The sequence below is a fragment of the Taudactylus pleione genome, unplaced genomic scaffold (assembly GCF_031769625.1).
Source record: "Taudactylus pleione unplaced genomic scaffold, aTauple2 ptg000386l, whole genome shotgun sequence".
In the NCBI taxonomy this organism is placed as follows: domain Eukaryota; kingdom Metazoa; phylum Chordata; class Amphibia; order Anura; family Myobatrachidae; genus Taudactylus; species Taudactylus pleione.
In genome coordinates this window covers 17,315,451-17,459,629 of record NW_028284787.1, presented here as the reverse complement: position 1 = coordinate 17,459,629, position 144,179 = coordinate 17,315,451, and positions in this window count along the sequence as shown.

The following is a 144,179-nucleotide window of genomic DNA, read 5'->3' as shown; positions in this document are numbered from 1 at the left end:
TTTTCTGTGTTTGTGTGTTAAATGTATGTGCAGAAGCTGCACCTGCATCCTCGATGCAGCAGCGCCAAGCGTGCGTCTGTCTGTTAAACGGTGGTGTAACTCCCAAAGTGCGCTCCAACAAAAATAAAATCTTCATTTTTTCTGTGTTTGTGTGTGAAATGTATGCGCAGTAGCTGCTATTGCATCCTCAATGCAGCATTGAAAAGCATGCGTCTGTACCTTAAAGGGTGGTGTAACCCCCAAAGTGCGTTCCAACAAAAATAAAAAAATTGTGTTTGTGTGTGAAATGTATGCGTAGTAGCCTCACCTGCATCCTCAAAGCAGCAGCACCAAGCGTGCGTCTGTCTGTTAAATGGTGGTGTAACTCCCAAAGTGCGCTCCAACAAAAATAAAATCTTCATTTTTTCTGTGTTTGTGTGTGAAATGTATGCGCAGTAGAGGCACCTGCATCTTCAAAGCAGCACCGAAAAGCATGCATCTGTACCTTAAAGGGTGGTGTAACACCCAAAGTGCGTTCCAACAAAAATAAAACAATCTTTATTTCTGTGTTTGTGTGTGAAATGTATGCGCAGTAGCCTCACCTGCATCCTCAAAGCGGCAGCGCCAAGCATGCATCTGTGACTTAAAGGTTGGTGTAACCCCCAAAGTGTGTTTCAACAAAAATAAAATAAACTTCTTTTTTTCTTTGTTTGTGTGTGAAATATATGCGCAGTAGCCGCACCTGCATCCTCAAAGCAGCATTGCAAGCGTGCGTCTGTGCCTTAAATGGTGGTGTAACCCCCAAAGAGCACTCTACAAAAAATAAAAAATATATTTTTTTCTGTGTTTGTGTGTGAAATGTATGTGCAGTAGCCGCACGTACATCCTCAAAACAGCAGAGCCAAGCATGCATCTGTCTGTTAAAGGGTGGTGTCACCCCCAAAGTGCGAACCAACAAAAATAAATAATTTTCTGTGTTTGTTTGTGATATGGATGCGCAGTAGCCGCACCTGCATCCTCAAAACAGCAGCGACAGGCATGCATCTGTCTGTTAAAGGGTGGTGTAACCCTCAAAGTGCACTCCAATTAAAAAAAAAAAATTCTTCTGTGTTTGTGAATTGTGTGCACTGTACGTTCATCCTCAAAGCAGCAGCGCCAAGCGTGTGTCTGTCTGTTAAAGGGTGGTGTACTGTAACCCCCAAAATGCGCTCCAACAAAAAAAAATCTTTTTTTTGTGTTAGTGTGAAATGTATGCGCTGTAGCCTAACCTGCATCCTCAAAGCAGCAGCACCAAACATGAGCTTGTCAGTTAAAGGTTGGTGTAACCCCCAAAGTGCACTTCAAAAAAAATAAACTAATAATCTTTTTTCTGTGTTTGTGTGTGAAATGTATGTGCTGTAGCCGCACCTGCATCCTCAAAACAGCAGCGACAAGCGTGCGTCTGTCTGTTAAAGATGGTGTAACCGTCAAAGTGCACTCCAATAAAAAAAATAACATTTTCTTCTGTGTTTGTGAATGGTGTGCACTGTACTTTCATCCTCAAAGCAGCAGCGCCAAGTGTGTGTCTGTCTGTTAAAGGGTGGTGTAACCCCCAAAGTGCAGTCCAACAAAAATAAAATATTCCTCTTTTTTCTGTGTTTGTGTGTGAAATGTATATGCAGTAGCAACATCTGCATCCTCAAAGCAGCAGCACCAACCGTGCATCTGTCTGTTATAGGGTGGTGTAACCCCCAAAGTGCACTCCAACAAAAATAAAATCTTCATTTTTTTCTGTGCTTGTGTGTGAAATGTATGCGCAGTAGCCTCACCTGCATCCTCAAAGCGGCAGCGCCAAGCATGCATCTGTGACTTAAAGGTTGGTGTAACCCCCAAAGTGTGTTCCAACAAAAATAAAATAAACTTCTTTTTTTCTTTGTTTGTGTGTGAAATATATGCGCAGTAGCTGCACCTGCATCCTCAAAGCAGCATTGCAAGCGTGCGTCTGTGCCTTAAAGGGTGGTGTAACCCCCAAAGAGCACTCTACAAAAAATAAAAAATAAATTTTTTTCTGTGTTTGTGTGTGAAATGTATGTGCAGTAGCCGCACCTGCATCCTCAAAACAGCAGAGCCAAGCATGCATCTGTCTGTTAAAGGGTGGTGTAACCCCCAAAGTGCGAACCAACAAAAATAAATAATTTTCTGTGTTTGTTTGAGATATGGATACGCAGTAGCCGCACCTGCATCCTCAAAACAGCAGCGACAAGCATGCATCTGTCTGTTAAAGGGTGGTGTAACCCTCAAAGTGCACTCCAATTAAAAAAAAAAAATTCTTCTGTGTTTGTGAATTGTGTGCACTGTACGTTCATCCTCAAAGCAGCAGCGCCAAGCGTGTGTCTGTCTGTTAAAGGGTGGTGTAACCCCCAAAGTGCAGTCCAACAAAAATAAAATATTCCTCTTTTTTCTGTGTTTGTGTGTGAAATGTATGCGCAGTAGCCGCACCTGCATTCTCAAAACAGCAGCGCCAAGCTAGCATCTGTCAGCTAAAGGGTACTGTAACCCCCAAAATGCGCTCCAACAAAAAAAAATCTTTTTTTTGTGTTAGTGTGAAATGTATGCGCTGTAGCCTAACCTGCATCCTCAAAGCAGCAGCACCAAACATGCGCTTGTCAGTTAAAGGTTGGTGTAACCCCCAAAGTGCACTTCAAAAAAAATAAAATAATAATCTTTTTCTGTGTTTGTGTGTGAAATGTATGCGCTGTAGCCGCACCTGCATCCTCAAAACAGCAGCGACAAGCGTGCGTCTGTCTGTTAAAGATGGTGTAACCGTCAAAGTGCACTCCAATAAAAAAAATAACATTTTCTTCTGTGTTTGTGAATGGTGTGCACTGTACTTTCATCCTCAAAGCAGCAGCGCCAAGTGTGTGTCTGTCTGTTAAAGGGTGGTGTAACCCCCAAAGTGCAGTCCAACAAAAATAAAATATTCCTCTTTTTTCTGTGTTTGTGTGTGAAATGTATATGCAGTAGCCACATCTGCATCCTCAAAGCAGCAGCACCAACCATGCATCTGTCTGTTATAGGGTGGTGTAACCCCCAAAGTGCACTTCAACAAAAATAAAATCTTCATTTTTTTCTGTGTTTGTGTGTGAAATGTATGCGCAGTAGTCGCAACTGCATCCTCAAAGCAGCAGCGCCAAGCATGCGTCTTTCTGTTAGAGGGTGGTGTAATCCCCAAAGTGGGCTCCAACAAAAATGAAATCTTAATTTTTTTCTGTTTTTGTGTGTGAAATGTATGCGCAGTAGAGGCACCTTCATCCTCAAAACAGCAGCGACAAGCATGTGTATGTGACTTAAAGGGTGGTGTAACCCCCAAAGAGCACTCTACAAAAAATAAAAAATACATTTTTTTCTGCGTTTGTGTGTGAAATGTATGTGCAGTAGCCGCACCTGCATCCTCAAAACAGCAGAGCCAAGCATGCATCTGTCTGTTAAAGGGTGGTGTAACCCCCAAAGTGCGAACCAACAAAAATAAATAATTTTCTGTGTTTGTTTGTGATAAGGATGCGCAGTAGCCGCACCTGCATCCTCAAAACAGCAGCGACAAGCATGCATCTGTCTGTTAAAGGTTGGTGTAACCCCCAAAGTGCACTCCAACAAAAATAAATAATTTTCTGTGTTTGTCTGTGAAATGTATGCGCAGTAGCGGCACCTGCATCCTCAAAACAGCAGCGACAAGCGTGCGTCTGTCTGTTAAAGATGGTGTAACCGTCAAAGTGTACTCCAATAAAAAAAATAACATTTTCTTCTGTGTTTGTGAATGGTGTGCACTGTACTTTCATCCTCAAAGCAGCAGCGCCAAGTGTGTGTCTGTCTGTTAAAGGGTGGTGTAACCCCCAAAGTGTGCTCCATCAAAAATAAAATAATCATCTTTTTTCTGTGTTTATGTGTGAAATGTATGAACAGTAGTCTCAACTGTATCCTCAAAGCAGCAGCGCCAAGTGTGCGTCTGTCTGTTAAAGGGTGGTGTAATCCCCAAAGTGCGCTCCAACAAAAATAAAATCTTCATTTTTTCTGTTTGTGTGTGAAATGTATGCGCAGTAGCCGCTCCTGCATCCTCAAAGCAGCATCGAAAACATGCGTCTGTACCTTAAAGTGTGGTGTAACCCCCAAAGAGCGTTCCAACAAAAATAAAAAAAATTGTGTTTGTGTGTGAAATGTATGCTCAGTAGCCGCACCTGCATCCTCAAAGCAGCAGTGCCAAGTGTGTGTCTGTCTGTTAAAAGGGTGGTGTAACCCCCAAAGTGTGCTCCAACAAAAATAAAACAATATTTTTTTCTGTTTGTGTGTGAAATGTATGCGCTGTAACCTCACTTGCATGTTCAAAGCAGCAGTGTGTTCCAAAAAAAAAAAATAATCTTCTTTTTTTCTTTGTTTGTGTGTGAAATGAATGCGCAGTAGCCGCACCTGCATCCTCAAAACAGCAGCGACAAGCATGCATCTGTCTGTTAAAGGGTGGTGTAACCCCCAAAGAGAACCCTACAAAAAATAAAAAATACATTTTTTTCTGTGTTTGTGTGTGAAATGTATGTGCAGTAGCCGCACCTGCATCCTCAAAACAGCAGAGCCAAGCATGCATCTGTCTGTTAAAGGGTGGTGTAACCCCCAAAGTGCGATCCAACAAAAATAAATAATTTTCTGTGTTTGTGTGTGATATGGATGCGCAGTAGCCGCACCTGCATCCTCAAAACAGCAGCGACAAGCATGCATCTGTCTGTTATAGGGTGGTGTAACCCCCAAAGTGCGCTCCAACAAAAATAAATAATTTTCTGTGTTTGTGTGTGAAATATATGCGCAGCAGCCGCATCTGCATCCTCAAAGCAGCAGCACCAACCATGCATCTGTCTGTTATAGGGTGGTGTAACCCCCAAAGTGCACTCCAACAAAAATAAAATCTTCATTTTTTTCTGTGTTTGTGTGTGAAATATATGCGCAGTAGTCACAACTGCATCCTCAAAGCAGCAGCGCCAAGCATGCGTCTGTCTGTTAAAGGGTGGTGTAATCCCCAAAGTGGGCTCCAACAAAAATAAAATCTTCATTTTTTTTCTGTGTTTGTGTGTGAAATGTATGCGCAGTAGTCACAACTGCATCCTCAAAGCAGCAGTGCCAAGCATGCATCTGTCTGTTTGTAACCCCAATAGTGCGCTCCACAAAAAATAAAATAATCTACATTTTTTCTATGTATGTGTGTGAAATGTATGCGCAGTAGCCGCACCTGCATCCTCAAACCAGCATTGACAAGCGTGCATCTGTGCCTTAAAGGGTGGTGTAACCCCCAAAGTGCGATCCAACAAAAATAAAATTTCTTTTTTTCTGTGTTTGTGTGTTAAATGTATGTGCAGAAGCTGCACCTGCATCCTCGATGCAGCAGCGCCAAGCGTGCGTCTGTCTGTTAAACGGTGGTGTAACTCCCAAAGTGCGCTCCAACAAAAATAAAATCTTCATTTTTTCTGTGTTTGTGTGTGAAATGTATGCGCAGTAGCTGCTATTGCATCCTCAATGCAGCATTGAAAAGCATGCGTCTGTACCTTAAAGGGTGGTGTAACCCCCAAAGTGCGTTCCAACAAAAATAAAAAAATTGTGTTTGTGTGTGAAATGTATGCGTAGTAGCCTCACCTGCATCCTCAAAGCAGCAGCACCAAGCGTGCGTCTGTCTGTTAAATGGTGGTGTAACTCCCAAAGTGCGCTCCAACAAAAATAAAATCTTCATTTTTTCTGTGTTTGTGTGTGAAATGTATGCGCAGTAGAGGCACCTGCATCTTCAAAGCAGCACCGAAAAGCATGCATCTGTACCTTAAAGGGTGGTGTAACACCCAAAGTGCGTTCCAACAAAAATAAAACAATCTTTATTTCTGTGTTTGTGTGTGAAATGTATGCGCAGTAGCCTCACCTGCATCCTCAAAGCGGCAGCGCCAAGCATGCATCTGTGACTTAAAGGTTGGTGTAACCCCCAAAGTGTGTTCCAACAAAAATAAAATAAACTTCTTTTTTTCTTTGTTTGTGTGTGAAATATATGCGCAGTAGCCGCACCTGCATCCTCAAAGCAGCATTGCAAGCTTGCGTCTGTGCCTTAAATGGTGGTGTAACCCCCAAAGAGCACTCTACAAAAAATAAAAAATATATTTTTTTCTGTGTTTGTGTGTGAAATGTATGTGCAGTAGCCGCACGTACATCCTCAAAACAGCAGAGCCAAGCATGCATCTGTCTGTTAAAGGGTGGTGTCACCCCCAAAGTGCGAACCAACAAAAATAAATAATTTTCTGTGTTTGTTTGTGATATGGATGCGCAGTAGCCACACCTGCATCCTCAAAACAGCAGCGACAAGCATGCATCTGTCTGTTAAAGGGTGGTGTAACCCTCAAAGTGCACTCCAATTAAAAAAAAAAAATTCTTCTGTGTTTGTGAATTGTGTGCACTGTACGTTCATCCTCAAAGCAGCAGCGCCAAGCGTGTGTCTGTCTGTTAAAGGGTGGTGTACTGTAACCCCCAAAATGCGCTCCAACAAAAAAAAATCTTTTTTTTGTGTTAGTGTGAAATGTATGCACTGTAGCCTAACCTGCATCCTCAAAGCAGCAGCACCAAACATGAGCTTGTCAGTTAAAGTTTGGTGTAACCCCCAAAGTGCACTTCAAAAAAAATAAACTAATAATCTTTTTTCTGTGTCTGTGTGTGAAAGGTATGCGCTGTAGCCGCACCTGCATCCTCAAAACAGCAGCGACAAGCGTGCATCTGTCTGTTAAAGATGGTGTAACCGTCAAAGTGCACTCCAATAAAAAAAATAACATTTTCTTCTGTGTTTGTGAATGGTGTGCACTGTACTTTCATCCTCAAAGCAGCAGCGCCAAGTGTGTGTCTGTCTGTTAAAGGGTGGTGTAACCCCCAAAGTGCAGTCCAACAAAAATAAAATATTCCTCTTTTTTCTGTGTTTGTGTGTGAAATGTATATGCAGTAGCAACATCTGCATCCTCAAAGCAGCAGCACCAACCGTGCATCTGTCTGTTATAGGGTGGTGTAACCCCCAAAGTGCACTCCAACAAAAATAAAATCTTCATTTTTTTCTGTGTTTGTGTGTGAAATGTATGCGCAGTAGCCTCACCTGCATCCTCAAAGCGGCAGCGCCAAGCATGCATCTGTGACTTAAAGGTTGGTGTAACCCCCAAAGTGTGTTCCAACAAAAATAAAATAAACTTCTTTTTTTCTTTGTTTGTGTGTGAAATATATGCGCAGTAGCTGCACCTGCATCCTCAAAGCAGCATTGCAAGCGTGCGTCTGTGCCTTAAAGGGTGGTGTAACCCCCAAAGAGCACTCTACAAAAAATAAAAAATAAATTTTTTTCTGTGTTTGTGTGTGAAATGTATGTGCAGTAGCCGCACCTGCATCCTCAAAACAGCAGAGCCAAGCATGCATCTGTCTGTTAAAGGGTGGTGTAACCCCCAAAGTGCGAACCAACAAAAATAAATAATTTTCTGTGTTTGTTTGAGATATGGATACGCAGTAGCCGCACCTGCATCCTCAAAACAGCAGCGACAAGCATGCATCTGTCTGTTAAAGGGTGGTGTAACCCTCAAAGTGCACTCCAATTAAAAAAAAAAAATTCTTCTGTGTTTGTGAATTGTGTGCACTGTACGTTCATCCTCAAAGCAGCAGCGCCAAGCGTGTGTCTGTCTGTTAAAGGGTGGTGTAACCCCCAAAGTGCAGTCCAACAAAAATAAAATATTCCTCTTTTTTCTGTGTTTGTGTGTGAAATGTATGCGCAGTAGCCGCACCTGCATTCTCAAAACAGCAGCGCCAAGCTAGCATCTGTCAGCTAAAGGGTACTGTAACCCCCAAAATGCGCTCCAACAAAAAAAAATCTTTTTTTTGTGTTAGTGTGAAATGTATGCGCTGTAGCCTAACCTGCATCCTCAAAGCAGCAGCACCAAACATGCGCTTGTCAGTTAAAGGTTGGTGTAACCCCCAAAGTGCGCTTCAAAAAAAATAAAATAATAATCTTTTTTCTGTGTTTGTGTGTGAAATGTATGCGCTGTAGCCGCACCTGCATCCTCAAAACAGCAGCGACAAGCGTGCATCTGTCTGTTAAAGATGGTGTAACCGTCAAAGTGCACTCCAATAAAAAAAATAACATTTTCTTCTGTGTTTGTGAATGGTGTGCACTGTACTTTCATCCTCAAAGCAGCAGCGCCAAGTGTGTGTCTGTCTGTTAAAGGGTGGTGTAACCCCCAAAGTGCAGTCCAACAAAAATAAAATATTCCTCTTTTTTCTGTGTTTGTGTATGAAATGTATATGCAGTAGCCACATCTGCATCCTCAAAGCAGCAGCACCAACCATGCATCTGTCTGTTATAGGGTGGTGTAACCCCCAAAGTGCACTCCAACAAAAATAAAATCTTCATTTTTTTCTGTGTTTGTGTGTGAAATGTATGCGCAGTAGTCGCAACTGCATCCTCAAAGCAGCAGCGCCAAGCATGCGTCTTTCTGTTAAAGGGTGGTGTAATCCCCAAAGTGGGCTCCAACAAAAATGAAATCTTAATTTTTTTCTGTTTTTGTGTGTGAAATGTATGCGCAGTAGAGGCACCTTCATCCTCAAAACAGCAGCGACAAGCATGTGTATGTGACTTAAAGGGTGGTGTAACCCCCAAAGAGCACTCTACAAAAAATAAAAAATACATTTTTTTCTGCGTTTGTGTGTGAAATGTATGTGCAGTAGCCGCACCTGCATCCTCAAAACAGCAGAGCCAAGCATGCATCTGTTTGTTAAAGGGTGGTGTAACCCCCAAAGTGCGAACCAACAAAAATAAATAATTTTCTGTGTTTGTTAGTGATAAGGATGTGCAGTAGCCGCACCTGCATCCTCAAAACAGCAGCGACAAGCATGCATCTGTCTGTTAAAGGTTGGTGTAACCCCCAAAGTGCACTCCAACAAAAATAAATAATTTTCTGTGTTTGTCTGTGAAATGTATGCGCAGTAGCGGCACCTGCATCCTCAAAACAGCAGCGACAAGCGTGCGTCTGTCTGTTAAAGATGGTGTAACCGTCAAAGTGTACTCCAATAAAAAAAATAACATTTTCTTCTGTGTTTGTGAATGGTGTGCACTGTACTTTCATCCTCAAAGCAGCAGCGCCAAGTGTGTGTCTGTCTGTTAAAGGGTGGTGTAACCCCCAATGTGCAGTCCAACAAAAATTAAATATTCCTCTTTTTTCTGTGTTTGTGTGTGAAATGTATATGCAGTAGCCACATCTGCATCCTCAAAGCAGCAGCACCAACCGTGCATCTGTCTGTTATAGGGTGGTGTAACCCCCAAAGTGCACTCCAACAAAAATAAAATCTTCATTTTTTTCTGTGTTTGTGTGTGAAATGTATGCGCAGTAGTCGCAACTGCATCCTCAAAGCAGCAGCGCCAAGCATGCGTCTTTCTGTTAAAGGGTGGTGTAATCCCCAAAGTGGGCTCCAACAAAAATGAAATCTTAATTTTTTTCTGTTTTTGTGTGTGAAATGTATGCGCAGTAGAGGCACCTTCATCCTCAAAACAGCAGCGACAAGCATGTGTATGTGACTTAAAGGGTGGTGTAACCCCCAAAGAGCACTCTACAAAAAATAAAAAATACATTTTTTTCTGCGTTTGTGTGTGAAATGTATGTGCAGTAGCCGCACCTGCATCCTCAAAACAGCATAGCCAAGCATGCATCTGTCTGTTAAAGGGTGGTGTAACCCCCAAAGTGCGAACCAACAAAAATAAATAATTTTCTGTGTTTGTTTGTGATATGGATGCGCAGTAGCCACACCTGCATCCTCAAAGCAGCAGCGCCAAGTGTGTGTCTGTCTGTTAAAGGGTGGTGTAACCCCCAAAGTGTGCTCCAATAAAAATAAAACAATCTTTTTTTCTGTTTGTGTGTGAAATGTATGCGCAGTAGCCTCACCTGCATCTTCAAAGCAGCAGCGACAAGCATGCATCTGTGACTTAAAGGGTTGTGTAACCCCCAAAGTGTGTTCCAACAAAAATAAAATATTTTTTTTTTCTTTGTGTGTGAACTGTATGCAGGTGCAGTAGCCGCACCTCCATCCTCAAAGCAGCAGCGACAAGCGTGCGTCTGTGACTTAAAGTGTTGTGTAACCCCCAAAGTGCGCTCTACAAAAAATAAAAAATAATTTTTTTTCTGTGTTTGTGTGTGAAATGTATGCACAGTAGCAGCACTTGCATCCTCAAAACAGCAGCGCCAAGCATGCATCTGTCTGTTAAAGGGTGGTGTAACCCCCAAAGTGCGCTCCAACAAAAATAAATAATTTTCTGTGTTTGTGTGTGAAATATATGAGCAGTAGCCGCATCTGCATCATCAAAGCAGCAGCACCAACCATGCATCTGTCTGTTATAGGGTGGTGTAACCCCCAAAGTGCACTCCAACAAAAATAAAATCTTCATTTTTTTCTGTGTTTGTGTGTGAAATATATAAGCAGTAGTCACAACTGCATCCTCAAAGCAACAGCGCCAAGCATGCGTCTGTCTGTTAAAGGGTGGTGTAATCCCCAAAGTGGGCTCCAACAAAAATAAAATCTTCATTTTTTTCTGTGTTTGTGTGTGAAATGTATGCGCAGTAGTCACAACTGCATCCTCAAAGCAGCAGCGCCAAGCGTGCGTCTGTCTGTTAAAGGGTGGTGTAACCCCCAAAGTGAGCTCAAACAAAAGTAATATAATCTTCTTTTCTGCATTTGTGTGTGAAATGTATGCGCAGTAGCCTCACCTGCATCCTCAAAGCAGCAGCACCAAGCATGCGTCTGTCGGTTAAACGGTGGTGTAACTCCCAAAGTGCACTCCAACAAAAATAAAATCTTTATTTTTTTCTGTTTTTGTGTGTGAAATGTATGCGCAGTAGAGGCACCCTCATCCTCAAAACAGCAGCAACAAGAGTGCATCTGTGACTTAAAGGGTGGTGTAATCCCCAAAGTGCGCTCCACAAAAAATAAAAAAACTTTTTTTTCTTTGTTTGTGTGTGAAATGTATGCGCAGTAGCTGCACCTGCATTCTCAAAACAGCAGCACCAAGCAAGCATCTGTCTGTTAAAGGGTAGTGTAACCCCCAAAGTGCGCTCCAACAAATAAAAAACTTTTTTTTTGTGTTTGTGTGAAATGTATGCGCAGTAGCCTCACCTGCATCCTCAAAGCAGCAGCGCCAAGCATGCGCTTGTCAGCTAAAGGGTGGTGTAACCTCCAAAGTGCACTCCAACAAAAATAAAATAATCTTTTTTTCTGTGTTTGTGTGTGAAATGTATGCGCAGTAGCCTCACCTGCATCCTCAAAGCAGCAGCACCAAGCATGCGTCTGTCGGTTAAACGGTGGTGTAACTCCCAAAGTGCACTCCAACAAAAATAAAATCTTCATTTTTTTCTGTTTTTGTGTGTGAAATGTATGCGCAGTAGAGGCACCCTCATCCTCAAAACAGCAGCAACAAGCATGTGGATGTGACTTAAAGGGTCGTGTAACCCCCAAAGTGCGATCCACAAAAATTAAAATAATCTTCATTTTTTCTTTGTTTGTGTGTGAAATGTATGCACAGTAGCCGCACCTGCATCCTCAAAGCAGCAGCGCCAAGCGTGCGTCTGTCTGTTAAAGGGTGGTGTAATCCCCAAAGTGTGCTCCATCGAAAATAAAATAATCATCTTTTTTCTGTGTTTGAGTGTGAAATGTATGCACAGTAGTCGCAACTGTATCCTCAAAGCAGCAGCGCCAAGCGTGCGTCTGTCTGTTAAAGGGTGGTGTAATCCCCAAAGTGCGCTCCAACAAAAATAAAATCTTCATTTTTTCTGTGTTTGTGTGTGAAATGTATGCGCAGTAGCTGCTATTGCATCCTCAAAGCAGCATTGAAAAGCATGCGTCTGTACCTTAAAGGGTGGTGTTACCCCCAAAGTGCGTTCCAACAAAAATAAAAAAATTGTGTTTGTGTGTGAAATGTATGCGTAGTAGCCTCACCTGCATCCTCAAAGCAGCAGCACCAAGCGTGCGTCTGTCTGTTAAATGGTGGTGTAACTCCCAAAGTGCGCTCCAACAAAAATAAAATCTTCATTTTTTCTGTGTTTGTGTGTGAAATGTATGCGCAGTAGAGGCACCTGCATCTTCAAAGCAGCACCGAAAAGCATGCATCTGTACCTTAAAGGGTGGTGTAACACCCAAAGTGCGTTCCAACAAAAATAAAACAATCTTTATTTCTGTGTTTGTGTGTGAAATGTATGCGCAGTAGCCTCACCTGCATCCTCAAAGCGGCAGCGCCAAGCATGCATCTGTGACTTAAAGGTTGGTGTAACCCCCAAAGTGTGTTCCAACAAAAATAAAATAAACTTCCTTTTTTCTTTGTTTGTGTGTGAAATATATGCGCAGTAGCTGCACCTGCATCCTCAAAGCAGCATTGCAAGCGTGCGTCTGTGCCTTAAAGGGTGGTGTAACCCCCAAAGAGCACTCTACAAAAAATAAAAAATAAATTTTTTTCTGTGTTTGTGTGTGAAATGTATGTGCAGTAGCCGCACCTGCATCCTCAAAACAGCAGAGCCAAGCATGCATCTGTCTGTTAAAGGGTGGTGTAACCCCCAAAGTGCGCTCCAACAAAAATAAAATCTTCATTTTTTCTGTGTTTGTGTGTGAAATGTATGCGCAGTAGCTGCTATTGCATCCTCAAAGCAGCATTGAAAAGCATGCGTCTGTACCTTAAAGGGTGGTGTTACCCCCAAAGTGCGTTCCAACAAAAATAAAAAAATTGTGTTTGTGTGTGAAATGTATGCGTAGTAGCCTCACCTGCATCCTCAAAGCAGCAGCACCAAGCGTGCGTCTGTCTGTTAAATGGTGGTGTAACTCCCAAAGTGCGCTCCAACAAAAATAAAATCTTCATTTTTTCTGTGTTTGTGTGTGAAATGTATGCGCAGTAGAGGCACCTGCATCTTCAAAGCAGCACCGAAAAGCATGCATCTGTACCTTAAAGGGTGGTGTAACACCCAAAGTGCGTTCCAACAAAAATAAAACAATCTTTATTTCTGTGTTTGTGTGTGAAATGTATGCGCAGTAGCCTCACCTGCATCCTCAAAGCGGCAGCGCCAAGCATGCATCTGTGACTTAAAGGTTGGTGTAACCCCCAAAGTGTGTTCCAACAAAAATAAAATAAACTTCTTTTTTTCTTTGTTTGTGTGTGAAATATATGCGCAGTAGCCGCACCTGCATCCTCAAAGCAGCATTGCAAGCGTGCGTCTGTGCCTTAAATGGTGGTGTAACCCCCAAAGAGCACTCTACAAAAAATAAAAAATACATTTTTTTCTGTGTTTGTGTGTGAAATGTATGTGCAGTAGCCGCACCTGCATCCTCAAAACAGCAGAGCCAAGCATGCATCTGTCTGTTAAAGGGTGGTGTAACCCCCAAAGTGCGAACCAACAAAAATAAATAATTTTCTGTGTTTGTTTGTGATATGGATGCGCAGTAGCTGCACCTGCATCCTCAAAACAGCAGCGACAAGCATGCATCTGTCTGTTAAAGGGTGGTGTAACCCTCAAAGTGCACTCCAATTTAAAAAAAAAATTCTTCTGTGTCTGTGAATTGTGTGCACTGTACGTTCATCCTCAAAGCAGCAGCGCCAAGCGTGTGTCTGTCTGTTAAAGGGTGGTGTAACCCCCAAAGTGCAGTCCAACAAAAATAAAATATTCCTCTTTTTTCTGTGTTTGTGTGTGAAATGTATGCGCAGTAGCCGCACCTGCATTCTCAAAACAGCAGCGCCAAGCTAGCATCTGTCAGCTAAAGGGTACTGTAACCCACAAAATGCGCTCCAACAAAAAAAAATCTTTTTTTTGTGTTAGTGTGAAATGTATGCGCTGTAGCCTAACCTGCATCCTCAAAGCAGCAGCACCAAACATGCGCTTGTCAGTTAAAGGTTGGTGTAACCCCCAAAGTGCGCTTCAAAAAAAATAAAATAATAATCTTTTTTCTGTGTTTGTGTGTGAAATGTATGCGCTGTAGCCGCACCTGCATCCTCAAAACAGCAGCGACAAGCATGCGTCTGTCTGTTAAAGATGGTGTAACCGTCAAAGTGCAATCCATTAAAAAAAATAACATTTTCTTCTGTGTTTGTGAATGGTGTGCACTGTACTTTCATCCTCAAAGCAGCAGCGCCAAGTGTGTGTCTGTCTGTTAAAGGGTGGTGTAACCCCAAAAGTGCAGTCCAACAAAAATAAAATATTCCTCTTTTTTCTGTGTTTGTGTGTGAAATGTATATGCAGTAGCCACATCTGCATCCTCAAAGCAGCAGCACCAACCATGCATCTGTCTGTTATAGGGTGGTGTAACCCCCAAAGTGCACTCCAACAAAAATAAAATCTTCATTTTTTTCTGTATTTGTGTGTGAAATGTATGCGCAGTAGCCTCACCTGCATCCTCAAAGCGGCAGCGCCAAGCATGCATCTGTGACTTAAAGGTTGGTGTAACCCCCAAAGTGTGTTCCAACAAAAATAAAATAAACTTCTTTTTTTCTTTGTTTGTGTGTGAAATATATGCGCAGTAGCTGCACCTGCATCCTCAAAGCAGCATTGCAAGCGTGCGTCTGTGCCTTAAATGGTGGTGTAACCCCCAAAGAGCACTCTACAAAAAATAAAAAATACATTTTTTTCTGTGTTTGTGTGTGAAATGTATGTGCAGTAGCCGCACCTGCATCCTCAAAACAGCAGAGCCAAGCATGCATCTGTCTGTTAAAGGGTGGTGTAACCCCCAAAGTGCGAACCAACAAAAATAAATAATTTTCTGTGTTTGTTTGTGATATGGATGCGCAGTAGCCGCACCTGCATCCTCAAAACAGCAGCGACAAGCATGCATCTGTCTGTTAAAGGGTGGTGTAACCCTCAAAGTGCACTCCAATTAAAAAAAAAAAATTCTTCTGTGTTTGTGAATTGTGTGCACTGTACGTTCATCCTCAAAGCAGCAGCCCCAAGCGTGTGTCTGTCTGTTAAAGGGTGGTGTAACCCCCAAAGTGCAGTCCAACAAAAATAAAATATTCCTCTTTTTTCTGTGTTTGTGTGTGAAATGTATGCGCAGTAGCCGCACCTGCATTCTCAAAACAGCAGCGCCAAGCTAGCATCTGTCAGCTAAAGGGTACTGTAACCCACAAAATGCGCTCCAACAAAAAAAAATCTTTTTTTTGTGTTAGTGTGAAATGTATGCGCTGTAGCCTAACCTGCATCCTCAAAGCAGCAGCACCAAACATGCGCTTGTCAGTTAAAGGTTGGTATAACCCCCAAAGTGCGCTTCAAAAAAAATAAAATAATAATCTTTTTTCTGTGTTTGTGTGTGAAATGTATGCGCTGTAGCCGCACCTGCATCCTCAAAACAGCAGCGACAAGCGTGCGTCTGTCTGTTAAAGATGGTGTAACCGTCAAAGTGCAATCCATTAAAAAAAATAACATTTTCTTCTGTGTTTGTGAATGGTGTGCACTGTACTTTCATCCTCAAAGCAGCAGCGCCAAGTGTGTGTCTGTCTGTTAAAGGGTGGTGTAACCCCAAAAGTGCAGTCCAACAAAAATAAAATATTCCTCTTTTTTCTGTGTTTGTGTGTGAAATGTATATGCAGTAGCCACATCTGCATCCTCAAAGCAGCAGCACCAACCGTGCATCTGTCTGTTATAGGGTGGTGTAACCCCCAAAGTGCACTCCAACAAAAATAAAATCTTCATTTTTTTCTGTGTTTGTGTGTGAAATGTATGCGCAGTAGCATCACCTGCATCCTCAAAGCGGCAGCGCCAAGCATGCATCTGTGACTTAAAGGTTGGTGTAACCCCCAAAGTGTGTTCCAACAAAAATAAAATAAACTTCTTTTTTTCTTTGTTTGTGTGTGAAATATATGCGCAGTAGCCGCACCTGCATCCTCAAAGCAGCATTGCAAGCGTGCGTCTGTGCCTTAAATGGTGGTGTAACCCCCAAAGAGCACTCTACAAAAAATAAAAAATACATTTTTTTCTGTGTTTGTGTGTGAAATGTATGTGCAGTAGCCGCACCTGCATCCTCAAAACAGCAGAGCCAAGCATGCATCTGTCTGTTAAAGGGTGGTGTAACCCCCAAAGTGCGAACCAACAAAAATAAATAATTTTCTGTGTTTGTTTGTGATATGGATGCGCAGTAGCCGCACCTGCATCCTCAAAACAGCAGCGACAAGCATGCATCTGTCTGTTAAAGGGTGGTGTAACCCTCAAAGTGCACTCCAATTAAAAAAAAAAAATTCTTCTGTGTTTGTGAATTGTGTGCACTGTACGTTCATCCTCAAAGCAGCAGCGCCAAGCGTGTGTCTGTCTGTTAAAGGGTGGTGTAACCCCCAAAGTGCAGTCCAACAAAAATAAAATATTCCTCTTTTTTCTGTGTTTGTGTGTGAAATGTATGCGCAGTAGCCGCACCTGCATTCTCAAAACAGCAGCGCCAAGCTAGCATCTGTCAGCTAAAGGGTACTGTAACCCCCAAAATGCGCTCCAACAAAAAAAAATCTTTTTTTTGTGTTAGTGTGAAATGTATGCACTGTAGCCTAACCTGCATCCTCAAAGCAGCAGCACCAAACATGCGCTTGTCAGTTAAAGGTTGGTGTAACCCCCAAAGTGCGCTTCAAAAAAAATAAAATAATAATCTTTTTTCTGTGTTTGTGTGTGAAATGTATGCGCTGTAGCCGCACCTGCATCCTCAAAACAGCAGCGACAAGCGTGCGTCTGTCTGTTAAAGATGGTGTAACCGTCAAAGTGCAATCCATTAAAAAAAATAACATTTTCTTCTGTGTTTGTGAATGGTGTGCACTGTACTTTCATCCTCAAAGCAGCAGCGCCAAGTGTTTGTCTGTCTGTTAAAGGGTGGTGTAACCCCAAAAGTGCAGTCCAACAAAAATAAAATATTCCTCTTTTTTCTGAGTTTGTGTGTGAAATGTATATGCAGTAGCCACATCTGCATCCTCAAAGCAGCAGCACCAACCATGCATCTGTCTGTTATAGGGTGGTGTAACCCCCAAAGTGCACTCCAACAAAAATAAAATCTTCATTTTTTTCTGTGTTTGTGTGTGAAATGTATGCGCAGTAGCCTCACCTGCATCCTCAAAGCGGCAGCACCAAGCATGCATCTGTGACTTAAAGGTTGGTGTAACCCCCAAAGTGTGTTCCAACAAAAATAAAATAAACTTCTTTTTTTCTTTGTTTGTGTGTGAAATATATGCGCAGTAGCTGCACCTGCATCCTCAAAGCAGCATTACAAGCGTGCGTCTGTGCCTTAAATGGTGGTGTAACCCCCAAAGAGCACTCTACAAAAAATAAAAAATACATTTTTTTCTGTGTTTGTGTGTGAAATGTATGTGCAGTAGCCGCACCTGCATCCTCAAAACAGCAGAGCCAAGCATGCATCTGTCTGTTAAAGGGTGGTGTAACCCCCAAAGTGCGAACCAACAAAAATAAATAATTTTCTGTGTTTGTTTGTGATATGGATGCGCAGTAGCCGCACCTGCATCCTCAAAACAGCAGCGACAAGCATGCATCTGTCTGTTAAAGGGTGGTGTAACCCTCAAAGTGCACTCCAATTAAAAAAAAAAAATTCTTCTGTGTTTGTGAATTGTGTGCACTGTACGTTCATCCTCAAAGCAGCAGCCCCAAGCGTGTGTCTGTCTGTTAAAGGGTGGTGTAACCCCCAAAGTGCAGTCCAACAAAAATAAAATATTCCTCTTTTTTCTGTGTTTGTGTGTGAAATGTATGCGCAGTAGCCGCACCTGCATTCTCAAAACAGAAGCGCCAAGCTAGCATCTGTCAGCTAAAGGGTACTGTAACCCCCAAAATGCGCTCCAACAAAAAAAAATATTTTTTTTGTGTTAGTGTGAAATGTATGCGCTGTAGCCTAACCTGCATCCTCAAAGCAGCAGCACCAAACATGCGCTTGTCAGTTAAAGGTTGGTGTAACCCCCAAAGTGCGCTTCAAAAAAAATAAAATAATAATCTTTTTTCTGTGTTTGTGTGTGAAATGTATGCGCTGTAGCCGCACCTGCATCCTCAAAACAGCAGCGACAAGCGTGCGTCTGTCTGTTAAAGATGGTGTAACCGTCAAAGTGCAATCCATTAAAAAAAATAACATTTTCTTCTGTGTTTGTGAATGGTGTGCACTGTACTTTCATCCTCAAAGCAGCAGCGCCAAGTGTGTGTCTGTCTGTTAAAGGCTGGTGTAACCCCAAAAGTGCAGTCCAACAAAAATAAAATATTCCTCTTTTTTCTGTGTTTGTGTGTGAAATGTATATGCAGTAGCCTCACCTGCATCCTCAAAGCGGCAGCGCCAAGCATGCATCTGTGACTTAAAGGTTGGTGTAACCCCCAAAGTGTGTTCCAACAAAAATAAAATAAACTTCTTTTTTTCTTTGTTTGTGTGTGAAATATATGCGCAGTAGCCGCACCTGCATCCTCAAAGCAGCATTGCAAGCGTGCGTCTGTGCCTTAAATGGTGGTGTAACCCCCAAAGAGCACTCTACAAAAAATAAAAAATACATTATTTTCTGTGTTTGTGTGTGAAATGTATGTGCAGTAGCCGCACCTGCATCCTCAAAACAGCAGAGCCAAGCATGCATCTGTCTGTTAAAGGGTGGTGTAACCCCCAAAGTGCGAACCAACAAAAATAAATAATTTTCTGTGTTTGTTTGTGATATGGATGCGCAGTAGCCGCACCTGCATTCTCAAAACAGCAGCGCCAAGCTAGCATCTGTCAGCTAAAGGGTACTGTAACCCACAAAATGCGCTCCAACAAAAAAAAATCTTATTTTGTGTTAGTGTGAAATGTATGCGCTGTAGCCTAACCTGCATCCTCAAAGCAGCAGCACCAAACATGCGCTTGTCAGTTAAAGGTTGGTGTAACCCCCAAAGTGCGCTTCAAAAAAAATAAAATAATAATCTTTTTTCTGTGTTTGTGTGTGAAATGTATGCGCTGTAGCCGCACCTGCATCCTCAAAACAGCAGCGACAAGCGTGCGTCTGTCTGTTAAAGATGGTGTAACCGTCAAAGTGCAATCCATTAAAAAAAATAACATTTTCTTCTGTGTTTGTGAATGGTGTGCACTGTACTTTCATCCTCAAAGCAGCAGCGCCAAGTGTGTGTCTGTCTGTTAAAGGGTGGTGTAACCCCAAAAGTGCAGTCCAACAAAAATAAAATATTCCTCTTTTTTCTGTGTTTGTGTGTGAAATGTATATGCAGTAGCCACATCTGCATCCTCAAAGCAGCAGCACCAACCATGCATCTGTCTGTTATAGGGTGGTGTAACCCCCAAAGTGCACTCCAACAAAAATAAAATCTTCATTTTTTTCTGTGTTTGTGTGTGAAATGTATGCGCAGTAGCCTCACCTGCATCCTCAAAGCGGCAGCGCCAAGCATGCATCTGTGACTTAAAGGTTGGTGTAACCCCCAAAGTGTGTTCCAACAAAAATAAAATAAGCTTCTTTTTTTCTTTGTTTGTGTGTGAAATATATGCGCAGTAGCTGCACCTGCATCCTCAAAGCAGCATTGCAAGCGTGCGTCTGTGCCTTAAATGGTGGTGTAACCCCCAAAGAGCACTCTACAAAAAATAAAAAATACATTTTTTTCTGTATTTGTGTGTGAAATGTATGTGCAGTAGCCGCACCTGCATCCTCAAAACAGCAGAGCCAAGCATGCATCTGTCTGTTAAAGGGTGGTGTAACCCCCAAAGTGCGAATCAACAAAAATAAATAATTTTCTGTGTTTGTTTGTGATATGGATGCGCAGTAGCCGCACCTGCATCCTCAAAACAGCAGCGACAAGCATGCATCTGTCTGTTAAAGGGTGGTGTAACCCTCAAAGTGCACTCCAATTAAAAAAAAAAATTCTTCTGTGTTTGTGAATTGTGTGCACTGTACGTTCATCCTCAAAGCAGCAGCCCCAAGCGTGTGTCTGTCTGTTAAAGGGTGGTGTAACCCCCAAAGTGCAGTCCAACAAAAATAAAATATTCCTCTTTTTTCTGTGTTTGTGTGTGAAATGTATGCGCAGTAGCCGCACCTGCATTCTCAAAACAGCAGCGCCAAGCTAGCATCTGTCAGCTAAAGGGTACTGTAACCCACAAAATGCGCTCCAACAAAAAAAAATCTTTTTTTTGTGTTAGTGTGAAATGTATGCGCTGTAGCCTAACCTGCATCCTCAAAGCAGCAGCACCAAACATGCGCTTGTCAGTTAAAGGTTGGTGTAACCCCCAAAGTGCGCTTCAAAAAAAATAAAATAATAATCTTTTTTCTGTGTTTGTGTGTGAAATGTATGCGCTGTAGCCGCACCTGCATCCTCAAAACAGCAGCGACAAGCGTGCGTCTGTCTGTTAAAGATGGTGTAACCGTCAAAGTGCAATCCATTAAAAAAAATAACATTTTCTTCTGTGTTTGTGAATGGTGTGCACTGTACTTTCATCCTCAAAGCAGCAGCGCCAAGTGTGTGTCTGTCTGTTAAAGGGTGGTGTAACCCCAAAAGTGCAGTCCAACAAAAATAAAATATTCCTCTTTTTTCTGTGTTTGTGTGTGAAATGTATATGCAGTAGCCACATCTGCATCCTCAAAGCAGCAGCACCAACCATGCATTTGTCTGTTATAGGGTGGTGTAACCCCCAAAGTGCACTCCAACAAAAATAAAATCTTCATTTTTTTCTGTGTTTGTGTGTGAAATGTATGCGCAGTAGCCTCACCTGCATCCTCAAAGCGGCAGCGCCAAGCATGCATCTGTGACTTAAAGGTTGGTGTAACCCCCAAAGTGTGTTCCAACAAAAATAAAATAAACTTCTTTTTTTCTTTGTGTGTGAAATATATGCGCAGTAGCTGCACCTGCATCCTCAAAGCAGCATTGCAAGCGTGCGTCTGTGCCTTAAATGGTGGTGTAACCCCCAAAGAGCACTCTACAAAAAATAAAAAATACATTTTTTTCTGTGTTTGTGTGTGAAATGTATGTGCAGTAGCCGCACCTGCATCCTCAAAACAGCAGAGCCAAGCATGCATCTGTCTGTTAAAGGGTGGTGTAACCCCCAAAGTGCGAACCAACAAAAATAAATAATTTTCTGTGTTTGTTTGTGATATGGATGCACAGTAGCCGCACCATTTTTTCTTTGTTTGTGTGTGAAATGTATGCACAGTAGCCGCACCTGCATCCTCAAAGCAGCAGCGCCAGGCGTGCATTTGTCTGTTAAACAGTGGTGTAACCCCCAAAGTGTGCTCCATCAAAAATAAAATAATCATCTTTTTTCTGTGTTTATGTGTGAAATGTATGAACAGTAGTCTCAACTGTATCCTCAAAGCAGCAGCGCCAAGCGTGCGTCTGTCTGTTAAAGGGTGGTGTAATCCCCAAAGTGTGCTCCAACAAAAATAAAATCTTCATTTTTTCTATTTGTGTGTGAAATGTATGCACAGTAGCCGCTCCAGCATCCTCAAAGCAGCATCGAAAAGCATGCGTCTGTACCTTAAAGTGTGGTGTAACCCCCAAAGAGCGTTCCAACAAAAATAAAAAAAATTGTGTTTGTGTGTGAAATGTATGCTCAGTAGCCGCACCTGCATCCTCAAAGCAGCAGTGCCAAGTGTGTGTCTGTCTGTTAAAAGGGTGGTGTAACCCCCAAAGTGTGCTCCAACAAAAATAAAACAATCTTTTTTTCTGTTTGTGTGTGAAATGTATGCGCTGTAACCTCACTTGCATGTTCAAAGCAGCAGTGTGTTCCAAAAAAATAAAATAATCTTCTTTTTTTCTTTGTTTGTGTGTGAAATGAATGCGCAGTAGCCGCACCTGCATCCTCAAAACAGCAGCAACAAGCATGCATCTGTCTGTTAAAGGGTGGTGTAACCCCCAAAGAGAACCCTACAAAAAATAAAAAATAAATTTTTTTCTGTGTTTGTGTGTGAAATGTATGTGCAGTAGCCGCACCTGCATCCTCAAAACAGCAGAGCCAAGCATGCATCTGTCTGTTAAAGGGTTGTGTAACCCCCAAAGTGCGATCCAACAAAAATAAATAATTTTCTGTGTTTGTGTGTGATATGGATGCGCAGTTGCCGCACCTGCATCCTCAAAACAGCAGCGACAAGCATGCATCTGTCTGTTATAGGGTGGTGTAACCCCCAAAGTGTGCTCCAACAAAAATAAATAATTTTCTGTGTTTGTGTGTGAAATATATGCGCAGTAGCCTCATCTGCATCCTCAAAGCAGCAGCACCAACCATGCATCTGTCTGTTATAGGGTGGTGTAACCCCCAAAGTGCACTCCAACAAAAATAAAATCTTCATTTTTTTCTGTGTTTGTGTGTGAAATATATGCGCAGTAGTCACAACTGCATCCTCAAAGCAGCAGCGCCAAGCATGCGTCTGTCTGTTAAAGGGTGGTGTAATCCCCAAAGTGGGCTCCAACAAAAATAAAATCTTCATTTTTTTCTGTGTTTGTGTGTGAAATGTATGCGCAGTAGTCACAACTGCATCCTCAAAGCAGCAGCGCCAAGCATGCATCTTTCTGTTAAAGGGTGGTGTAATCCCCAAAGTGGGCTCCAACAAAAATGAAATCTTCATTTTTTTCTGTTTTTGTGTGTGAAATGTATGCGCAGTAGAGGCACCTTCATCCTCAAAACAGCAGCGACAAGCATGTGTATGTGACTTAAAGGGTGGTGTAACCCCCAAAGAGCACTCTACAAAAAATAAAAAATAAATTTTTTTCTGCGTTTGTGTGTGAAATGTATGTGCAGTAGCCGCACCTGCATCCTCAAAACAGCAGAGCCAAGCATGCATCTGTCTGTTAAAGGGTGGTGTAACCCCCAAAGTGCGAACCAACAAAAATAAATAATTTTCTGTGTTTGTTTGTGATATGGATGCGCAGTAGCCGCACCTGCATCCTCAAAACAGCAGCGACAAGCATGCATCTGTCTGTTAAAGGTTGGTGTAACCCCCAAAGTGCACTCCAACAAAAATAAATAATTTTCTGTGTTTGTCTGTGAAATGTATGTGCAGTAGCCGCACCTACATCCTCAAAACAGCAGCGACAAGCGTGCGTCTGTCTGTTAAAGATGGTGTAACCGTCAAAGTGCACTCCAATAAAAAAAATTACATTTTCTTCTGTGTTTGTGAATGGTGTGCACTGTACTTTCATCCTCAAAGCAGCAGCGCCAAGTGTGTGTCTGTCTGTTAAAGGGTGGTGTAACCCCCAAAGTGCACTACAACAAAAATAAAATCTTCATTTTTTTCTGTGTTTGTGTGTGAAATATATGCGCAGTAGTCACAACTGCATCCTCAAAGCAGCAGCGCCAAGCATGCGTCTGTCTGTTAAAGGGTGGTGTAATCCCCAAAGTGGGCTCCAACAAAAATAAAATCTTCATTTTTTTCTGTGTTTGTGTGTGAAATGTATGCGCAGTAGTCACAACTGCATCCTCAAAGCAGCAGCGCCAAGCATGCATCTGTCTGTTTGTAACCCCAATAGTGCGCTCCACAAAAAATAAAATAATCTACATTTTTTCTATGTATGTGTGTGAAATGTTTGCGCAGTAGCCGCACCTGCATCCTAAAAGCAGCATTGACAAGCGTGCATCTGTGCCTTAAAGGGTGGTGTAACCCCCAAAGTGCGATCCAACAAAAATAAAATTTCTTTTTTTCTATGTTTGTGTGTTAAATGTATGTGCAGAAGCCGCACCTGCATCCTCGATGCAGCAGCGCCAAGCGTGCGTCTGTCTGTTAAAGGGTGGTGTAACCCCCAAAGTGCAGTCCAACAAAAATAAAATATTCCTCTTTTTTCTGTGTTTGTGTGTGAAATGTATATGCAGTAGCCACATCTGCATCCTCAAAGCAGCAGCACCAAGCATGCATCTGTCTGTTTTAGGGTGGTGTAAAACCCAAAGTGCACTCCAACAAAAATAAAATCTTCATTTTTTTCTGTGTTTGTGTGTGAAATGTATGCGCAGTAGTCGCAACTGCATCCTCAAAGCAGCAGCGCCAAGCATGCGTCTTTCTGTTAAAGGGTGGTGTAATCCCCAAAGTGGGCTCCAACAAAAATGAAATCTTAATTTTTTTCTGTTTTTGTGTGTGAAATGTATGCGCAGTAGAGGCACCTTCATCCTCAAAACAGCAGCGACAAGCATGTGTATGTGACTTAAAGGGTGGTGTAACCCCCAAAGAGCACTCTACAAAAAATAAAAAATACATTTTTTTCTGCGTTTGTGTGTGAAATGTATGTGCAGTAGCCGCACCTGCATCCTCAAAACAGCAGAGCCAAGCATGCATCTGTCTGTTAAAGGGTGGTGTAACCCCCAAAGTGCGAACCAACAAAAATAAATAATTTTCTGTGTTTGTTTGTGATATGGATGCGCAGTAGCCGCACCTGCATCCTCAAAACAGCAGCGACAAGCATGCATCTGTCTGTTAAAGGGTGGTGTGACCCTCAAAGTGCACTCCAATAAAAAAAAAAAATTCTTCTGTGTTTGTGAATTGTGTGCACTGTACGTTCATCCTCAAAGCAGCAGCGCCAAGCGTGTGTCTATCTGTTAAAGGGTGGTGTAACCCCCAAAGTGCAGTCCAACAAAAATAAAATATTCCTCTTTTTTCTGTGTTTGTGTGTGAAATGTATATGCAGTTGCCACATCTGCATCCTCAAAGCAGCAGCACCAACCATGCATCTGTCTGTTATAGGGTGGTGTAACCCCCAAAGTGCACTCCAACAAAAATAAAATCTTCATTTTTTTCTGTGTTTGTGTGTGAAATGTATGCGCAGTAGTCGCAACTGCATCCTCAAAGCAGCAGCGCCAAGCATGCGTCTGTCTGTTAAAGGGTGGTGTAATCCCCAAACTGCGCTCCAACAAAAATAAAATCTTAATTTTTTCTGTTTGTGTGTGAAATGTATGCGCAGTAGCCGCTCCTGCATCCTCAAAGCAGCATCGAAAAGCATGCATCTGTACCTTAAAGTGTGGTGTAACCCCCAAAGTGCGTTCCAACAAAAATAAAAAAAATTGTGTTTGTGTGTGAAATGTATGCACAGTAGCCGCACCTGCATCCTCAAAGCAGCATTGACAAGCTTGCATCTGTGCCTTAAAGGGTGGTGTAACCCCCAAAGTGCGATCCAACAAAAATAAAATTTCTTTTTTTCTGTGTTTGTGTGTTAAATGTATGTGCAGAAGCTGCACCTGCATCCTCGATGCAGCAGCGCCAACCGTGCGTCTGTCTGTTAAAGGGTGGTGTAACCCCCAAAGTGAGCTCAAACAAAAATAATATAATCTTCTTTTCTGTATTTGTGTGTGAAATGTATGCGCAGTAGCCTCACCTGCATCCTCAAAGCAGCAGCAACAAGAGTGCATCTGTGACTTAAAGGGTAGAGTAACCCCCAAAGTGTGCTCCAACAAATAAAAAACTTTTTTTTTGTGTTTGTGTGAAATGTATGCGCAGTAGCCTCACCTGCATCCTCAAAGCAGCAGCGCCAAGCATGCGCTTGTCAGCTAAAGGGTGGTGTAACCCCCAAAGTGCACTCCAACAAAAATAAAATAATCTTTTTTTCTGTGTTTGTGTGTGAAATGTATGCGCAGTAGCCTCACCTGCATCCTCAAAGCAGCAGCACCAAGCATGCGTCTGTCTGTTAAACGGTGGTGTAACTCCCAAAGTGCGCTCCAACAAAAATAAAATCTTCATTTTTTTCTGTTTTTGTGTGTGAAATGTATGCGCAGTAGAGGCACCTTCATCCTCAAAACAGCAGCAACAAGCATGTGGATGTGACTTAAAGGGTCGTGTAACCCCCAAAGTGCGCTCCACAAAAATTAAAATAATCTTCATTTTTTCTTTGTTTGTGTGTGAAATGTATGCACAGTAGCCGCACCTGCATCCTCAAAGCAGCAGCACCAACCGTGCGTCTGTCTGTTAAAGGGTGGTGTAATCCCCAAACTGCGCTCCAACAAAAATAAAATCTTAATTTTTTCTGTTTGTGTGTGAAATGTATGCGCAGTAGCCGCTCCTGCATCCTCAAAGCATCATCGAAAAGCATGCATCTGTACCTTAAAGTGTGGTGTAACCCCCAAAGTGCGTTCCAACAAAAATAAAAAAAATTGTGTTTGTGTGTGAAATGTATGCGCAGTAGCCGCACCTGCATCCTCAAAGCAGCAGCGCCAAGTGTGTGTCTGTCTGTTAAAGGGTGGTGTAACCCCCAAAGTGTGCTACAATAAATATAAAACAATCTTTTTTTCTGTTTGTGTGTGAAATGTATGTGCAGTAGCCTCACCTGCATCTTCAAAGCAGCAGCGACAAGCATGCATCTGTGACTTAAAGGGTTGTGTAACCCCCAAAGTGTGTTCCAACAAAAAAAAAATATTTTTTTTTCTTTGTTTGTGTGTGAACTGTATGCAGGTGCAGTAGCCGCACCTCCATCCTCAAAGCAGCAGCGACAAGCGGGCGTCTGTGACTTAAAGTGTTGTGTAACCCCCAAAGTGCGCTCTACAAAAAATAAAAAATACTTTTTTTTCTGTGTTTGTGTGTGAAATGTATGCGCAATAGCCGCACTTGCATCCTCAAAACAGCAGCGCCAAGCATGCATCTGTCTGTTAAAGGGTGGTGTAACCCCCAAAGTGCGCTCCAACAAAAATAAATAATTTTCTGTGTTTGTGTGTGAAATATATGAGCAGTAGCCACATCTGCATCCTCAAAGCAGCAGCACCAACCATGCATCTGTCTGTTATAGGGTGGTGTAACCCCCAAAGTGCACTCCAACAAAAATAAAATCTTCATTTTTTTCTGTGTTTGTGTGTGAAATATATGCGCAGTAGTCACAACTGCATCCTCAAAGCAGCAGCGCCAAGCATGCATCTGTCTGTTAAAGGGTGGTGTAATACCCAAAGTGGGCTCCAACAAAAATAAAATCATCATTTTTTTCTGTGTTTGTGTGTGAAATGTATGCACAGTAGTCTCACCTGCATCCTCAAAGCAGCAGCAACAAGAGTGCATCTGTGACTTAAAGGGTGGTGTAATCCCCAAAGTGCGCTCCAACAAATAAAAAACTTTTTTTTTGTGTTTGTGTGAAATGTATGTGCAGTAGCCTCACCTGCATCCTCAAAGCAGCAGCGCCAAGCATGCGCTTGTCAGCTAAAGGGTGGTGTAACCCCCAAAGTGCACTCCAACAAAAATAAAATAATCTTTTTTTCTGTGTTTGTATGTGAAATGCATGCGCAGTAGCCTCACCTGCATCCTCAAAGCAGCAGCACCAAGCATGCGTCTGTCTGTTAAACTGTGGTGTAACTCCCAAAGTGCGCTCCAACAAAAATAAAATCTTCATTTTTTTCTGTTTTTGTGTGTGAAATGTATGCGCAGTAGAGGCACCTTCATCCTCAAAACAGCAGCAACAAGCATGTGGATGTGACTTAAAGGGTCGTGTAACCCCCAAAGTGCGCTCCACAAAAATTAAAATAATCTTCATTTTTTCTTTGTTTGTGTGTGAAATGTATGCACAGTAGCCGCACCTGCATCCTCAAAGCAGCAGCACCAACCGTGCGTCTGTCTGTTAAAGGGTGGTGTAATCCCCAAAGTGTGCTCCATCAAAATTAAAATAATCATCTTTTTTCTGTGTTTGTGTGTGAAATGTATGCACAGTAGTCGCAAATGTATCCTCAAAGCAGCAGCGCCAAGCGTGCGTCTGTCTGTTAAAGGGTGGTGTAATCCCCAAAGTGCGCTCCAACAAAAATAAAATCTTCATTTTTTCTGTGTTTGTGTGTGAAATGTATGCGCAGTAGCTGCTTTTGCATCCTCAAAGCAGCATCGAAAAGCATGCATCTGTACCTTAAAAGGGTGGTGTAACCCCCAAAGTGTGTTCCAACAAAAATAAAAAAATTGTGTTTGTGTGTGAAATGTATGCGTAGTAGCCTCACCTGCATCCTCAAAGCAGCAGCAACAAGCGTGCGTCTGTCTGTTAAATGGTGGTGTAACTCCCAAAGTGCGCTCCAACAAAAATAAAATCTTCATTTTTTCTGTGTTTGTGTGTGAAATGTATGCGCAGAAGAGGCACCTGCATCTTCAAAGCAGCACCGAAAAGCATGCATCTGTACCTTAAAGGGTAGTGTAACACCCAAAGTGCGTTCCAACAAAAATAAAACAATCTTTATTTCTGTGTTTGTGTGTGAAATGTATGCGCAGTAGCCTCACCTGCATCCTCAAAGCAGCAGCGCCAAGCATGCATCTGTGACATAAAGGTTGGTGTAACCCCCAAAGTGTGTTCCAACAAAAATAAAATAAACTTCTTTTTTTCTTTGTTTGTGTGTGAAATATATGCGCAGTAGCCGCACCTGCATCCCAAAAGCAGCATTGCAAGCGTGCGTCTGTGCCTTAAATGGTGGTGTAACCCCCAAAGAGCACTCTACAAAAAATAAAAAATACATTTTTTTCTGTGTTTGTGTGTGAAATGTATGTGCAGTAGCCGCTCCTGCATCCTCAAAACAGCAGAGCCAAGCAGGCATCTGTCTGTTAAAGGGTGGTGTAACCCCCAAAGTGTGAACCAACAAAAATAAATAATTTTCTGTGTTTGTTTGTGATATGGATGCGCAGTAGCCGCACCTGCATCCTCAAAACAGCAGCGACAAGCATGCATCTGTCTGTTAAAGGGTGGTGTAACCCTCAAAGTGCACTCCAATAAAAAAAAAAAAATTCTTCTGTGTTTGTGAATTGTGTGCACTGTACGTTCATCCTCAAAGCAGCAGCGCCAAGCGTGTGTCTGTCTGTTAAAGGGTGGTGTAACCCCCAAAGTGCAGTCCAACAAAAATAAAATATTCCTCTTTTTTCTGTGTTTGTGTGTGAAATGTATGCGCAGTAGCCGCACCTGCATTCTCAAAACAGCAGCGCCAAGCAAGCATCTGTCAGCTAAAGGGTACTCTAACCCCCAAAATGCGCTCCAACAAAAAAAAATCTTTTTTTTGTGTTAGTGTGAAATGTATGCGCTGTAGCCTAACCTGCATCCTCAAAGCAGCAGCACCAAACATGCGCTTGTCAGTTAAAGGGTGGTGTAACCCCCAAAGTGCGCTTCAAAAAAAATAAAATAATAATCTTTTTTCTGTGTTTGTGTGTGAAAAGTATGCGCTGTAGCCGCACCTGCATCCTCAAAACAGCAGCGACAAGCGTGCGTCTGTCTGTTAAAGAAGGTGTAACCGTCAAAGTGCACTCCAATAAAAAAAGTAACATTTTCTTCTGTGTTTGTGAATGGTGTGCACTGTACTTTCATCCTCAAAGCAGCAGCGCCAAGTGTGTGTCTGTCTGTTAAAGGGTGGTGTAACCCCCAAAGTGCACTCCAACAAAAATAAAATCTTCATTTTTTTCTGTGTTTGTGTGTGAAATGTATATGCAGTAGCCACATCTGCATCCTCAAAGCAGCAGTACCAACCGTGCATCTGTCTGTTATAGGGTGGTGTAACCCCCAAAGTGCACTCCAACAAAAATAAAATCTTCATTTTTTTCTGTGCTTGTGTGTGAAATGTATGCGCAGTAGTCGCAACTGCATCCTCAAAGCAGCAGCGCCAAGCATGCGTCTTTCTGTTAAAGGGTGGTGTAATCCCCAAAGTGGGCTCCAACAAAAATGAAATCTTAATTTTTTTCTGTTTTTGTGTGTGAAATGTATGCGCAGTAGAGGCACCTTCATCCTCAAAACAGCAGAGACAAGCATGTGTATGTGACTTAAAGGGTGGTGTAACCCCCAAAGAGCACTCTACAAAAAATAAAAAATACATTTTTTTCTGTGTTTGTGTGTGAAATGTATGTGCAGTAGCCGCACCTGCATCCTCAAAACAGCAGAGCCAAGCATGCATCTGTCTGTTAAAGGGTTGTGTAACCCCCAAAGTGGGCTCCAACAAAAATAAATAATTTTCTGTGTTTGTCTGTGAAATGTATGCGCAGTAGCCGCACCTGCATCCTCAAAACAGCAGCGACAAGCGTGCGTCTGTCTGTTAAAGATGGTGTAACCGTCAAAGTGCACTCCAATAAAAAAAATAACATTTTCTTCTGTGTTTGTGAATGGTGTGCACTGTACTCTCATCCTCAAAGCAGCAGCGCCAAGTGTGTGTCTGTCTGTTAAAGGGTGGTGTAACCCCGAAAGTGCAGTCCAACAAAAATAAAATATTCCTCTTTTTTCTGTGTTTGTGTGTGAAATGTATATGCAATAGCCACATCTGCATCCTCAAAGCAGCAGCACCAACCGTGCATCTGTCTGTTATAGGGTGGTGTAACCCCCAAAGTGCACTCCAACAAAAATAAAATCTTCATTTTTTTCAGTGTTTGTGTGTGAAATGTATGCGCAGTAGTCGCAACTGCATCCTCAAAGCAGCAGCGCCAAGCATGCGTCTTTCTGTTAAAGGGTGGTGTAATCCCCAAAGTGGGCTCCAACAAAAATGAAATCTTAATTTTTTTCTGTTTTTGTGTGTGAAATGTATGTGCAGTAGAGGCACCTTCATCCTCAAAACAGCAGCGACAAGCATGTGTATGTGACTTAAAGGGTGGTGTAACCCCAAAAGAGCACTCTACAAAAAATAAAAAATACATTTTTTTCTGTGTTTGTGTGTGAAATATATGTGCAGTAGCCGCACCTGCATCCTCAAAACAGCAGAGCCAAGCATGCATCTGTCTGTTAAAGGGTGGTGTAACCCCCAAAGTGCTAAGCAACAAAAATAAATAATTTTCTGTGTTTGTTTGTCATATGGATGCGCAGTAGCCGCACCTGCATCCTCAAAACAGCAGCAACAAGCATGCATCTGTCTGTTAAAGGGTGGTGTAACCCTCAAAGTGCACTCCAATAAAAAAAAAAAAATTCTTCTGTGTTTGTGAATTGTGTGCACTGTACGTTCATCCTCAAAGCAGCAGCGCCAAGCCTGTGTCTGTCTGTTAAAGGGTGGTGTAACCCCCAAAGTGCAGTCCAACAAAAATAAAATATTCCTCTTTTTTCTGTGTTTGTGTGTGAAATGTATATGCAGTTGCCACATCTGCATCCTCAAAGCAGCAGCACCAACCGTGCATCTGTCTGTTATATGGTGGTGTAACCCCCAAAGTGCACTCCAACAAAAATAAAATCTTCATTTTTTTCTGTGTTTGTGTGTGAAATATATGCGCAGTAGTCACAACTGCATCCTCAAAGCAGCAGCGCCAAGCATGCGTCTGTCTGTTAAAGGGTGGTGTAATCCCCAAAGTGGGCTCCAACAAAAATAAAATCTTCATTTTTTTCTGTGTTTGTGTGTGAAATGTATGCGCAGTAGTCACAACTGCATCCTCAAAGCAGCAGCGCCAAGCATGCGTCTGTCTGTTTGTAACCCCAATAGTGCGCTCCACAAAAAATAAAATAATCTACATTTTATCTGTGTATGTGTGTGAAATGTATGCGCAGTAGCCGCACCTGCATCCTCAAAGCAGCATTGACAAGCGTGCATCTGTGCCTTAAAGGGTGGTGTAACCCCCAAAGTGCGATCCAACAAAAATAAAATTTCTTTTTTTCTGTGTTTGTGTGTTAAATGTATGTGCAGAAGCCGCACCTGCATCCTCGATGCAGCAGCGCCAAGCGTGCGTCTGTCTGTTAAAGGGTGGTGTAACCCCCAAAGTGAGCTCAAACAAAAATAATATAATCTTCTTTTCTGCATTTGTGTGTGAAATGTATGCGCAGTAGCCTCACCTGCATCCTCAAAGCAGCAGCAACAAGAGTGCATCTGTGACTTAAAGGGTGGTGTAATCCCCAAAGTGCGCTCCACAAAAAATAAAAAAACTTTTTTTTCTTTGTTTGTGTGTGAAATGTATGCGCAGTAGCTGCACCTGCATTCTCAAAACAGCAGCGCCAAGCAAGCATCTGTCTGTTAAAGGGTAGTGTAACCCCCAAAGTGCGCTCCAACAAATAAAAAACTTTTTTTGTGTGTTTGTGTGAAATGTATGCGCAGTAGCCTCACCTGCATCCTCAAAGCAGCAGCGCCAAGCATGCGCTTGTCAGCTAAAGGGTGGTGTAACCCCCAAAGTGCACTCCAACAAAAATAAAATAATCTTTTTTTCTGTGTTTGTGTATGAAATGTATGCGCAGTAGCCTCACCTGCATCCTCAAAGCAGCAGCACCAAGCATGCGTCTGTCTGTTAAACGGTGGTGTAACTCCCAAAGTGTGCTCCAACAAAAATAAAATCTTCATTTTTTTCTGTTTTTGTGTGTGAAATGTATGCGCAGTAGAGGCACCTTCATCCTCAAAACAGCAGCAACAAGCATGTGGATGTGACTTAAAGGGTCGTGTAATCCCCAAAGTGCGCTCCACAAAAAATAAAATAATCTTCATTTTTTCTTTGTTTGTGTGTGAAATGTATGCACAGTAGCCGCACCTGCATCCTCAAAGCAGCAGCGCCAAGCGTGCGCCTGTCTGTTAAAGGGTGGTGTAATCCCCAAAGTGTGCTCCATCAAAAATAAAATAATCATCTTTTTTCTGTGTTTGTGTGTGAAATGTATGCACAGTAGTCGCAACTGTATCCTCAAAGCAGCAGCGCCAAGTGTGCGTCTGTCTGTTAAAGGGTGGTGTAATCCCCAAAGTGCGCTCCAACAAAAATAAAACCTTCATTTTTTCTGTGTTTGTGTGTGAAATGTATGCGCAGTAGCTGCTATTGCATCCTCAAAGCAGCATCGAAAAGCATGCGTCTGTACCTTAAAGGGTGGTGTAACCCCCAAAGTGCGTTCCAACAAAAATAAAAAAATTCTGTTTGTGTGTGAAATGTATGCGTAGTAGCCTCACCTGCATCCTCAAAGCAGCAGCACCAAGCGTGCGTCTGTCTATTAAATGGTGGTGTAACTCCCAAAGTGCGCTCCAACAAAAATAAAATCTTCATTTTTTCTGTGTTTGTGTGTGAAATGTATGCGCAGTAGAGGCACCTGCATCTTCAAAGCAGCACCGAAAAGCATGCATCTGTGACTTAAAGGTTGGTGTAACCCCCAAAGTGTGTTCCAACAAAAATAAAATAAACTTCTTTTTTTCTTTGTTTGTGTGTGAAATATATGCGCAGTAGCCGCACCTGCATCCTCAAAGCAGCATTGCAAGCGTGCGTCTGTGCCTTAAATGGTGGTGTAACACCCAAAGAGCACTCTACAAAAAATAAAAAATACATTTTTTTCTGTGTTTGTGTGTGAAATGTATGTGCAGTAGCCGCACCTGCATCCTCAAAACAGCAGAGCCAAGCATGCATCTGTCTGTTAAAGGGTGGTGTAACCCCCAAAGTGCGAACCAACAAAAATAAATAATTTTCTGTGTTTGTTTGTGATATGGATGCGCAGTAGCCGCACCTGCATCCTCAAAACAGCAGCAACAAGCATGCATCTGTCTGTTAAAGGGTGGTGTAACCCTCAAAGTGCACTCCAATAAAAAAAAAAAATTCTTCTGTGTTTGTGAATTGTGTGCACTGTACGTTCATCCTCAAAGCAGCAGCACCAAGCGTGTGTCTGTCTGTTAAAGGGTGGTGTAACCCCCAAAGTGCAGTCCAACAAAAATAAAATATTCCTCTTTTTTCTGTGTTTGTGTGTGAAATGTATGAGCAGTAGCCTCACCTGCATCCTCAAAACAGCAGCGCCAAGCATGCATCTGTCTGTTATAGGGTGGTGTAACCCCCAAAGTGCACTCCAACAAAAATAAAATCTTCATTTTTTTCTGTGTTTGTGTGTGAAATATATGCGCAGTAGTCACAACTGCATCCTCAAAACAGCAGCGCCAAGCATGCGTCTGTCTGTTAAAGGGTGGTGTAATCCCCAAAGTGGGCTCCAACATAAATAAAATCTTCATTTTTTTCTGTGTTTGTGTGTGAAATGTATGCGCTGTAGTCACAACTGCATCCTCAAAGCAGCAGCGCCAAGCATGCATCTGTCTGTTTGTAACCCCAATAGTGCGCTCCACAAAAAATAAAATAATCTACATTTTTTCTGTGTTTCTGTGTGTAATGTATGCGCAGTAGCCGCACCTGCATCCTCAAAGCAGCATTGCAAGCGTGCGTCTGTGCCTTAAAGGGTGGTGTAACCCCCAAAGTGCGATCCAACAAAAATAAAATATATTTTTTTCTGTGTTTGTGTGTGAAATGTATGTGCAGAAGCCGCACCTGCATCCTCGATGCAGCAGCGCCAAGCGTGCGTCTGTCTGTTAAAGGGTGGTGTAACCCCCAAAGTGAGCTCAAAGTGCGCTCCAACAAAAATAAATAATTTTCTGTGTTTGTGTGTGAAATATATGCGCAGTAGCCGCATCTGCATCCTCAAAGCAGCAGCACCAACCATGCATCTGTCTGTTAAAGGGTGGTGTAACCCCCAAAGTGCACTCCAACAAAAATAAAATCTTCATTTTTTTCTGTGTTTGTGTGTGAAATGTATGCGCTGTAGTCACAACTGCATCCTCAAAGCAGCAGCGCCAAGCATGCGTCTGTCTGTTTGTAACCCCAATAGTGCGCTCCACAAAAAATAAAATAATCTACATTTTTTCTGTGTTTGTGTGTGAAATGTATGCGCAGTAGCCGCACCTGCATCCTCAAAGCAGCATTGCAAGCGTGCGTCTGTGCCTTAAAGGGTGGTGTAACCCCCAAAGTGCGATCCAACAAAAATAAAATTTATTTTTTTCTGTGTTTGTGTGTGAAATGTATGTGCAGAAGCTGCACCTGCATCCTCGATGCAGCAGCGCCAAGCGTGCGTCTGTCTGTTAAAGGGTGGTGTAACCCCCAAAGTGAGCTCAAACAAAAATAATATAATCTTTTTTTCTGCAGTTGTGTGTGAAATGTATGCGCAGTAGCCTCACCTGCATCTTCAAAGCAGCAGCAACAAGAGTACATCTGTGACTTAAAGGGTGGTGTAATCCCAAAAGTGCGCTCCACAAAAAATGAAAAAACTTTTTTTTCTTTGTTTGTGTGTGAAATGTATGCGCAGTAGCTGCACCTGCATTCTCAAAACAGCAGCGCCAAGCAAGCATCTGTCTGTTAAAGGGTAGTTGTAACCCCCAAAGTGCGCTCCAACAAAAATAAAATCTTTATTTTTTTGTGTTTGTGTGTGAAATGTATGCGCAGTAGCTGCTATTGCATCCTCAAAGCAGCATCGAAAAGCATGCGGCTGTACCTTAAAGGGTGGTGTAACCCCCAAAGTGCGTTCCAAAAAAATTAAAAAAATTGTGTTTGTGTGTGAAATGTATGCGCAGTAACCGCACCTGCATCCTCAAAGCAGCAGCACCAAGTGTGTGTCTGTCTGTTAAAGGGTGCTGTAACACCCAAAGTGTGCTCCAATAAATATAAAACAATCTTTTTTTCTGTGTTTGTGTGTTAAATGTATGCGCAGTAGCCTCACATGCATCCTCAAACCAGCAGCGACAAGCATGCATCTGTGACTTAAAGGTTGGTGTAACCCCCAAAGTGTGTTCCAACAAAAATAAAATAATCTTCTTTTTTTCTTTGTTTGTGTGTGAAATGTATGCGCAGTAGCTGCATCTGCATCCTCAAAGCAGCAGCAAAAAGCGTGCGTCTGTGACTTAAAGGGTTGTGTAACCCCCAAAGTGCGCTCTACAAAAAATAAAAAATACATTTTTTTCTGTGTTTTGTGTGAAAAGTATGCGCAGTAGCCACACCTGCATCCTCAAAACAGCAGCGCCAAGCAAGCGTCTGTCTGTTAAAGGGTGGTGTAACCCCCAAAGTGCAGTCCAACAAAAATAAAATATTCCTCTTTTTTCTGTGTTTGTGTGTGAAATGTATGCGCAGTAGCCGCACCTGCATCCTCAAAACAGCAGCAACAAGCATGCGTCTGTCTGTTAAAGGGTGGTGTAACCCTCAAAGTGCACTCCAATAAAAAAAACTAAATTTCTTCTGTGTTTGTGAATTGTGTGCACTGTACGTTCATCCTCAAAGCAGCAGCGCCAAGCGTGTGTCTTTCTGTCAAAGGGTGGTGTAACCCCCAAAGTGCAGTCCAACAAAAATAAAATATTCCTCTTTTTTCTGTGTTTGTGTGTGAAATGTATGTGCAGTAGCCGCATCTGCATCCTCAAAGCAGCAGCACCAACCCTGCTTCTGTCTGTTATAGGGTGGTGTAACCCCCAAAGTGTACTTCAACAAAATTAAAATCTTCATTTTTTCTGTGTTTGTGTGTGAAATGTATGCGCAGTAGCCGCACCTGCATCCTCAAAGCAGCATTGACAAGCGTGCGTGTGTGCCTTAAAGGGTTGTGTAACCCCCAAAGTGCGATCCAACAAAAATAAAATTTAGTTTTTTCTGTGTTTGTGTGTGAAATGTATGTGCAGAAGCCGCACCTGCGTCCTCGATGCAGCAGCGCCAAGCGTGCATCTGTCTGTTAAAGGGTGGTGTAACCCACAAAGTGAGCTCCAACAAAAACAATATAATCTTTTTTTTTGTGTTTGTGTGAAATGTATGCGCAGTAGCCTCACCTGCATCATCAAAGCAGCAGCGCCAAGCATGTGCTTGTCAGTTAAAGGGTGGTGTAACCCCCAAAGTGCGCTCCAACAAAAATAAAATAATCTTAATTTTTTTCTGTGTTTGTGTGTGAAATTTATGCGCAGTAGCCGCACCTGCATCCTCAAAGCAGCAGAACCAAGCGTGCATCTGTCTGTTAAACGGTGGTGTAACTCCCAAAGTGCGCTCCAACAAAAATAAAATCTTCATTTTTTTCTGTGTTTGTGTGTGAAATGTATGCATAGTAGAGGCACCTGCATCCTCAAAACAGCAGCAACAAGCGTGTGTATGTGACCTAAAGGGTCGAGTAACCCCCAAAGTGCGCTCCACAAAAAATAAAATAAACTTAATTTTTTTCTTTGTTTGTGTGTTAAATGTATGCACAGTAGCCTCACCTGCATCCTCAAAGCAGCAGCGCCAAGCATTCATTTGTCTGTTAAAGGGTTGTGTAACCCCCAAAGTGTGCTCCATAAAAAATAAAATAATAATCTTTTTTCTGTGTGTGTGTGTGAAATGTATGCGCTGTAGCCACACCTGCGTCCTCAAAACAGCAGCGCCAAGCATGCATCTGTCTGTTAAAGGGTGGTGTAACCCCCAAAGTGCGCTCCAAAAAAAAAAAATAATTTTCTGTGTTTGTGTGTGAAATGTATGCGCAGTAGCCGCACCTGCATCCTCAAAACAGCAGCGACATGCGTGCGTCTGTCTGTTAAAGGATGGTGTAACCGTCAAAGTGCACTCCAATAAAAAAAATAACATTTTCTTCTGTGTATGTGAATTGTGTGCACTGTACTTTCATCCTGAAAGCAGCAGCGCCAAGTGTGTGTCTGTCTGTTAAAGGGTGGTGTAACCCCCAAAGTGCACTCCAACAAAAATAAAATATTCCTCTTTTTTCTGTGTTTGTGTGTGAAATGTATAAGCAGTAGCCGCATCTGCATCCTCAAAGCAGCAGCACCAACCGTGCATCTGTCTGTTATAGGGTGGTGTAACCCCCAAAGTGCACTCCAACAAAAATAAAATCTTCATTTTTTTCTGTGTTTGTGTGTGAAATGTATGCGCAGTAGTCGCAACTGCATCCTCAAAGCAACAGCGCCAAGCATGCGTCTGTCTGTTAAAGGGTGGTGTAATCCCCAAAGTGGGCTCCAACAAAAATAAAATCTTAATTTTTTTCTGTTTTTGTGTGTGAAATGTATGCGCAGTAGAGGCACCTTCATCCTCAAAACAGCAGCGACAAGCATGTGTATGTGACTTAAAGGGTCGTGTAACCCCCAAAGTGTGCTCCACAAAAAATAAAATAATCTTAATTTTTTCTTTGTTTGTGTGTGAAATGTATGCACAGTAGCCGCACCTGCATCCTCAAAGCAGCAGCGCCAAGTGTGCATTTGTCTATTAAAGGGTTGTGTAACCCCCAAAGTGTGCTCCATCAAAAATAAAATAATCATCTTTTTTCTGTGTTTGTGTGTGAAATGTATGCACAGTAGTCGCAACTGTATCCTCAAAGCAGCAGCGCCAAGCGTGCGTCTGTCTGTTAAATGGTGGTGTAATCCCCAAACTGAGCTCCAACAAAATTAAAATCTTAATTTTTTCTGTTTGTGTGTGAAATGTATGCGCAGTAGCCGCTCCTGCATCCTCAAAGCAGCATCGAAAAGCATGCATCTGTACCTTAAAGTGTGGTGTAACCCCCAAAGTGCATTCCTGCAAAAATAAAAAAAATTGTGTTTGTGTGTGAAATGTATGCGCAGTAGCCGCACCTGCATCCTCAAACCAGCAGCGACAAGCATGCATCTGTGACTTATAGGGTTGTGTAACCCCCAAAGTGTGTTCCAACAAAAATAAAATAATCTTCTTTTTTTCTTTGTTTGTGTGTGAAATGTATGCAGGTGCAGTAGCCGCACCTGTATCCTCAAAGCAGCAGCGACAAGCGTGCGTCTGTGACTTAAAGGGTTTTGTAACCCCCAAAGTGTGCTCTACAAAAAATAAAAAATACTTTTTTTTCTGTGTTTGTGTGTGAAATGTATGGCAGTAGCTGCACCTGCATCCTCAAAACAGCAGCGAAAAGCATGCTTCTGTCTGTTAAAGGGTGGTGTAACCCCCAAAGTGCTCTCCAACAAAAATAAATAATTTTCTGTGTTTGTGTGTGAAATGTATGCGCAGTAGCCGCACCTGCATCCTCAAAGTAGCAGCGACAAGCGTGCATCTGTGACTTAAAGGGTTGTGTAACCCCCAAAGTGTGCTCTACAAAAAATAAAAAATACTTTTTTTTCTGTGTTTGTGTGTGAAATGTATGGCAGTAGCTGCATCTGCATCCTCAAAACAGCAGCGCCAAGCATGCTTCTGTATGTTAAAGGGTGGTGTAACCCCCAAAGTGCGCTCCAACAAAAATAAATAATTTTCTGTGTTTGTGTGTGAAATGTTTGCGCAGTAGCGGCACCTGCATCCTCAAAACAGCAGTGCCAAGCATGCATCTGTCTGTTAAACGGTGGTGTAACCCCCAAAGTGCGCTCAATCAAAAATAAAATAATCTTCTTTTTTTCTGTGTTTGTGTGTGAAATTTATGCGCAGTAGCCGCACCTGCATCCTCAAAGCAGCAGAACCAAGCGTGCATCTGTCTGTTAAACGGTGGTGTAACTCCCAAAGTGCGCTCCAACAAAAATAAAATCTTCATTTTTTTTCTGTGTTTGTGTGTGAAATGTATGCGCAGTAGCCGCACCTGCATCCTCAAAGCAGCATTGCAAGCGTGCGTCTGTGCCTTAAAGGGTAGTGTAACCCCCAAAGTGCGATCCAACAAAAATATTTTATTTTTTTTTCTGTGTTTGAGTGTGAAATGTATGTGCAGAAGCTGAACCTGCATTCTCGATGCAGCAGCGCCAAGCGTGCGTCTGTCTGTTAAAGGGTGGTGTAACCCCCAAAGTGAGCTCCACCAAAAATAATATAATCTTTTTTTCTGTATTTGTGTGTGAAATGTATGCGCAGTAGCCTCACCTGCATCCTCAAAGCAGCAGCAACAAGAGTGCATCTGTGACTTAAAGGGTGGTGTAATCCCCAAAGTGCACTCCACAAAAAATAAAAAAAACATTTTATCTTTGTTTGTGTGTGAAATGTATGTGCAGTAGCTGCACCTGCATTCTCAAAACAGCAGCGCCAAGCAAGCATCTGTCTGTTAAAGGGTAGTGTAACCCCCAAAGTGCGCTCCAACAAAAATAAAATCTTCATTTTTTCTGTGTTTGTGTGTGAAATGTATGTGCAGTAGCCACACCTGCATCCTCAAAACAGCAGAGCCAAGCATGCATCTGTCTGTTAAAGGGTGGTGTAACCCCCAAAGTGCGAACCAACAAAAATAAATAATTTTCTGTGTTTGTTTGTGATATGGATGTGCAGTAGCCGCACCTGCATCCTCAAAACAGCAGCGACAAGCATGCATCTGTCTGTTAAAGGGTGGTGTAACCCTCAAAGTGCACTCCAATTAAAAAAAATTTCTTCTGTGTTTGTGAATTGTGTGCACTGTATGTTCATCCTCAAAGCAGCAGTGCCAAGCGTGTGTCTGTCTGTTAAAGGGTGGTGTAACCCCCAAAGTGCAGTCCAACAAAAATAAAATATTCCTCTTTTTTCTGTGTTTGTGTGTGAAATGTATGCGCAGTAGCCAAACCTGCATTCTCAAAACAGCAGCGCCATGCAAGCATCTGTCAGCTAAAGGGTAGTGTAACCCCCAAAATGCGCTTCAACAAAAATAAAATAATCTTCTTTTTTTCTGTTTGTGTGTGAAATGTATGTGCAGTAGCCGCACCTGCATCCTCAAAACAGCAGCACCAATCGTGCGTCTGTCTGTTATAGGGTGGTGTAACCCCCAAAGTGCACTCCAACAGAAATAAAATCTTCATTTTTTCTGTGTTTGTGTGTGAAATGTATGCGCAGTAGCCTCACCTGCATCCTCAAAGCGGCAGCGCCAAGCATGCATCTGTGACTTAAAGGTTGGTGTAACCCCCAAAGTGTGTTCCAACAAAAATAAAATAAACTTCTTTTTTTCTTTGTTTGTGTGTGAAATATATGCGCAGTAGCCGCACCTGCATCCTCAAAGCAGCATTGCAAGCGTGCGTCTGTGCCTTAAATGGTGGTGTAACCCCCAAAGAGCACTCTACAAAATATAAAAAATACATTTTTTTCTGTGTTTGTGTGTGAAATGTATGTGCAGTAGCCGCACCTGCATCCTCAAAACAGCAGAGCCAAGCATGCATCTGTCTGTTAAAGGGTGGTGTAACCCCCAAAGTGCGAACCAACAAAAATAAATAATTTTCTGTTTGTTTGTGATATGGATGTGCAGTAGCCGCACCTGCATCCTCAAAATAGCAGCGACAAACATGCATCTGTCTGTTAAAGGGTGGTGTAACCCTCAAAGTGCACTCCAATAAAAAAAAAATTCTTCTGTGTTTGTGAATTGTGTGCACTGTACGTTCATCCTCAAAGCAGCAGCGCCAAGCGTGTGTCTGTCTGTTAAAGGGTGGTGTAACCCCCAAAGTGCAGTCCAACAAAAATAAAATATTCCTCTTTTTTCTGTGTTTGTGTGTGAAATGTATGCGCAGTAGCCACACCTGCATTCTCAAAACAGCAGCGCCAAGCAAGCATCTGTCAGCTAAAGGGTAGTGTAACCCCCAAAATGCGCTCCAACAAAAAAAATTCTTTTTTTTTGTGTTAGTGTGAAATGTATGCGCAGTAGCCTAACCTGCATACTCAAAGCAGCAGCACCAAGCATGTACTTGTCAGTTAAAGGGTGGTGTAACCCCAAAGTGCGCTCCAACAAAAATAAAATAATCTTCTTTTTTTCTGTTTGTGTGTGAAATGTATGTGCAGTAGCCACACCTGCATCCTCAAAAGCAGCAGCACCAATCGTGCGTCTGCCTGTTAAAGGGTGGTGTAATCCCCAAAGTGCGCTCCAACAAAAATAAAATCTTAATTTTTTCTGTGTTTGTGTGTGAAATGTATGCGCAGTAGTCGCAACTGCATCCTCAAAGCAGCAGCGCCAAGCATGCGTCTGCCTGTTAAAGGGTGGTGTAATCCCCAAAGTGCGCTCCAACAAAAATAAAATCTTATTTTTTCTGTGTTTGTGTGTGAAATGTATGCGCAGTAGTCACAACTGCATCCTCAAAGCAGCAGCGCCAAGCATGCGTCTTTCTGTTTGTAACCCCAAAAGTGCGCTCCACAAAAATAAAATAATCTACATTTTTTCTGTGTTTGTGTGTGAAATGTATGCGCAGTAGCCGCACCTGCATCCTCAAAGCAGCATTGCAAGCGTGCGTCTGTGCCTTAAAGGGTGGTGTAACCCCCAAAGTGCGATCCAACAAAAATAAAATTTCTTTTTTTCTGTGTTTGTGTGTGAAATGTATGTGCAGAAGCCGAACCTGCATTCTCGATGCAGCAGCGCCAAGTGTGCATCTGTCTGTTAAAGGGTGGTGTAACCCCCAAAGTGAGCTCCAACAAAAATAATATATTTTTTTTTCTGTATTTGTGTGTGAAATGTATGCGCAGTAGCCTCACCTGCATCCTCAAAGCAGCAGCAACAAGAGTGCATCTGTGACTTAAAGGGTGGTGTAATCCCCAAAGTGCACTCCACAAAAAATAAAAAAAACATTTTTTTCTTTGTTTGTGTGTGAAGTGTATGCGCAGTAGCTGCACCTGCATTCTCAAAACAGCAGCACCAAGCAAGCATCTGTCTGTTAAAGGGTAGTGTAACCCCCAAAGTGCGCTCCAACAAAAATAAAATCTTCATTTTTTCTGTGTTTGTGTGTGAAATGTATGCGCAGTAGCTGCTATTGCATCCTCAAAGCAGCATCGAAAAGCATGCGTCTGTACCTTAAAGGGTGGTGTAACCCCCAAAGTGCGTTCCAAAAAAATAAAAAAAATTGTGTTTGTGTGTGAAATGTATGCGAAATAACCGCACCTGCATCCTCAAAGCAGCAGCACCAAGTGTGTGTCTGTCTGTTAAAGGGTGGTGTAACCCCCAAAGTGTGCTCCAATAAATATAAAACAATCTTTTTTTCTGTGTTTGTGTGTTAAATGTATGCGCAGTAGCCTCACCTGCATCCTCAAAGCAGCAGCGACAAGCATGCATCTGTGACTTAAAGGTTGGTGTAACCCCCAAAGTGTGTTCCAACATAAATAAAATAAGCTTCTTTTGTTCTTTGTTTGTGTGTGAAATGTATGCGCAGTAGCTGCATCTGCATCCTCAAAGCAGCAGCGACAAGCGTGCGTCTGTGACTTAAAGGGTTGTGTAACCCCCAAAGTGCGCTCTACAAAAAATAAAAAATACTTTTTTTTCGGTGTTTTGTGTGAAAAGTATGCGCAGTAGCCGCACCTGCATCCTCAAAACAGCAGCGCCAAGCATGCGTCTGTCTGTTAAAAGGTGGTGTAACCCCCAAAGTGCGCTCCAACAAAAATAAATAATTTTCTGTGTTTGTGTGTGAAATGTATGCGCAGTAGCTGCACCTGCATCCTCAAAACAGCAGCAACAAGCGTGCGTCTGTCTGTTAAAGGGAGGAGTAACCGTCAAAGTGCACTACAATAAAAAAATAAAAATTTTCTTCTGTGTTTGTGAATTGTGTGCACTGTAAGTTCAACCTCAAAGCAGCAGTGCCAAGCGTGTGTCTTTCTGTTAAAGGGTGGTGTAACCCCCAAAGTGCGGTCCAACTAAAATAAAATATTCATCTTTTTTCTGTGTTTGTGTGTGAAATGTATGCGCAGTAGCCGCATCTGCATCCTCAAAGCAGCAGCACCAACCGTGCTTCTGTCTGTTAAAGGGTGGTGTAACCCACAAAGTGCAGTCCAACAAAAATAAAATATTCCTCTTTTTTCTGTGTTTGTGTGTGAAATGTATGCGCAGTAGCCGCATCTGCATCCTCAAAGCAGCAGCACCAACCATGCTTCTGTCTGTTAAAGGGTGGTGTAACCCCCAAAGTGCACGTCAACAAAAATAAAATCTTCATTTTTTCTGTGTTTGTGTGTGAAATATATGTGCAGTAGTCGCAACTGCATCCTTAAAGCAGCAGCGCCAAGCATGCGTCTGTCTGTTAAAGGGTGGTGTAATGCCCAAAGTGCTCTCCAACAAAAATAAAATCTTAATTTTTTCTGTATTTGTGTGTGAAATGTATGCGCAGTAGTCACAACTGCATCCTCAAAGCAGCAGCGCCAAGCATGCATCTGTCTGTTTGTAACCCCAAAAGTGCGCTCCACAAAAAATAAAATAATCTTCATTTTTTCTGTGTTTGTGTGTGAAATGTATGCGCAGTAGCCGCACCTGTATCCTCAAAGCAGCATTGACAAGCGTGCGTCTGTGCCTTAAAGGGTAGTGTAACCCCCAAAGTGGGATCCAACAAAAATAAAATTTCTTTTTTTCTGTGTTTGTGTGTGAAATGTATGTGCAGAAGCCGCACCTGCATCCTCGATGCAGCAGCTCCAAGCCTGCATCTGTCTGTTAAAGGGTGGTGTAACCCACAAAGTGAGCTCCAGCAAAAACTATATATATTCTTTTTTTTTGTGTCTGTGTGAAATGTATGCGCAGTAGCCTCACCTGCATCCTCAAAGCGGCAGCGCCAAGCATGCATCTGTGACTTAAAGGTTGGTGTAACCCCCAAAGTGTGTTCCAACAAAAATAAAATAAACTTCTTTTTTTCTTTGTTTGTGTGTGAAATATATGCGCAGTAGCCGCACCTGCATCCTCAAAGCAGCATTGCAAGCGTGCGTCTGTGCCTTAAATGGTGGTGTAACCCCCAAAGAGCACTCTACAAAATATAAAAAATACATTTTTTTCTGTGTTTGTGTGTGAAATGTATGTGCAGTAGCCGCACCTGCATCCTCAAAACAGCAGAGCCAAGCATGCATCTGTCTGTTAAAGGGTGGTGTAACCCCCAAAGTGCGAACCAACAAAAATAAATAATTTTCTGTTTGTTTGTGATATGGATGTGCAGTAGCCGCACCTGCATCCTCAAAATAGCAGCGACAAACATGCATCTGTCTGTTAAAGGGTGGTGTAACCCTCAAAGTGCACTCCAATAAAAAAAAAATTCTTCTGTGTTTGTGAATTGTGTGCACTGTACGTTCATCCTCAAAGCAGCAGCGCCAAGCGTGTGTCTGTCTGTTAAAGGGTGGTGTAACCCCCAAAGTGCAGTCCAACAAAAATAAAATATTCCTCTTTTTTCTGTGTTTGTGTGTGAAATGTATGCGCAGTAGCCACACCTGCATTCTCAAAACAGCAGCGCCAAGCAAGCATCTGTCAGCTAAAGGGTAGTGTAACCCCCAAAATGCGCTCCAACAAAAAAAATTCTTTTTTTTTGTGTTAGTGTGAAATGTATGCGCAGTAGCCTAACCTGCATACTCAAAGCAGCAGCACCAAGCATGTACTTGTCAGTTAAAGGGTGGTGTAACCCCAAAGTGCGCTCCAACAAAAATAAAATAATCTTCTTTTTTTCTGTTTGTGTGTGAAATGTATGTGCAGTAGCCGCACCTGCATCCTCAAAAGCAGCAGCACCAATCGTGCGTCTGCCTGTTAAAGGGTGGTGTAATCCCCAAAGTGCGCTCCAACAAAAATAAAATCTTAATTTTTTCTGTGTTTGTGTGTGAAATGTATGCGCAGTAGTCGCAACTGCATCCTCAAAGCAGCAGCGCCAAGCATGCGTCTGCCTGTTAAAGGGTGGTGTAATCCCCAAAGTGCGCTCCAACAAAAATAAAATCTTATTTTTTCTGTGTTTGTGTGTGAAATGTATGCGCAGTAGTCACAACTGCATCCTCAAAGCAGCAGCGCCAAGCATGCGTCTTTCTGTTTGTAACCCCAAAAGTGCGCTCCACAAAAATAAAAAAAATTGTGTTTGTGTGTGAAATGTATGCGAAATAACCGCACCTGCATCCTCAAAGCAGCAGCACCAAGTGTGTGTCTGTCTGTTAAAGGGTGGTGTAACCCCCAAAGTGTGCTCCAATAAATATAAAACAATCTTTTTTTCTGTGTTTGTGTGTTAAATGTATGCGCAGTAGCCTCACCTGCATCCTCAAAGCAGCAGCGACAAGCATGCATCTGTGACTTAAAGGTTGGTGTAACCCCCAAAGTGTGTTCCAACAAAAATAAAATAAGCTTCTTTTGTTCTTTGTTTGTGTGTGAAATGTATGCGCAGTAGCTGCATCTGCATCCTCAAAGCAGCAGCGACAAGCGTGCGTCTGTGACTTAAAGGGTTGTGTAACCCCCAAAGTGCGCTCTACAAAAAATAAAAAATACATTTTTTTCGGTGTTTTTTGTGAGAAGTATGCGCAGTAGCCACACCTGCATACTCAAAACAGCAGCGCCAAGCATGCGTCTGTCTGTTAAAGGGTGGTGTAACCCCCAAAGTGCGCTCCAACAAAAATAAATAATTTTCTGTGTTTGTGTGTGAAATGTATGCGCAGTAGCTGCACCTGCATCCTCAAAACAGCAGCAACAAGCGTGCATCTGTCTGTTAAAGGGAGGAGTAACCCACAAAGTGCAGTCCAACAAAAATAAAATATTCATCTTTTTTCTGTGTTTGTGTGTGAAATGTATGCGCAGTAGCCGCATCTGCATCCTCAAAACAGCAGCACCAACCGTGCTTCTGTCTGTTAAAGGGTGGTGTAACCCACAAAGTGCAGTCCAACAAAAATAAAATATTCCTCTTTTTTCTGTGTTTGTGTGTGAAATGTATGCGCAGTAGCCACACCTGCATTCTCAAAACAGCAGCGCCAAGCAAGCATCTGTCAGCTAAAGGGTAGTGTAACCCCCAAAATGCGCTCCAACAAAAAAAATTCTTTTTTTTTGTGTTAGTGTGAAATGTATGCGCAGTAGCCTAACCTGCATACTCAAAGCAGCAGCACCAAGCATGCGCTTGTCAGTTAAAGGGTGGTGTAACCCCCAAAGTGCGCTCCAACAAAAATAAAATAATCTTTTTTTCTGTTTGTGTGTGAAATGTATGTGCAGTAGCCGCACCTGCATCCTCAAAGCAGCAGCACCAATCGTGCGTCTGCCTGTTAAAGGGTGGTGTAATCCCCAAAGTGCGCTCCAACAAAAATAAAATCTTAATTTTTTCTGTGTTTGTGTGTGAAATGTATGCGCAGTAGTCGCAACTGCATCCTCAAAGCAGCAGCGCCAAGCATGCGTCTGCCTGTTAAAGGGTGGTGTAATCCCCAAAGTGCGCTCCAACAAAAATAAAATCTTAATTTTTTCTGTGTTTGTGTGTGAAATGTATGCGCAGTAGTCACAACTGCATCCTCAAAGCAGCAGCACCAACCGTGCTTCTGTCTGTTAAAGGGTGGTGTAACCCCCAAAGTGCACTTCAACAAAAATAAAATCTTCATTTTTTCTGTGTTTGTGTGTGAAATGTATGTGCAGAAGCAGCACCTGCATCCTCGATGCAGCAGCGCCAAGCGTGCATCTGTCTGTTAAAGGGTGGTGTAACCCACAAGGTGAGCTCCAACAAAAACAATATAATCTTTTTTTTGTGTTTGTGTGAAATGTATGCGCAGTAGCCTCACCTGCATCGTCAAAGCAGCAGCGCCAAGCATGCGCTTGTCAGTTAAAAGGGTGGTGTAACCCCCAAAGTGCGCTCCAACAAAAATAAAATCTTCATTTTTTACTGTGTTTGTGTGTGAAATGTATGCGCTGTAGCTGCACCTGCATCCTCAAAACAGCAGCGCCAAGCATGCATCTGTCTGTTAAAGGGTGGTGTAACCCCCAAAGTGCGCTCCAATAAAAGTAAAATCTTAATTTTTTTCTGTTTTTGTGTGTGAAATGTATGCGCAGTAGAGGCACCTTCATCCTCAAAACAGCAGCGACAAGCATGTGGATGTGACTTAAAGGGTCGTGTAACCCCCAAAGTGTGCTCCACAAAAAATAAAATAATCTTAATTTTTTCTTTGTTTGTGTGTGAAATGTATGCACAGTAGCGGCACCTGCATCCTCAAAGCAGCAGCGCCAAGCGTTCATTTGTCTGTTAAAGGGTTGTGTAACCCCCAAAGTGTGCTCCAACAAAAACAAAATAATCATCTTTTTTCTGTGTTTGTGTGTGAAATGTATGCACAGTAGTCGCAACTGTATCCTCAAAGCTGCAGCGCCAAGCATGCGTCTGTCTGTTAAAGGGTGGTGTAATCCCCAAACTGCGCTCCAACAAAAATAAAATCTTAATTTTTTCTAGGGATGTGCAGGCTCGGATAGGACAAAAGTCCAGGAATGATGATGTTCATCCATGCAAGATGACGTTTTGCCTCTTTCTGAGTTCCGTTTTTTTGGAGGGAAAAAACCGAACTCCACGTGCAAACTCGAACCTATCCGAGCCTGCACATCCCTAATTTTTTCTGTTTGTGTGTGAAATGTATGCGCAGTAGCCGCTCCTGCATCCTCAAAGCAGCATCGAAAAGCATGCATCTGTACCTTAAAGTGTGGTGTAACCCCCAAAGTGCGTTCCAACAAAAATAAAAAAAAATTGTGTTTGTGTGTGAAATGTATGCGCAGAAGCCGCACCTGCATCCTCAAAGCAGCAGCGCCAAGTGGTGTCTGTCTGTTAAAGGGTGGTGTAACCCCCAAAGTGTGCTCCAATAAAAATAAAACAATCTTTTTTTCTGTTTGTGTGTGAAATGTATGCGCAGTAGCCTCACCTGCATCTTCAAAGCAGCAGCGACAAGCATGCATCTGTGACTTAAAGGGTTGTGTAAACCCCAAAGTGTGTTCCAACAAAAATAAAATAATCTTCTTTTTTTCTTTGTTTGTGTGTGAAATGTGTGCAGGTGCAGTAGCCGCACCTGCATCCTCAAAGCAGCAGCGACAAGCGTGCGTCTGTGACTTAAAGGGTTGTGTATCCCCCAAAGTGTGCTCTACAAAAAATAAAAAAAATTTTTTTTCTGTGTTTGTGTGTGAAATGTATGGCAGTAGCTGCACCTGCATCCTCAAAACAGCAGCGCCAAGCATGCTTCCGTCTGTTAAAGGGTGGTGTAACCCCCAAAGTGCGCTCCAACAAAAATAAATAATTTTCTGTGTTTGTGTGTGAAATGTATGCGCTGTATCCGCACCTGCATCCTCAAAACAGCAGCGACAAGCGTGCGTCTGTCTGTTAAAGGATGGTGTGACCCTCAAAGTGCACTCCAATAAAAAAAATAACATTTTCTTCTGTGTTTGTGAAAGGTTTGCACTGTACTTTCATCCTCAAAGCAGCAGCGCCAAGTGTGTGTCTGTCTGTTAAAGGGTGGTGTAACCCCCAAAGTGCAGTCCAACAAAAATAAAATATTCCTCTTATTTCTGTGTTTGTGTGTGAAATGTATATGCAGTAGCCGCATCTGCATCCTCAAAGCAGCAGCACCAACCGTGTATCTGTCTGTTATAGGGTGGTGTAACCCCCAAAGTGCACTCCAACAAAAATAAAATCTTTATTTTTTTCTGTGTTTGTGTGTGAAATATATGCGCAGTAGTCGCAACTGCATCCTCAAAGCAGCAGCGCCAAGCATGCGTCTGTCTGTTTGTAACCCCAAAAGTGCGCTCCACAAAAAATAAAATAATCTACATTTTTTCTGTGTTTGTGTGTGAAATGTATGCGCAGTAGCAGCACCTGCATCCTCAAAGCAGCATTGACAAGCGTGCATCTGTGCCTTAAAGGGTGGTGTTACCCCCAAAGTACGATCCAACAAAAATTAAATTTCTTTTTTTCTGTGTTTGTGTGTGAAATGTATGTGCAGAAGACGCACCTGCATACTCGATGCAGCAGCGCCAAGCATGCGTCTGTCTGTTAAAGGGTGGTGTAACCCCCAAAATGAGCTCAAACAAAAATAATATAATCTTTTTTTCTGCATTTGTGTGTGAAATGTATGCGCAGTAGCCTCACCTGCATCCTCAATGCAGCAGCAACAAGAGTGCATCTGTGACTTAAAGGGTGGTGTAACCCCCAAAGTGCTGTCCAACAAAAATAAAATATTCCTCTTATTTCTTTGTTTGTGTGTGAAATGTATGCACAGTAGCCGCTCCTGCATCCTCAAAGCAGCATCGAAAAGCATGCATCTGTACCTTAAAGTGTGGTGTAACCCCCAAAGTGCGTTCCAACAAAAATAAAAAAAATTGTGTTTGTGTGTGAAATGTATGCGCAGAAGCCGCACCTGCATCCTCAAAGCAGCAGCGCCAAGTGGTGTCTGTCTGTTAAAGGGTGGTGTAACCCCCAAAGTGTGCTCCAATAAAAATAAAACAATCTTTTTTTCTGTTTGTGTGTGAAATGTATGCGCAGTAGCCTCACCTGCATCTTCAAAGCAGCAGCGACAAGCATGCATCTGTGACTTAAAGGGTTGTGTAAACCCCAAAGTGTGTTCCAACAAAAATAAAATAATCTTCTTTTTTTCTTTGTTTGTGTGTGAAATGTGTGCAGGTGCAGTAGCCGCACCTGCATCCTCAAAGCAGCAGCGACAAGCGTGCGTCTGTGACTTAAAGGGTTGTGTAACCCCCAAAGTGTGCTCTACAAAAAATAAAAATTTTTTTTTTTCTGTGTTTGTGTGTGAAATGTATGGCAGTAGCTGCACCTGCATCCTCAAAACAGCAGCGCCGAGCATGCTTCCGTCTGTTAAAGGGTGGTGTAACCCCCAAAGTGCGCTCCAACAAAAATAAATAATTTTCTGTGTTTGTGTGTGAAATGTATGCGCAGTAGCCGCACCTGCATCCTCAAAACAGCAGCGACAAGCGTGCATCTGTCTGTTAAAGGATGGTGTAACCCTCAAAGTGCACTCCAATAAAAAAAATAACATTTTCTTCAGTGTTTGTGAAAGGTTTGCACTGTACTTTCATCCTCAAAGCAGCAGCGCCAAGTGTGTGTCTGTCTGTTAAAGGGTGGTGTAACCCCCAAAGTGCAGTCCAACAAAAATAAAATATTCCTCTTTTTTCTGTGATTGTGTGTGAAATGTATACGCAGTAGCCACATCTGCATCCTCAAAGCAGCAGCAACAAGAGTGCATCTGTGACTTAAAGGGTGGTGTAATCCACAAAGTGCGCTCCACAAAAAATAAAAAAAACTTTTTTTTCTTTGTTTGTGTGTGAAATGTATGCGCAGTAGCTGCACCTGCATTCTCAAAACAGCAGCGCCAAGCAAGCATCTGTCAGTTAAAGGGTAGTGTAACCCCCAAAGTGCGCTCCAACAAAAAAAATCTTTTTTTGTGTGTTTCTGTGAAATGTATGCGCAGTAGCCTCACCTGCATCCTCAAAGCAGCAGCGCCAAGCATGCGCTTGTCAGCTAAAGGGTGGTGTAACCCCGAAAGTGCACTCCAACAAAAATAAAATAATCTTTTTTTCTGTGTTTGTGTGTGAAATGTATACGCAGTAGCCTCACCTGCATCCTCAAAGCAGCAGCACCAAGCGTGCGTCTGTCTGTTAAACGGTGGTGTAACTCCCAAAGTGCGCTCCAACAAAAATAAAATCTTCATTTTTTTCTGTTTTTGTGTGTGAAATGTATGCACAGTAGAGGCACCTTCATCCTCAAAACAGCAGCGACAAGCGTGTGTATGTGACTTAAAGGGTCGTGTAACCCCCAAAGTGCACTCCACAAAAAATAAAATAATCTTCATTTTTTCTTTGTTTGTGTGTGAAATGTATGCACAGTAGCCGCACCTGCATCCTCAAAGCAGCAGCGCCAAGCATGCGTCTGTCTGTTAAATGGTGGTGTAATCCCCAAAGTGTGCACCATCAAAAATAAAATAATTATCTTTTTTCTGTGTTTGTGTGTGAAATGTATGCACAGTAGTCGCAACTGTATCCTCAAAGCAGCAGCGCCAAGCGTGCGTCTGTCTGGTAAAGGGTGGTGTAATCCCCAAAGTGCGCTCCAACAAAAATAAAATCTTCATTTTTTCTGTGTTTGTGTGTGAAATGTATGCACAGTAGCTGCTATTGCATCCTCAAAGCAGCATCGAAAAGCATGCGTCTGTACCTTAAAGGGTGGTGTAACCCCCAAACTGCGTTCCAACAAAAATAAAAAAATTGTGTTTGTGTGTGAAATGTATGAGCAGTAGCTGCACCTGCATCCTCAAAGCAGCAGCACCAAGCGTGCATCTGTCTGTTAAACGATGGTGTAACTCCCAAAGTGCGATCCAACAAAAATAAAATCTTCATTTTTTCTGTGTTTGTGTGTGAAATGTATGCACAGTAGAGGCACCTGCATCTTCAAAGCAGCACCGAAAAGCATGCATCTGTATCTTAAAGGGTGGTGTAACACCCAAAGTGCGTTCCAACAAGAATAAAACAATCTTTTTTTCTGTGTTTGTGTGTGAAATGTATGCGCAGTAGCCTCACCTGCATCCTCAAAGCAGCAGCTACAAGCATGCATCTGGGACTTAAAGCTTGGTGTAACCCCCAAAAGTGTGTTCCAACAAAAATAAAATAAACTTCTTTTTTCCTTTGTTTGTGTGTGAAATGTATGTGCAGTAGCCGCACCTGCATCCTCAAAGCAGCAGCGAAAAGCTTGCATCTGTGACTTAAAGGGTTGTGTAACCCCCAAAGTGCGCTCTACAAAAAATAAAAAATACTTTTTTTTCTGTGTTTGTGTGTGAAATGTATGCGCAGTAGCAGCACCTGCATCCTCAAAACTGCAGCGCCAAGCATGCGTCTGTCTGTTAAAGGACGGTGTAAACCCCAAAGTGCGCTCCAACAAAAATAAATAATATTCTGTGTTTGTGTGTGAAATTTATGTGCAGTAGCCGCACCTGCATCCTCAAAACAGCAGCGACAAGCATGCGTCTGTCTGTTAAAGGGTGGTGTAACCCTCAAAGTGCAATCCAATAAAATAAATAACATTTTCTTCTGTGTTTGTGAATTGTGTGCACTGTACGTTCATCCTCAAAGCAGCAGCGCCAAGCGTGTGTCTGTCTGTTAAAGGGTGGTGTAACCCCCAAAGTGCGGTCCAACTAAATTAAAATATTCATCTTTTTTCTGTGTTTGTGTGTGAAATGTATGCGCAGTAGCCGCACCTGCATCCTCAAAGCAGCAGCACCAACCATGCGTCTGTCTGTTATAGGGTGGTGAAACCCCAAAAGTGAGCTCCAACAAAAATAAAATCTTCATTTTTTCTGTGTTTGTGTGTGAAATGTATGCGCAGTAGTCGCAACTGCATCCTCAAAGCAGCAGCGCCAAGCATGCGTCTGTCTGCTAAAGGGTGGTGTAAACCCCAAAGTGCACTCCAACAAAAATAAAATCTTAATTTTTCCTGTGTTTGTGTGTGAAATGTATGGACAGTAGTCGCAACTGTATCCTCAAAGCTGCAGCGCCAAGCGTGCGTCTGTCTGTTAAAGGGTGGTGTAATCCCCAAACTGCGCTCCAACAAAAATAAAATCTTAATTTTTTCTGTTTGTGTGTGAAAAGTATGCGCAGTAGCCGCTCCTGCATCCTCAAAGCAGCATTGAAAAGCATGCATCTGTACCTTAAAGTGTGGTGTACCCCCAAAGTGCGTTCCAACAAAAATTTAAAAAATTGTGTTTGTGTGTGAAATGTATGCGCAGTAGCCGCACCAGCATCCTCAAAGCAGCAGCGCCAAGTGTGTGTCTGTCTGTTAAAGGGTGGTGTAACCCCCAAAGTGTGCTCCAATAAAAATAAAACAATCTTTTTTTCTGTTTGTGTGTGAAATGTATGCACAGTAGACTCACCTGCATCTTCAAAGCAGCAGCGACAAGCATGCATCTGTGACTTAAAGGGTTGTGTAACCCCCATAGTGTGTTCCAACAAAAATAATGTAATCTTCTATTATTCTTTGTTTGTGTGTGAAATGTATGCAGGTGCAGTAGCCGCACCTGCATCCTCAAAGCAGCAGCGACAAGCGTGCGTCTGTGACTTAAAGGGTTGTGTAATCCCCAAAGTGCGCACTACAAAAAATAAAAAATACTTTTTTTTCTGTGTTTGTGTGTGAAATGTATGCGCAGTAGCCGCACCTGCATCCTCAAAACAGCAGCGCCAAGCATGCATCTGTCTGTTAAAGGGTGGTGTAACCCCCAAAGTGCGCTCCAACAAAAATAAATAATTTTCTGTGTTTGTGTGTGAAATGTATGCGCAGTAGCCGCACCTGCATCCTCAAAACAGCAGCGACAAGCATGCGTCTGTCTGTTAAAGGGTGGTGTAACTCTCAAAGTGCACTCCAATAAAAAAAATAAAATTTTCTTCTGTTTTTGTGAATTGTGTGCACTGTACGTTCATCCTCAAAGCAGCAGCGCCAAGCGTGTGTCTGTCTGTTAAAGGGTGGTGTAACCCCCAAAGTGCGGTCCAACAAAAATAAAATATTCATCTTTTTTCTGTGTTTGTGTGTGAAATGTATGCGCAGTAGCCGCAACTGCATCTTCAAAGCAGCAGCACCAACCTTGTGTCTGTCTGTTATAGGGTGGTGTAACCCCCAAAGTGCGCTCCAACAAAAATAAAATTTTAATTTATTCTGTGTTTGTATGTGAAATGTATGCGCAGTAGTCACAACTGCATCTGCAAAGCAGCAGCGCCAAGCATGCGTCTGTCTGTTTGTAACCCCCAAAGTGCGCTCCACAAAAAATAAAATTGTCTACATTTTTTCTGTGTTTGTGTGTGAAATGTATGCGCAGTAGCCGCACCTGCATCCTCAAAGCAGCATTGACAAGCGTGCGTCTGTGCCTTAAAGGGTGGTGTAACCCCCAAAGTGCGATCCAACAAAAATAAAATTTCTTTTTTTCTGTGTTTGTGTGTGAAATGTATGTGCAGAAGCCACACCTGCATCCTCGATGCAGCAGCACCAAGCGTGCGTCTGTCTGTTAAAGGGTGGTGTAACCCCCAAATAAGATCCAAAAAAAATAATATAATCTTTTTTTCTGTATTTGTGTGTGAAATGTATGCGCAGTAACCTCACCTGCATCCTCAAAGCAGCAGCAACAAGAGTGCATCTGTGACTTAAAGGGTGGTGTAATCCCCAAAGTGCGCTCCTCAAAAAATAAAAACTACTTTCTTTTCTTTGTTTGTGTGTGAAATGTATGCACAGTAGCCGCACCTGGATTCTCAAAACAGCAGCACCAAGCAAGCATCTGTCTGTTAAAGGGTATTGTATCCCCCAAAGTGTGCTCCAACAAAAAAAAAATCATTTTTTTTTTGTTTGTGTGAAATGTATGCGTTGTAGCCTCACCTGCTTCCTCAAAGCAGCAGCACCAAGCGTGCGTCTGTCTGTTAAACGGTGGTGTAACTCCCAAAGTGCGCTCCAACAAAAATAAAATCTTCATTTTTTTCTGTGTTTGTGTGTGAAATGTATGCGCAGTAGAGGCACCTGCATCCTCAAAGCAGCAGCGACAAGCGTGTGTCTGTGACTTAAAGAGTCGTGTAACCCCCAAAGTGCGCTCAACAGAAAATAAAATAATCTTAATTTTTTCTTTGTTTGTGTGTGAAATGTATGCACAGTAGTTGCAACTGTATCCTCAAAGCAGCACCGAAAAGCATGCATCTGTACCTTAAAGGGTGGTGTAACACACAAAGTGCATTCCAACAAAAATAAAACAATCTTTTTTTCTGTGTTTGTGTGTGAAATGTATGCGCAGTAGCCGCACCTGCATCCTCAAAACAGCAGCGACAAGCATGCGTCTGTCTGTTAAAGGGTGGTGTAACTCTCAAAGTGCACTCCAATAAAAAAAATAAAATTTTCTTCTGTTTTTGTGAATTGTGTGCACTGTACGTTCATCCTCAAAGCAGCAGCGCCAAGCGTGTGTCTGTCTGTTAAAGGGTGGTGTAACCCCCAAAGTGCGGTCCAACAAAAATAAAATATTCATCTTTTTTCTGTGTTTGTGTGTGAAATGTATGCGCAGTAGCCGCAACTGCATCTTCAAAGCAGCAGCACCAACCTTGTGTCTGTCTGTTATAGGGTGGTGTAACCCCCAAAGTGCGCTCCAACAAAAATAAAATTTTAATTTATTCTGTGTTTGTATGTGAAATGTATGCGCAGTAGTCACAACTGCATCTGCAAAGCAGCAGCGCCAAGCATGCGTCTGTCTGTTTGTAACCCCCAAAGTGCGCTCCACAAAAAATAAAATTGTCTACATTTTTTCTGTGTTTGTGTGTGAAATGTATGCGCAGTAGCCGCACCTGCATCCTCAAAGCAGCATTGACAAGCGTGCGTCTGTGCCTTAAAGGGTGGTGTAACCCCCAAAGTGCGATCCAACAAAAATAAAATTTCTTTTTTTCTGTGTTTGTGTGTGAAATGTATGTGCAGAAGCCACACCTGCATCCTCGATGCAGCAGCACCAAGCGTGCATCTGTCTGTTAAAGGGTGGTGTAACCCCCAAATAAGATCCAAAAAAAATAATATAATCTTTTTTTCTGTATTTGTGTGTGAAATGTATGCGCAGTAACCTCACCTGCATCCTCAAAGCAGCAGCAACAAGAGTGCATCTGTGACTTAAAGGGTGGTGTAATCCCCAAAGTGCGCTCCTCAAAAAATAAAAACTACTTTCTTTTCTTTGTTTGTGTGTGAAATGTATGCACAGTAGCCGCACCTGGATTCTCAAAACAGCAGCACCAAGCAAGCATCTGTCTGTTAAAGGGTATTGTATCCCCCAAAGTGTGCTCCAACAAAAAAAAAATCATTTTTTTTTTGTTTGTGTGAAATGTATGCGTTGTAGCCTCACCTGCTTCCTCAAAGCAGCAGCACCAAGCGTGCGTCTGTCTGTTAAACGGTGGTGTAACTCCCAAAGTGCGCTCCAACAAAAATAAAATCTTCATTTTTTTCTGTGTTTGTGTGTGAAATGTATGCGCAGTAGAGGCACCTGCATCCTCAAAGCAGCAGCGACAAGCGTGTGTCTGTGACTTAAAGAGTCGTGTAACCCCCAAAGTGCGCTCAACAGAAAATAAAATAATCTTAATTTTTTCTTTGTTTGTGTGTGAAATGTATGCACAGTAGTTGCAACTGTATCCTCAAAGCAGCACCGAAAAGCATGCATCTGTACCTTAAAGGGTGGTGTAACACACAAAGTGCATTCCAACAAAAATAAAACAATCTTTTTTTCTGTGTTTGTGTGTGAAATGTATGCGCAGTAGCCTCACCTGCATCCTCAAAGCAGCAGCTACAAGCATGCATCTGTGACATAAAGGTTGGTGTAACCCCCAAAGTGTGTTCCAACAAAAATAAAATATCCTTCTTTTTTTCTTTGTTTGTGTGTGAAATGTATGCGCAGTAGCCGCACCTGCATCCTCAAAGCAGCAGCGACAAGCATCCGTCTGCGACTTAAAGGGTTGTGTAACCCCCAAAGTGCGCTCTACAAAAAATAAAAAATACTTTTTTTTCTGTGTTTGTGTGTGAAATGTATGTGCCGTAGCCGCACCTGCATCCTCAAACCAGCAGCGCCAAGCATGCATCTGTCTGTTAAAGGATGGTGTAACCCCCAAAGTACGCTCCAACAAAAATAAATAATTTTCTGTGTTTGTGTGTGAAATGTATGTGCAGTAGCCGCACCTGCATCCTCAAAACAGCAGCGACAAGCATGCGTCTGTCTGTTAAATGGTGGTGAAACCCTCAAAGTGCACTCCAAAAAAATAAATAACAATTTCTTCTGTGTTTGTGAATTGTGTGCACTGTACGTTCATCCTCAAAGCAGCAACGCCCAGCGTGTGTCTGTCTGTTAAAGGGTGGTGTAACCCCAAAAGTGCGGTCCAACAAAAATAAAATATTCATCTTTTTTCTGTGTTTGTGTGTGAAATGTGTGTGCAGAAGCCGCACCTGCATCCTCAAAGCAGCAGCACCAACCATGCGTCTGTCTGTTATAGGGTGGTGTAACCCCCAAAGTGAGCTCCAACAAAAATAAAATCTTCATTTTTTCTGTGTTTGTGTGTGAAATGTATGCGCAGTAGTCGCAACTGCATCCTCAAAGCAGCAGCGCCAAGCATGCGTCTGTCTGTTAAAGGGTGGTATAAACCCCAAAGTGCGCTCCAACAAAAATAAAATCTTAATTTTTCCTGTGTTTGTGTGTGAAATGTATGCGCAGCAGTCACAACTGCATCCTCAAATCAGCAGCGCCAAGCACGTGTCTGTCTGTTAAAGGGTGGTGTAACCCCCAAAGTTCGCTCCAACAAAAATAAAATTTTAATTTATTCTGTGTTTGTGTGTGAAATGTATGCGCAGTAGTCACAACTGCATCCGCAAAGCAGCAGCGCCAAGCATGCGTCTGTCTGTTAAAGGGTGGTTTAACCCCCAAAGTGTGCTCCAATAAAAATAAAACAATCTTTTTTTTTTTGTTTGTGTGTGAAATGTATGCGCAGTAGCCTCACCTGCATCCTCAAAGCAGCAGCGACAAGCGTGCATCTGTGACTTAAAGGTTGGTGTAACCCCCAAAGTGTGCTCCAACAAAAATAAAATAATCTTCTTTTTTTCTTTGTTTGTGTGTGAAATGTATGCGCAGTAGCTGCACCTGCTTCCTCAAAGCAGCAGCGACAAACGTGCGTCTGTGACTTAAAGAGTGGTGTAACCCCCAAAGTGCGCTCCACAAAAAATAAAAAATTCTTCTTTTTTTTCTGTTTTTGTGAATTGTGTAGGCTGTAGCCGCACCTGCATCCTCAAAGCAGCAGCGCCAAGCGTGTGTCTGTCTGTTAAAGAGTGGTGTAACCCCCAAAGTGCACTCCAACAAAATAAAGCATTTTCTTCTGTGTTTGTGAATTGTGTGCACTGTACGTACATCATCAAAAGAGCAGCGCCAAGGATGCACCTGTGTCCCATAAGTCTGTTAAAGGGTGGTATAACCCCCAAAGTGCACTCTACAAAAAAGAAACAATTATTTTTTTTCTGTTTGTGTGCAAAATGTATGCGCAGTAGCCGCACGTGCATCAACAAAGCAGCAGCGCCAAGCGTGCGCCTGTGTCATAAGTCAAGGGCCGGTTTGAACATCTTGTCCGGACTGAAGGACATGCCATCAATTTCTGACATATCCACTGTCACTGTATATGATACTGTCACCACTGACAGAGTGGTGGAGGATTACATTGGTGACAGCATCCAAGTAGGGATGTCAGTCCGTACCTGTACTGGCAGGAAAAAGAGGCAATTTGGAGGCCCCTGTACAAACTGGCTCTATTTTACCTGAGTTGCCCCCCCTCCAGTGTGTACTCCGAAAGAGTGTTTAGTGCAGCCGGGAATCTTGTCAGCGAAAGGCATAGGAGGTTGCTTCTACAAAATGTGGAGAAGATGATGTTCATAGAAATGAATTATCAACTCTTCCAGGGAGACCAGCCTCCAGAATGTACAGAGGGACCTGTGGTGGTGGATTCCAGTGGGGACGAATTAATACTCTGTGAGGAAGAGGATGTATACAATACTGAATAGGGTGAAGAATCAGTGGATGAGGAGGATGAGGATGACATCTTGCCTCTGTAGAGCTAGCTTGTGCAGGGACAGATTAATTGCCAGCTTGTATTGTGGGGGCCCAAACGAACCAATCATTCAAGCCACAGTCGTGTGGCAGACCCTGGCACTGAAATGATTGGTTTGTTAAAGTGTACATGTCCTGTTTATACAACATAAGGGTGGGTGGGAGGGCCCAAGGACAATTCCATCATTCACCTCTTTTTTTTCTTTGCATTATGTACTAATAGGGGCCTAGTTTTTCAAACTGCCATCCTGTCAGCCACTGCAGTGTCACTCCTAGATGGGCCACGTGTTTGTGCCGCCCACTTGTATCACTTAGCATAGTCATCCAGCTACCTCGGTGCAAACTTTTGGACATGAAAACACTATTGTGAGGTGAGAGGTGTTCAGAATAAACTGGAAATGAGTGGAAAATAATGTTATTGAGGTTAATGATAGCATAGGAGTAGAAAAACCCACAAATTCTGTGATTTTAGCTGTTTTTATGCTATTTTTTAAAAAAAATGCAGATCCAAAAACCCAGAACCCAAAACAGATCCAAAAACCCAGAACCCAAAACCAATCCAGATCCAAAACATGAAGAAAGATCCAGATCCAAAACCAAAACACAAAACACGAAAAGTGGCCGGTGCACACCCCTAATCTGCACGGGATATGTTTAGGAAGCCGGCGGCCGCAATCCCGACCGCCGGCTTCCCAAATCCTCTATCCCGCCTAGGGTTAAATGACAGGCATCTAAAATCTAGATGCCTGTCATTTTCCTGATGCCAGGTGACAGGCGCCCTGCATCCCGATCGAAGGGATGCCAGGCACCGTGAGCGGACAGTTGCGCCTTGGGGTTAGGTTTAGGGCACCCGGGGGGGATTAGGGTTTGGCAGTGGGGAATGGGGGGTTAGGGTTAGGCACTTGGGGGGAGTTTAGGGTTAGGCACCCCTAAGGAGGGTTCGGGTTAGGGGGGTTGGTTAGGTTAGTAAGTACTTACCTTAGGGACGATTAAGATTTCCAGCACTGACGGGCTTCCGCTGCTGGGCTCTGCTGTTTTGTTGTGCTGCCGCAGCCAGGAATCGAAATGCCGGTCATGTGACAGCCGGCTTTTCATACCGAACGCATCTGCACTTCTGGAGTCCAGGTGAGAAATAATGCTGCTACCCTGAAGGCTTATCATAGAGACTCCTGGTTTAAAATAATATCAGGTAACAACAGTGTGGAGCAGAGTTGCAAGATGCCGCCCGCTGCAACATCTCACCACTCCAATCACAATTCTGTGACTTTATTTTTTGCCATCTATCAGATAGGGGCAGCATGGTCGGTGTAATGGTAAGCATTACTGCTTCACAGCACTGGGTTTAATCCCCTCCATGGCCCTAACTGGTAAAGTTTGCATGTTCACCCCTTGCTTGTGTGTGTGTCCTCCGGTTTCCTCCTGCTATCCAAAAAATTAACCCTAGTGTGCATGTGCATGTGGTAGGGAATAAAGATTTTAAGATCCACTGGGGCAGGGACTGATGTGAAAGGCCAAGTATTCTCTATAAAGCACTGTGACATATGGGCTTGATTTAGCAAGGAACGCAAGGGAGAGAACACACCCGGACAATGTTTCCACACTGCATATGCATCGCAGTGCGCATGCGCAAACTACCAATTGTAATTGGAAACGCACCTGCAGAGTGTGTGCAGACCCAGAGCAGAGTGATTGACAGGAAGTGCCGTTTGTGGGTGGCGATGGAGAGGGTGGTCAGGTGAACGCAGGCGTGCCATTGAGTTGCAACACCATAGCAAGGGTGCATAAATTATCCACTACAATACCATATGCAGCCTGAGGCCTGATAGCGTGCGCTGAAGTTAGCAATTCCTGAGTGAGGTCTGACCTGCCTTTTCTGTATGTATGGGTCCGATGTTACTCGATGTTACCTGAGCGCTCACAAGCGGGTTGATGTTTGGCCAGTGCGCATGCGCACAACGGAGGCGGCTCCGTCTTGTGCATGCGCTAGACCTGGATATGGGCTATGGGTCTCGCTACAAAAGGGGTGTGCTGTCGATGGTGAGTGACAGCACGCCCCCTTTAGAGGGCGTGCCTGGCCAGTTGGAGGTGTTCCCATGGGAAAGCCTATCATCTGGTGCTGGTCCCACTGAACTCACAAATGATGTCAGTGGGAGTGCTCTCGGCTCTGATAGAGCCAAAAGCACTCCAGGGCTTGCGGCAATGAGACCCTACCACAAGGTTCTCGTCGCCAGCCTGAAGGTTGCGATGGTCTTGACCAATGCGACCATCTTCCTGGCTGCTCGCTATAGCTGTGGGTGGTCACCCACAGCTATGCGAGCGAGCAGGAGGCCGCTCTAAAAAAAGAGAAGGACGGACCTGATTCAGAGCGATGTGTGCACTATAAAAATAATAAATAGATATTATTGCTGACACATTGACTGTTTGCAATACCCTGTGCACAACTTAATAATACACCAATTGGTCCACTTGCATTTATAATTAATACATCTATAAAGTAAGTTTGCATAATCAATGTTGTTGGTGGGGGCCCCCACAACCTAGTTGCCCCAGGGCCCACGACAAGACCTAACTAGGCCCTGTCTATGCTTGCTGACACAAACTATTACATTACTGTTTTGTTAATTCTTTTTATTTGATTATAATTTCGGGAAACACACTGAAAGTACATGTCAGCAAGTATAGATAGAGTGTGATCAGAGGGCCTGATTCAGACCCACTCACGAGCGCTGAGCACTCGCAAGTGGGTCGATGTTGGCCCAGTGCACATGCGCACGACAGAGCCGGCTCCGTTGTGCACATGCACGAGACCCAGATAGCGACGGGCAAACCGTCGCTCTGGGTCTCGTACCAAAGGGGGCATGCTGTCGATGTTGAGTGATAGCAAGCCCCATTTGGTGGGTGTGCCAGGGGCGTGGCTGCCCAAAGAGAGGAGTTCCCATGGGAACGCCTACCGTCTGGGGCCGGTCCTGCTGACATCACAAGTAATGTCAGTGGTAGTGCTTTCGGCTCTGTTGGAGCCGAAAGCACTCCAGGGCTTGTGGCAACAAGACCCTACCACAAGGGTCTCGTCACAAGCATGAAGGTCGCGATGGTTTTGACCATCGCGACCATCTTCCTGGCCACTCGCTGTAGCTTTGGGTAGTCACCCACAGCTATACGAGCGGCCAGGAGGCCGCTCTAAAAATGAAGAAGGACGGCCCTGATTCAGAGCGAGCGCTCTGTCAGAGTGTCCAGCTCTGAATCAGGGCCAGAGTGTGATCTGATGTTGCCTGTATGTGGCACTGGCTGCTTGCATTTTTCATAACCAGAAAGTACTGTAAATATAAAATCAAATATTTCAAGTAATTCCAATAATTACCTTATTGGCTTAGTTTAGTATGCCTTCCAGTCTGCTGAGCTTGGGTATGACTGTGGTCAGTTCTGTTTCCCAGGCTCCTCTGTGTTTGCACTCACTTGAAGCAGTGTGCAGCTGCTGTCAATCACTCCCTGCCCCTCCCCCTGATGTCACCGCCACTGGCATCATGTAGCTGAGCCTTAGCAGCAGCAGCTAGTGGAGGGTAAGCCATCAAGAGATACCCGCAGCCTGCCTCCTCCCTCCACCCCTCCCTCCTCCAGTCACCACCACCGCCACATCCAGAAACAGTAACAGCAGAGCTTAAGCTCCATCCCGTGACATCACCCCTGATTCTGGAAGAAAGAATCAGTGGTATTAAAGGCCAGCCCCACAGTTTACAATGCACCGCCTGCTGCACACAGCCCGCCGGAGCACATCACCCACGGGTTGCTGACCACCTGCCGATCACCTTCCACACTGACAAAAAAAAAACAGCGCCGGTTACAGAGGTTAAACCACACCCTCCCGCAATAGTGGGCATGGCTATAAATCACCGGGGCCCACTGGGGAATACCCCAAATCCCCGGCAGCCAAGTCCAAGCCTGTCCATCATATGTTTAGTGTGTGAGTATAACACACTATAACTAAACCTGCATGTTTAATTATACCAGCTGTACCTTCATTAAATCTGAACTCACTTTGCAAGTTTGAAATCCCATCTTACTGCTACAGTTGCTGCTTTCATTTCATCTGTGCACATCGAACATGTGTTTAGTGACTGAGTTTTGCACACCATTACTAAACCTGTATGTTTAATTATACCAGCTGTAATCTTCATCAAATCTGAACTCACTTTGCAATTTGGAAATCCCACCTTACTGCTACAGTTGATACTCTCATTTCATTTATGTTCTTCCTGCATATGCTTAGTGACTGAGTTATACACATCATTTCTTTACCTGCATGTATTCCTGAATCATCTGCATCTTTGTCAAGAAGGAACTTTACTAGTTCCTTCGGGGAGTTCAACATACTTGCTCTTTCAGCTTCATACTACAGGTACACACACCTGTTCCGTGACTCTGTTTCATTCAGCTCACTGGCCGAGACTCAGCCTGTGCCACATCAATTGACCCTCAAGGTCCAACGTCCTCACTGGTGCAATTGCCACTTCATTCGGCTCACTAGCTGTGACTCGGTCCGTGCCACATCAATTGACCCTCAAGGTCCTATGTCTTCACTGGTGCAGTCACCACTTCATTCGGCTCCTTAGCCACACCATCGGCACCTTAGCTGCACCATCAGCTCCCTAGCTGCACCATCGGTGTTCAGCCGCACCGTTTGTACTTTGGACTATTATTTTATATGTGCTTGCCTGTTTCTTTTGTGTCAATAAAGTCACTTATTTAGATTTCACCCTGTGTCTCCTGGTGTCCAGGTATACTGACTGTCTGGAGCTCCAGACAACTGTAACAGATTGACAGTGTTGTTGTCTTTTGTTTAAAAATAGAAAGAAAAATGTTGTTTTTTTTAAATTGTGTGTGTACCAGCACTGCGAGTTGCAAGTAATAAAAATATTCAAACAAAAAACTATATAATTTTTAAAACTTATGTATGTTTAGACAGGTCAGGCAGTGGTACTTTGTTTAACAACAATAATGCTCAATAGTTGCCATTCCACTGCATTAATATCAGTGCTGTGACTTGATATGGATCACGATCGGTCAATAGAAGAGCAGGATCAGCAACCAAGTACTAGCACTGAAGCTGCTGCCAGTCATGATTGTACTAGTCATTCAACATCTACTAAAGCTGGTGCTCAAGGGCATAGAGAGTTTAAGAAATGGCACCTGCATGACATGTCTTGATAAAAGTGGTTTACACTGAAATGTTGACCAAAGAGAGCAAAGTATTGCTGTGATCTATTTGTCTAATTGTGAAGTCTTCTTGAGTGCCTCCTGATCTTTATATATATATATATATATATATATATATATATACACACTTCCGTTCAAAAGTTTGGGGTCACCCAGACAATTTTGTGTTTTACATGAAAACTGACATTTATTTATCAAATGAGTTGCAAAATGAATAGGACATATAGTCAAGACATTGGCAAGGTTAGATATAATGATTTTTATTTGAAATAATAATTTTGTCCTTCAAACTTTGCTTTCGTCAATGAATGCTCCTTTTGCAGCAATTACAACATTGCAGACCTTTGGCATTCTAGCTGTTAATTTGTTGCGGAAATTTGAAGAAATTTCACCCCACGTTTCCTTAAGCACCTCACACAAGTTGGTTTGGCTTGATCCCCACTTCTTACGCACCATATGGTTAAGCTGCTCCCACAACAGCTCAATGGGGTTGAGATAGAATACCAGCTGCCTGTTTCTTCCCTAAATAGTTCTTGCATAATTTGGAGGTGTGCTTTGGATCATTGTCCTGTTGGAGGAGGAAATTGGCTCCAATCAGGCATGTCCACAGGGTATGGCATGGCGTTGCATAATGGAGTGATAGCCTTCATTATTCAAAATCCCTTTTACCATGAACAAATCTCCCACTTTACCAGCACCAAGCAGTCCCAGACCATCACATTACCTCCACCATGCTTGACAGATGGTGTCAGGCACTCTTCCAGCATCTTTTCACTTGTTCTGTGTCTCAAAAATGTTCTTCTGTGTGATCCAAACACCTCAAATTTCGATTTGTCTGTCCATAACACTTTTTTCCAATCTTCCTCTGTCCAATGTCTGTGTTCTTTTGCCCATATTAATCTTTTCCTTTTATTGGCCAGTCTCAGATATGGCTTTTTCTTTGCACTCTGCCTAGAAGGCCAGCATCCTGGAGTTGCCTCTTCACTGTAGACGTTGACACTGGCATTTTGCGGGTACCATTTAATTAAGCTGCCAGTTGAGGACTTGTGAGGCATCTATTTCTCAAACTAGAGACTCTAATGAACTTGTCTTTTTGCACAGTTGTGCACCGGAGCCTCCAACTTCTCTTTCTACTCTGGTTAGAGCTGGTTTGTGCTGTTCTCTGAAGGGAGTAGCACACAGCGTTGTAGGAAATGTTCCGTTGCTTGGCAAATTCTCGTAAGGAATAGCCTTCATTTCTAAGAACAAGAATAGACTGTCGAGTTTCACATGAAAGTTCTCTTTTTCTGGCCATTTGGAGAGTATAAGTGAACCCACAAATGTGATGATCCAGATACTCAACTAGCTCAAAGGAAGGCCAGTTTTATAGCTTCTCTAATGAGCAAACACATTTTCAGCTGTGCTAACATAATTGCACAAGGGTTTTCAAGGGTTTCTAATCATCCATTAGTCTTCTAACGCGCTTAGCAAACACAATGTACCATTAGAACACTGGAGTGATGGTTGCTGGAAATGGGCCTCTATACACTTATGTAGATATTCCTTTAAAAACCAGACGTTTGCAGCTAGTATAGTCATTTACCACATTAACAATGTATAGAGTGTATTTCTGATTAATTTAATGTCATCTCCAATTAAATAAACAGTGCTTTTCTTTAAAAAATAAGGAAATTTATAAGGACCCCAAACTTTTGAATGGTAGTGTATATATACATATATATATATATATATATATATATATATGTATATACAGTCAGGTGCATAAATATTGGGGACATTTACATAATTTTCATATTTTGGCATCTATTCACCACCACAATGGCATTGAAATGAAACAAACAAGATGTGCTTTAACTGCAGACTTTCAGATTTAATTTGAGGGTAATTACATCCAAATCAGGTGAACAGTGTAGGAATTACAACAGTTTCTATATGTGCCTCCCACTTTTCTAAGGGGCCAAAAGTAATGGGACAAACTAAACAATCCTAAATCTAACTTTCACTTTTTAATACTTTGTTGCAAATCCTTTGCAGGCAATTACAGCCTGAAGTCTGGAATGCATAGACATCACCAGATGTTTGGTTTCATCCCTGGTGATGCTCTGCCAGGCCTCTACTGCAAATGTCTTCAGTTACTGCTTGTTCTTGGGGCATTTTCCCTTCAGTTTTGTCTTCATCAAGTGAAATGCTTACTCAATCGGATTCAGGTCAGGGGATTGACTTGGCCACTGCATAACATTCCACTTTATAGCCTTAAAAAACTCTTTGGTTGCTTTTGCAGTATGCTTCGGGTCATTGTCCATCTGCACTGTGAAGCGCCGTCCAATGAGTTCTGAAGCATTTGACTGAATATGAGCATATAATATTGCCCGAAACACTTCAGAATTCATTTTGCTGCTTTTGTAAGCAGTCACATCATCAATAAATACAAGGGAACCAGTTCCATGGCAGCCATACATGCCCACGCCATGACACTACCACCACCATGCTTCAATGATGAGGTGGTATGTTTTGGATCATGAGCAGTTCCTTTCCTTCTCCATACTCTTCTCTTCCCATCACTCTGGTACAAGTTGATATTTGTCTCATCTGTCCATAGGATGTTGTTCCAGAACTGTAATGGCTTTTTTAGATGTTGTTTGGCAAACTCTAATCTGGTCTACTTGTTTTTGTGGCTCACCAATGGTTTACATCTAGTGGTGAGCCCTCTATATTCACTCTTGTGAAGTCTTCTCTTGATTGTTGACTTTGACACATATACACCTACCTCCTGGAGAGTGTTCTTGATTTGGCCAACTGTTGTGAAGGGGTTTTTCTTTACCAGAGAAATAATTCTTCTGTCATCCACCACAGTTGTTTTCCGTGGTCTTCCGGGTCTTTTGGTGTTGCTGAGCTCTCCGGTGCGTTCTTTCTTTTTAAGAATGTTCCAAACAGTTGATTTTGCCACACCTAATGTTTTTGCTATCTCTCTGATGAGTTTGTTTTGATTTTTCAGCCTAATGATGGCTTGCTTCACTGATAGTGACAGCTCTTTGGATCTCATATTGAGAGTCGACAGCAACTGATTCCAAATGCAAATGTCACATCTAAAATCAACTCCAGACCTTTTACCTGCTTAATTGATAATGAAATAACGAAGGAATAGCCCACACCTGTCCATGAAATAGCTTTTGAGTTGATAGTCCCATTAATTTTGGCCCCTTAAAAAGTGGGAGGCACATATAGAAACCGTTGTAATTCCTATACCGTTCACCTGATTTGGATGTAATTACCCTCATATTAAGTCTGAAAGTCTTCAGTTAAAGCACATCTTGTTTGTTTCATTTCAAAGCCATTGTGGTGGTGAATAGAGGCCAAAATATGAGAATTCTGTCAATGTCCCAATATTTATGCACCTGACTGTATATATATAGTCCAAAGGTAAGTTGGAAGCACCCACCAGGGACTTCTACATTTAGATAGAATCTTTATTACTCTCAAAGGAGACATGTCAGGTACAGTCATAGTCAATTTTTCGGTCACCAAATGTGACCCTTTTTAAGACAGGACCCACCAGCGGTGAAGGAGAACAGCAGCATGATGTTTGGTGACCGAAATGTCGACTATGACTGTGCCTGATGTGTCTCCTTTTTGAGTAATAAAAGTTATATCTAAATGAAGAAGTTCCTGGTGAGTGCTTCCAACTTTTCTTTGGATTGTACAGTATATGTGAATATCCTGTATATGATTTCACTGGATTTGCACCCCAAGCATGAGATGAGATTAATAGTAAATCGTGTACCTGCGCACCAAGTAAGATAGTAACTTGTTGGCTCTGGCGAGCTGCCGCACTGAGATAGCTTACTATCAGTAGAAATGTAATGAAGAAGGAATTGTGCTGCGGTCAGCCTATTAAATAGTGCTCTTTGTTGCTTGTATCCTTTATGTGTATGTATCACCATATGTCTTTGAATGCATTTGAGAATGGAAAAAATGCATATATAGACTGTAATGTGTTTATAAAAGATACTTTACTTGCTGCTGCTAAAAATGAATACTTACAGTATTGTCATTAATCAGAAAATAGTTTGTTTCTGTTACCTTGGGTACAGATCAGAACATTAGGAGTAAATCTAAACCACTATGTGATAGACAATGTGCAGAGTGAATGGTCTTCAAATTCCCTGCAAAGTAACAAATAATTGGTGTCCAGGTATTAGCCGTTGTTGGATAGGTGGATGTCTTATCCAAGTACTATTTGATGAGTATTAGGAATAAATGTCAGTTAATCAGTAGAATGGCTGCAGCGTCCCTCTTCCACTCATGAAAGTTAATAGATGCAGAATAATTTGCACAGTGGGTCTCCAGTGTCGACGTTGCCCAGGTATAATTTCTGAGGGTAGGCAGTACGGTGGTCGGAGAAATTAAGGGGTGCTCTGGACTGGGCTGTCCTCTACATGGGCATGAACAACAGTGTTGAACCTGTCTCCAGGTTCTCACTGTGAGTGTGCTTCCAGAGTGGTAAGCTGCTGTCTGGGGAGAGGGTGTCATGGTAGTGGTTCCCCCGAATCACCTGCCGCGTACCCCCTCCACTACAGAGAACTTGCCTTGGATTTTCTCGACTGCCGTCCACTCCTTCCCTTCTCCGGCTTGTTTGTTCAGGTCGCCTCTTCTCCTACAGTGACAGGTTATGGTCCTTCTATGTTGGTAATAGGAGTGTTAAGATCTCCAGTGCATTTCAGCTGTGGTGGCCTTCCTCTGGGAGTAATGCAGTGCTGGCTTTGTGTAGGTGGCTAGGGTATAAAGCAGTCTTTATATCCCCTTATTGGTGTTCTTACAATTGGAGCATTTTTATTGGTTCCATCTCTTTTGCTCAGTAAGTGGAATGGGTTGTCTGTCACTGACAGGTGGTGGGTCCCAGGTGGTTGATACCTGTTTGAATGATTGAGGGTGGGTCTTAGGTGGTTGATACCTGTTTGAATGATTGTTTATTTACCAGAGGTGTGTGATGAGGGGGTGGGTCCCAAATGGTTGATACCTGTTTGAATGATTGATTATTTAACAGAGGTGTGTGTGTTCCACTCTTGGTTAATTGGAAAGTATTTTGACAGTGATTCTCCTTTGCAAAATATTAGATCATTTCACTTTTAATGTGATTGTATATAATTTTTTTTTTATTGTAGCTTGTAGTTCAATCATCTAAGTGTAAGTATAGTTGGTTAGTATATGACAGATGTACATGCAGTTGTAATAGATAATTAAGTGCAGGTAATATCTTGTTAGTAACCAGCATCAATATTGATTATATTTTAGTGTCAATATTGATTTAGATGATAGGGGCCATATGTTACATAAGGAGCTCTGTAATTCTGAAGTGAGTTATATTTATGCTCCATCTATACTGGATACTTATTGTCAATATCTTAATGCTGGATTTCATTTCTTACAAATGAGATGAGATGCAATGTGAGTGCCACATATATATTAGAGATGAGTGGTTCAGATTGCATGAAATCTGAACCCGCCTGAACTTCAGACATCCGAGTCAATCCTAGTGGTGGCTCGGGTCTTTTCATCTGACTCAGATTTCACTTCCAGGCAAAACGTCATCCTCACACCATCAGATTCTAATGGGTTATGGATTCTATATAAGATGCCGTGGATGGGACTCTGCACCATTTCCATGACAGACATGCTACTTTATGCTGCACTGTACTCTGCTGTGTAGGCTGTGCCGCTCTTAGTCAATGTGTATAGGGGCATGCTGCTGTATGCTGCACTGTTATCTGCTGTATACAGGCTCTGCTGTGTCTAGACTCACAAGTGGCTGTTCTGCTCTCAGTCAATATGTATGGGGGCATGCTGCTGTATGCAGCACCGTAAATTGTCTGTGCTGTGTCCATCAGTAAAGACGTTGATGACTTCACATGCATATATAAGCCCTGTGGCTTCAGGCAGTTTGAAATGAGGTGTGACTGTAAAAAAAAATAAAAAAAAAAATAAATAAATATATATATATATATATAGTTAAGTACTACTGTTTGTTTAATTTCATGCACTTTACCCTAGTGCACTTTGTTCACGCGCATATATAAGCCCTGTGGCTCCTCGCAGTTTGAATTGAGCTGTGACATCAAAAAATCAAATGAATGCCCCTTTGATTTTTTAAAAAAAAATTATGATCCACTGAAGAGCTCCACTAAGGCAAGGACTGAAGTAAATGAATACATTTTCTTTGTAAATGTCTCCCCTCCTCCCTCATAAATTTGCTTTGGAATCCTAAACATAAATTAAATTTACTACAAATCAACACTTCCTTTCCCTGCCTTCAACTGCATGCATACTCCATCTCCCTCAGGCCTCTTTATTAATAAACACATTTGTTTACTGATGTGCCATATTTGAAGTTGAACTGCCACAGCCACTGAAATGGCCACAGACTGCATCTCCTGCAGTCTGTGGCCATTTGAACACCAAGTTATTTTGGGGGCATTTCACACGTATTGGATTTCTGCAGAGAACATCGTGGAACATAAAGGTGATTATTGGATCTTTTTTTATAGGTAAGTCGTGGGGATACTTTACGTTGACAAGTGGACGTGGTTATCTGGAAACAGGTGAGTATGTATGTGTATGTCTGTATGCATTAAAGCTTTATTATCATGGTGTGTTGTGTGTTTTTTTAGCCATTTCTTTACAGGTGAACTACAGGTACCAGTGGGCCCTTAATGCCCCGCATGCTGGTACTTGTGGTTCTCCAAGTACCAGCATGCGGGGGAGGCATGCTGGGACCTATAGTTCCACTGTAAAGACAATGTTGAACAATCTATTTTTTACACTACCCCTAACACAATCAACCCGCCACCCACCACCCAGGGGTGGCGGGGATAGCCCCGTGCTATCATCCTAGGCCAGGGGCGCCTTGGAGAGGGTGATCCTTTTATTGGGGGGGTCACCAACTCCCCAGGGATCCCTGGCCTGGGCTGACTAATGGTCAGGGCTGATGCTGCGGCTGGGGACCCGGTGGTTAGTGTTTTGTGGGGGACCTCACGTAATTTTTTTTTTTTTTATTTTTCTAATTTTTACAAGGCAAAACAAACAAGCAGCAAGCACATATCTCACTGATATGTGCTGGCTGCTAGCTCAGGAGAGATTTTCAGAGAGAAAACACTGCAATCTCGGGTGAGTAATCTCCTGCAAAATGAGTTACTCGGGAGAGATATCTCGTTCTGCTTCACCATCGGCAAACTCGTTTAGCCTCAAATCGCCTGTTGGTAAATTTGGTAAAAGAAAAGGGATTAAATCACCAGAATTTTGGTGAATTCTAGCGAGATAAAAAACCTTGCAAATTGGGGCCGGCTCGAATCTTAGTAAATTTATCCCATAGAGTGGGCAGATGTGAGACCTGAGTTAGAGGACCCTGTCCCTGAAAGCTTGCATTCTAAGGGAAAATAGGAGCCACTTGGATGATAGACCAAGGGTGGATGGGAGTGGCCATCTTGGTTGCAGCAATACAGTAAGATGATGGAAATTCAAGGGTGAAAAGGCTATTATAGCAGAAAGACAGTATGTGAGGCAATGACAAATGCAAACATTAATAAAAGCAGTAAAAATTGATGGAAGAGGCCTGTCCAGCTGGTAGTAGACACTGCAGCCAAAATAAAACTTGCAGGTGTGTCCATCCAGTATCCAGATATTCATTTCAAGGCATGGTTTTGACAGGGAGGAAGGATGTCCATGGGACTCAAACCACTATTAGTAAATAATAGATCTGCTAAGCTCTGGGCAGTCCAAAACAAGTGGGGTGCAGCCAAGTATCCCAGTTGACTGAGCATAAGACATAAGACATGTTGCTTGAAAAGTATTTAACCCATGCAGAGTGCAGACTAATACTTAATAGAACAACCTTTTGATGTAATAACAGTTTTAAGTCTGTTATGGTAACTTTCTGACAGATTTGCACACTAGGCCTGATTCAGAGATGTACGTGCATCAGATGATGAATGTACATCTCTGATGTTTCCGATGGACATGCTGTGGCATTTGGGATGTGGTGTGGGAGTGTGTATGGTCCCCATTCCCAGAAATGGAGGTGTGTCGTCCCCGTTTTCTGGAAGGGATGAGTCCTGGCTCTGTGTCAGCGGATGCAGATTGCTGGCCTCTGATGTGACCAGAACCCAGTGGGCTCCCTTAGCCTGACCTAAGTAGCTACCATCACGACCATCGCTATGGTGCTCACAAATGCAGCAAGGAGGTGTCTGACATCTCCTTCTGCATTTGCACTAAGATGGATGAAATAGCAAAGCTGCTTGTGGGTGGTTCTGCAATTCCGTCTATATCTGAATCAGGCCCACTGTTTGTAAGTGATGCTTGTCTATTCTTCCTTCCCATTAGAAGTTTTCTTTCAAGCTTAAGTTTTCTAAAAGACTGAAGCAGGTTGCCTTGCTCTATTTCCCTGTTAATTGCTCAATCTTTCTAACATTCACTTTTAACAAAAAGCCCAGACCCAGCTGTGATAAAGCCTCCCCACAACATGATGCTGCTACCCCCATACTTCACTACTTCACTGGTGGGATAATGTTTGGTGAGAAATGGGCAATTAAGTTTGCATTTAATTTTGTTTCATCTGACCACAAAAGTTTACCCCATATTTTATCTGGATCACTCTTTTCTCGCAAAGCCCAGATGTGCTTAGATGTGTGTTTTCTTCAGTAATAGCTTTTCTTTCTAGCCATTTCCCATACAGATCAGTTGTATTCAGTAGTCTTGATATGGAAGACTGGTGCACCTTCACTTCAGCCTCACTTAATGAATTATGTAGCTAGTTCAAAGTGAAGATGGCTTCTCAGTGTCTCTCCTCACTAGTCTACATCTTATTCTGATGCTGAGTTTTAACCACATACATGGCATGGTAGCATCAGATGCAACCACACCAGACTGGGCTTTCCCTGACATGGTTGCATCTGATGCGAACAGTCAGAAACACCTACTGGGTGGCTGCCAGAACAGCAGCAGCCAATATCAGAGAGGCCTCCCGGCCCCTCTGCACCTCAGGATCCTTCCACAAACTGAGCCCACCCCCTCCCCACTCTGCGGCTTACTGCCTGCTTCATGTTCCAGAGGGACCTCCCGGCCCCTCTGCACCTCGGGATCCTTCCACAAACTGAGCCCACCCCTTCCCCACTCAGCAGATCACTGCCTGCTTCATGTTCCATGTGTCCCCAATGGCTGCTTTTCACTGCAGTCGCTGGGTAATGACTGGGAGGCTGCAGTGATTTTACATGTCCTCAGCGACTGACATGTAAGATCACCACTGCCTCCCAGTCTTTACCCGACAGCTGTAGTGACAAGCAGCAATCGGGACATGTACTGTAAGATCAGGGCTGCCCCCCTCCTCTGTCAGTGATTGCCCGGCGGCTGCCTTGAGAAGCAGCCTCCGGGGATTTACAAATTCAGAGCTGCACCCCCTCCCTATCAGTGATTACCCAGTGACTTTAGAGAGAAATAGCGGCCGGGGACATGTGAAAGCCCTTCCTCCCATAGTGATTATCTGGTGGCTGCAGTGAGAAGCAGCCGCCGGGGACATTTGAAAGCCCTTCCTCCCATAGTGATTATCTGGTGGCTGCAGTGAGAAGCAGCCGCCGGGGACATTTGAAAGCCCTTCCTCCCATAGTGATTATCTGGTGGCTGCAGTGAGAAGCAGCCGCCGGGGACATGTGAAAGCCCTTCCTCCCATAGTGATTATCTGGTGGCTGCAGAGAGAAGCAGCCGCCGGGGACATGTGAAAGCCCTTCCTCCCGTAGTGATTATCCGGTGGCTGCAGTGAGAAGCAGCCGCTGGGGATATGTGTGAAAAGCCCTCCCCCCTTAGTCATTACACAGTGGCTGCAGTGAGAAGCAACCACCAGGGACGTGTGAAAGCCCTCCCTCCCATATTGATCACCCGGTGGCTGCAGTGATAAACAGCTGCAAGGGTCATGTGTGAAAATCCCTCCCCCCCCTGATTACCGGGTGGCAGCATTTGTGTTTTTTTGTTTTAGATGTTATTCTTGCATGTATGGAAAATTCTACTGTAAGCTTGCCATGTAAGTAACAACTTAACATGGACACTGTGTTTGGAGTTGAGATTCACCTAAACATGAGACACATGAACGTATATGTGTCTCTGTATACTTGCACAAGCACAAGTCTGCATCCCTACTGTAGGTGAAACTCTTAATTTCCCTCTTACTCAGATTGCAATGATGCATGACTGCATTCCCCAATATCATTATGTGCGTTTCATTGATATGTAATCAATTGGCCACATAACATTTTTTTATTGTACTGTGATTAAGGCCCTCATTCAGAGTCGTACGCTCTGAGCAGAGCGCACGCTCTGAATGAGGGCCGGGCTCCATTTTCATGGAGCGTCCTCCTGGACGCTGGTATAGCTGTGGGTCACCACCCACAGGCTATACGAGCGTGCATTTTGATGGGCGCGATGGTCGTGACCATCGCGACCATCGAAATTGCGAGCCGGAGCCTGCGGTTGAGGTTTTCAACCGCAAGCTCCGGAGTGATTTTGGCTCTATCAGAGCCAAAATCACTCCCACTGACATCACTAGTGATGTCAGTGGGCCGGCTTCTGACGGGAGGCGTTCCGTGGGAACGCCCCCGTCAGGGAGGCACGCCCCCTGCACGCCCCCGGCACGCCCACCAAAGGGGGCGTGCTGGCAATCAACATTGACAGCACGCCCCCTTTGATCGGACACAACGAGCGAAGGAAAGTCCTTCACTCGTCGTGTCTGGCGCATGCGCACGACGGAGCTCCCTCCGTCGTGCGCATGCTCAGTGCAGACCATCGACCCACTTGCGAGCGGACAGCCGCTCGCGAGTGGGTCTGAATCAGGCCCTAAGTTGTTTGCCTAAAATAAAGGTACTCCATGTCTACTGTACAACATGGAAACACAATACAAGCATTCCAAGATAATAAGCACTTAACAGCACTAATGACTGAAAATGTGTTCTATTGTTCTAATTACTATTCTTATTCTTAATTCACAGATTGCAGAGCATATGCATTTGTAAATTGGAGATCAATGTGGCATAAAATACAGAATGTGTGAGAAACTTAACAGTTCAGGTCAGTACATTCTAATTCGATGAAGATGAAAATTTCTATAAGATAAATATTACTGGTAGATTCAATTTTTTTTTATATTTTTTCATGTTGGTATCTGCACTGCAGGCATCTTAGAAAATTTTATGGAGTAGATTCAATTAGATTCTAGTTGTGTTGTGTGGTTTCTCCTATGGAGGGTGCAAGAAAAGATAAGTGTTGACTGCTGTCTTGGAGCTCCTTGCATGGTGATCACGGGTCTCAAATTGCATAGATCTGGGTACTTTACCAGGAGAAAAGACCAGTGGCATATCTATAATTGGTGCATGGTATTATACTCGCCTATTTGGAGTCCCACGTGCACAAATCACCGGGGAAATGGTGCAATGACCATTTTCCCAGACATTTGCACATGCTTAGTAGAGAAATCAACTAGAAAATAGTGTGGGCCAAAAACAACCTGCAGCGAATTGTATCTACCACTATATGACTTGTTACATGATTGAAACAGTGGGACCTGCCCCTTCATTAATTTAAACTTGTTGGTGTTTCAGCCCGTAAATGTGTCTTTTCCATTCTTGCAAGCTAACTTATATAATTTATATTGCACAAAATAGCTGCTTTTCAAGATAAATGCAGAAATAGGTACATGAGTACACTTAATTCATACACCAAATGTTGGAATAAATACATAATAGCATAACTGCAGTGTATTACTACAGCCATACCTATAGAGAGTGCAGCCGTGCTTGGATAATGTAGGGGGTGTGGCCTAATCATAGAGGCCAGTATGTTGCAGTGCTGCATGCTGCACATTGGGGCAACATGTGTCCCTCAGCCAAGGGCCCAATCTGGAGGGGGGTGACCAGTACCACCCCCCTGCAGGGCCATCTTAATGTATGGGCACACTGGGCAGCTGCAGGGGCGGGCTGTGGGGAATCTGCCTCCTGGGCTGGTGCTTTCAGAGATTCTTGGGAGGCAGGTAAATATTGGTGCCCACAATCAGAGCAGTCAGGCAGCATACCTGCCTCCCAGCCTGCAGCCAGACAGTGAATGGCTGTCAGCATGCTGATTTGTAGATGGCTGGAGCTATCAACCAATTAGAGTGCAGCATTCTGTAACTGGCATCCAGCCTGATTCTTACTGTATCAGATAGAGTTAGTTAGAGGCAGGGCCGTAGCTAGGGTAGTGCGGCCGGTGCCATCGCACAGGGCACCACAGGTTAGGGGGCTCTGTTAGGGCCTGTCAAATTTATGTTTATTATCATTCTTGCTTGTAGCTTCCTCTTATTTCTTCCCCAGCATCTCCTGGCCTCTCCTATCTCTTCCCTGGCCCTTCCCCATGAAGCCATGGCCCTTTTTTGGGTGCATTATATCCCTTTGAAAAATTAGGGGGCGCCAATGCTCTTTCTGGCACAGGGCACCAAAAATTCTGGTTACGGCTCTGGTTAGAGGTGTCAATAATTTGGGCAATTCTTTTAAGCAACTATTTTGGATTGGTGGATCTCTTGATCCATAGCACCTGATTGTTAACATAAACATTGAATCATGAGGTCTTATTGCAAATGTAGTCTAACACTACTTTACTGTCTGTGTAGAATGTTGTTTCTGCAAGCTCATTGATCAACTTAGATAAAATTAGTACAGCTACTTCAACAGCAAGTCATGCAGCACAAATTTCCAGTCTGGGTACAGTGTACTCTGGATGTGGTGTTTACTTTACTTTGCCCATTGTCTTCTAATGTCCACAGTTTTTAGGTTTGTCACTATTGCCTTGACTAAAGTATCAGAGAATTTACACAGTCTCTGTTTTGTAACTGTATGGCAGATAGAGAGGTCTTCCACTCTTTCCACATATCCCGTTTCTGTGGAGGCAGTGATGTCTCACAGGTTAGCTTTCTAAACAGCACTTTACTTTGGATAGTGACAGGAACTATAGATCCTAAGGGGGTCATACAAGCTGTTTATAGCAGACAAGACACTTTTGTGGGTGAAGGGCCTTTTTTTACTGTTTGTTAGGAAGGTACTGTAAAGGAGTTGGATTCAAAGTCCCATAAAATCGCAAGGCTATGTTGAGCTGGTGGACCATCAGTTCCTAAATCCAAATCCCTTAAATCATTAATATGATCTTGGGAAGGCAAATTATCCATCACTCATTTACTGTTGGCTTGTATTTTGTGAAGTATGAGATTTGTACAGGCAAGCATTTCCTGAACTCTCTTGAGGAGGCTGATTGCAGTCTTATCTGCTGGCAAAGATTGTACACAGTCATCTATATAGAAATCTTTTTTTTTTAATAAACTTTATTCAAGACTTATTACTTCCAAAAAAAAAACATTTCTTCCAATATCAATTAAAATTTCAGTGTTTTTGAATACCTCCCATCTTTATACAAGTCAAATACCATTACCCATTCAGGGCTTCCTTTACAGAATACATATATAGGAACATGGTCGTCTTTCCCCTTACTGAGTCTCTTCTATATTAACTTGAATATCTCCCAATAATGATCTTGTTTCATACCACTGAGTCGATTGAAAACACTTATATATCTGTATTTTTAGGTGTGTTGTTAGGGAATTTATATAACCTTCCCATATGAAAAAAAAAATTGTTTTATTTTCTTTATTCATCATTGTTTCCAACCATTCCATACAAAAAAACATAATACATTTTAGCCTTAAATATAGTCATATTCGGTGGTTCTGTTTGTGTCCACATTTGTAAGATACTTTTTGTAGCCATTGCAGATATTATCAATAATAATCTTCTACCATTAGCTGTTACTTTAGTGGTTTCTGAATAAATTCCCAACACTGCCCATTCTGGTGAGAATAACAAATCTTCCAATAGATATGTTATAGAGAATTGATATACCTGTTCACAAATATAAGCAATCGAAAGACAGTACCACATACAGTGCATAAATGTTGCTCTTTCTATCCCACACTTTAAACATTTTCCTGTTCCATCTAATCTCATCAAAACCCTTCTATTTGGAGAAATATATCCTTTATGATAAATATTAAGAAACATTTCTTTATACATTGATGAAGACATTACCCGTGCGGAAAAATCAAGTGTTTCTAATATCGTGTCTATTGTTAAATGAGAGAAAATTTGTGTCCATAAGGATATTCCTCTTGAGGATTTCATCAAATCTAAAGGTATATGTAGTGCTTTATAATGTAGTGAAATATTTTTTTTTACCCTTCATTGGCTCACCCAATAGTGTATCTAAAGAATTCATCCAATCCTGTGTCCTCAATTCCCTCAGCACTGAACTTATATAATGTTGTGCCTGATATATTGCAAATATCTGTGAACTTGATATAGAGAATTTTTCTAATATTCCCAGTGTACTTAATAAAGACCTATTAGATATATCTACCAGTGCTTTAATATTCCTTATACCTTTTATACACCAATTACTAAAAGGTTTAATTGCCTTTCCTTGATGAAATTTTGTATTCTGTACTAGTGGTAACAACAGTGAATAACTACTTATTAACCCTCTCTTTTTCCTAATAAATTGCCATGTTTTCCATGTCATTGCAAGAAGGGGATTTTGAGAAGATATATTAGAAATTTTTGATTTACGACTATGTAAAAATGATATCAAGTGTTGTTCAGGTAGGAAATGTTGATCAATCTCTGTATCTGTGTACATATCTGTTTGATGTATCCAGTCTCGGATAAATCTTAATATTCCAGCATGACTATAGTTTTTTAAAACTGGAAAGTTCACTCCTCCATTTTTTGGAGTTTGCTGTAATTTGATTAAGCTCATCCTCACTCTCTTCCCTTGCCAGATAAATTTCCTAAATGTGGAATAAATTAGTTTTTCATCTTTTACGGTTAACAATATGTGTAACATTTGTAAGGGATATAGTATTTTTGGAAATGTCATCAGTTTAACCAGATGTATTCTTCCCATATACGATAATATTAAATGTTTCCAATTTTCCAACTCTCTCAGTGCTTCCCATATTACTATTGGCATATTTATTTCATATAGGTCGTTAATGTTTTTGGGTAACTGTATACCAAGATATTTTAATGATTTTTGTACCCAAGTTATCTGCAGCGAGTTATTCCATTGAGGACGAACTTGTGGGCCTAAAAACATAGCCTGCGACTTACTTTGGTTAATCACAAATCCTGAAATATTACCATATTCCTCAAATTTTAATAAAATTGGTATTAATGTAGATTCAGGTGACGATATATATAATAACAAATTGTCTGCAAATGCTGTTATTTTTATTTATTTTTTTCCCATTTGTATCCCTTTGAACTTCTTCCATGATTGTAAAAATCTCAGCAAAGGGTCCAATGCAATATTAAACAATAATGGGGACAAGGGACACCCCTGCCTTGTGCCCCTTGTCATTGTCATTGGAGGTCCCCGTTCTCCATTTATAATTATATATGTCACCTGATTTAAATACATATATTTGAAAATTCCAGAGAATGCCCGACCAAAATCTCTCATTTCAAATACTTGTAACAAATAACTCCATGACATGGTGTCAAATGCTTTCTCAGCATCCAAGCTGAGGAGCATATCTGTCACCTTTTTTGAATTAAGTGAGGCCTTTGTATTTGCTGCCAGTGCCATTTGCACTCCCTTTACAGAAAACCAATTCTGTGTGAATCCCAACTGATGTGGTTGCAATTATTTCCGACAATATTTTAAAATCCTGATTTAATAATGTTATAGGTCAATATGACTCTACTAGTTCTAAATCTTTTCCTGCCTTCGGTATCATAATCGTATGAGCTTCATTAAAATGAGGGAAGTTAACACTTTCTTTATATATCTCATTATACAAAGATGTCAATATAGGTACCATATGAATTTTAAAATGTTATAGTACTCCCCTGCAAATCCAGCAGGTCCAGGTGATTTATTATTTTGTAACTGAGATATAACCAAAGCTACCTCTATTTCTTCAATATCTCTATTTAGAAAGTCTCTCTGATCTGAGGATAACTTTGGTAAATTTGCCTCCCTTAACAGTCTACTTTGTAATTGATGATCCATATTTTTGGCTGTATATAATTTTTTATAGTATGAGTTAAATTGTATCAAGATATCTCTTGTACCTTGTACTTTATTATTTCCTATCAGATCTTTTATTCCTATAATATCTTGTTTCTTTTTTGTATTTTTGTCATATTAGCTAGAAACTTCCCTGCTTTATTTCCCTATCTATAATACCTATTTGCCATATAGTCTGCCTTTAATTGCACATTTGTCAGTAAGAAACTTTCCATCAGCTGACGTTGTTGTCTGTAACCTATCAAATTATCCTCGGTTGGCTCTATTATATATTTGTGATATGCTTTTTTTATGTTTTTATAGAAAGAATCATATTTCACTTGATATTCTCGTTTCTTTTGGGCTTTATCTCCTATACCCTCTAATCACCGCTTTTGATGTTGCCCAAAACAGGGCTGGCTCTTTTACATGTTCTAAATTATTACTCGTGAACTCCTGCCACTTAGTATTTAGATATTGACAGAAATATTCAGATTGAATCAATCTCGAGGGAAAGCGCCAGAATCTTATAGCATTTCTAGGGATTTTAGTATTGAATTGTATGCAGATGGGAGCGTGATCTGATATCAGAATATCATGTATTTCTGCTATCGATGTCTTTACTAATACTTGACTGGAAATCAAAAGATAATCGATCCTTGAAAAAGATCTATGAACATGTGAATGAAATGTATATACTTTATGTCCTGGATTAAATATACGCCATACATCATGTAAACCATACATTTTTGCCAATAAATGCAATCCTCCATCTCCTATATTACCCAACATGTTATTAACATTGGATCGCTCCATCTTATAATCAGCCACCCTGTTGAAATCTCCTCCCACTATTAACTCATTATTTGTTCTTTGCATCAACAAATTTGAGATATGTTTAAAAAATCCAATCTTATTACTATTGGGTGCATATATATTTAATAGGGTATAAGGTTCCCCTCTAATTAGCACATCCAACAGTACATAACTCTCATTTACATCTATTTTAGAATTTGTAATAGAGTATTGTAATCTTTTGTTAAAAATAATAGCCACTCCTCTTTTCTTTGTTATATATTATGCATAAATACATTCTTGTATCCAAGAATCCCTTGTTGTCATATTTTGAGTTTTAGCCCAATGGGTCTCTTGAACAAATACAATATCTGGCGAGAGAGACTTCAAATGTGTGGCTACTCATTTACATTTTAATGGGGAGTTTAAACCCTGGACATTCCATGTAATTACATGTACCCTATTCTTTTATAACCCTACACCTTTCCGGTGACCATGTTCCTTTACATACACAAGTACAGCATTTGATACATTCTTTAAACACTGAATTCAATTTCATTAAAATTATCCAAGCCCCTCCTTTTTTCACCTTTTCACTCCACTGAAGTTCACTGAGCTCTATATCAGCATCAGTGTGGACCCCTCTTATATATACACACCAATATAATATTTTTTAGTTATTACACCCTCTTTTCTCTTTCCTCTTGTCTTTCTTGTTTTCTCTATTTGTAAACATCCACTAATAAGAAAAAAGACTACACCCCTAATAACAAATACAATGATAATAAAATTCATCTTCCCCTGATATTCTGAGTTTCTTTATCCATATTTCTCCAACCTACGTATTTATCTATTGTTTCTAGATGGAGAGATCCTGTTTGACATCAAATATGCAGTTTTCAAAGAGATGAACTGTTCCCTCTACTATAATTTTAAGTTTAGCAGAGAACAATAACATAAACTTATAATAGTTTTCAAATAGGATTTAACACACTGGGAAAAATTCCCTGCGCCTCTGTGCCAATTTTACTGAAAAGTCCTGAAATATCAAGATCTTTTGATCCCTTACTAACACCATATCTTTTTTTCGGTATGTTCTTAGGATTGTTTCTTTATCACGTGAGTTTAGATATTTAGCTATAATGGGTCTAGGATGACTATCTGTGGCAACTCTTTCTGGGCCCAATCTATGTGCTCTTTCTATTATTATAGGAGATTCTTTTATTGGGATCCCCAATTCTTGGTTTAAATCTATCGAAGGTAATTAATTAAATCTGGGCCTTTCACTCCCTCCGGTATCCCTATAAATCTTAAATTTCCCCTACGACTTCTATTTTCTAACTTGTCGATTATTTCTATTAAATTTTTTATCACTTTCTCCTGTTTCTCTGTTTGAGATAGGGGTACCATTATGGAGTCTTCCAGATCGCTCACTCTCTGCTCTAGAACCCCAATTCTCTGGGTATTAGATTAAATCTGTGATACCACAGCAGTTAAGGTATCTCTAAATTCCTGGAATTGTTGCTCCATTAAAGGTTTAATTACTGTCAGCATTTCTTGAGCTGCTTCTGCTGCCAAGGGAGCATTTAAAGAGGCTTGGGGTATTGTCCCTAATGGAAGTGCTACATGCTGCAGGGGGGAGGCTGGTATAGAACCCAAACTGCTACGTGAATTTGAAGGGGAATTAGGTTTACTTTGTGGATTTTTTGACCCTACTGGCTTACTTTTCCCCATATTTCTTACCGGTCTATGTTCAAGATATTTCTGCATACCCTACCAAGTAATTTCAATACAATACAATACAATAGTACAATAGAATGGGGAAAAGGAAGAAAATAACCCCACTAAATGTTTTTCTTAACATAAAAGTTCTAATAGTGTCGTTTATAATGTATTTTCAAGAACCCATCATGTTTCTACTTGCAGTTTAAAAAAAAACTCTTTTTTTTCATATGTCCCTGAAATCTGATCAAAGTACCTTCAACTTCTTGTTCTTGTATACTGCAAATGATGTCCAACAATAGGAATAAAGAAATCCTGAGAATTCCTACTTCAGCTCTCCATATCCATTCACCATTTAGCTGCCATTCAGAGTATTGTTTCACCTCTTCGCTGCCAAGCTGTATATCTTTTCATCCAGACCCCCTGAGGAGAAATCTGCATCCACCACTACCTCTCCCACCAAGGTGTTCCACAGCTGCTGCACCACTCTCACTGTAGCTAAGGGACCGCGGAATGTCTATCGGAATCTGGCCCCTCTCACAGGCTCTCGCTGTCTCCATTCCCACACGCTCCCCTCCGCTACCATCCAGCTCCCACTCACTCTGGAGCTCAAGGACTGGGGGATGTCTGCAGATAACTGGACTCTCCCCCCTCGCGGCTGTCTGCTCGTGGCACCCTGCATCCGTTAGATTGGGATGCCGGGAGCTGGTCTCCTGGCATAGGGGTAATGACAGGTGTCTAGATTTTAGATGCCTGTCATTTAACTCTAGCCGGGATTGAGGAGTCAGGAAGCCAGCAGTTGGTATTGTGGCTGCCGGCATCCTAAATGTATACCATTTGGGTAGTATACTCCAAACATTGGCAGGCACCAGTATTCCCCTGAATCTTTTTAAAAAAAATTAATTATTTAAAGTACTCAAAAGAATAAACAGACTGAGCATATAAACAGACATGAATGTAAATGGCCTCAACAATTAGACACATTTTCAAATATATAGAGAAAATATAATATAGATCTGTATATGTAAACAAAATCAATACAAAACAGGGTACGGGGGGAGACAGGGGGGGATTGGAGGTGTAAGGGAGGGAAATGGAACTACTAGAGAGATTAGGACATCTGAAGGATGTTTAAAAGATATTTCAATGAAAATGAGGAGGAGTACCTATCCAAGGTACTAAAGCAAACAAGAAAGAATGGGGTAAGACCCTCCCGCTGCACATGGGTTCAGTGCAGGAAATATAAGGGTCAAGAGTGGGGGGTGCCCTCACAGGAGAGCCAAGGAGCCCACACTTGGGCAAATTGATGGACCCTATCATGGAGATAATAAGTAATATTCTCCATTGCCACAATATGCCAAATTTGTGATTTCAAAGTAGAAAGAGATGGCGGAAGAGGGTTTTTCCATTGGCAGGCTATTAATTCTTTGGCAGCTACTAGAATATATGACAACAAATTCTGGGAGCACTTGGAAAGGTCGGGAGGAGGGTAGCATAGTAGAAAAATCCATGGGTCCTGTGGTATCTGAGCTTCAAAGAGCTGATTTGTAAGGGTATGGACCGAGGTCCAAAAAGTAGTAAGGACCGGGCAAGTCCACCAGATATGGGTACCCCAGAGGACACAATTTCTCCAGCAGAGGGGTGAGGTAGAAGGAAACATTTGTGAGAGTTGCACTGGGGTATAGTACCAGCTGTAATATAATTTATATGAGGTTTCCTTAAACTGTATAGAAATGGAGGATCTGGCAATAGCCTATCTCACATCGTTCCAAGCTTCCTCATCTGGTGGCAGGCCAAGATCTTTCTCCCAAGAAGATTTGTGTGGATTACGAGTTGAAAAGCAGCATCAATAAGGATACTATAAATTTGGGAAATCATTCCATTGGACATGGCGTGGAACGTGCAGAGGCATTCAAAGAGGGTGAGGGGGTGTAGCAGTGAATCTTGTGCCATAGATTGCAGAAAGTGCCATATTTGGCAATATTCAAAGGGGCGGAGGGGTTGGGTAGGAGCTTTCAACTGTAGTTCTGAGAAGGAAAGCCAATGCCCACCTGCACTATAAGCCACAGGAAATTTGAAGGCCAGATGTGTCCACCATGCCATGCGGGTCATTTGTAGGCCCAGTGGAAAACAGGGATTGTTCATTATGGGTGTGAGGGGAGACATAGGAGAGGTGATTGAGAATTTAATGGAGTATAGATTCCACAGATGTAGTAGGAATTGAAGAGTAGGTGGGAGAAGGGGGGGGCAATATCTCTTTTGTAAGCCCAAGTGAGAGAACAAATCTGGGAAATTAATAAGGTTGGCTTCAATGTCAAGCCAGGATGCTGTTCCAGGGGGAGAATAGGAGGAAGCAATTTGAGAAATATTCCCCTTTATCTTTGAAGATGGGAGCTACCTTGGCATGACCATTCTCAAATATTTTTCCCATGAAAGAGAAGTGATCTCTCATCTCTGGTTTTCTGTGAAAGTTGCCTTTAAATGAAGAGAAGTTTTTAAGTACTTGCTGCATGTACTTAGGTAGGCAATATATGTGGGATCTAAAGGGTAGAGGTGCAACTCAGGTGTTTGCTCATCTAAGACTAGTCTGTTCTTTCTTTCCAGAATAGTTGGACATTGCCATCTGATCATTCTTCTTTGTTCTTTGGAAGACTGTGCACCCAAGATGTTCTTGGTAATTGTCACAGGCGTGATTGTCACTAGAAGAGCCTATAACAGGACAGTACAGCAGTTCCTTTATTAGGAAGTAATTGTGACATGGCTGGAAAAGAGTAGGGTGTCCGTTTTCTAAAGTACTGGTAAGCATGCTGTTGACAGAAGCTGGCTTGTATACATCTCCTAGACATAGAGCTCCTATTATGACCCATCCTAGGTCTACTTGTTGAGCATAAGGTGTGTTGTGTGGGCAATCAATCTGACTTTTGACTTTGTGGAATCATAAGATATCTCTCCCAATTAATAGTTTTATCTGGGCTTAGGGGTCCAGTTCTGGTATCAGATGTGCTATATATTTCAAATGTGTATGATAAATAACTGTCTGGTGTAGGAATTTAAGACCTATTATCTAGGATCTGGTTGCTTTAAGTGATAGTTGGTGGTAAGGGTAGGCATGTCTTTCTGTCTATGTACTCAGCTTAATGTTTAGTAGCTGTCCTTCCTGTTGTCTCAAAATTCCTGCACAAGTCTTTAAGAAGTGAGGAATGTTAGGGTATTTGATACTAAAATTCTCATAAAAGGTTGATCTGGATAAAAGCTTTGATAATCTAGGATTGCCTAAAGTTTGACAGCTTTGTCTGGCAGACCTTTTGGATAGACTCTGATTAAACAGATTTTGTAGTAAGCAAATCAGGATATTGGGTGCATAATGATGCTCCTAATTGTTGTAGTGCAGCCTGAGTGAATCCTGGTAGTATCCAAAACAACAACATAGTGATAGAAATGGAAAGTAATGTGGGACCCTGAAGATGCTCAAAACCTCAAAGAAATACAGTAGAATAGAGAAAATTAACAAATAAAGAGGTTTGGCTGTCCTCAATGATACAAAAAGCATGCAAAAGCAGAAAGAATCTACAATAATGTAATACAGTAATATGTAGGCAAACACATATCTATTGTCTGGATGGTGATAGGATAAATGGTTAAGGGACAGGTTTCACTTTTGGTAGTGTGCTTACAAGATGTAAGACTTCAAACACAGTGTACACAAAATCCCTCTTGTACAGAAGGCTTCAATGTTTTCTACTGGATTGTGAATCAAATACCTTTTGAGTGGGATAACTCTGAAGTCTTCCAATCTCAGCCCACAAACACCAAAGGATCAAACAATAGCGTGATCCTGTACGGTAACGATGTCCCAAGAGGACAAGAACATACACTACAGTATATAGATCAGGGGGATGAAGCCCCTTAAGTAATATTCTAGCGTAAAACAGACTTTTTTGCATTAGTTCATAAATCTTCTGCCTTATCCTCCATATAGAGGAAATATTCTGCAGTTAGAATGATGTCTTCAAATGAGGCTTATTTATTAAAACTTATATAAAAACAAAAGCCAAAGCAAATGAAGTACAAGTAGGTCTTGGAACCATACCAGAACCACATTAAGGGAGGGAACGTTGTAAACTGTGTGAGTAATTTTGGATCCTTCTTTCCTATGTGAATCTCATTCCCAGGGTAAGTTCAGGGGAACAGCTCTATGACTCCTATAAGGTGAGGTGCATAGGACCTAATTAAATCAATGAGTTTTGAGTTGCAGGCAACTCTTCCTCAAGGTGGATTTTGTAGCAAATCTAGCTTTTATGACTTCCATGCAGACTTTGGTACATTGTGAAGTGATTGCACTAGTGTTTTTTTTCCTCTTCATTGTGCTCACCATCATACTCTGTGCTACAGTGACTGTGTAGCAAAGTCCATGGGGGAAGCCCAGGGTGTAGAGCTGTGTTGTGATCTGTGTTAGTGCTAACTGCACTCTGTGCAGTTAGCACTAACATTACAGTTCTTGGCAAAGTGGAATGTTGAAAAGTAGTTCTGCAGGGACCTCTCTCAGAAGGTTCTGCATTTCAGGTTTCAGGAGAGAATATGGTTTTTGATGCAGAGGAACTACTTGCCAGGATCTTTGTCTCTGGTCTCTTGACAGAGTCGACATGACAATGCTGGCACCAGGATCCTGTCATGGTTCTAACTGTTTTACAATGCAGGTATTATAACTTTGGACATGCCATTTACTGGCATGTTTAAAGTTATAAGACCCACATGTTCAAAATGCTTAAAGTAGCATTATAATTGTGTCAGCATTGTTATGTTGACATAGTCACTGTCCACATAGTTACTGTCGACACAATGTACCCATCCCAGTGACCACCATACAGTACACACACAGCATCCCAGAGACACCATGCAGTAGACAGAGAACCCCAAAGAGCACTATACAGTAAACACAGTACTAGTAATCAACATACAGTACAGCATCCCATTGACCACTAAATAGTACACACATGATCCCTGTGACCATAGTTGTGATTTTTTTCCCTTCTAAATAAACACAGTAATGTTTTTAAGATGATGGGACTAATGTTTATTGAAATATGAGAGGCAGAATAAATGTTATTTGTAGTACAAACTATATAAAACACTAGTATACAGGAGTTTGGAACATCCCTAGAAATCTCTAGAACCCAATGGATGAGGTCTTCTGCCACTAACAAATGCCTGCTGTTCCCTTAGGACTAATTACATTCACCAGTACTTAAGTGGCTGCCTGGACATAACTCAGGGTAATAGAGGTTTACACAGATCCACTAGGAAGGCCAAAGTAAATGTGACAGCTAAAGGGCATGATCTAAGCACAGTAAGTCCAGCCAATGGAGAGGCTAGAGATCCGGAGATGCGGATGTGTGCTGGTGGTGTGGCTAGAGAGCTAGTGGTGTGATGCGGCATTGGGAGCCAAAGGTATGGCTGAGTGTCGGTAGTGAAAACTTGAGAGCCGGAGATGTGATGCGGCCTTGAGAGCCAGAGGTGTGGAGAAATGCCAGTGATGTGGCTTGAGAGCCGGTGATGTGATGCAGCTTTGAGAACTGGAGGTGCTGCTAAATGCCGGTGGTATGACTTGAGAGCCGGTGATGAGATGCGGCTATGAGAGCCGGAAGTGAGGTTGAGTGCCAGTGGTGTGGCTTGAGAGCTGGTGATGAGATGCGGCTTTGAGAGCCGGACGTGTGGCTGAATGCTGGTGGGGAGGCTTGAGAGCTGGGAAAGCAACGTGGAAGCTGGAAAGAGGAAATCCACTTGGAAAAACAGGTTCTGGGACACTCGTAGATGCAAGGCTGGTAGATAATCATAGATAATGCTGTCTAGCAACAGGAACCAGAAGGGCAAGTATGAAGACGCTACAGCTGGCAAAGCCATAAGGACGCTGAAATGTATAAAAAGGATGAGGAACCAATCAGATTAATGGATGATCATCCTATGTTCCTGTAAACCGTGACATCGACCCGCATCCAGGCTGCCTGGAAACCGGTGGTGCAGTTCAAGGTGGAAGTAGTGGTGGTGATGTCCACATTTTTGGAGAGTGACAAGTCATGCCAGTGACTTGTAACAGTATCCCCCTTTGACAAGGGGTTAAGAGACCTCTAGAACCTGGTTTGTCAGGAAAATACATAAAAAAGCTTTTCTTAAACCTGGGAGCATGTAAAGACCTCTCCAGAACCCAAGACCTGTCCTCAGGTCTATATCCCTCCAATGAACAAGGAATTGTAGACATCCTTGAAAGAGAACCTGGAATCTAATAATCTTCTCAATCATGAACTCCTGTTGTCCTTGAACCACGATCAGAGGAGGTCTAACTGGACATCTGGACTTAAATTTTGAGGAGGAAAAGATTGGTTTCAATAAAGAACAATGAAAAGTATTATTAATACAAAGAGATTTAGGCAGTTTAAGTCAGAAAGTGACAGAATACCTGAGCAATGATCCGGAAAGGACCAATGAATCTGGGACCTAATTTTTGTGTGGGTTGTCACAGTTTGATATTCTTCATAGCCAGCCAAACCCAATCACCAACTTTGAATCAACAGGGTCTCTGATGTTTGTCTGCAAGGTCCTTGGAGCATATAGAAGTTTTAAGGAGACAATGGTGAACCTTGTTCCAAATGGAGTGCAGCTGGGCCACCGAGGATGGAGATGTAGACCCCCTGGTATTGGGCTACAGTGACACAGCAGAATGGAGAAACTGAGGATGCAGAATAACATGAGTAATTAAAGGCAAACTCTGCCAAAGGCAAATGAGCAACCCAATCATTATGACATTTAGAGAAAGAGCAACAGAGATATTGCTTCAGCGACTTATTGGCTCGTTCCATCTACCCATTGGACTGCAGGTGATAACCAGAGGACAGACTAAGGCAAATCCCTAATGAGGAACAAAAATTCTTCCAAAATTGGGCAATGACTTGTGGGCCTGATTCAAACCCGGTCGCAAGGCTGCGTTTGCATGCAGCCTGTCAACGTTTGCATTCTACACATGCATATGCATTGCAGTATGCGTGTGTGAACCGGCTGCTGTGATTGGGAATCGACTGCAGTGAGCACGCAGAGGTTTGATATAGTGATTGACAGCAAGTGAGCATTTGAGGGGGGTGATGGGGGTGGTCAGAAAAACGCAGGCATGCATGGGCATCTGCATCCATATGTCTAGTTACACACACAAACATTAGCAATGTTTGCGGTAGAGTCAGGTCAACCACAACTTGTGCATGTGGGTCCGATGGTTCCCGATGTTACTGATGTTTTCGCTGTCTTGCAAGAATATAAGAGAAGGGAAGTAGGCAACATTATGTAGTGTTGAGTGTCTACTTATTGTGCTGCAGTTACATTGCGTATGTGGTCATTAGCATATTTTTGCTTCGACAGGCTTCATGCGAACCCATCCTTATGACCGGATCTGAATCAGGCCCTGTTTTCTCCGGCTGGATACAATATCTGAAGGTAAACCGTGAAGATGAAAAATATGTTGGAGAAACAAGACAGAAGGTTCCTTGGCAGTTGGAAGTTTAAGCAGAGGAATGAAATGTGCCATTTTGCTGAACCGATTTACCACAGTCCAAATAACAGAACATTGAGAAGACTTAGGGAGATCAACAATGAAGTCCATGGTGATATGTGTCCATTGTCTTTTGGGTATGGTTAATGGTAGTAGGTAGCCAGGAGGAGCTACCTGTGGAGTTTTATTCTGAGCATAGGTGTCATAGGTAAGAACAAACTTACGGGCATCTCTAGACAACGAAGGCCACCATACTGAGCGGGAAAGTAATTCTGTCATCTTGGAAATGCCAGGATGACCAATGGCCTTTCAGGAGTGGAACTCCAACAGGATTGCTTCACGAAGTCTGTCTGGAATGAACAATAGTATGGTAGGTTTTTCAGATGGAGCTTCCGATTGACAAGTTTGAAGGAAATCAGCCAAATTACATGCAGCTGCCAGATGTAAATGAGAAGTGGGAATAATGGGTTAATCCAAGACTACAGTGTGTTGGGCAGGTAAATAAAACTCCTGGAGAGTGCATCTGCCTTGATATTCTTCAACCCTGGATGAAAGGAGAAGATAAAATTGAACCAGGTGAAAAATAAGGCCCAACATGCCTGCCTGGAATTGAGTCATTTCACTGTCTTGATAAATGCCACATTTTTATGGTTGGTAAGAACAGTGATCTGAACCTTGGCCCCCTCTAATCAGTGTCTCCAGTCCTCAAAAGCCCATTTGATTGCCAGTAACTCATGATTGCCCACATTGTAGTTCCTTTTGGCGGAAGCAAATTTCCGTGAGAAAAAAGTGCAAGGATGCAGCTTATTGTCTTGAGGATCTTCCTGGGATAATAGGGCTCCAGCTCCAACTTCTGAAGCATCAACTTCAATAATAAATGACAGGTCCACAATTGGGTGATGAAGAACTGAAGAATTCATAAAGGCTACTTTCAGGGTTTCAAAAACGTGGAGGCCAGTTGACAGTGTCAGCACTCTTTTTGGTCAATTAAACTATCAGGGCCACGATGGTAGAAAAGGAATTGATGAATCTCTGATAATATTTGGCACACCCGAGAAAGCATTGAATGGCTTTTAAAGTCGTGGGCTGCACCCAATCCAGGATACTGTAGCTTTGACCTTACTCGGGTTCATGGAGAAACCCTGAAAGAAATTTATATATCCCAGGAAAGAAACCTCTATGACTTCAAACTCACATTTCTCGAGTTTGGCGAAGAGATGGTTTTCACACAGTTTCTGCAATACCTGCCAGACATGAAGAAAATGTAAATCCAGAGATTGGGAAAAGATCAGGAAATAGTCCAGCTAAATTACAGCAAAGGCATCCAAGAATTCCCGGAGGACATCATTAATAAGATCATGGAAGACAGCTGGAGCGTTCGAAGTCCCGAATGGCATGACCAGGTACTCATAATGGCCAGAATGAGGATTAAAAGCTGTCTTCCATTCATCTCCTCTCCGGATCTGGATCAAGTTGTAGGCTCCCAGAAGGTTGATCTTGGAGAAGATGGTTACTTCACATAGTTGATCAAACAGAATGGAAATTAAAGGCAGAGGATAGGAATGTTTTACTATTGTGTTGTTTAGTCTCCTATAACACTGTACTACAAATTAATACTTTTAATTTGTTTCCTTTCTAAAAATAGTCATACATTACTAATCTGAGATCAAGAAAAACTAAAATGATTTCAGAATGTTTTTACTAGCTCTATTTTTTCAGCTACGCTACTTGCACTATACCGTATGTACATTAATATAGTCATAGTGAAAAGCTATTTTAAAATAATCTGATATTTTCTTGATAGAAAATGAATAACAGTTGTTTTAATTCAATCAATCACAAATAAGAACACAAAACGAAACAAACATACAGCATACGAAACAAACATACAGCATACGAAAGTACTATCTAATATAGTGGCCTATTCATGGGGATGCTTTCTCTTTGCTTGTCACTTGTACTCCTCTTCTGGGGCATCTCTTGTCACTGTCCAACAGTAGTGATTCACCTACCCCAATATCTATGTTCCATTGCTGAAATGTCTTGGTGGAATCACTCACTATGCTTGCCACTCAGTGCACCACAGTTATCTTGTGTGGGTAATCCTGTGAATTGCATATATTTGAATAGGGGAGGGGACAAATAACTGATTCATATAAATGGGTCATTAGGCCCCGCCCCCTCTGTGCGGAACGCAGATTCCTGGTAAAATTCTCTCCATTCTGCCCAATTCACTAGGAATACCCCTACACCATCATAAATGGGCTATATCTTGGAACTCAGAGCTAACTGAGAGTTTTAAATGTCATATTCATTCTTTGCATGCTGAAATCAATTAGAAGTAACTATTTTCACATCAGAAACATTTTCATTGTTGTGCAGTGTAATCGATACAAGGTCTGAGTGACCTGTTTTTCTTTTCAACAAAAAATAATCCCAACCTGGCAGGAGACCTGGAAGGGCAGATAAACCCATTGGTCAATGCATCTTGGATATATTCTTCCATGGCCTTACTCTCCGGAATAGACAAGGCATATAAGCATCCTTTAGGAATCTTAGGGCCTGGGACCAGGTTGATTGCACAATCGTAAGATAAATGAGGTGGAAGGACTTTGGCCTTTTGTTTAGGAAAAACATCATAGAAATCAGATTATTGAGAAGGAAGCATGGAAGATGGTTCTAAAGCAGATGGTAGTAACACCCGACCAGGTATTGAGAGGCACTGAGAAAAACATCTGGAGCTCCCCCTGGTGATTTCACTGGTCTCCCAGTTAATTGATGGGATTATGCACCCTGAGCCAGAGAAGACCCAGGACAATAGGCACCAAGGGACAGTGTATGAGAAGAAAGGAAATCTCTGAATTTTACAGACCAACAAAAAGGTGGATGGGCGGTGTCCGAGAAGTTACAATTCCATCATGGAAGATCTGGCCATCTAAACCGCAAATGGAAATTGAGTAACTAGGAGGAGAAGCAGGGATTTCCAAGGTCTGAAAGAAGGAAAGGTCCATGAAATTACCAGACTCACCACTGTCAAGAAATGCGGTGGTAGAAAATGTATTTCCAGAGATCTAAAGAAGCACAAGAACTAAAACAGAATCTGAAGCAATGCCTAAGTGTAATTTCCCCAGAACACTTAGGCCTTCCTTTTTACTGGCTTGTTTGGACAGTTATTAACTGAGTATCCTCTGCCACCGCAGTACACACAAATACCAAGAGAATGCCTTCTACATTTCTCCTCAGGAGACAGATGAAAGGTTCCAATCTGCATAGGCTCTTCTGCTTCAGGAGAAAGTCCCCAAGAAGAGACCCTAGGAGATCTAGTGGGTAGATCTTTCTTACATCTGCATTCACGGAGACAATGATCAATACGAATCACTAGGTGCATAAGATTGTCTAGTGTTTCCAATACAGGGTGCTGAACCAAGATATTCTTGATAGGTTTGGACAGCCCCAGACAGAACTGGCTACAAAAAGTGGGATCATTCCAATCAGAGTCCACTGCCCATATATGAAACTCAGTGCAGTAGTCTTCCACTGCTCTCAAGCCAGAAGTGCAGCTGAGTGCCAGTGGTGTGGCGTGAGAGCCGGAGATGTCATGCAGCTTTGAGAGATGGAGGTGCGGCTGAATGCCGGTGGTGTGGCTCGAGAGCTGGTGATGTAATGCGGCTTTGAGAGCCAGAAGTGCAGGTGAGTGCCAGTGGTGTGGCGTGAGAGCCGGAGATGTCATGCAGCTTTGAGAGATGGAGGTGCAGCTGAACGCCGGTGGTGTGGCTCGAGAGCTGGTGATGTAATGCGGCTTTGAGAGCCAGAAGTGCAGCTGAGTGCCAGTGGTGTGGCGTGAGAGCCGGAGATGTCATGCTGCTTTGAGAGACGGAGGTGCGGCTGAATGCCGGTGGTGTGGCTCAAGAGCTGGTGATGTAATGCGGCTTTGAGAGCCAGAAGTGCAGGTGAGTGCCAGTGGTGTGGCGTGAGAGCCGGAGATGTCATGCAGCTTTGAGAGATGGAGGTGCAGCTGAACGCCGGTGGTGTGGCTCGAGAGCTGGTGATGAGATGTGGCTTTGAGAGCCAGAGGAGCGGCTGAATGCCGGTGGTGTGGCTTGAGAGCTGGTGATGAGATGTGGCTTTGAGAGCCAGAGGTGCGGCTGAGTGCAGTTGGTGTGGCTTGAGAGCCGGGCAAGCAACATGGAAGCTGGAAAGAGGGAATCCACTTGAAAAAGCAGGTTTTGGGACACTCATAGACCATGCAGCAAGGCTAGAAGATAATCACAGATAATGCTGTCTAGCAACAGGAACCGGAAGGGCATGTACGAAGACGCTATATCCGGCAAATCCATGAGGACACTGCTTAGTATAAAATGGATGAGGAACCAATCATATTAATGGACGTTGTCCAGCTTCCAGTTTGCCTAGAAACCGGTTGTGCAGTTTGCACACGGGAGGCGGAAGTAGTGGACGTGATGTCTGCAGTGTCAGAGAGCGAAAAGTTGTGCCGGTGACTTGTAACACAAAGGCAAAGAAAAGAGACATGTCCCTTTCCAGTAATGCACCACAGAGAATGCTAGCGCTATATAACAAATCTTAATAATACAGTCAATAAAATCTAGGTTTGTTATGTACATCTACAATTGAGGGAAGCATGTTTCAATCCATAATGTGACATAGGCTATAGTGAAACAAATTCAAATTTCCTAAATGAAATATTAATAATCACTGGAGAGGAATACTATGCAATATGTTTAAACAAAGTTAATCTAATGTTTAAAGCATGAGTTGGCAAGAGTAACAACAGTTTAATCATTGCACCACAACATTGGCAGCGATACTTTAGTAAGAAAATACAATATATAGCCATGTTGATGTATTAGTTAAGCATGGTCTAGTTTATTCTCTCTGGTTATCCCTACAAGAAATACATATTAATGAAAGGTAATAATAATAAAATCAGAGAAAGCTTTATTCTGATGCAGCATGTGAGGGGGGAAACTGTGCAATCCTCCTCTTTTATGTGCAGAAGCAATGGGGCTGCCATTATGAGCCTGCAATCCCTCTGTCACAGGGTTCCTTTTAATCCAGCTGACCAGTTCCGGCTATGGGTGAAAGCTTGGGATGGCCACCCCGACCCCACACCAGTAATCTGGCACTGGGCTAAGGCAGTCCCAGAATAAATTTACAGACCCTGTGATGTGCCAGCAAGAGGATAAAGGGATGGGTGTTGTGCCATAACAGCATGACCAATCATCAGTGAGGTGTACTGTCCCATAGGTGTCCTGCACAATGGAAAGGAGAGCATATGCACTAATTGATGATCCTGTGCACACCTGGACTATCCCCTACTTTTGTCTATGTTTATAGACTTCTATTGGTGTTTCTAGTAGAGTGATTGTAGTAGGAGTCAAACCTTTACATGGGTAGATTTGGGCAGCGGGCTGGGGGCGGGGCTGGTCCTCTTCAGCTGGTATATTGAAAATTTATTTTTTGTTTGGGATGAGTCACTTTCACCAAGTCATCAATTTTTAGATAATTTGAATCATAATAATTTTGGTATTGTATTCACAAGTAACACACACACGGTGTAAATTCATTTATTGGATAGTACACTCACTGCTAGGGAGGAGACTATTACGACGAAGACATATATAAAGAAAGTAGACCAGAATAGATATATAAATTATAAAAGTAGTCACTTAAAACAGTACCTAAGGGACAATTCCTTAGGTTGAAAAGGAATTGTTCCACATTGGATTTATTTTCTGAACCAACATCAAAAATGTATCAGGCATCTAAAGATCGGGGTTACCCGACAAAAGTAAAGCATTAGAAGAGATCAAAGAAAAAGATAGGAATGTATTGCTTGGGGAGAGTAAGCAGTATTAACGAGAGACCAAGGATAGATCTATGCTATTTATAACTAAGTTTAATAGTAAAGCATATGTAAAAGAATCATTAAGATACATTTTCACCTACTAAAACTTCATGAAACTCTGAACAATATCCCTGAATTGTGTGATAAAGTAGTGTTCAAAAAATCAGATAATTTAAAATGTAAACTGGCCCCTTGTCTCTATAGTAAAAGATCCATGACATTGGAACAAAAAGGCACTTGGATACCTCAAAAACCATAGGGTTTTCATAAATATGGAAAATATAATTACACTACTTGTAAACATACAAAGAGAAAAATAAGTGACTTCAAATCTCATGGGTCTCTAGAGAATTTCCAAATTAAAACCTTTATGAACTGTAGATCTGCATTTATAATATACAGCATATATTAACTTGTGGCTGTGGTCTGCAGTATATTGGTCAAACCATAAGAACCTTACACGTTAGGTTCATGGAAAACCAACAAAATATCCATTATATAAACATATCATGGAATGTCCACATGGAGATATTGAAATAATCAATGTTAAGGCAATAGAACAGGTGAAAAATACCCTCAGAGGAGGAGAGAGATATACCAGATTGTGCAGAAGGGAGGCATTTTGGATATTTACATTACAAACATTAGTACCACAAGTGTAAACGACACCATTGAATTAAATGCAGTTTAGCCTCCACTGCTGCATGATCTGGTATGTTCAACAAAAAGAGGCTAGGGGTTGTTAGAGATGGGCGCACATGCACAAAATCAATACATCAAAGTTTGACTTCTATTAGTTATTATACTAAAAATTCCATTCACTAGGAATGGTACAGTGAAAAGTTGAGGTGAAAAATAAATTAATTCAATTGATAAACATACATATAGATTTTTGTATAAAGGTAGAAAAATGTGAACAAATAATGTATAAAAAGGCAGGGTACTCCAATTTCAATTTCCCAGTATTATGAAAGCAATGTACTATGTTGAACCGGAGCAAAATTATATGGAATATGTAAATTTAATATATCTAATAAACTACATATAAATGCTCCTTGTTGGTCATAGAGCTAAATTAGTAATGGAATTCACTAATATTGGTGGTAATAATATCACATCTACTTGAGTGGCTTGCGAATACTTCAGCACTAATGTCCTCCTTTAATATAAGGCATAACTGCTGGTTCAATCCTTTAAAGGTCAGACAATCACATAATGATACTTATTATCTTTAACTATCTCATATGTCACAATTTATTCACTTAATATAATACACATTGATTGTGAGCTTAGAATAGCATCACACTAGTACTGCTGTATAATATTACTTTTATTCTGAGTGATCATTTCATATGAAGCTCACAGATCACTTTAGCTGTGCTACCAATGAATAATGTTACTGCAATGTTAACATCATCCCTATTCAAGTAGCATTATTACTACACCATATATTTATAGTGTTGTCACTTCTGAACTGGTACAAGCATGATAAAGTCACTGTTAGACTGTGTTGCCAATGAATAGTGTTAACATCCTCCCCAATCAAGTACCATTATTACCACAGCTCAGATAATCACAGATTGCTAATAATTATCTATATGTTATTCTGGTAGATTTAATTATTATTGTTGTTACTTATACCCCTTTTCCATCAAAATTCCGCGTCTGATCCGGAGTTGGCACTGAGTTCCTATCCAGATCAGACCCGGAATTAAGCCGGCGCTGACTCGGAGTCAGGTCTGCATAAACCCGGCTTTCCCGGCGTGAAAGTGGACACTTAGAGATGACATAATCTCCAAACACCACTGAAGCCGGACCAATCTGCCAGCTAGCAGCGCATTCCAGGTCATCTTGACCCAGAGTGCGCTGTTTTAACAGCAGGGTTTCACGGGATACGCCCATGTTAAACCCTGCTATTTACCTGGGTTGGATTGCTGGGTCACTCAACCCGGCGATCCAACCCTCTCCCTTTTTACACCAGGGAGCTACCCGGGTTAACCCTGCAATAACCCGGGTTTTAGCTCCGGTGTAAAAGGGGTATTAGTATTTATGAGCACTCCTAAAAAGGAATGCAATAATCACAGAATAAATGATATCATGTGCCTCATTGCAGCTTTCAGCAAGGTTCAAAATAATAATAAACAATCTGTGTGTCACACATTTTGTTGTCTCATGTGTCACAATTTATTCACTTATTGTAATACATATTGGTTTGTGAGTATAGAATAGCTTCACACTAATACAGCCATTTAACCGTAACTCGTCATATATTTGAGTGTGCAGATATACTCTCTTTCTCTAGAATTGATCTGGTATGTTACCTGTGATTATTATCTTGTATATGTTATAATAGAGAGTATTTGGCCCACACAAGTGATACAGTGTGGAGGAATAATTTATAATTACAGTACTAGTGACAATATAGGAATTGTTGTTTTTTAATGTTTCTTTTATTATTAAGAGGTGATGATTATAGATCTTTACATATATTTTTGTACAGCAAGAATTTATTTATTTTTGAACCGTTAGGGTTATAAAGGCCCTGGAATCTGTACAAAAATATGAGTAATGCTTTACAAAAGAAAAATCTGATATCGTAATTACGACATGCAATGTAACTATGTAACTATATATATATATATATATATATAAAATCTAGGTCTTGCTGACTATGTTATGTGTGTACTAATTAGCATATCAAAGTAAAATCTGGAATATATATTAAGTTATGGAGCTACTTGTAAAGGAGTATTATGATCGTTATTTTGGTGGGTAACGTTATTTGGTAATATAGGTGAACAAAGATGGCTGTCATAAGGAGAGATTTGGGTGTACAAATACGGAAATTACAACCCATGTTATAGGAGGCTAAAGATGGCAGCCTCAATAAGCATGATGGGTGAACAAAGATGGCCACTGCGATTTGAAAATGAGGCTTGGCAGGCATTTCATGAAGACTGCCAGAGTCTATATATGGACTAACTCACAATGAGGCTTGGAGCGTAGGATGTGGACAACATATGTGCACCCAGCGATTAACGGCGGGCTGATCCCTGCTGTAAATACCAGAGTTAAAGGAGATAGTAGATGTATCTGAGGAAGCCGCTGATGCTGTTTTTGCAGGCTGAGAAACGCATTATATACTACCCCTATTATTCTGAGGAGGCTGGATGTTTGGGCTGATCACAGGAAAATGGACCCAGTTGAGAAGTATTCACTTTTTGAAAATCTCCTTAAACCTGGCTGCATGATTGACAAATACTGGCAGCAGGTGATACAAACTATCAACTTTGTTTACTGGGGACCTGGACTGTGTCTATGTTCAGCCATTATAAGAAGCCTGTCAGAGATAGCTTTATATGAGAAACCAACTGAAGTCTTATAAAGCTACACAACATATACTATTAACAATTTGTGAAAAGGATCCTGTTAATCAATTGAAATTTATAAGTTACCAAGTGACTGTACAGTATACAAAGGATTAAACCCCCTTTTTGGGGACTTAAATAAGGCCTTATTACTGTTTTTTACAGCATGCCTTCACGATCAAATGTTTAAACAACAAGTGTTTTTTATAAACAATTAATTTGCAGCTGGCTGCAAACTGAGAATGAATACATGATACATGATCCCCTTAGAATGTAAGCTGTTATGAGCAGGGCCTCTACCCTCTTGTGCTTCTCCTTACTTTACTTTCACCTACTTCTTACCCCCCACCAGGGCACCCAACACTTGGTTGCTTACGCTCTGTTGCACATCTAGGTGTTATGGTCACTAATGTAGCAATGTATATTATTCATGTCCTTGTCCTATTTTGTACTGTAAGTCAGTTGTCAAATTATTCTATATGTACTTTGTAAGGCGCTGCGGAGCACTCGTGGCGCCATATGCTGTAAATAAAGGATAATAAAAATAATAATAATGATTAAGAATTTGGGATAAAGAATTAACAACCAACATGTATGTATAATGGAACTATCAGAAAGTGATTAATTGTAAGACAGAAAAATCTTTTTAACAAATTTATTGATCAATTATTGTGAGGTATTATGTGTATATTGGATTCTTGAAGATTCTACTTAGATTTGAATCTAACAATTACTGTTGTTTCACATGATAAATTATTTTTATATTTTTCATGAAATGATTATTTTAAAATAAATTGAATGTTTCAATTCCAACTAACTGAACAGTGCTTTCTGTCTATAGAAGTTTTATTCATATATATAAATGACATTTATATTAGCCTACTCAATAGTTCTAAAAGCAACTATCCCTGTTGGACACTCTCATATGAATAATAAGCTGGCAAAGAGGGCTCGTTATAGAATATTTTATTACAGTATTTTTGCATAAAAACACACCTGACCAAAATTTTGAAGTGGGATTAGTACTGATTTATTGTGCTTCTATAATATTTAATCTTTATTACATCAAGGTTTCAGTTCAACTAAGGACGATATGATGTCATACATCACCTCAATGTAACTCTGTGCACATATTTGCCCACTATGGTACTGTCTACATCACCAATTTTCCTGTGCACCTGTATGGGGTGCAAGTAAAGAGACGCAATGAAGCAGAATGTGATGTGTTGTTCTAGAACAGCACAACACCGGCATCTTCCCTTATTGAATTGAGGGCCTGATTCCTAGCCAGACGCTATTTGCGAACGGTCGTTCAGAAAAAGGGGCCGGCTATTTAAATTGAGCGCTCGCTCTTTGCGGTCTGTTGACGCCTCTATGTCTGAGCGAGTGAACGAAATATGCCCTCGCTATTTTGTAAAGACGCCCCCTGGCTGCTCGCATCCTACGTCATCTCCGCTATTTATTTGATTAATCGAGTACATCGAAAGGCGTCTGAACTGCTCGCAGTGCTTGTGGTTGGATTTTCCTACCGCAATCATGCGAACAGTTCAGGCTAAGAAACAACCAAGTGATGTGGCCGATGATGCTGCTTTGTTAATTATGCACACCCTTAAAACGCCCGTTTTGACCTTTTGGCATGCCTGCTAGATCTCCACTGCCCGTTTTCAAGCACCTTCCCCTGTTACCACCCACAAACGCCTCATTCTGTCACTCAAATTAGCAGGCATTCGCTATTTTGCGAGCACACAATTTCCGACCACAATCAATGGTTCGTGCATGCATATTACAACCCGTACACATGCGCAGTTGTGCGAACATCGCTCGGAGCGAACGAGCGGCCACTTGCGAGCGGCTCTGAATCAGGCCCTGACTCCCTAATATTCATTTGAATATGATTCAGCTTGTTCAGCAGTACCTGCTGCCCCATTAAGCTAAAGTTGGGAATAGACTTGCCGTTGTTCATTTTCACAGTTCCTTACAGTAATTTTCTCTGTTTAATCTTTGCCATATGTTGCATTTTTATATTTTATGTTGCTGTTTAGAGGATTATTTTTGGAAATAAAATGCAGTGATCAGCAATATGTGATAGCAGTGCATAATCTATATTAGAAAGAGTACTTCAATTAAAAAAACAAAAACAAAGATCCTATTTATATAGTATAATGCTTAATTATATGTTATTTTTTATGCAATAGTAAACTAAAAGAATTTACTTAACCCAGTCACTGAGGACCGCATATAGTGTACTTATAAATAATGGTATTTTCTGATAATGCAAAGATTTCTAAAAAAAAAAAACAAGGTATAATTGTGTTATACTGCATAATGTTTATATATGATGATCGCAAAAGAGGAAAAATGGGCTCACAAGGGATTGAGAAAACCCTGAGCAGATAAAGGGTTAAAAGAGAACCTGGGGTATAACAATATATCCAATGATTCAGAAAGTACACATTTGCCCAATAGTGCCGAGACAACACAATGACTATGCTATAGTAACCACTGTCCTGTGATGTTTTCTGCCAATAAAGTGTATACTGCTCTAGAATTCATAAAGACATTGAGTGGGACTAGATTACAAAATTTGGTTATGTACCCAACAGCTCTGGCTCTGAAGCAATTGGTTTTTTTTTTGTTTGTTTGTTTGTTTGCTTGTTTGTTTTATAATATTGTGTGTTAAATGCATTTATTATTGTATATTTCAATTAAAAAGCATATTTCAACTGTAGGAATTATTTTGTCTTTACTGTACACTTTATTATAGCTTAGTTATACTTTTGAGAGTTTTTAGCAATTTATACAATAAAGTAGTACTTATTTAAATGCTAGTAGTTCAAATATTACAGATCAACTATGAATATATTACCTTAAACGATCTTATGTACAGTATCTAAATCTTCGAATTCATCCAGGTTTGCCAAATTTAAGTTAATAGTGTACTTACTCCTCTACAAATTGTAACAGTTTTGTACTAACCTACATAAAGTAGTTGGGGTTTATCAATCCTTATTGTTATATAAGATATATTTTTCCAGTAGTTGGCAAATAAAAAATCCAATTTAAGGCCTAAGCATGTCTAAAAAAAATAGTCCTATCCTAATTATTCCAACATTCATTGTATAGCTGTTTCAATGTCCTTGTGCTGAAAGGAATATCATAACACAAGTACAGAAGCAAGCCTGTCAAACACCAGAACATTTCTGCTGTTAAGTTTATTATAAAGTGAAACAATGCTTGGTTTTCTACAATACCAGACCTTTCAGACAGTACAATACAACAACACTCACGTTGCTACAATTGTGAGCTGAGGAGACAAGGTCTTCAAGGGTTTATAGCCAAAGACAAACAGCAATACATTTTACAATTGACTTGTGTTTTATTCAAACCCAGCAATTTCTGCAACACTGCATGGAGTATATGCATTGAATGGCATCCTAGTTTCTCCCATATAAAGTGCATGTTATGGAATATACATGTTCGGTTACTGAAAGAAAACTCTTATTATTTTGAAATTATCTTGATTTTTTTATATTAAATTGTATATTATACATAAAATTATACATAAAACTATATAAATGTGACACTAAAAAATATATGAACCATCATATGCTTAACACAAACATTGTATTACTAGCATTAAGATGGGTCTAATTACCAACATCATAACAGGGTTTTGTGGCCAGTCACGCCCCCAACTGCATGACATCATGATGAGGGGGCGGGGCAACCAGCGCAAAAAAGGACAGCAGCACCACTGGAGCATCCTCAGGATGCTCCCGGGTGCTATAAAGGCTGCAGGTTGCATGTCTGAATGCTCTGGAGATGCTGCAGTAGTGACACTGGCTGCAGGGTGCCATTCCAGACATATTGCTTGCCAGATGCGGGGGCCATAGAACAGCAAGAGTTCCGCCCACAGAGCCCTGCGCTCTGTGTTGTGGCATCACTCTCACACTCCTAGTTATGGCCCTGTTAATTACTCTTATCACTTAGTCACAACTATAAACTGATATCCACTTCACACTTTACAATATAATGCTGAGAGAGGTATGTAGTTATGAGACTGGCAGCCACGAGGAAATCCCAACAAGGGACTTAAGATAGGCATTGAAATGCCGATACATGTCTTAATCCCAATGCCAGAATGCCAATGATGCCAGCCCAAATGAGGTAAGTCCCGGGGCACCTTTAGCATTAGCCATGGGGGAGGGTTATGTTTAGCGGGGTAAGGTTTTGGGGGGAGGTTGGGGTTAGGCATCACTGGGTGGGGTTAGGGTTAGACACTAAGGGGGAGGGTTAGGTTTAGGCATGAAGGGTGGAAGGCACTAATGGAGAGGGTTAGGGTGCATGGTGGAGAGGGTTAGGCTTAGGCTACAAAAACAGAGGGCTAGGGTTACTGGTAACATTGAAGACATACTAGGGGAATGTGGACCTTCCAACAGTGTAAGCTGGGCAGAATTTTGACACAGGGAGCCTGTTCTGGGCCTTCCTCTGGTAACATTGGATCACAAAAGACATACTAGGGGGCTGAGATCCTGATCAGGCATCCCATTGTTGTACGCTGTGCAGAATTTTAACTCAGGTAGTCTGCTCTGGGCCTTCCACTGAATGGATTTGAATGAAAACCTCACAGAGGTGAAAATTGGTCTGTGATGCCTAATGGAGTGGTTGGGGTCTCAATCAGACCTCACTGTGGAGTGTGCCTTCCACTGGATGGATTTGGACAACATCACATAAGTTGGATGAAAACTTCACAGACTGGTAACATTGGATACCAGAAGACATACTAGGGGGTTGAGGTCCCAGTAGGACCTTCCGTTGGTGTGCACTTGGCAGAACTGTGACCAAGGGAACCTGTTCTGGGCCTTTCAATGGATGAATTTGTATGAAAACTTCACAGAGGTATTGCAATTGGTCTGGAATGTTTAATGGAGTGGTTGGGGTCCCAGTCGGACTTCACATCAGAGTGCGCCAGGCAGAACCTTGACCCAGGGAGTCTGTTCTGGTCCTTCCACTGGATGGATTTGGATGACATCACATATTAAAACTTAATATGTGTTAATTGTGCCTGGTGCTTGAAAATCCCAGGGATCTAACTTTGCCCGAAAGTTACTGTTCTTTTATCTAACACTCACATTATACATATTGATAGGTTATAAAGAAAAACATAAACAACTAATGTAAAAAGAAAACAAAGCCATACAATAAATATATTAACATTTAGTTGCTTTCAAGGAGCTCCTTTCTTTTATTTGTAACTCACATTGTTAAAAGTACATTTTTAGTTTTTCAATCCTGAAATTTATTGATGGTGGACATGTATATCTCATTGTTAAATATTATCTCTGTTAAAGTCTTTGTTGGCCCATGTAAGAAAGGTTATTCTATCAGGAATCTCATCCACTGTCAAACTAAGAATTTATCCCTAGCAGTTTAGAAGTACAAAGATTAATCACATGGCCTCCTCTTACCTGTAAACTTCAGGGTGTAGAAGCCATAAGCATGCTCTATGCCCTGGAATAGGTTCCACCCTACCAATGCCCACTGTACCTTGTTTTAGTGGAATGGATGGCTTTTTAAAGAGAGATCATTCTAGTGATTAATATACAATACAGAGAATATACTGGTGACTGCCACACAATACAGAAAGTATCCTAGAGACCAATGTCATACAATACAGAGAGCATCCTACTTATCACAATGCAATATAGATAGCATTCTAATGACAGCCATACCATTGAATACAATATGGAAAGCATGCTTGAGATGGCTATACTTCTAGATTCTATTATATCAGCTATAAAACATAAATCATTCAATTTCTTGTGATCATATGCCATTTTGTGGACCTTGTCTCTGATACAAAAATATATTTTTTGTAAGTTTTAATTAGAGTTCTAGCTCAGCAGTATAAAATACATTACGGCTTAGTTTAAAGATTAAAGTGAATAGATTTAAGCAGGTTACTGAAATGTTCCTGTAATACAGTAAGTAACATTTGAATATTACAATGTTTCTATACAGTAGTTGTCAACCAAGTTCCCTCAATTGCCCACTAAGCAGTTGGGTCTGGCCCATTGATCAGCCTGAAAAGGGGAGCTAGTTAACACTCAAATAGGTGGCAGTCTGTTTCATCCTCTCAGTAAAGCTCCACACTGATATGCTCCATCTCCCCTGCTCCCATTTCACCCTCACAAACGCAGCTGAGCTAATAAGTGAGCTGATACTGACGGAAAGTAGGAGTCCCCTTGAGTACATTTTTGTGAATGGAGCTGGGGGGCCAGGTATTTAGCTCTCAGATTAGGGATGTCCAAGAATAGGCCAGTGTGTCAAAATTCAAAAGATCTCCAATAAAAGTGGAATTCTCTGCATTAGGAATTATTCCCCTTAGGTAGGAGACGTTTGACCCATGCCCCCTGCTGCCCTGTCTTTACGCTCACTGCAATCTTCTCATCCCTGAATCAGGGGTTAAAGTGGGCTAGATTGTGGCAGAACTGCATTCCGTCACTTCTATTTGGAGATGGAACCAGTTTCACCTTTTCTGGGCCACCTCAGCCGAGTGCCGCAGGGCATCTCCATTTGCTGTGCGCTTGCTGAGAATTTGTTACCAGCAGGCCATTCCTACATGCAGCTCAACCTAACAATGTGGCTGATGACCTCATGCAGGGAGATGTGACAGGAGCCAACATATTGGATGGTCGGCCACCAGATAGTCGAGTGTCTACCGGTCACCTAATATGTCAGCCTGTCAGCGAGGGGGTTGCTGGGGCACACACGTTGTCTGATGGAGCACTTGAATAAGATGAGATAAAAGAAGAGGTAAATGGGATATAATCTTTTATCAGACTTCTATGTAGCACAATGCTGGCTAATGGGGTGATATTCAATATTCAATGAGTGGTGTGTGTAGTGTAAATTATAATGGTAAGAAGGGGGAGAGTGTATTGGATGTTATAATGTACTGGAGGCACTGTAGTGTGGTAAAATATGAACATAAATGTAACTAGGACTCTGGATATACAAAAAGATATGGACCAAAAGAATTAAATAAATGAAGGGAAGATACTCAGTCTGTTTCAAGAGATGAAAAAGGTCCTTGCATAAATCACTTTCTGTGGGAAATCCTAAGAGTCTCCAGGGATTAGTCCAGTTGGCACATAAAGAGGAAAAAATACAGAAACAAAAACAAAAAAGACCGTCTTAGTGGTCTAATATTGTATTCCAAATAATATTTGTGCATCAATCATGGGGGCAGAGTGATATAAACTCCGTCAATTGATTAAATCAGTGCGTACCCCAACTCACATCAAGACATGTAGTGGGACTCCCAAAAAGGTTTCTTTATATTTCCAGCCCGCTCAATGGTTCCAAAAAATTCTCCTATAGTCACATATCATAAGTGAAGACAGTAGAATAATGCATACCCTACTTACGTATTACAGACGTAATGTTCTGCACATAAAGGTTTCTTTCAGTAGTTCTCCGAGAGATTCTTGGAATTTAATCCTTCTGTAATGTGTCCTCATAAAAAAGAGGGATTGGTAGTGCAGCTAAAAGTTTTCTTTAATAAAAAATATATACATACAAAACAAAAATAACATAAATCAAAACAAAAATAACAGAGTACCGATAACCTGATAGTTGAAGGTAATATAAAATCCACCACCTCAACAAAGGAGCAAGTAATAAAGTACTAATTTTTAAGATTCCTGTTAACCAACGTGTTTCGACCTGTCAACTGCAGGTCTTTTTCAAGGTATAAGGAATCTGACCCACACTAGGGCTTTATAGACCCTGTGTCTTTAATTAATCCACTAATTACCCCATTTAATGTATTAATCATACATAGATATAGAGGCCTAAGTTGGTAAGGGTAAAAAACACATGTTCCCAGGCGGAAATCGATCAAGTTTAGTTAATTACCTAAAATTACTCAGCCGGATATCCCCCAGAAGTGACATGTCATGTGTGCTGCTTAATCGAGTCCCCTCAGTCTCCGTCCGCCACGTGTGCGCCATCAGCATCCTCCCATAAGCCACACGGCGCACACCCATGGCATCCAGTGGATGCTGAACATGCCTCCCATCATGGACGTCGCGAGGCCAGAAATCGCCTCACCGGCATCCAGCACCACACAGCGTACACACGTGGTATCCAGCGGATACTGTATGCGGCTCCTGCCATGACTGCTGCGATGCCGGAAGTCACCTCACAGACATCTAGCGCATTTCCGCTCCCCGGCAAAGGGTGGTACATGGTGTATAAAAAATGTCTCCATTGACTGGGCATCCATGTTGTAGCCCTAATATTACCAATACTATATAGCCAATTAAAAACATAAACACATAAATCGGACAGCAATATAAAATCCCTAAAAAACATATAACAGAATTGAGAATATTAAAAATAGAATAAAAGAGCTTATAAAAGGCCAGGGTATTTAGAGTAATGTAGAATAATGTAGAATAATATCTTAAAGGACCATACCGTAAAACCAACATATAAAAAATACATAAAATCTAAAAAAACCTTAATTATAGAAACCACTTAAGTTCAAAGTCTTGATTCAGACCGCAAGGGATCAACATTTTTATATTGATAGATAATCTTCATTTCCTCCCTGGCAATGGATCCTATATTATCATTGGAATGTACCAATCCTTTAATTATTCTAAGTCCCAAGAAATTTTTTATCCCCTCAATAGAACAATCATGTCTATTCTTACAATGGGCTGAAAATGAATGCGTTTCTAAGCCCTTTTTTATATTTCTGAGATGATCTCCTATACGGACATTCAAACATCTTGTTGTCCTCCCAATATAAAATAACCCACATTTACACCCAATAGCATAAATTACATTCTTAGAATTACATGTTATAAAGTCGGATATATTAAAAGTTTGTCCATTAATGTTTACATCTGAGAATTTATTTTCCTTTCCTGTTTTTTTTACATTTCTGCATCCAAGGCATAGTCCACATCTGTGGAAGCCTGAAGTCCTATTAGTTATCAGAGTCTCATGAGATAAATTTGCTCTCTTAACTAATCACGTGGAAAGATTTGATGCTTTCCTGTATATATGGACTGGTTTACGAGGGATCATTCCCCCCAAAATGGGGTCCCTTTCTAGAATGGACCAATGCTTTTTAAACACTCTCTCAATTTCCCTATGTTGGGAATTGAAATCTGTGATGAAGGCCCACTGAAATTTATCCTCCTTTACTTTTTTGGGTTTAATGGTCAACAGTTCCTTTCGGTCCATTATCATTGTCGATTCCATTTCCTCTAGTACATATCCACAAGGATCCTATACACCCCCCAGGCAGACCAATTGTGTCAGGGATTGACTCTATTACATGTAATTTATTGGAATTTATTGACTTGTATCTACAACTATTGGTGCTTTCAAATAAGTCACATTTGAAGGACACACGTGACTTTTAAATAAATTATCAAATGTTGAATGGAAGGAGAATTTTATAATGGTAAGTGCTGATGTTAGTTCCCTGTATACCATTATTAAACATGAGCAGGGTATAGAGGATGTGAAATTAACATTACAAGGAATGGATATTAAAGAAAAATTGCAGGAATTTTTAATTCACAGTATTAATTTTATTTTAAGGCACAATTATTTCATTTTTAAAGACTCGTTTTATCTACAAGAAGTCGGCACTGCAATGGGCACCAGATTCGCACCAAGTTATGCAAATATTTTTATGGGGGTGTGGAAGGACTTAAATATCTGGAACCACAACCCATATAGTGTGAACCTGGTGCTCTGGTGCCGCTATATAGATGATATATTTTTTATCTGGAAAGGGGAGAGGAGTTTTTTTGTGCCCAGTTGAATTGCAACGATTGGAGCATTAAATTAACGTTTGATTTTCAAACTGAGTATATTAACTTTTTAGATGTAACAATATACATGGAAGATGGTAAAATCCAAACAAAATCTTATCAAAAACCAACGGATTCCCTGTCATATATACAAATGGGCAGTTGCCACCACCATCAATGGCTGGCCTCCATACCAGGAGGCCAACTAAAAAGAATAAGGAGGAACTGCTCAAAGACAGAGGTTTTTAAGGATCAGGCAAACAGAATAAAAGAAGCATTCGTAGCTAGTGGGTATAATGAAGAGCATGTACTAGAGGAAATGGAATCGACAATGATAATGGACCGAAAGGAACTGTTGACCATTAAACCCAAAAAAGTAAAGGAGGATAAATTTCAGTGGGCCTTCATCACAGATTTCAATTCCCAACATAGGGAAATTGAGAGAGTGTTTAAAAAGCATTGGTCCATTCTAGAAAGGGACCCCATTTTGGGGGGAGTAATCCCTCGTAAACCAGTCCATATATACAGGAAAGCATCAAATCTTTCCACGAGATTAGTTAAGAGAGCACATTTATCTCATGAGACTCTGATAACTAATAGGACTTCAGGCTTCCACAGATGTGGACTATGCCTTGGATGCAGAAACGTAAAAAAACCAGGAAAGGACAATAAATTCTCAGATGTAAACATTAATGGACAAACTTTTAATATATCCGACTTTATAACATGTAATTAAAAGAATGTAATTTATGCTATTGGGTGTAAATGTGGGTTATTTTATATTGGGAGGACAACAAGATGTTTGAAGGTCCGTACTGGAGAGAAATATAAAAAAAGGGCTTAGAAACACATTCATTATCAGCCCATTGTAAGAATAGACATGATTGTTCTATTGAGGGGATAAAAAATTTCTTGAGACTTAGAATAATTAAAGGATTGGTACGTTCCATTGATAATATAGGATCCATTGCCAGGGAGGAAATGAAGATTATCTATCAATATAAAACGTTGATCCCTGGCGGTCTGAATCAAGACTTTGAACTTAAGTGGTTTCTATAATTAAGGTTTTTTTAGATTTTATGTATTTTTTATATGTTGGTTTTATGGTATGGTCCTTTAAGATATTATTCTACATTATTCTACATTACTCTAAATACCCTGGCCTTTTATAAGCTCTTTTATTCTATTTTTAATATTCTCAATTCTGTTATATGTTTTTTAGGGATTTTATATTGCTGTCCGATTTATGTGTTTATGTTTTTAATTAGCTATACAGTATTGGTAATATTAGGGCTACAACATGGATGCCCAGTCAATGGAGACATTTTTTATACACCATGTACCACCTTTTGCCGGGTAGCGGAAGTGCGCTAGATGTCTGTGAGGTGACTTCCGGCTTCGGGGCAATCATGGCAGGAGCCACATACAGTATCCGCCGGATACCACGTGTGTACGCCGTGTGGCACTGGACGCCGGTGAGGCGATTTCTGGCCTCACGACGTCCATGATGGGAGGCATGTACAGCATCCGCTGGATGCTGCTGTTGTTCGCCGTGTGGCTTATGGGAGGATGCTGACGGTGCACACGTGGCGGATGGAGCCTGAGGGGACTCGATTAAGCAGCACACATGATGCGTCACTTCCGGGGGATATCCGGCTGAGTAATTTTAGGTAATTAACTAAACTTGATCGATTTCCGCCTGGGAACATGTGTTTTTTACCCTTACCAACTTAGGCCTCTATATCTATGTATGATTAATACATTAAATGGGGTAATTAGCGGATTAATTAAAGACACAGGGTATATAAAGCCCTAGTGTGGGTCAGATTCCTTATACCTTGAAAAAGACCTGCAGTTGACAGGTCGAAACTTGTTGTTAACAGGAATCTTAAAAATTAGGACTTTATTACTTGCTCCTTTGATGAGGTGGTGGATTTTATATCACCTTCAACTATCAGGTTATCGGTACTCTGTTATTTTTGTTTTGATTTATGTTATTTTTGTTTTGCATGTATATATTTTTTATTAAAGAAAACTTTTAGCTACACTACCAATCCATCTTTTTTATGAGGACACATTATAGAGGGATTAAATTCCAAGAATCTCTCGGAGAACTACTGAAAGAAACCTTTATGTGCAGAACATTACGTCTGTAATACTTAAGTAGGGTATGCATTATTCTACTGTCTTCACTTATGATATGTGACTATAGGAGAATTTTTTGGAACCATTGAGCGGGCTGGAAATATAAAGAAACCTTTTTGGGAGTCCCACTACATGTCTTGATGTGAGTTGGGGTACGCACCGATTTAATCAATTGACAGAGTTCATATCACTCTGCCCCCATGCTTGATGCACAAATATTATTTGGAATACAATATTAGACCACTAAGATGGTCTTTTTTTGTTTTTGTATTTTTTCCTCTTTATGTGCCAACTGCACTAATCCCTGGAGACTCTTAGGATTTCCCACAGAAAGTGATTTATGCAAGGACCTTTTTCATCTCTTGAAACAGATTGAGTATCTTCCCTTCATTTATTTTATTTTTTTGGTCTATATCTTTTTGTATATCCAGCGCCACCTGGCAACACAATAACTTTCTTGTTACAATTGTATAGTGGAATACAGTGAGTTTCCAATTTTTGTGTTACACCAGAGGCAGCAGGTTTTGCACACCTTCTGTAATAGTATTGTCTTGTATTGATTTTAACTAGGACACTAACTAGGGGACATAAATTGAACAACAACTATGGAGAGAGGTGTCTCTCTAAAATTTTTGGGGTGGGGACTCCATGAAAATGTTGCAATTAGGTCTGCAAACTTATAGCTATGCCCCTTTTTAAGCAGATAAGCAGAGTATATATTTCTTGAAAGTGAAGAGGTGGCAGGAAGAGGAAAAGTGAAATAATAATAGCATGTGTGCATGTGGATAGTTTTAACTCTTGTGCTACTGATGCCCACAGATGTGGCACTCAAGTCACATGCTGTCAACCAAACAATGTATGCATTTTAGATATATATATATATACACATAAACTTGGCATTCACTCCTCAAAGCAGCGCAACAAGGTGCCCTCCAAAAATTATGATCTGTACACAATAGGCGGATGGCAGCACTCTCAGTCAATGCAATATAAAGAAAGAGGTCTGGAGACCAACTGGTCATTCATCCTTTTAGTTGTTATTGACTTTCATCAGGAATAAAACATATAAAATACAGACTTACCTATATAGTATGAAAAACACCCATAAGTGCCGGTGCTCATTCCTGTGCTTCCAGACAACTTTTGACTTCATTATGGAACAGCGGGTGTGATGCCAGCTACCTGGAGTTGTATAACATATGATACAATAGCAACAACACATGAAGGCATGAAAATATATAAACTATAGGCAGACAAAAAAATATGCCCAGATATTCAAGTGTAGTGTGGCGGCAACAAAAACTATATCAACTACACACATACCTACATTTATAGAAAACAAGACAATGTCCGATGTTCATTCAAACCAAATGGTTGAACTGTTTGCAATGTATAAATCATGCCTTTGCCTTAAGTAGGCCAATAAAATCAACAATTTTATATTGTAGGGTTGTGTGACTATGTTTACTGTCCCTAAAGTATCTCGCCACCAGTTGGTCATTCATATGGTTCTCAATAGCCTGTCTGTTGGCAGACCTGTGAAGGACCATACTCTCCCTAAATTGATGGGTGGTCAGTTCAATGAAGCCACAAACTATGCTCCTGAATTCCTGGTAGGTCTCTGATCCTCTTTCTTTATACTGCATTGACTGAGAATGCAGCTATTATCAATTACAATCCCCTTTGTGGATACAATATTGGTATAAATATATATATATATATATATATATATATATTATGAGTCAATGGAAGATTATAGTTGACACACAAACCACTTTAATCATTTCAAAACACTATTAAAATTCATAAAACCTTTCTTATTGACATATAACCTGTTATTATCCCAATTATAAGGAACAGGATTATTGAACAAATCTTTGTCAATTGTGACGACAATCACTCAATGTGTTTCGTTGATCACAACTTCATCAGGGATTCTGTGGCATCTTTTTCTTGCTTGTCTCAAAATATGTAAGAAACCACCCTTTTAATGACAGCTAATACTGGTTGATTCGTTAGACAGCTCCTGAGTATTTTTAAATCCTTAATTATAGGAACATATAAAGTTTGTCAGGTTTGGATCTTGATAGAAACCACCTTTAAATGCAAATGAGGTGTATAATCCTCATACTAAGACAAAATATCTCCTAAATTGTTTGTTCCTGTTGTATAACAGATCATATATAAATCCCAGACTTCTCTAATGCTTATTTAACAGAAGTATAATCCTCCACCCCTGTGAGTCTGGGAGTGATTCACCTAATTTACAACTACACACTGGTAAATTACCATATTAAAGACAACATTGACTCAGCTTAATTGCCATGCAATAAAATACACATTCAATATGTCACTGCGGTGAGTGACTCTAACCAAGTGCCATTTGTGACACATGCATAAACCGTAAACCCCCCAAAAAACATTACATTAATCAAACATTTAATAATCAACACAGAAATAATAAATAAACATGAAAAACTAATTAGACCTGAAAAAAATATTATGTTAAACATAAAAATTAATAAACCACCAGGACACATCAACACATAAATAACAAATGAAGACATACATGTGAGCCCATGCTTTATGGCAATATTCACACCCGTGTGGGGTTGTGCAAATTCTTTGCTCACTATCATACCTCAAAGACAGCAAAAGCATCCAGCCTTTTTATGTGTCAACCAAGAAGAACCATCCTCCTTCTTGAAATTGTTAGTCGGGTTCATCAAGAGCTGTTTGAGGTTCAGCCCCCTTCTAAAGGCAACAAGTGGAGGTCTCCTTAGATTATTCAAATTGGGATCACTTCCTACAATGGCCAGTGTTTTTTAAGAGCCCTGGCAAAGTTGGGTGCTCTGGTGTTATACTGAGTGGTGACAATCAAATGATCTTCAGTCCTCTCCCCTCTCACAGGTGAGGTTCTTTTACAGATGCTTCTGGCTCTATTCAAACATCTGGTAACTATTCTATTTGAATAGCCCCTTTCAATGAAATGCATAGCCATTTCTCTCAGCTGTATCTCAGCAGTCTCTTGAAGAGTGTTGTTGCGAATCACTCGAAAAAATTGTGAGATTGGGAGCCCCTCTTTTAATGCCTGGTGGTGGTGACTCGTCACATACATAAAAGTGTTCCGGTCAGTTGGTTTATGGAAAAGAGTCGTACCTAGGGAATGCTCCTGTATGAAAATAGATACATCTAAGAACTATATAATGATACTTTCTACACTAATTGTAAATCTAATAGGGGTGTCAAGAGAATTGAGTTCATCTACCATCCTTAAAAAGGACTCAGAGTTGCCATGCCAGAGGTTAAGGATATCATCAATGAATCTAAAATAGTGTAGAATGCTGGGACTGAACCTTGAGTAGATATGTGTACATTTGTACTGCGTCATATACAAATTAGCATACACTGGTGCCAAGTTTGAACCCATTGCGGTCCCAGCAATCTGTACATAAAATAAGTCGCAATATTGAAAGTGATTATTGACCAAAACACATTCAATGATTTCACAAATGAACTCTATTGGTGGACCTACAAAATCAGTGGTCGCCAGAATGTCCCTCACCGTCTGAATCCTTTGTTGGTGGGGAATCATGTTGTACAAGGACACAACATCCATGGTTGCCAACACAATGACACTGGGTAGTTCAACTGTCCCCCTAAGTTTTTGTAGGAGATGTGGTGAATCTTTAATATAACTTTCAGTTTGAATGACCACAGGTTGTAGTACTAGATCGACAAACTGTGCAAGTGGTTGGAGGACTGAATTTCGAGCTGACACAATCGGACGGCCCGGTGGTGATGCTTAGGACTTATGGATTTTGGGTATGCTGTAAAAAATTGGACAAACTGGGTGGTCTACCATCAGTAACCTGATCATATTCTCATCAGTCCACCCATGGGATAATCCCAAATTCAACAGACTATCAACTTTAGGTTTTATGGCATACATTGGATTTTGTGTCACCTGCTGATATGTTGCTGTATCAGCCAATTGAGCTCTAATATCAGCATCATATTGATCCCAGTCTAAAACCACCACCGCTCTGCCTTTATCCACCACCCGTATCACAATCTCATTATTCTTCCTGAAGGACTTAATCGCTCCCTGTTGTCATTCTGCCAAATTATGATAGACATGATGTTGTTGATTTACAGACTTATAGTCCTGTTCTACCATACACAGAAAGGTTTATATGCTGGCATTAGATAAAAGGGGGTTGAAATTACTAGGGTGTTTAGGTAATTTTGATAGATCTCTACCTGCACACAGGACATTGTACTTAAAGTGTTCTTTCAACCTTAATTTCCTCCCCATTTTATATAGGTCAAAATCAAAATCATTACCCTTGTACGTCAGTACAAATGTAAGACCTAAAGCCAATACTGATTCCTCAGCCTGTGTAATTACATACTTAGAGAGATTAATGACATTGTCTTTCATCATCTCTGTCTTCCTCTTTTTGCTCACCCTCCTCGTGGATGACCTCTTTCTCCGCTGAGTTCCAAATCCTGTGGGATATTCCCTGTTACCCCTAAAAAAAAATTAGGGTCTCAAGGGGGAAGTTGACTATTGCTTTCTACATCAGAGGAAGAGTAGGATGAATCAACAGAAAAAGACAGTCTACGTCTATTAGTCCTAAATCATGGTTTATACAATCTTGAACCAGTAAGCCAAGGATAAACCTTATGGGTCACATAATCATTCTGGACCACCTCTAACTTATTCCTTTTAAAGGCCACCAATTCCTTCCTGTACCTATTGATACTCAAGGATAATTTCTCTAGCCACTTTTCAGACTTGTCCTCAACCAATCTCAATGGCGACTCAGTTTTAAATTGTCCCAGGTCAGATCTTGTTTTGTTGAGTTCATTGCCCACTTATTCTACTACCAAGAGGATTAGATCCATAGAGCACTTGTTTAGTACCCCACACCATTTACTACAAAAAGATGGATTAGTTCGCCCAATGGTGGGGATATTATGGATTCTAAATCCTCTTGGTATCTCTTTTTGCCTGAAATAATCTGACAGGAACTGCCCATGGAGCACCAGATCAACTTCTCTTTTACTTAACCACAACAATTTGTGGTACAAGTCCAAGGAAGTCTCAAAGGGCAGTTCACCAAACTCCTCAATCTCAAATAAAACTTTCTTGGCATCCTTGTCAGTTAAACTGACATGGGCATTCTCTGCACTATCCAGCAACAAGTCATCTAAAAATCTAGCATATCCCTGAGACATCCTTACCCCCTGGACACAAGACACTACTGCTTGATAATGTAGCAATGTAATACAATATGGAATCCTTGAATGGATCACAATACATAAATTCTACCCAACTAACAATTTCCTGTATTGACAACTAATTGTTACAAAAAACAATATGGCCTTCCCATGAGATGGAAAAACTCAATAATGAATTGAACAATGTAAAAACAACACCTGGTGATCTAACACCCTTCAGCAATGTATGGTGAACTGCCTCATTAAACAAATTTTCTGGGGTGCAACCAAAAATGAGGAGAAACAAGTCCTGCTCATAAATATATCCATAGGAAATGGATGCCCTCCTCCTTCTTATTCTTCCACCTGCAAGGTGCTCACTCTCAAGGCTCACAGAACGCCTGCAGCCAATGCTTATACATTTTGAGACAAGCAAGTCAATTATGCTAAGGAAACCCTGATGAAGTCATGATCAATGAAATGCATTGGATGATTGTCGTCGCAATTGACAAAGATTTGTTCAATAATCCTGTTCCTTATAATTGGTATAATAACAGGTTATTTGTCAATAAGAAAGGTTTTATGTATTTTTGAATTTTAATAAAGTGTTTTGAAATGATTAAAGTGGTTTGTGTGTCAACTCTTAATATATATATATTTATACCAATATTGTGTCACCAAAGGGGATTGTAATTGTGAATATTAAGTGCTCCTCAGGTTATCATTAAATTTATGTCACTTTCTAACCTCTGGAGACAGAGAGGTCTAATTTGAGGATTGCTGCTTGGAATATACCAATATGTTATTGGATAAATTATTATACTATTGTGGCTGTCATAGCGCATAATTGGTAATTGTAAATATATATATATATATATATATATATATAAAATCCACTTGAGTGGCAGCACTCCTCCCCACAAACAATGCAGATGCCCTTCTGCATTGTTCATATCGTTTGTGGTGAGGAATGCTGCTGCTCAAATGGATTATATATACAGTATAATGATATCCAGTTTTAAGGAGAGCACTCTCTGTTTGTTTCACTGATCCCCCCAGCACAGTGATTGCTTGTTTACATTCTAGACCTATCACACAGTAAGTTTTTCACTTTGTACATTCTACTGGACAGGCACATCAGGTAATAAAGATGTTCAATAGGACTACAGATAATAATTTTAAAGGACTACATTGGTAACACTACTTATGTCTCTTAAAAAAGACTTAAGATCAAATGGTAAGGGGGCTAAGGGAGGTAGATAGGGAATAAAGAGAAGTGGGGGCAAAGGAAGAGACAGACAGACAGAGAGAGAGAGGGAGGGGGAGGGATAGGGAGAGAGATAGAGAGAGAGAAAGAGAAAATGAGGGATGGGGAGAGAGCAAGATGGAAGAGAGAAAGGGAGAGTGGGGAAGTGTGGAGAAGTAGAGGAAGAGAGAAAAATAGAACAGAGAGTAATATAATAAACATGAAGTTACACATTAAAACTATTATTATGCCTGTGAAATACATAAACAGCAATTTCCAGATGTGTGCTTGATCTCCCATTGAAATACACATAACTGTTTGTTTATTATATACTTTACTTACCTTTGTTGTGAGATGATCATGATCATTCTGTTACCAGCTTGCCTGCCAGAGTTGACCCTGGTGTAGGGATGACCATTGATAATCTGTGGCCAATGCAAGTGTTTTTTCCATTACTAGTGTGGAACGGATGCTGCCACATTGATAGTGGAGGACTGTGCATGTGATAGTTTAAGACCATTGTTGGAACAGCCTACATTGAACATGACTTCCCTGATTTGTCTGATTACCAAAGGCAGACACTGTCAGTATCCTTGCGTGTACCCAGTCTTTGCCTGCTAACCTGCATATCTGCTCCCAGCTCTATACATAAAGCTAGGTTGCATTTGAATGCTATGGCCATACCCTCTACACTGGTGTATTCCGCGATGTGCCTGTCAGTGCCTCACTTACTCACTCGCTTTCTGTATCTGCCTCTGCCTGATCCTAACCATTGCTCTATAAGAAAAAATGGCAAAAAAAACACAGATGACCTTATTAAGCTGAGTATGCATATAACGATGTGTACCCAGCAGGATCTTATTAGCGACAAGACCAGCGGGGTCCCAGCATCGGCAAGTGCATACACACCTGCCGAAGTCAGGAGCTACATTGTGATGGTGGTGGCCATGCTGCGTTTGATAACGATGTCGCCTGTCGGACCTGCATGCAGGTCTGTCGAGCGATGTCACTGACGATGCACAGGAGCACTCATCATCAGTGACATTGAGTGTACACACTGGATGATGTTGCCAACATGTCATCTGATCTGGCCGGATCAGACAACATATCGTCTAGTGTGTACCAGTCTTTAGGCTTTCAGCCCACTGTGTAAAGCCAATGGCCAATCTACCAATGACTGGTCTTTTATTGTACTGTTTTCAACAACATTATAATATTATTGTTAAAATATGAACAGAATATTTGGTATTTGCATAAAATAATGATATAATATTTAAAATGAAATAGGAGTAATTAAGAACCAATGTCATTTATGTTTTATTGTTTGACGCTTACTGAATCATTGAACACAGATGAGAAAGTGCAACTTGTAGTTAAAAAGAAAGTTATAAGAAAATAAGCAATTTAAATTAGCAGAGCATCTGCATTCTGTAGAATAAATAATACGGAAACATTTGTAGAGCACTGAACACTTTGTATATGCTAACAATAATTAATACTTTGTTCAAAGCAGATGAGAAACCAAGGGGTGGTATTTTGGAGAAGTAATGTAGCACTGTAGGAAACTTATTTGGTGTCAAATTATATTGAAGCTGATTAAACTGCAAAAGCTTTTCTTCAATAAGATCTATATCCAATAGCTATTCTGCTGCTAAAATAAAATTATCTCATTAGCAAGTTTGCTATGGAGAAGTAATAAAACTTGTGTTACTTAAATCAATAACTCAGTCTGAACACTAAAAGGCTACATTTTCTAAATGCTTTTTAAGGGATATGCTCAAAAAAGCCATTAGTTACTTAACAGGTTTTTTCATTTGTCCTCTTTTTCTTCACTCCAATGATGTGCGCTTTGATGTATCTCACTAAGGATTTGTGTTTTTCCTACAAATAAGCTTCTGTCACTCTTATATAATGTTCTCAGTTACTAATACTATATAGCAAAGAATAATGTTATGTTCTTCTTGTTGTTGGAATTAACATTATTTAATCATGTAAAATAGTATTTTAGGGTATGTTATGACACAGCATTATCAGCTATTATTTTGCACACAATATTGCTATAATACTGATTGAACTATAATTTTAATAATAGATCATTTGATTCTGCACCTGCAATGTTTTATTTTATATATAATTATATATTTAATTAAATTATGAAGAATTGATGCTGTCCCGTCCCTAAATGTATACAAAATAATAAAACTTGTCTTCCGTAGAGTTTACAAACACAATTCAGACATGCAAACATGAGCGTTAGGTTTGCTGTGCAGCACTACACATTGACCACCACAGCTAGTGCCCGGTAGCAGCATTGAAGTCTAAAAAAAGAAGAGAATAGCAAGAAACCCTATTATATTGTGCCTAGACACTGATTCTAAAATGGACGCAAAGCATAGAGTAGCAAAGAATTGTCAGAAAGCGTGTATGTCCAATGAAGTGTTTACTATAAAATTGTTTAATTCATGTCCACTTGGTATTGGTATCGCCGGGATTACAGTATCTGGAGATGAAGAATGATAACACTATATTTAAATATTATATAGAAAGACATAATGTACGCTGTCTAAAACTGTGTTTTATTGTGTTTTAGATTCCATGAATATTTGGTAATTAACAGGTCATCAGAGTGGTGGCAAAGGGAGGGTTGTCTAGAAAAATCAGATTGCATAGAACAACCTACATGTCCCTCTAGTTTAAAGAATATTTGTTTTTGTTGGGATGGATACGGGATGCTGGCGTTTGGGATCCCGGTGGTCAGAATAATGACACCGGCATCCTGACAGGGTTAGAATACTGACACTTTGTCGGTCAGCATCCTAACCCTCCCCCTTTCCCTACCCTAACCCTCCCTCCCTGTTGCCTAACTCTAACTCCCCCCAGTGCCTAAACCACCTCCCTCTCCCTCAACCATAAATTTAATCCTCCCCCCTAGTGCCTAATCCTAACCTCTAACACTAACTCTCCCCCTAACTCCAATACTTACCTTCAGGATGCCGGTGGTTGGGATGCCGGTGCTGGAATTCTGACAGGTATCGGGATTCCTGTGCTGGTATTTTGACCGCTGGAATCCCCTCTTTCTGTATTTTAACTGCATCCTGTTTTTGTTTATATGTGATTTTTGTGGGGGAGGGGATTTATATTTTTTAGCAATATTTTCTGTCCACATCTCAGCAATTATAGAGGAATGGGAGTCCGGTATGACAGACCATTGTGATAGAATGGGTCAGCTGTTGCCAGTGTGGAAACAGCATAAAATAATTTGGTGACCTGTGCATAGAGAATATTTTACATGTAATGTGCTCAGGTAAGCTGCTCACTACTGAGGTGTGAGAACCTCTTGGGAGAATAACATAGGATTTAAGTAGGGAGTGCTCAGCACTAGATGTGTGTGTAGTATAGACAAATGAGAAATTAGAATCACAACCTGTGATAAGAATCATCACAGGTTGAGTGGTTATATTGTTATAAAGGGGCATATTCATCATTGTGCCCTGAGTGGCCCCTGTTACTTTTGTATCCAACGAGTTGCAAGTTGTAACAGCGGATATCAAACTTCCAGAATACTGTAATTCAGTATTCCTCCTATGTGCGGTCACTTCATCAAAAAGCACATTACTTTCACCAGCTAATTGTGGTGGTTTGACCCAGCAGTGTTAAACCAAATGCGTGGACTGAGATCACAAATTTGCACTGCTGGAGGGTGCAAAGAGGTGGAGAGATCCCAATGAATCCCTCATCACAACCCAGACCATTGTCCAATAGGAAGAAGCCGTCTGAACATTGTGTTAGTTCCCATAGTCAAACTCCAAATACTTTCAGTTTTAGGAGTTTGATTAAATAGGACCCCATACTAGTGTATAGCGATGGTTGGACGTGTCAATTCTATTCTGTGCACATGAACTATCGGTGGTATCCTTTGCCAATGCTGAATGGGTGAGTTAGTAAAAACATGTTAAAACTATTGTTTCCACATGTCTAGTATATTGGACCCATTCAGCTTAATGAAGAGGCCTCACATTAATGCAAACATACAAATAAAATAGAATAAGAGTGTTACACTCAGGGTTATAAGGATGGCAATCTAGTAATCTAGGAAACAGAGTATTGAAATTGGTAAATGAAACAGTTGCAAATGTCAGACTTCTTCACCAAGGGTGCAATTATAATGGCAATGAGGAGGATGCATGCATTGGAAATGCATATTAACTGTGTATTATACTGTATATGTGTGACTTTTTACAATACATGCTAAACCATCTCCTCAGTGCCGTTGCAATTGCATTGTTAGTGCAGAAGTTTGACATTTGCATCTGTAACATTTATCTATTGTAATACTGCTAGTTTCCTAAATTTACTATGCAACATATTGATATTACTATTGTCAACCTTATAAGCCTCAACTCTGGAAACCAGGAAATTCATTTTGAACCCTAAAGGTGATTAAATCTGTGCAATATATTACTTCAATAAGGTTCAAATAGAAGTTTAGATTCTTTTATTTAAGTGCAGTGTAGTGTGTGATGGCTGCGTTGTAACTGGTACTTATCGCAGTGTAGTGGGTGACGGCAGCATGGGGTAATTATTGCAGTCCTAATTGAAAGTCCTTATTTTTTTTAGGGCAGGATCCTATCTACCACTGATTATCTCATTCATGCTTGTTATCTTCCTTAGCTTAACCAGCTGCCAGACACTGACAATTTCCCATGGGGACCCCCTGCCATCAGCGGCAACATAATATATTAGCCTCACACAAAAGATCTCCTAAAAGGAGTCTAACCACTGGATGTTGAGATTAAGCAAAGCATTGTTGCCCAAGGAATTACTCCCTTTAAAGATACCCTGCAGAGTGTAATGCTTCAAAATCAGAACTTCCTTCATAGGCTTGCTGGTCTTTCAGAGGCCTATATTGGTAGTGGATTGAGTGGGTGATTAGTGATACTTCAGAATTTCTTGTACTTTACTTAATTTTGACAGGATTACACCTTCCAAGTGTGGCTATAGCTTTTCAACATATAGTTCCAGCATCAGCAGAAAACATAGTTAACATAACATGTGCAGTACAAAAATAATACATACCTTGGGATATCCTAATGAGAGAGAGTCCATGAGGGATCAAACTTTATTTACAGTATTAGCATCTGCTTCTGCTGTAACCTATGGATCTGGGGGGACAAAGAGGACAAAATGTCTGCTTACCATAGTCCATACTCTTTGGAAAATGAGGTATAACAAATGTTTGTGTCAAATGAACCACTAATTTCCTCATATTCCTATCAAATCTATTTTGTCCCTTCTTTCCTTTTTTGCCCTTCTATCTCTTACCCTGGTGCTACTCTTAAACACTTGACTTACACTTGTCAGCCCCATTGTATTGCTTTAATACTGAAATAAATAGAGGTTGAACACTGTCATGGGATATATGTGTAAACATAATACAGCATGCATATTAAACTATGTTTAACAAGAGGAAGTGTTTACTTCAAGTATATATTTTTGTCTGCTTTTGATACTGCAATCTATTTTATTGTTTTGGTATATTACTCTTCAGCTTGTTCACTACATTGTTCTCATCAGTAAGTGAACAACATCTAAACAGCATTGCAACAATGCTACAACATGTCAACCCATGAGGTCACTTCAGTTCTACAACAGGTTTGTGTGTAGACAGCATGTCCAACAGTCCCATTTATTTTATTGGCTTTTGTAACAAATGCTCTGTCCAATTCATCATTTCTATTTTTTTTGTCTGAAAACATATCAAAGTATTGATTTATGTCTAGGGCCGACAGCGGGGGTGCCAACAAAAGCATCTAATTTAGCAGTGTGAAATTGTGTTGGATGTTTTGCTGTCTGCCTTGCTTGAGTCATGTTTTGGTTTAGATGTATTATTTAGATAGAAATCTGTAGTCCCAGCCAATGATTTTGATTTTAAAGTCATCTTTTTTACTTATCTTTCATTGTTTTTCAGTATATATTTCATAGTTATGATAGAGTAGTGTAATTATATTGTATTTGTTTTCTCTATAGTACAATAACACTAAAATAATCTTAAGCAAAACATCTGACCTATTGCTTCAGAAACTTTTCAAACTTTAAATATGTTCTTTGTTTATATTCACAAAAAAATTCTCCTGCAAAAAATATGACTTACACCAAGGGCACACAGACATCTCACTACAGATGCTAATAAGTTATAACTACATGAATCTTTAATAAAGATGTCAGAAACTACTATTAGTTAAATGTATGCATACAACACATACAACTATAGAAGTAAGCAAAAAGCAAGAATTAGCATTATTTTGAGAGGTTACAAGCTAAATATTATCAGGAAATGAGACATTAGATGAGGGCCTTATGCAGAGATGTACGCTATGCCAATGTTTTCACAGAGGAGCAATTAATGACTATCTGAGCATGAATCTGAGATGCACTGCACATATATCAAAGTCCATTACCATAGCAAGCAGCGACTTTTTACTTGCAGAGTGATTGACAGTTAAGGACCGTTTGGGGGAGGTAACGGGGTGTGCCATCAAAAACACAGGTGTTTCCCCATTGTTTTTGGGGCATGTTGCTGCCTGCATCTGCAATCCCATATACACCATAAGATTACACAAGAGGCCAAAGGATCTGCATATGCTACTGCATGTTACTATGGAGTTGCTTAGATTTGCTATGGCGTCTATGGGCATCACAATACAAATACCGGCATCTGAGACATTAGCACATTTTCGCATATCCTCTGTGTACAAAATCACATTTTTTCAATGTTATTCTTGCCTCTGTGCTAATGTTATAATATTCTATTCATCATTTATTATTCTAGTTACTTGACATACTTAAACTTACATACTTAAACGGATGCATTGTGATTTTCTTTTGAATAACTATCTCTTAGAGTGATATCGGTATATCTTCTTACATGTTATTATTATTGTAAAGTACTGATGAGTGAGTGTGATGAGAGCTCATCCTCACTTTGGCTGGTGGTGTTCGCAATTTTACTCACATGTATTGTAATATTCTATTATTGCTAATTTATCTCCGGAAGTACAGTACTTTTTCGGATAGATTTTGTTCAATGTTCTTAATTACGTGTACTGTTCATATCATTAATCACAATTGTTTTGTCTGTCTCCCCCCCTCCTTCCTCTCCATCCCTCACCTCCCTCCTTCCATTGCTTTATGGAATGTCCCCATAAGATACTGTATATCCTGTTGGGCCTGATGAGTTTTCATGATTTAAGCTGAGTTATGTCTTCCCTTAGCATAGGATTTTGGAATGTCAGAGGCTTCCATTCCCCTGCTAACGGAGAAAAAATCTTCTCTATCTCAATAAACAGAACATAGATCTATCCCTACTCCAGGAAACTCACATACTCCATGAGAAAATTACTAAACTTAACATGCTCAATTGGCGGGTTATAGGCTTCAGTGCCTTTAATTCTAAATCTAGGGGAGTTGTTATCCTAGCCAAAAGTCATATTCAATTGGAAGTATTATCCACGCTCTCTGATCCTGAAAGCAGATATGTTATCATTACGGTAAACATCAAAAGTCATACATACACTTTATGCAATATCTATGCCCCGAATGTTTACTCAAAAAAATTATTCCAGAAACTTCTTGCACTCCTTACTCCCCTTCTCTCATCCCCTCTAATACTAGGAGGTGATTTCAATTAAATTTCCTCAGGATTACTAGATAAATCACAGTCACCTAAATTCCCACCCACGTGGCAAATTTGGGAGTTCCTCTATTTGCTAAAAGATTAAAATTTGTGGACACCTGGAGAGCATTACACCCTACCGAGAGAAAGTATACATGCCTGTCAGCAGCACATCACACTCTCTCTAGAATATATTACATACTTGTCCCCCATTCAATATTCCTAATATTCAGGATGCCCAAATTGATGCGATCGCAATTTCTGACCATGCTCTCACCTCAATTATTTTGCGTACTATGGACGATTCCAAGGTGTCTAAACTTTGGAGATTCCCCACATACTTTGCCAAGTCTGCTAGATTCAAACACAGATTGTAATCCTGGGAGGAATATAAGAACAATAAAATCGCTCATTTAGAGTCAGACCCCATTTTATTCTGGATGACAGCAAAATCTGTACTCAGAGGGGATATTGGCCCTGATTCAGAGCCGGACGCTCTGACAGAGCGCTCGCTTTGAATCAGGGCCATCCCTTCTCCTTTTTGGAGTGGCCTCCCGGCCACTCGCATAGCTGTTGGTTATCACTCACAGCTATAGCGAGCAGCCAAAATGATGGTCGCGATGGTCAAGACCATCGCGACCATCGGGATTGTGTCGAGATCCTGCAGTAGGTACTCGCTGCCGTAAGCCCTGGAGTGCTTTTGGCTCAACCGCAAGCTCCGGAGTGATTTTGGCTCTATCAGAGCCAAAAGCACTCCCACTGACATCACTAGTGATGTCAGTGGCAACGGCCCCAGATGGTAGGTGTTCCCATGGGAATGCCTCCAACTGGGCAGCCACGCCACCGGCACGCCCACCAAAGGGGGCGTGCTGTCAATCACCATCGACAGCATGCCCCCTTTGGTGCAAGACCCATAATGACAGCTTGGCCGTCATTGTTCGGGTCTCATGCATGCGCACGATGAAGCCGGCTCCTTCATACGCATGCGCACTTGGGCAACATCGACCCACTTGTGAGCGCTCAGCGCTCACGAGCGGGTCTGAATCAGGCCCATTATTTCTTATGTCGCGGCTACAAATAAAAAATATGCCACTCAATATTTGGAGGTGCAGGCTTCGCTGACAGCAGTCTTTCAGCAATATAAATTACATCCGACCCCTAACTTTAAACAATTCTACCTCTTAGCTAAGACAGACCTAGATGAATTCTTAAATCAATTAGGAGATAGATATTTGTTTTCCATCAATTATCGCTTTCACAAATTCAGTAATAAAATGGGGAAACTTCTGACTAACCTACTTAATGGCTCTCATCCCCCCATAAACACACAGCCCCTAAGAACACCTCAAGGTTCTGTGACTACCTCCAACTCCGAAATAGCAGAAATTATGCGCTCATTCTTCACCAACCTTTACTCTGATAAGGATTACACTCAGACAGATTCATTGATCATCTCTCCTCACCCTTCAGATCTCTGGAAAACCTGCCTTGTCCTAAGCTCCATCCGCTTTGACTCAGTCACTTATGGACCCTATTTCTCTAGAAAAAATTCAACATACAATTAGACATATGAAAGGAAATACAACACCTGACCCAGACGGGTTCAGTGGTGATTTTTACAAGACCATATTACCCATCATAAGCGACACATTAGAAACAGTCCTCAACTCTCTTCTGGAATCTCCCAATTTACCCCCCACATTTTATCTCAGCCATTCTAAAAGTCCTGCTGAAACCAGGCAAGAACTTACCCTCCCGTGGTCATACCGCCCTATATCCGTTCTCAATTTTGACTACAAGCTACTAACTAAAATTCTAGCAGACCATATGAAAACTCTTCTACCAAGCATCATTCACTCAGATCAAAAAGGCTTTATTTGAGGCCGCCACTCGAAGGTCAATGTCAGGAGAGGACTAACAGCGATTTACGTGTCCACCTCAACTTCCTCTTCCCAGGACCATGCAATTTTATCGTTAGATGCTGAAAAGGCATTTGACTTGGTAAAGTGGTCGCATTTATTTTGTACCCTTTCAAATATTGGTTTCCCGGTTGAGTTTATATGCATCCTAAAACTATTGTATTCTTCACATCAGACTCCAATTTAGTGTAACGGATCTCTCTCTACACCATTCACTATACAAAAAGGGACAAGACAGGGTTTCCCTCTATCCCCCCTCCTTTTTGCTGTTGCTTTAGAACCTTTGGCCATTGCATTAAGGTCTTCCCTAATGTTCAAAGGTATTGGAGTTGGCGATGTTGACTTGAATATAGCTCTATATGCAGATGACATGCTGCTTTTCATCTCTGACCCAGAGTATTCAATCCCAGAAATCCTGCAAATAATTGAGTAATTCAGGTCGAGAGCAGGAAATCGAGTAAACATCTCTAAATTTGAATTATTACCCTTGCATAAAAAACATTCAAATCCTTCTATGTCTCCCTCTATTTTTGGTTCTGACTTAACACTTCTAAAATCACATACAGTCAGGTCCATAAATATTGGGACATTGACAGAATTTTCATATTTTGGCCTCTATTCACCACCACAATGGTTTTGAAATGAAACAAACAAGATGTGCTTTAATTGCAGACTCTCAGATTTAATTTGAGGGTAATTACATCCAAATCAGGTGAATGGTGTAGGAATTACAACAGTTTCAATATGTGCCTCCCACTTTTTAAGGGCCAAAAGTAATGGGACTATCAACTCAAAAGCTATTTCATGGACAGATGTGGGCTATTACCTCATTATTTCATTATCAATTAAGCAGGTAAAAGGTCTGGAGTTGATTCTAGGTGTGACATTTGCATTTGGAATCAGTTGCTGTCAACTCTCAATATGAGATCCAAAGAGCTGTCACTATCAGTGAAGCAAGCCATCATTAGGCTGAAAAATCAAAATAAACCCATCAGAGAGATAGCAAAAACATTAGGTGTGGCCAAATCAACTGTTTGGAACATTCTTAAAAAGAAAGCAACACCAAAAGACCAGGAAGACCACAGAAAACAACTGTGGAGGATGACAAAAGAATTATTTCCCTGGTGAAGAAAAACCCCTTCACAACAGTTGACCAAATCAAGAACACTCTCCAGGAGGTAGATGTATATGTGTCAAAGTCAACAATCAAGAGAAGACTTCACAAGAGTGAATATAGAGGGTTCATCACAAGATGCAAACCATTGGTGAGCCACAAAAACAGGAAGACCAGATTACAGTTTGCCAAACAACATCTAAAAAAGCCATTACAGTTCTGGAACAACATCCTATTGACAGATGAGACAATGATCAACTTGTACCAGAGCGATGGGAAGAGAAGAGAAGGAAAGGAACTGCTCATGATCCAAAACATACCACCTCATCAGTGAAGCATGGTGGTGGTAGTGTCATGGCGTGGGCATGTATGGCTGCCAATGGAACTGGTTCCCTTGTATTTATTGATGATGTGACTGCTGACAAAAGCAGCAGAATGAATTCTGAAGTGTTTCGGGCAATATTATATGCTCATATTCAGTCAAATGCTTCAGAACTCATTGGACGGTGCTTCACAGTGCAGATGGACAATGACCCGAAGCATACTGCAAAAGCAACCAAAGAGTTTTTTAAGGCTAAAAAGTGGAATGTTATGCAATGGCCAAGTCAATCCCCTGACCTGAATCTGATTGAGCATGCATTTCACTTGATGAAGACAAAACTGAAGGGAAAATGCCCCAAGAACAAGCAGGAACTGAAGACATTTGCAGTAGAGGCCTGGCAGAGCATCACCAGGGATGAAACCCAGCGTCTGGTGATGTCTATGCATTCCAGACTTCAGGCTGTATTTGCCTGCAAAGGATTTGCAACAAAGTATTAAAAAGTGAAAGTTAAATTTAGGATTGTTTAGTGTGTCCCATTACTTTTGGCCCCTGTAATTACTTTTGGCCCCTGTAATTGCTACACCGTTCACCTGAGTTGGATGTAATTACCCTCAAATTAAATCTGAAAGTCTGCAGTTTAATCACATCTTGTTTGTTTCATTTCAAAGCCATTGTGGTGGTGAATAGAGGACAAAATATGAAAATTCTGTCAATGTCCCAATATTTATGGACCTGACTGTATCTTGGGATTCTAATTCCAGCTGACTTGTCTCACTTATACAAAGAAAATTTCTCCCCTATTATTACCAAGGTAAGCATGATGCTAGATAATTGGAAACTTCTGCCACTCTCTATCATGGGTAGGGTTCTAGTGCTTAAGAGCATCATCTTCCCCAAATTATTCTATGTAATGCAGATGTTGCCTATCAGTATTTCCAAGAAAAATGTCTTCCGTCTTAGACAAATATCAACTCTTTTTATATGGAAATCAAAAAAACCTTACATAGCCCTTAACAAACTCATAGCTTTAAGGAGCTCAAGGGGAGTCGTGGTACCAGATTATTCTAATTACAATCTTTCAGATTTCTTCAGATACGTTGCTGACTGGCTGCTAGAAAGCAAAGTTTTCACTGATAAGATTTTAGATAGGGCCCTATTTAAACCATACTCACCAGGGGCAATATTATACTCGAAACCATCAGACATCCCCTCTCATATTATTTCTAACCCCTTATTCCACGATATATACTATACTTGGCTAACACTTAACCAGAAATTAAAGAGAAACCACCTAGTATCCTCACACATTCCTCTTTGGGGAAACCCTTCTTTTCCTCCCTCCCTTTCAAATGTGTATTGTTACTCCTGGCTAGACAAAGGTCTATCATATTCATCTAAAGTTTTTGACCCTGGAGGTGGAATGTGTCAGTTCTCTACACTTAATGAAAGATTTGTTATAAACACAAACTAATTTTTATATGTATTTACAAATGTGACATTACCTAAATTCTCTTCCCTCATCTATGGTGCACAATTGAGAATACAGACCAGATCCAGTAAATAGTGTCCTTGTCCTTTATGAATGCTTCATGTACCAAATTAAATATATTTATTCTTTATTGAATGATATCTCCCTGAACACTAATTGGGATAGGCTATTGGTGCAGTGGCGGAGAGATATTCCATCCCATTCTGAGGCATCACAACTACTTCAATATTATGATTCAACGATGTAGACACTTTGTTCTTCCTATCTTGAGGAATTACATCTTTGCTCTATTCAGAGGGCATATATCTCTCCGGCACAGCACGCACGTTTCAACCCTTTGCAGAGTGGGAGTTATTACAAATGACATATTAGTTCTGCCACCTTTTTTCATTGCATGTGGACTTGTAGGAAAATTAAGTACTTCTGGAATAAAGTAATAGCATTTGTTAATGAGATCTTCGCAGTTAGAGTTACTCCTGACTCAATCATGTGTTTATGTGCAAACTTCTCAGGCTGGAACTTGGGGACTTCTCAAAAATTACTGATACCTATACTTACCATGCTAATGACAGTCTCCAAAAAAATTATTCTTATGCACTGGATCTCTTGCTCTTCCCCTTCCCTGGCTGAGGTGAAGAGGAAAATTATTCAGACATTGTATTTTGATAGGAGAACTGCTCAATCTGATCCAGATGAGGAGTGATAGGTTTCTATAAGAAATGGGGCCTCTACATAGAAAAATTAGATCACACTACTCAAAATCAGATATTTAGTGTATTCGAAAATACAGAGTGGTTCACTGCACATATTATGGGAATCTTAGCTCAGCTTACTTAGAAGACTTAAGACTGTGGCCCTGATTCAGAGCCAGACGCTCTGACCAGAGCGCTCGCTCTGAATCAGGGCCCACCTCCATAAATATGGAGCATCCTCCTGGACGCTCGTATAGCTATGGGTCACCACCCACAGCATATATGAGCGTGCAGTATGATGGTCGTGATGGTCTTGACCATCGCAACCATCGCCACTGCGAGCAGAAGCCTGTGGTTGAGTTTCTCAACTGCAAGGCCAGGAGTGATTTTGGCTCTATCAGAGCCAAAATCACTCCCACTGACATCACTAGTGATGTCAGTGGGGCTGGCTTCTGATGGTAGGCGTTCCCTTGGGAATGCCTCCATCTGGCAGGCACGCCCCCGGCACGCCCACCAAAGGGGGCATGCTGTCAATCAACATCGACAGCACGCCCCCTTTGATCAGACACTACGAGCAAAGGAAAGTCATTCGCTCATCGCGTCTCACGCATGCGCATGATGGAGCTCCCTCCATCGTGCGCATGCGCAGTGCAGACCATCGACCCACTTGCGAGTGGACAGCCGCTCGCGAGTGGGTCTGAATCAGGGCCTAAGGAAAATAGGCTATGATACTATGGATACTGACTTTATGGGGATCCGTCCTTGTTTTATGGTAGACGATTTCCCCCCTTCTCCTCCCCCCCATTGCTCCTTTCTTCTATATATTTTTTTAATTTGTGTTCTTTATTATTTTATTGAAAATGTTGTTATGTGTACAATGTGTATTGGTCCAATGGATGATACTGAACTGTTTAACCCCTTAGATTATGTGTATAGCCCTTATTATTATTATTTTTCTAGAGTATGGAAGCAAATTGTTTGATGTATATCCGTTACACCTATTTCAATGGATTGTTTGACAGGTGGTGGAAAGTATGTATTGAATTAGGCAGAGTCACTTAAAAATATTGAACTTGAATTGCTCTGTTTTTAATACTGTGCGTGTGTCTTCTGCCAATGCAGATATGTATTTTTAGTCTTGGCGCAAAGCGATCATTTCAAGCAGAGCTCCTGGAGACCACTGAAATTGCATGGACCACAGCACAAATCACAGTGTGTAATACTGTCATATTGTAGGCAGCTTCCCCCGTCCCCAATCCCCTGTGAGTTTTGTGATGAATGACTCATACTGATTTATGTTTTGTGGGGAAGGGACCATTCCAGCACAATGTGTACAATACAATACTGTAGAGAGTCTAATGCATCTTGGTGGCATACAGTAACATAGAGATTAAGGGATAAGCAAAGTGCGGAACAGTACATAAAGTTGTTGAGCAGAGTACTTTAAGAGTATTGAACCTGAAATGATCTCTCTTTTTGATAAAATGCCATGCTTCTTTAAGCCAGGTGTCTTTACACCATGTAGCAACAGTATATAGTACGGATAGCCCGTAATACAATGTCTATAGTGGTTTAGAGTAAATGCAGCTGGGTGGCATACATATAAATGAAAGGTGGTGGCAAGTCCAGAGCAAAATATTAAGTTTGGCAGAGTACCTTAATAATATTGAACTAGAATTCCTCTGTCTTTATCAAATGCTGGGCGAGCGTCTTCACACCAATGTAGATATGTACTCTTATAAAACACAGGACCCACACACCAAATAATTTGCGGGAGATGTACTAAGCTCTGTAAAGTGGTAAAGTTCAGAGTGATAAATGACCCGCAACTCAGCTCCCAACTGTCATGTTACAGGCTGTGTTTGAGCTGACTGACTGGTGGTTTATCACTCTCCAGTGATAAACCTCCACTTTTCAGAGCTTAGTACATCTGGCCCTTAAATCTTTATTTACACCTGTATAGAAGATATAAAAAAATTAAAATACTGATTTACAAAATTATACTGTCCCTTTCTGGGCCTCAAACTTGAGGGGCAAGCTTTGGATAGCACTCACCTTACCCACTCCCCCATGCAAGCCAGCCATAGCCATTATTACACTTATTGTCATGTCTAGCGTGCGTGTTTATGCCAATGTGTACAATATAGTGTCAATAGCAGTTTATTATCTAACAAAGCTGGGTGTCATAACATGGAGATGAAGGAATAAGGAAAGTGTGGAGCAATGCATAAAGTTGAGCAGAGTACTTTAAAAGTATTAAACCTCTCTTTATGAAAAACTTCCTGTGCGTCTTTAGGCCAGGTGTCTTTACACCATGTAGTGACAGTATACTGTATAATGTCTATAGCGCTTTAGTCTTGACACAAAGTGATCATTTCAAGCACCTGGAGGAGTGAACGTGATTGGCCAGCCTCTCATGGATCACCGTCTACTACTACAGTATTGTATTCAGTACTGTTGTTTTCATCTGTGTAGCATTCGCCACCCAGTCATTAAACTGTGTACTGCATAGCGTGTAGTCTATCATGGCATACAGTATGCCATTGCTTAACATGTATTGACATGATGCAGCAGGGAAGCCAGAATATCATGCTATGAGCAAAGATGTAGCAGGATACATCTGTATAAGAAAGAATAGGAACCTTTTAAACATATTGTAGGAATTATTTGTGGAGAGGAATAGCACATTATTCATGAGAACATTATTGAATATGAAGACACAGTATAATACTTTAAATAAAAATGGCTACATAGTACATACTTCAGTAACAAGTAGCATGAACCATTAATAAAGACTTTATATTTATATATGTTATAGAAAAACGTGTTTTATTAGCTCCTTGAATGAGAGTGTCACATAGACATTTGAGTATTGTATTACAGTATTACTCAATAACAGTGCTACACAGAGAAAAGGTTCAGTGTATTATGCCTCCATTCATCATGTTGACATTCATAATGTAGACATTGGAAAGTGGACAAGATCATTATATCAACAATGAACATGTAGACATGTTCATAAAGTCAAAATTGAACATGTCAACACTGATGTAAAGTTGACATGATTGTAATGTAAACACTTTCTGTTTCATGTCAATTTATCCTTAACCCTAATGCCAATGACAATATTTTCACAATATCAAAATTACATATGTTCACATTCTGTAAATACCAACATTTTCCAGGTGTTTATATTTATGATGTCAACATAATGTTATGGAACCCTAGGCAACACCATGTAAACCCCCTAGAACCAAGGATAGTGAGGACTTCTGCCACTAACAGCCACCCACTGTTCCCTTAGAACTAGCAATGTTCACCGGTACTTAAGTGGCCACCTGGTCTTATAACTTGGGGTAGTAGCGATTTATATGAATGACAAATGGGTACCAGAGGTTTAGCATGTGGAACAGGATACTAGTAAAAGTCAGTGGTACGGCTTTAAGAGCTTATGGTTCAGCTTGTGAACCAATGGTGCGGCACAGGACTGATAGTACAAGTTGGTGACCAGATGGTTCGGCTTTGAGAGCTGATGATGCAACTTGAGAGTCATTGATGTGGATTAGAGCCGGTAGTACAAGCTGGAGTATGATGGTGTGGCTTTGAGAGCCGATGATGCAGATTGAAAGCCGATGTGACAGCTTGAGACCCGGCAGTACAAGTTGAAGTATTGATGGTATGGATTTGAGAGCTTATGATGTGGCTTGAGAACCGATGATGTGATTTGAGAGTTGTTGGTGCAGCTTTGAGCCAGTAGTACAGTAGTACAAGTTGAAGTATTGATGGTATGGCTTTGAGAGCAAATTATGTGGCTTGAGTACCAATGATGCAACTTAAGAGTCATTGGTATAGCTTTAAGCTGGTAGTACAAGTTGGAGTATTGATGGTATGACTTTGAGAGCCGATGATGCGGCTTGAGAGCTGGTGGTGTGACTTAGATATGGTAGTATAGGTTGAAGAATTAAGGATTGGCTTTGAGAGCCGATGATGCAAATTGGGAGAGATGATGGTGCAGCTTGAGAGCCGGTGATACAAGTTAAACTGATGGTGCAGCTTGGAGAACCAAATCTGCAGCTTAATAGCTGGTGGTGCGGTTTTGAGACGGTAGTATAAGTTGGAATGATGGTACGGCTATGAAGCCGATGGCAGCTTGGGAGCTGATGGAGCAGCTGGAAAGCCGATGGAGTGACTACGAAGCCAGTGGCAGCTTGGAAGCTGATGGAGTGGCTGGGAAGCCGATGGAGTGGCTATGGAGGCGGTTGCAGCTTGAGAGCTGATGGAGCAGCAGAGAAGCCGATGGAGCAGCTACAAAGCCGGTGGCAGCTTGGGAGCTGAGGAGTGGCTGGTAAGCCGATGGAATGGCTATGAAGCCAGTGGCAGCTTTGGAGCTGATGGAGTGGCTGGGAAGACGATGGAGTGGCTACAAAGTTGGAGATGCTGGACTCAATATAATCAGTAACAGGAATGTTGACAATGCAGCAGAGCCAAGAGATCCACAAAGAATGCTATAATCAGTGAGGTGGCAAAAGGCCAGCATGTAAAAAAAGGGGAAGGAACCAATCATGCCATGCTGTGGACAGCAAGTGACTTCCTGCAGCATCACCTAGCAACCGACGGAACTGGAACCAGACTGCCAGAAGGAGGTAAATTGCTAGAGGGAAGCAAGTCGTGACCGTGACTTGTAACACATAAATGTTGACCTTCTGATGTCAACATTATGAATGTAAACATTGGCTCTGTTGACTTCCTGACTGCATCCCCAGAGAATGCTTTTTAATTGACATCAGTCTCTTCCCCAGTGAAAAATACAATCTAGTTTCCCTGACATTTTTTTAATGGGTGTTGCTGGTCCATATTTGAATAAAGCCTCCCTTTACTTGATCAAGTATTCCTCATTGTACTTTAAAATCTTTCCTCTAACCTGAGGCAGGCTGTGCAAAGGGGAATGGTGGCATCTGCCCCCCGGGTAGGAAGAATATCACCAATTTGGGGTCACAATCAATATGTGCCTGTGCTCTACATTAAAATGCCTGGTGGTAGGAAGGCAGGCAGAGTAGGCCACTCTGATTCAGTTTATAATACATCCATACAGTGAGTGGTTGCACTGTTATTTACGGCTAAGTTATGGCTTTTATCAGGCTGCTAGAATGACAAGATGCTGATTGGTGGATATTTCTGGCCATACATCAATCACATTGAGTGCTGGATGATTGGATCTCTCCACCAATGGTGCAGTTAGCTGAAGAGCACCAGGAGATGGCGAGGGGTCAAAGAACAGTTGGGTTTTTTGATTGGGTTACTCCTTCATTCTGAGGTCTGATTTACTTTGTTCACCAAAATTAAATTCAATGTTTTTGCAAAACATATGGGGTTTTGATTTTATTGTATATTAGAATAAATATTATTTATTTTAATTGGGGTATTCTGAGAAAGACTAGATGAAATGGGGTAGAATTTAAGGACAAAATGTTTTTATTTTCACACATTTATTTAAACTATTACTATTATTTGGGGGAATTCAGATCTATAGCATGATTGTATACCATGGTATGATTTTTACTGAGATAGACTTGTTGGAGTGAACTCTGATGTGGGGTATGATTTTCAATGGGTAAGGGACAGATGTGGGGTATGATTTTATACCGAGGAAGAAGTGGAGTCAAATCTTTAGTATGATATTCTTTAATAACAGAGGTGGTGGTATCTGGGGTGTACTAAAAACTGTGTTGACCCGTATTCAGCACCACTAGCTTGAAGTGGGTACCACCACCCCAATCCTTCACCTGATGAAATGTGCCTCCTACAGGGTACACTGGCTCCCTATGTTTCTCCTGCGGCACCAACTTTTTTAGGAATAAATTTGGAAAGATGGTGCAAGCACACAAGAGATTATATGGCACAGTGCCTGAGTCTTTGATAGCTCCTGTACAGATTCATTTTTCTGATTACATCGGTAACAAGATGGCACTGTACAGGAAGCATAGGCAACCAAAGCAACACATGGGAGGCACAGTGGTCAATCCTGTCTGCAGGATGTGCAATGTAGGCCATCTGGACCCATGGGCCTGTGTTTTAATACATAAAGTTTTGAACTTCACTAAATATATTTATTAATCATCATTTGTATGATTTGTTATGGACTGTGACCACTGCCATCCTTAGTATATGAATACCATTATATCTGATGAGAATTTTACCATCCAAATTGTATGAATGGAAATTGTAACAGTTATCAAAAGCTGCAAGAATGTTGTTTGAATATTGTAAATTGTAGGTCACTAGAATATTTTCTATTGTATAAAGGTCACTGTAATGCTCCCTTTACTGTACATTAGTCAATAGAATGCTACCTGCATCACATATTGATCATTAGACTGCTAGATGTTCCATGTATAGTATACCTGTCATTAAAATGTTTTGACTATTGTACATATGTCACTATAATCTACACTTTATTGTAGATCAGTCACTAGAATTGACCCTGTATTTTATATATGTAATGGTTTTAAATCTAGCAGGCCAATCCCTGATTTCCCACTGCAGATTCACTGATTGGCAGACTCCAATGATCTGTAATTTCTTTGTTGATCAGGAAAATAAAACATGATATAAATCCCTGACTTGCTAATTCCAATCTTATTTGTGTTGAAATTGGGCAATTGATATTCTTCAACATGTTAGGTTTTGCCAATTGTATGACCCAGTCATTGGCAGAAATGCAAATTGCACGGATAGATGCTTGATGCATGGTCAGTTTAAGTCATACTCCCTCAATAACAATAATTTTCAAATTACAGTCTTAACATATAAAGGTATACATTTGAAAGAAAGAAAAACTGTAAAACTGAACGTTTCCTCTCTAGTATGAATGTTCCTGAACTTATTATATCAGCATATATCTTTCACAAGTGTTGCATTTGATTAAAAACACAATTACTTTTTTGCTTCCTTTGGTTTTTGTAAGATATAAAACAACAAATTTTGAGCTTCAGTGCTTTAAAATAAAAATATAATTAGATTATCTTTTCCAAAATGTGATACAGACATATATCTATATTACTATTCCGCATAATGAAAAAATAAACAGCAGTTATTTTACAATTTTACCAACAACATTGCTTTGGTGGATAACAAAATAGAAATAGTCTACTTTATGAAAATGCTTGACTGTATTTTATTCAATTTTGTGTTGGGTGCTGCCACCTTGGTCAGGGTATTCTACATAGTGTAAGACCTCCATGGTGCTGCCTCAGATAATCAATGCAGAAATGATTGCACAATTATGCTTAGATCTGAAACTGTACTAACACACCTATTACCCCCGATATACCACAGAAAGGTTTTTCAAAAATGACATCAAGCTACACAGAAGATAGGTATGTAGTAGAGTAAAATTAGTTGTGGAGTATGTAAAAGCAGCTGTGTGACATTACAATATTATTATTACTATCATTATTAAATATCTTTTGCATTTCTCTAATTTTTATTATAGTTTGAGTTCTCAATTTGTTTTAATATCTAACTAATTATTTATACTGGGCATGCACTTACTGATAGAATGTGTGTCAGACCAACAGACATTTTATTTGGCAGCCTGTCACCCAGCAGATATCATAGCCATACACTGTGATATATGTCACAGTGTATGGCTATGTTATCTGCACATCTACCCTGGGGAATGGACATTTCCCTGTTCCTCCCCTGTGAAGGAAAAGGGGAAATGTCCATTGGTCAGTTTTGGCAGTCCATATTGTATCTTTAAAATATCATGGTGGACTGACATGCTTGAAGATCCTGCATGCCCGACCGATCGATAGTTTCGGATTTTACTGGTTCCAATCAATGCAAAATCACAATATGCATGCATAAACAAGAGCTGGCTTCCTCCCACTATTATTATGTAATACTGATAGTCGGGATCCAGGCAGTCAGAATCCCGACGTCTGGATCCGACATGGTTAACATACCGACACTTGTTAGTCGTATGCTAACCCTCCCCCCTCTCTCTACCTTAACCCTCTGTCTTTGGTGCCTGAACCTAACTTCCCCCTCTCTGCACCCTAAACCTAACCTTCCCCCCTTAGTGTCTAACCCTAACTCTCCCCCTAGTGCCTAAACCTGACCTCTACCCCCCCACACCCTGCTACTTACCTTTGGCATTCCCATGGTCAGGATGTTGGAGCCAGGATTCTGACCGGCGTTGGTATTCTGGCGCTGGTAAGGTAAGCGTCGGCATCCAGACCACTGGGATGCCGAATGCATACCCTATAATATAAATGTACTGATATATTAATTGGTTTCTGTAGATAATAAACTTAGTGTGAATATGTTTGTGTGTTTGAGAATTTAGACTGTATGAACCTTTGGGGCAAAACCTGGTGTGAATGATTAAACATTGTCTTTATGTTGCGAATTACATATGAGGCATCAATATTTAATAACTATTCACCGATCCTGCCACATGACTCATCATCGATTAATGATTCAATAATATTATCACCACAAGACAATTTTGATAAAATTATTCATTTAAATATCTAATTTTAAAATTGTTTTCTATGTGAATATATGTACATATGATGTTTGTCCTATACAGTTATAGGGAATGAATCTGTCATATTCATCTATTAGATTCTGAATACCCCATTTCTTTCATGGGAAGATAATTTAAAAGTTATGTTTTATTGAACTACCATTAACCTAAATATTAAAAGAGTGCCCCACGTACCACGTAGGAATCCCTTGCTGTAAATTAGCCTTGGCTATTTACTAAAAAAATGTTCTTGAGTACTTGGTATTCGATTCCTGGGAACACCTCCAGCTGTAGTCCTTTAAATTTGGTTATTGTCAACCTAGTATAAAATGCTGGCTATAATACTATTTTGATTCTAATCCTGTGAGATACAACACTAATATTGGCGCTATATTAATAAGGGATACTACTACTACTACTACTAATAATAATAATAATAATAATAATAATAATACAAATAGTAATATATGACACATTTTCCATCAACCTAAAGATTTTCCAAAGACATCCATTATAAATACAGCTGAGGTGAACGTTTATTCATTTTATAAAACTATTACAAATTGTTTTATATAAAAAGGCTGGAACACTAAACTAATAAGATAGATAGCAATTACCTGAAATGGTTTACAAAGCATAAAAATAATTTGACTACTCTTAAATAATTTTAGACTCTTTAGCATCTTTTTTCTAACATAGACAAAACATGCAAATAATACTTCAAAATAAAACATGTAACTAATACATCAAAATAAAATGCTAAAACTATTGCATGGTTGCAAAACATGATAATACAGTGTAATGATATGAAATAAAACCATTTTACCCATGTTTTTATACATACAAAAAGTAAAAAGCAAGAACTTGAGTTTAGAAATTCTAATTTATCATATGACTTTTTTAATAAATAAAATATACAAAAACATATAACTAACTTCTAATTACAGGTTTGTTAATAAATGTACTTTTATTAATTTGTGAATTTAATAACAGTAAAAATATTTTGAACACTTTGTACCTTTAAAAACAACTTTTGTAAATTCCATTCAATGGGGGATGAGCTAATGTTTGATGCAAGTATATTCGAGCTCAGTAAATATGCATCTTGTGTATAATTTATTGCACTTTAGACAACTGAGGACATAAATTATATCAGGTATCTGTCCCTTGTGGTAATTCATCCTTTGAGAGGTGAATCAATGGTGCTTTTGTGCAAACACAGAACAGTAATGGGATGTAGATGCAAAATAAACATTCCACTGTTATACATGAATAGTGCATTTAATTGGTGTTTATTCAATATATTAAGGTGCATGAGATTTGTGTAACGCAAAATATTGTTCCAAGTGGAAATATACACATGCAACTCTAATTCACAGACTAAACAATATGTGTCTCAGGATAAAAGTATCTTTAACTAACAGCCTGTTCTCAATGTTCTGTGCAATGCTAAAATCTTGCAAAGTTCCATGAGATGCTATTATCAGTCCATGAAACAAAATGAATGGGGCTAGTTGGCTTCATTTCTATTAATCACAATGCATTATGACGAAAGGGTTCTGTCCAGTGCTATTATCTTATGTTCCAATCTTCTTTGTAATATGTGAGATATGACTGAAATTCATAAATTGCCTCATTATTAGAGAGGTTCATTCCAAAAACCATTTAAAGGAAGTTGAATAGAAATTGAAAAGTACTAAGCAGACTGGATGAAAATATTAAAAAATGAAAAATAAGCCTTCTGGAATGAAAAGCACTGAGATGTTATCTCAAAGTAAAAGCAAGAAAGATTTTAATAGGAACAAAATATCCCAAAGAAAAGGCCAGATATTGATTAGGCTACACTTTTCTGATCCGTTTTGTCTTCTGTTGATAAGTACAAATATGACTTTTAGCATTTCAGGATTTGAAACACCATAGATATACTGTACATTTTAAAAATACCAGTCTAAATTGGCAAACTTTATACAAAATGAGACAAGAAAACCAAAAAAATCCTAATGCTACCAGATTCTATCTACAAATAATACCACTTTTCCACCAAAATCCCAGGCCCAGCTCGGGGCACTGAACACAGGTTTCAAGCTGTGTCACAGGGGCTTAAACCCCATTTCCACTGCAGGGGCACTGAACACAGGTTTCAAGCGGTGTCACAGGGGCTTACAACCCATTTCCTGGACCCAGGATATTGCTGGGGCTTACCTCTGCCACCTCTTGGAGATTACATCATCTCCAAGTGCCAAGAAATGCGGTTCTCCCTGTGCTGTGTACGGGACCCAGGATACCCATTTACAGAGCCTTACTTGGGTCTTACATGCATAAAACCCTGCTTGAGACCCGGGTAAAAAAGAACACCTCTTTTCTGTGAATCCTGCAGCCACCGACAAAAGAGGGATGCTAATCCTTTTGCAAAAGAACAAAATTCTAAAAGCATGTTGTACAGTAGTTCTGGTATACAGATTTCAAAGACTAAGTAAATTTACAATTTAATATATATATATATTTATATATATATATATAAACATGAAAAACTCCCAAGAGTGGGAAATAAACAATACCATATAATATAACAAGTGCTATATAAAAATATATTACTGTATAAGGGCACAGTCGTGCCCTTATATTAAGGCTGCATCTAAAAAAATGGAGTGTTTAAGGGGCTACATCTCAAAAGCTGTTGGAGCTACCAAGCTGAAATTTGGCACGGCCAGGTAGAACTGTTGCATGGTGCTGCATGCCAAATTTCAGGGCATAAACATAAAAAAATAAGATTTGGGAGTAATTTAAAGCTCCAATTGTCACTTTTTTCTGACAGTCTCAATTAGGACAACTTTTTCTGCTATTCTCTATGAGGGATTTTTGGGAAGGCATAACTCAGGGTAGGGGACAACTTTAGACTTGGGGTTTGTTTTATTAGGTAGCTATTGTGCCAGGGTACATGCTTTTGGGGTTGAGGTAAATTAGAAAGTTACAGTTTTTAAATTATTACCTCAAGAAAGCACCATTGTAGAGATAGCACTTTTCAACTTGTTGCGCAGCCGCAGTAGGAGCCTCCTCCACTCACTGTGGCTTCACTTGGGTGCACCAAGATGGCTGTAATTTGCAAGCTTTATCAAAGGTGGGCTCGGGGGAAAGAAGTGGCCATTAGCTGCAGCGGGATCAGGGGGAAAGGCACGAGGGGTACCGGGCGTTAGCTGCGGCTAGAACCCAGGGAAGGTAGTGGGCCTTAGCAGCAGCGGTGCGGGTGGCAGTGCGGGCAGTGGTGGGGCAGGTGTTAGGAAGTGGGGGAGGTAGCAGCACACACATTACAGGCTCGGACCTGGATAATCCGTGTTACCTGCTTCTGTGTTAAAAAAAAATGGCATGGCCCCGCCCCCCAAAAAACAACCTTTGGAGACCCAGTACTGGTTGTGCTAAATACAGGGGACAAATGACATAGGGGTCCCCTGTATTAAGCAATACCAGCACAAAGCTTTTCAAAACCAGTACTGGTTGCCAAAATATGGGGGACAAATTACGTAGGGGTCCCCCGTATTCAGCGCAACCAGCACTGGGATCTGAGTCGGCCCTGCTTTTGAAAATACAGGGGGAAAAATGTGCTGGGTCCCCCTGTATTTACCAGAACCAGCACCGGACTCTTTCTAGTGTGGGGGGGTGATGCCACAGCCAGGGTAGCCCTTTCACCAGGCCCCCCAGCCAAAGCATCACCCCTGACTGCTAGTCAACCCAGGCCATGGATCCCTGGGGAGCTGGAGACCCCCTCAATAAAGGGGTCCCCCTCTCAAGAGCACCCCAGACCCAGGAGGCTGATAGCCCAGGGCTATCCCCAGCACCCCTGTGTGTGTGCATGTATGTTTTAATAAAATGTTACTTTTCTATGGTGTGTGTGTTGTGTGTTTTTTTAATATTGCTTTTGCTGTGGAACTACAGGTACCAGCAGGCCTGTATTGCCCCGTATGCAGATGCTTGTGGTTCTCCAAGTACCAGCATGCAGGGGAGGCTTGCTGGGAACTGCAGTTCCACAGCAAAAGCCAATATTCAAACTTTACTTACACCACACTTTACATAATTAACCCGCCACCCACCACACAGGGGTTCTGGGGATAGCCCCGGGCTATCAGCCTGGGCCTAGGGTGCCCTGGAGAGGGGGACCCATTTTTTATGGGGAGGGTCCAAAGCTCTTCAGGGATCCCCAGATCCCTGACTAGCAGCCAGGGGTGATGCTTCAGCTGGGGGGCCTGGTAAAAAGGCTCCCCTGGCTGTGGCATCACCCCCGCCCCCCGCTAGAAAGTGTCCATTGCTAGTTTTCATAAATACAGGGGTACCCTATGCATTTTTTTCTCCCTGTATTTCCAGAACCAGGGCCGGCTCAAAGCCCAGTGCTGGTTGTGCTGAATACAGGGACCCCTATATCATTTGTCCCCAATATTTTGGCAATAAGGGCTGGTTCTGACTAGCCCGCTGCTGGTTGTGCTTAAGTACAGGGGACCCCTATGTCATTTTTCCCCTGTATTTAAACACAACCAGGACAGACTGTTAAAAGCCCGATGCTGGTTTCGTTTTTTGGGGGGGCACCTTTTTTTATTTTACACATTCAATTTTTAACATAGATGCGTAGAT